This window comes from Dendropsophus ebraccatus, chromosome 8 (genome assembly GCF_027789765.1).
Source record: "Dendropsophus ebraccatus isolate aDenEbr1 chromosome 8, aDenEbr1.pat, whole genome shotgun sequence".
Taxonomy (NCBI): domain Eukaryota; kingdom Metazoa; phylum Chordata; class Amphibia; order Anura; family Hylidae; genus Dendropsophus; species Dendropsophus ebraccatus.
In genome coordinates this window covers 103,286,005-103,397,647 of record NC_091461.1, presented here as the reverse complement: position 1 = coordinate 103,397,647, position 111,643 = coordinate 103,286,005, and the positions used below count along the sequence as shown (strand labels likewise).

At 45.5% G+C, this 111,643-nt stretch overlaps 3 protein-coding genes across 3 annotated transcripts; all 3 read left to right on the top strand.

The window, feature by feature from the left end:
* Positions 1-9,481: 9,481 nt before the first annotated feature.
* LOC138800101 (platelet binding protein GspB-like) lies at positions 9,482-22,280 on the top strand. Its single transcript, XM_069981908.1, has 7 exons — positions 9,482-11,794; positions 12,420-12,478; positions 12,922-13,076; positions 13,443-18,152; positions 19,487-19,611; positions 21,324-21,443; positions 21,694-22,280. The coding sequence occupies exons 1-7, from the start codon at positions 9,482-9,484 to the stop codon at positions 21,718-21,720; spliced, it is 7,509 nt and encodes a 2,502-aa protein (XP_069838009.1). The 3' UTR covers positions 21,721-22,280.
* Positions 22,281-35,801: 13,521 nt separating this feature from the next.
* Positions 35,802-56,467, top strand: LOC138800100 (uncharacterized). The gene is made up of 11 exons (XM_069981907.1): positions 35,802-35,883; positions 42,554-42,642; positions 44,664-44,696; positions 45,453-45,613; positions 45,857-45,918; positions 47,728-47,885; positions 48,679-48,959; positions 49,644-49,693; positions 52,285-52,433; positions 54,934-55,205; positions 55,991-56,467. Exons 2-11 carry the CDS (start codon positions 42,600-42,602, stop codon positions 56,465-56,467), a joined length of 1,686 nt encoding a protein of 561 aa, XP_069838008.1. The 5' UTR covers positions 35,802-35,883; positions 42,554-42,599.
* A 643-nt stretch (positions 56,468-57,110) lies between these two features.
* On the top strand, positions 57,111-96,321 carry LOC138799738 (pneumococcal serine-rich repeat protein-like). The gene is made up of 19 exons (XM_069981297.1): positions 57,111-57,332; positions 57,643-57,704; positions 58,311-58,474; positions 62,721-64,450; positions 64,775-64,836; positions 66,448-66,611; positions 67,739-69,360; positions 70,062-70,123; positions 71,898-72,061; positions 73,292-74,829; positions 77,915-77,976; positions 78,354-78,517; positions 79,111-80,168; positions 83,819-83,880; positions 84,258-84,421; positions 85,022-87,619; positions 87,754-87,875; positions 88,672-88,750; positions 95,741-96,321. Exons 1-18 carry the CDS (start codon positions 57,114-57,116, stop codon positions 88,729-88,731), a joined length of 10,077 nt encoding a protein of 3,358 aa, XP_069837398.1. The 5' UTR covers positions 57,111-57,113; the 3' UTR covers positions 88,732-88,750; positions 95,741-96,321.
* Positions 96,322-111,643: the final 15,322 nt, after the last annotated feature.

Sequence of the window (111,643 nt, the reverse complement as noted above, 5' to 3'; positions counted from 1 at the left end):
CCACCACAACACCTGAAGTTACTACTACACCAAGTCCCACCACAACATCTGAAGTCACCACCACAACTCCTGAAATCACAGCCACACTAAGTGTGACCACAACACCTGAAGTCACTACTACACCACGTGCCACCACAGCATCTGAAGTCACCACAGCTCCTGAAGTCACCACCACACCAAGTGTGACCACAACTCCTGAAGGCACTACTCTACCAAGTGCCACCACAACACCTGAAGTCACCACCACTTCAAGTGCCACCACAACTCCTGAAGTCACCACCACACCAAGTGTGACCACACCTGAAGTCACCACTACACCAAGTGCCACCACAACACCTGGAGTCACTACTACACCAAGTGCCACCACAACACCTGGAGTCACTACTACACCAAGTGCCACCACAACGTCTGAAGTCACTACTACACCAAGTGCCACCACAACCTCTGGAGTCACTACTACACCAAGTGCCACCACAACACCTGGAGTCACTACTAAACCAAGTGCCACCACAACACCTGGAGTCACTACTACACAAAGTGCCACCACAACTCCTGAACTCACCACAACACCAAGTGCCACCACAACACCTGGAGTCACTACTACACCAAGTGCCACCACAACACCTGGAGTCACTACTACACCAAGTGCCACCACAACACCTAGAGTCACTACTACACCAAGTGCCACCACAACACCTGGAGTCACCACCACAACAAGTGCCACCACAACTCCTGAACTCACCACAACACCAAGTGCCTCCACAACTCCTGAACTCACCACAACACCAAGTGCCACCACAACACCTGGAGTCACTACTACACCAAGTGCCACCACAACACCTGGAGTCACTACTACACCAAGTGCCACCACAACACCTGGAGTCACTACTACACCAAGTGCCACCACAACACCTGGAGTCACTACTACACCAAGTGCCACCACAACTCCTGAACTCACCACAATACCAAGTGCCACCACAACACCTGGAGTCACTACTACACCAAGTGCCACCACAACACCTGGAGTCACTACTACACCAAGTGCCACCACAACACCTGGAGTCACCACCACACCAAGTGCCACCACAACACCTGGAGTCACTACTACACCAAGTGCCACCACAACTCCTGAGTTCACCACAACACCAAGTGCTACCAAAACACCTGGAGTCACTACTACACCAAGTGCCACCACAACACCTGGAGTCACTACTACAATAAGTGCCACCACAACTCCTGAACTCACCACAACACCAAATGCCACCACAACACCTGGAGTCACTACTACACCAAGTGCCACCACAACACCTGGAGTCACTACTACACCAAGTGCCACCACAACACCTGGAGTCTCTACTACACCAAGTCCCACCACAACACCTGGAGTCACTACTACACCAAGTGCCACCACAACACCTGGAGTCACTACTACACCAAGTGCCACCACAACACCTGGAGTCAGCACCACACCAAGTGCCACCACAACACCTGGAGTCACTACTACACCAAGTGCCACCACAACTCCTGAACTCACCACAACACCAAGTGCCACCACAACTCCTGAACTCACCACAACACCAAGTGCCACCACAACACCTGGAGTCACTACTACACCAAGTGCCACCACAACACCTGGAGTCACTACTACACCAAGTGCCACCACAACACCTGGAGTTACTACTACACCAAGTGCCACCACAACACCTGGAGTCACTGCTACATCAAGTGCCACCACAACTCCTGAACTCACCACAACACCAAGTGCCACCAAAACACCTGGAGTCACTACTACACCAAGTGCCACCACAACACCTGGAGTCACTACTACACCAAGTGCCATCACAACTCCTGAACTCACCACCACACCAAGTGCCACCACAACACCTGGAGTCACTACTACACCAAGTGCCACCACAACATCTGAACTCACCACCACACCAAGTGCCACCACAACGCCTGGAGTCACTACTACACCAAGTGCCACCACAACTCCTGAGTTCACCACAACACCAAGTGCCACCAAAACACCTGGAGTCACTACTACACCAAGTGCCACCACAACACCTGGAGTCACTACTACAATAAGTGCCACCACAACTCCTGAACTCACCACAACACCAAGTGCCACCACAACACCTGGAGTCACTACTACACCAAGTGCCACCAAAACACCTAGAGTCACTACTACACCAAGTGCCACCACAACACCTGAAGTCACTACTACAATAAGTGCCACCACAACACCTGGAGTCACTACTACACCAAGTGCCACCACAATACCTGGAGTCACTACTACACCAAGTGCCACCACAACACCTGGAGTCTCTACTACACCAAGTCCCACCACAACACCTGGAGTCACTACTACACCAAGTGCCACCACAACACCTGGAGTCACTACTACACCAAGTGCCACCACAACACCTGGAGTCAGCACCACACCAAGTGCCACCACAACACCTGGAGTCACTACTACACCAAGTGCCACCACAACTCCTGAACTCACCACAACACCAAGTGCCACCACAACTCCTGAACTCACCACAACACCAAGTGCCACCACAACACCTGGAGTCACTACTACACCAAGTGCCACCACAACACCTGGAGTCACTACTACACCAAGTGCCACCACAACACCTGGAGTTACTACTACACCAAGTGCCACCAAAACACCTGGAGTCACTACTACACCAAGTGCCACCACAACACCTGGAGTCACTACTACACCAAGTGCCATCACAACTCCTGAACTCACCACCACACCAAGTGCCACCACAACACCTGGAGTCACTACTACACCAAGTGCCACCACAACATCTGAACTCACCACCACACCAAGTGCCACCACAACACCTGGAGTCACTACTACACCAAGTGCCACCACAACATCTGAACTCACCACCACACCAAGTGCCACCACAACACCTGGAGTCACTACTACACCAAGTGCCACCACAACACCTGGAGTTACTACTACACCAAGTGCCACCACAACTCCTGAACTCACCACAACACCAAGTGCCACCACAACACCTGGAGTCACCACCACACCAAGTGCCACCACAACACCTGGAGTCACTACTACACCAAGTGCCACCACAACTCCTGAACCCACCACCACACCAAGAGCCACCATAACACCTAGAGTCACTTCTACACCAAGTGCCACCACCAGACCTGAAGTCACCACCACTTTAAGTGCCACCACCACACCAACTGCCACCACAACATCTGAAGTCACCACCACACCAAGTGCCACCACCACACCAACTGCCACCACAACATCTGAAGTCACCACCACACCAAGTGCCACCACAACACCTAAAGTCACTACTACAACAAGTGCATCCACAACACCTGAAGTCACAACCATCCCAAGTGTGACCACAACTCCTGGAGTCACCAGCACTCCAAGTGCCACCACCACACCTAAGGTCACTACCACTCCAAGTGTGACCACAACTCCTGAGGTCACCACCACACCAAGTGCCACCACCACACCTGAGGTCACCACCATCCCAAGTGCCACCACAACTCCTGAACCAACAAGCACAGTGATGCCAACTAATACATTACCGGGAACAGAAGAAACTACTAACACTGCAAGTACAGATAACCCTGAACCACCGACTGGAAGTCCTCTGTCTACTTATAATGAAGATATCAGAGCAAATATGACTTTTAAAATACTTAAGGAAGTATTTGATAATGACCTCACAGACCTCAACTCTCAAAGATCACGGGCACTAAAGAGTCAGATAGAGGATGAAGTGAGTAACATTAGTAAATTACTAGATTTACCTCAAATAGAGCAGAAGGCTAACAGGTTAGAAGGATGGATCGATAGATAGATTTATACTTAGGCTATGTTCATACACCGTATATTTTGAATTGATCACAGCCCTTGTTGCAATTTGCAACAACGGCCATCATTAATTCAAAATATACATTGCACTGAAATCAATGGAAACCCGGCTGGAGTTTATATACATAGGGGGACATTTATCAAACCAAAAAGGCGTATTTTTAGGCGGAAAATGGCCGATGCAAATAAATTTATTCGCAAATGGCCGTTTTGCAGATAAATATTTGCATCTGGTCATTTTCCACCAGGTTTGCCAGGGGGGGCGGAACGGGGGGCGCGGACTCTGGGTCCACTTAATTTATCATTTTTCTCTCGGAAAAATGATCAGGAAACCTATGTCAGCTCTGAGCTGGCATAGGTTTCCTGGCACACACACTGCGTACTGTCGGAGCTGCTGGGACATTTTTAAGACCAACGCAGAAAACGCCAGACTTAATAGATGTCCCCCATAGTATACACTCCGGCCGGGATCCCTAGCGACCGCAAGAAAAATTTACTTGCGGCTCTGGCCTCACTCTCAATTGCATGCATGGTGAATTGGGATGCGGGCACACATGGATGTGTCCGCATCCAATTCACCAGAAAAGAATTTTATCCGATGAGTACTACAGAACCGGCCAAGATAGACTTCACTGACACCGGCCGTACTGCCAGTGTCATACGTTGTGTTAACCTAGCCTTATATTGTGGCGACTATAGATTTGAATAGTTTCACCTTCATTTCTATTTATGTTATTATGACTGAAAGGGCATGTCCACCCAGACCACCCTTTCAATGAAAGCTCCTTCTAGCGCAAAGTCGTATCACAACCTCCAGAGCAATAGGCAGTCTGCAGCTTACTCTCGTAATTTTGGAGGCCTGCAGATAAGTGATAGTTTGTCATGAAGGAAAAAGCTTGTAAAACCCCCTACCATCTATGACTCTGTCCCAGTCTACACAGTAAAGCTGACAAGTAAGTTCTAGTGGCCAGTGTTTGAACTACATTTCCTGATTCCTTCTTGTAAATAGTTACATTGACAATAAAAAAAACTGAAATTCTTTTTAACAGACTAAAAAAATTCTATTGGTTCAATTGCTGGCACCAACAACGGTCCTGAAAGTGAGGGGGTTTAGCACTTTGGTCCAGTCAAAGTTTTTTCTCTGCACATTGGCAGTCCGTACAACTGGCTCTGCAGTGAAGTGCAACACGCCAACAGTCATATGAATTGGGCTGTGCTGCAGTTCACTGCACAGGGGTGACAGGGAGCGCTACTGTGGAGGGTAAAACTGAATATGGGCCATAGTGTTAGTTTAGGAGCGCTGCTGTGCAGGGAATAAACTTTGACACTAACACAGCATTAAACTAGTACTGCAGCCCTTTCTGTCCCAGGATTGTTGGGGTCCTGGCAGTCAGAGTCCCACCAATCACAAAGTAATGACCTATCAGCCTATCATAGGAGCACCCCATTATTACTTATCATGCAAAGGATATATAAGGATATTTTACTTTTCTTTTTTTTAACTTCTTGTCCTTTTTTGTCCCTATAGTTACTGAGGTTAATACAACCTTATTTTGGAAATGTGAAGGTGCAGGTCCTTTCATTCACGTAAGTAAAGACATTGATGTGTGACGTCTTACACTACAGGATGGGGGAATCACTGATGTTTATGGAGTGTTCACATTATGGATTCTTCTATAAGATCAGGCATACCATCTGATTTCTGCTGCGGATTTGCAGCTTTAGGCTATGTTCACATTATGTAAAAACAGTGGCTGTTATTTGACACGGCCGTTGTTTGCAGTGTCAGACAGCGGCCGCTGTTTTAAATGTTCCTGCGGCAGGAACATCATTTTGTTTCTATTTGGATTGCAAGCACATTTGGGTATGCCTGCAATCCATTTAACCATAGACGTTTGTGTGATGTACGGACGTCAGAACAGCCATATATTGTGTGCGCAGAGCGGGAACAACAGCCGTTGTTTGTGCACTAGCTGCCGCAAATAATTGACAAGTCAATAATTTGTGTGGTCGTAGCGAACAATGGCTATTGTTCAATAAAGCGCGTGAACTGTTTGCATAGTGTTCAATGCAGTGCATTATTTTATGAAAAGATCGGCCGTTGTTTTAATCGCAAACAAGCCTGAGGCTGCTGTAATTTTAAAGAGGCTTTCAAGGAAAAATTTGCTTTACCCCTATCCTGTGGAAAAGTAGGAGATTGCGGAGTGTCTGACCTCTGTAACCCCAGTTAATCTTCATATTGGACCCCGATGGCTTTGTTATGAATAGGTCCATGAGTACGGCGCATGACCCGCGGCTCTATTCATTCCTATTGAGCCGGCGGAAAGAGCTGAGTACAGTGCTCTTCTGGAGTATTCGCCTCTTTCATTCGGCTTCATAGGAATGAATAGAGCTGCGGGTCACACGCTGTACCTGCAGCTCTATTCATAACAAAGCTGGCGGGCCCAATACGGAGATTGGCGGAGGATAGAGGTATAGCCAAATTCACCTGAGGTTTTGGATGCAGATTTTCCCTATTTAATGTGCCTCACCCCCATCCACGTAGCAAAGAATCTGCAGGGATTCCGCATCAGAGAGGCGATATGTCACTTGTGATTTCTCACTAACATGGATTTCAAATCAGTGTCAGAAAAAATCTATGTTGAACTTGTCCAGTGTGACCTACAGGGAAGGTTCTCATCTTAGCTAACATAGTTAAACTTGTAGAGCTTATCAAACTTGTCTTCTTTTCCTGATATGCTGCTCTTTCCCTTCCAATCTTGACAGCTCATTGTCTAGGTTACTGGCCACCACCCTGCTCTAAAAGCAATGGTGTTCATATATAGATATAGAGGGAGAATTATCAAACGTGGGGTAAAGTGAAACTGGTTTAATTGCCCCTTGCAACCAATCAGATCCCACCTTTCATTTTCCAAAGAGTCTGTGAGGAATGAAAACTGGAATCTGATTGGTTGCTAGGGGCAACTGAGCCAGTTTCACTTTACAACATGTTTGATAAATCTCCCCCTATAGTGTAGATGTATTGAGATATATCCCTATAGCTATATAAACACCTACCTGACCTTTGCTTTTAGAGCAGAGTAGTGGTTGGTCACCTAGACAACTAGTTACTAACAATGGGAGGGATAGAGTGCCATATCAGGAGACGGAGGCAAGTTTGCTAAATGACTGTATTTGCAGAAATATTTAACTTGACAAGTATTTTAGTGTAGATAGGAATACACCTCTTATATAACAAGAAACACAAATTGTAGGAAGATTCATGAGACCCTCAGAATCAGCTTATTGCCAGGGAACCTGCTAGCAGGACAGTAGACAGCCCCTTTAAAGGAGAAGTCCTGTGAAAATTTTTATTAAAGTATTGTATTGCCCCCCAAAAGTTATACAAATCACCAATTTACACTTATTACGGGAAATGCTTATAAAGTGTTTTTTTTCCTTGCACTTACTACTGCATCAAGGCTTCACTTCCTGGATAAAATAGTGATGTCACAACCTGACTCCTAGAGCTCTGCGGGCTGTGGCTGCTGGAGAGGATGATGGCAGGGGGACACTGAGGGACACAGGGCACTGGGGGGACACTGAGCATCCCTCTGCCATCATCCTCTCCAGCAGCCACAGCCCGCACAGCTCTGGGAGTCGGGTCGTGACATTGCCATTTTATCCAAGAAGTGACATCACCATGTTATCCAGGAAGTGACATCACCATGTTATCCAAGAAGTGACATCACCATGCTATCCAGGAAGTGAAGCCTTGATGCAGTAGTAAGTGCAGGAAAAAAGCAATTTATAAGCATTTCCCATAATAAGTGTATATTGGTGATTTGTATAACTTTTGGGGGGCAATACAATACTTAAATAAAAATTTTCACTGGACTTCTCCTTTAATGCTGTGTGGTTGATATTCCTGTATGATGACTGCACAATGGTGGTGCTGGGGGGCTGTGTATTTACAACTTTCAATTTAATTTTAAAATTTTCATGTTATTTCTCACAGCAATGGATCGGTGGACACGGTTGTACAATTGGTCTTTCCTGATGGCACTATGGTCCCCATAAGCATTACAGAAATGCAACGGGTACTCGATGAGATGAGAAGAGGCCAGCTGGGAAATCTGACAGTGGATCCTCAAAGCGTCACATTTAATGGTAAAGAAGCATTCTGATCCATGAGACATTAGTAGATCATGACTCTTATTTGCCGGCTGTTCCTTTTTTAGTTTCTTTGGTCAGAACAAGTATAGGTGTCATAACCTCTGACCTCTTAAATGTCGGATTTAGGTGAAAAATTCTGTGCAGATTAATTTCTTTATATTTTCTTATGCATTTATCTACATATCACTGCTTTCCATACTATTCATAGCATAGTAGTCTGTTCTATTGTGCCCAAAAAAACTGAAAAATATACACTGAAATGTGTTTTTTTTAAACAATATAAATCAATAGTAAATTGAATCTCCTATATGGCCTACAGCATACTATATTTATATATTTAATATATAAAATGTGATCCTTTATATTAACTAAGGGCTGTGCTATGGTTCTGGGCACCTTGTACCTATAAAACAAGAAAACAAGAATAAGAAAATCATTATTCTAATATGTGTTTTATATTATATAGGTACAACTCTATTTCCTGGGACAACTACACCAAGTGCCACCACAACTCCTGAAGTCACTACCACTCCAAGTGCCACCACAACACCTGGAGTCACTACTACACCAAGTGGCACCACAACTCCTAAAGTCACCACCACACCAAGTGCCACCACAACACCTGGAGTCATTACTACACCAAGTGGCACCACAACTCCTGAATTAACCACCACACCAAGTATCACCACAACTCCTGAAGTCACCACCACTCCAAGTGTGACTACAACTCCTGAACCCACCACCACACTCAGTGTCACCACAACTCCTGAATTAACCACTACGCCAAGCGCTACCACAACTACTGAAGTCACCACCACACCAAGTGTGACCACAACTCCTGAAGTCACCACCACAACACCTGGAGTCACTACTACACCAAGTGCCACCACAACTCCTGAACTCACCACCACACCAAGTGCCACCACAACACCTGGAGTCACTACTACACCAAAGGCCACCACAACACCTGAACTCACCACCACACCAGGTGCCACCACAACACCTAGAGTAACTACTTCACCAAGTGGCACCACAACTCCTGAATTAACCACCACACCAAGTGCCACCACAACTCCTGAACTCAGCACCACACCAACTGTCACCACAACTCCTGAATTAACCACCACACCAAGTGCCACCACAACACCTGAACTCACCACCACTCCAAGTGCCACCACAACACCTGGAGTCACTACTACACCAAGTGGCACCACAACTCCTAAAGTCACCACCACACCAAGTGTGACCACAACTCCTGAACCCACCACCACACCCAGTGCCACCACAACACCTGGAGTCACTACTACACCAAGTGCCACCACAACACCTGAACTCACCACCACACCAAGTGCCACCACAACACCTGGAGTCATTACTACACCTAGTGGCACCACAACTCCTGAATTAACCACCACACCAAGTGTCACCACAACTCCTGAAGTCACCACCACTCCAAGTATGACTACAACTCCTGAACCCACCACCACACTTAGTGTCACCACAACTCCTGAATTAACCACTACGCCAAGCGCCACCACAACACCAAGTGCCACCACAACACCTGGAGTCACTACTACACCAAGTGCCACTACAACACCTAGAGTCACTACTACACCAAGTGTCACCACAACACCTGGAGTCACTACTACACCAAGTGCCACCACAACTCCTGAACTCACCACAACACCAAGTGCCACCACAACACCTGGAGTCACTACTACACCAAGTGCCACCACAACACCTGGAGTCACTACTACACCAAGTGCCACCACAACTCCTGAACTCACCACAACACCAAGTGTCACCACAACACCTGGAGTCACTACTACACCAAGTGCCACCACAACTCCTGAACTCACCACAACACCAAGTGCCACCACAACACCTGGAGTCACTACCACACCAAGTGCCACCACAACACCTGGAGTCACTACTACACCAAGTGCCACCACAACACCTGGAGTCACTACTACACCAAGTGCCACCACAACTCCTGAACTCACCACAACACCAAGTGCCACCACAACACCTGGAGTCACTACTACACCAAGTGCCACCACAACACCTGGAGTCACTTCTACACCAAGTGCCACCACAGCACCTGGAGTCACTACTACACCAAGTGCCACCACAACTCCTGAACTCACCACAACACCAAGTGCCACTACAACACCTGGAGTCACTACTACACCAAGTGCCACCATAACACCTGGAGTCACTACTACACCAAGTGCCACCACAACACCTGGAGTCACTACTACACCAAGTGCCACCACAACTCCTGATCTCACCACAACACCAAGTGCCACCACAACACCTGGAGTCACTACTACACCAAGTGCCACCACAACATCTGAACTCACCACCACACCAAGTGCCACCACAACAGCTGGAGTCACTACTACACCAAGTGCCACCACAACTCCTGAACTCACCACCACACCAAGTGCCACCACAACACCTGGAGTCACTACCACACCAAGAGCCACCACAACACCTAGAGTCACTTCTACACCAAGTGCCACCACCACACCTGAAGTCACCACCACTTTAGGTGCCACCACCACACCTGGAGTCACTACTACACCAAGTGCCACCACAACTCCTGAACTCACCACCACACCAAGTGTCACCACAACTCCTGAATTAACCACCACACCAAGTGTCACCACAACTCCTGAAGTCACCACCACTCCAAGTGTGACTACAACTCTTGAACCCACCACCACACTCAGTGTCCCCACAACTCCTGAATTAACCACCACGCCAAGCGCCACCACAACTACTGAAGTCACCACCACACCAAGTGTGACCACAACTCCTGAAGTCACCACCACTTCAAGTGCCACCACAACACCTGGAGTCACTACTACACCAAGTGCCACCACAACTCCTGAACTCACCACCACACCAGGTAACACCACAACACCTGGAGTCACTACTTCACCAAGTGGCACCACAACTCCTGAATTAACTGCCACACCAAGTGCCACCACAACTCCTGAAGTCACCACCACACCAAGTGTGACCACAACGCCTGGACTCACCACCACATCCAGTGTCACCACAACTCCTGAATTAACCACCACACCAAGTGTCACCACAACTCCAGAAATCACCAACACACCAAGTGTGTCCACAACATCTGAAGTCACCACAACTCCAAGTGCTACCACAACTCCTGAATTAACCACCACATCAAGTGTCACCACAACTCTTGAAGTCACCACTACACCAAGCGTGACCACAACTCCTGAAGTTACCACTACACCAAGCGTGACCACAACTCCTGAAGTTACCACTACAACAAGTGTGACCACAACATTTGAAGACACCACCACAGCTCCTGAAGGAACCACCACACCAAGTGTGACCACAACATCTGAAGTCACCACCAGTCCAAGTGCCACCACAACACCTAAATTCACTACTACACCTGCAGTCACCACTATACCAAGTGTCAGCACAACACCTAAAGTCACCACCACGCCAAGTATGACCAAAACACAGGCTGTAAGAAGTACTGAGCCTGGAATTAGCACCATTTCTCAAACTAACAATGAGCCTCCAACTAATGCATTGCCGACAATAGAAACAATGACTACCACAACCATTACAGTTAGGACTGAACCACAGGAGACTGGGGGACCAGAGGAAGAAAAGATTATCACGGATATGACTTTTAGACTGCCTGAGGAAACATTCACTGACGATCTAAATAACAGAAACTCTGCGGCCTTTAAAGATCTGGAGAAAAGAATAGTGGGTCCTGTAAGTATCAAAATGAAATTTACATCACAAAGAGCAAAATCCATCACATTATTGATATCTAGAGATTCTCACATAGTGCAGTTTTGACTATGAACAGATTAATATAAATCCAGGGCAGACAGATGCTGCAGATTTCGGGAGATAGATCAATAGAGATTCCCTGTTTAGAAAAAAAAGGATATTTTACATGTATGCACCTACTGACCAAACTAATATACATGGGGTTAATAATCTATGACCTCTACTACAACAATTTGGTTGTAGCACCATAGAGCAATAGTTTAAACTGATCCAAAGTTTGCATGCGGCCAAAGCCTGGTAGATAACATAGCCCTGTGTCTAGGGATGGCGAGGCTTAATTGTTTGGCCCAGGATGGTATCTGAATCTGAATAGTGACTATAGGAAGTGAACAAATGTCCACAGCAGCCGATCACAGCTCAGCTTTAACCTCTGGTAAATAAAGTAGGAGCTGTGACTGGTTGCTGTGGGCAGTTTGCACCAGTCTAAATTTTACACCCTCTGATAAATCACCCCCTATGTGTATAAGTGTACAGTCTACATGGTGGATGTCTTAAGCCGCAACTTCGGACATTCTCTGTAATATCTTGTTTTCTTTCCACACAGTTAAAGACAATCCTGGACCAAATGTTCAAAAACGTGTCGATAGTTATAACCAACTTCACGTGAGTACAACCATCTACTGTATAACATCTGAGTGTGATAAACTAATAAAGAGCCATAACCTATAGCTGTAACCTCATCACATCTTTCAATGGGAAATATTAACATGATAGTTGTGTGAATCAATGTAGGAACCTCTGGTGAGAGACTTTACTGTGCAGTATTTGGGGGAACTCCTTACTATGTGCAGATGCTATGGAGTGTGCCCTTGTACAGGAGATGGAAACCAGCCTTTACTGGCCTCATGATGGCGCTATAACATACTGATAATGTATTTTCTAGAAGGGCAGCACATTGATGGAGTGCGGTGGGATGTTGGCAGTTACCACTTGCATTCCACCAGTGTAGAAGTCCTGTTTCCACCCTGCAGCTTCCGCATGATACAGATGACACTATGTATGTAAACCTGTCTATTTACATATATAATAATTAATTGTTCCAACAGTGAGGGATCCGTCAAAGTTGAGCTACAAATCATCTTACCGAATGACACCCCTGTACCTGTGAATATTACTGCCATACGAGAACTGTTTGAAAATGTGAAAGATTCAGACCTCCTTGGAAACCTGACAGTGGATGTCTTAAGCATCACATTTAATGGTAAGTATCCCACAGGACCATAGTAACAATTTCAACTAGGCCTCCAGATCCTTAGGCAATCCTTAGTCAATGTAGCCACATAATGCTCTAATGCTAGATTTATCATGATTTATGCATGCTCACAGGTGTAAATCATGATACAAATCTACACTTGCTCTCGGCACCCGCAATGCCTGCGCCAGGTGCAGGGCCGGCCGGCTTCACTAAGAGACATGCACCTCTTAGTAAATCCAATCGGGGAAAAGTTGAGGGGCCTTTTTTAAGATTGACGTACTTGTACGTAAGTTTTGCTAAATGTCCCCCTATGTCTTGTGTGCAGAATGTGTTTTTATACTACAATGCTTAATCCTTTTTTCTATATTATAGGTACTGTGTTATATTTTGCATCAACATCATCTGCTGCTCTGATGACCACCACACCAAGTGCCACCACAATGTCTGAAGTCACTACTACACCAAGTGCCACCACAACACCTGAAGTTACTACTACACCAAGTGCCACCACAACATCTGAAGTCACTACTACACCAAGTGCCACCACAACCTCTGGAGTCACTACCACACCAAGTGCCACCACAATGTCTGAAGTCACTACTACACCAAGTGCCACCACAACACCTGAAGTCACTACTACAACAAGTGCCACCACAACACCTGAAGTCACTACTACACCAAGTGCCACCACAACCTCTGGAGTCACTACTACACCAAGTGCCACCACAACAACTGGAGTCACTACTACACCAAGTGCCACCACAACAACTGAAGTCACTACTACACCAAGTGTGACCATGACACCTGGATTCACTACTACACCAAGTCCCACCACAATACCTGAAGTCACTACTACACCAAGTGCCACCACAACTCCTGAAGTCACTACTACACCAAGTGTCACCACAACACTTGAGGTTACCACCACACCAAGTGTCACAACAACACCTGGGGTTACTACCATTCCAATAGTCACCACTACTTCTGGAGGAAGTAGCACTACAACAGTGCTGAGCACTACATCAGGTATCACCTCTACATCTGGAGGAAGCAGTACATCAGGTCCTAGCACTTCTTCTGGAGGAAGCACTACATCAGGTCCTAGCACTACTTCTGGAGGAAGCACTACATCAGGTCCTAGCACTACTTCTGAAGTAAGCACTACATCAGGTCCTAGCTCTACTTCTGGAGGAAGCACTACATCAGGTCCTAGCACTTCTTCTGGAGAAAGCACTACATCAGGTCCTAGCACTTCTTCTGGAGGAAGCACTACATCAGGTCCTAGCACTACTTCTGGAGGAAGCACTACATCAGGTCCTAGCACTACTTCTGGAGGAAGCACTACATCAGGTTCTAGCACTTCTTCTGGAGGAAGCACTACATCAGGTCCTAGCTCTACTTCTGGAGGAAGCACTACATCAGGTCCTAGCACTACTTCTGAAGTAAGCACTACATCAGGTCCTAGCTCTACTTCTGGGGGAAGCACTATATCAGGTCCTAGCACTACTTCTGGAGGAAGCACTACATCAGGTCCTAGCACTACTTCTGGAGGAAGCACTACATCAGGTCCTAGCACTACTTCTGGAGGAAGCACTACATCAGGTCCTAGCACTACTTCTGGAGGAAGCACTACATCAGGTCCTAGCACTACTTCTGGAGGAAGCACTACATCAGGTCCTAGCACTACTTCTGGAGGAAGCACTACATCAGGTCCTAGCACTACTTCTGGAGGAAGCACTACATCAGGTCCTAGCACTACTTCTGGAGGAAGCACTACATCAGGTCCTAGCACTACTTCTGGAGGAAGCACTACATCAGGTCCTAGCACTACTTCTGGAGGAAGCACTACATCAGGTCCTAGCACTACTTCTGGAGGAAGCACTATATCAGGTCCTAGCACAACAACTGAAATTACTGCTACACCAAGTGCCAGCACAATACCTGCTAGTAGTAATATCCCTATTACAGTACCTCCACCTACTGCTGCAGTAGAAGGCAGCAGCACATCAACTTCTAGGACAGCATCTACAAGCAGTATTACACCAGAACTTAGCACTGCACTTGGAAGTAGCACTACAGCAGTGCTGAGCACTACATCAGGTATCACCTCTACATCTGGAGGAAGCACTATATCAGGTCCTAGCACCTCTTCTGGAGGAAGCACTACATCAGGTCCTAGAACTACTTCTGGGGGAAGCACTACATCAGGTCCTAGCACTACTTCTGAAGTAAGCGCTACATCAGGTCCTAGCACTACTTCTGGAGGAAGCACTATATCAGGTCCTAGCACTTCTTCTGGAGGAAGCACTACATCAGTTTCTAGCACTATTTCTGGAGGAAGCACTACATTAGGTCCTAGCTCTACTTCTGGGGGAAGCACTACATCAGGTCCTAGCACTACATCAGGTCCTATCTCTACTTCTGGAGGAAGCACTATATCAGGTCCTATCTCTACTTCTGGGGGAAGCACTACATCAGGTCCTAGCACTACTTCTGGAGGAAGCACTACATCAGGTCCTAGCACTACTTCTGGAGGAAGCACTACATCAGGTCCTAGCACTACTTCTGGAGGAAGCACTACATCAGGTCCTAGCACTTCTTCTGGGGGAAGCACTACATCAGGTCCTAGCACTACTTCTGGAGGAAGCACTACATCAGGTCCTAGCTCTACTTCTGGAGGAAGCACTATATCAGGTCCTAGCTCTACTTCTGGAGGAAGCACTACATCAGGTCCTAGCACTACTTCTGGAGGAAGCACTATATCAGGTCCTAGCTTTACTTCTGGAGGAAGCACTATATCAGGTCCTAGCACAGCAACTGAAATTACTGCTACACCAAGTGCCAGCACAATACCTGCTAGTAGTATTATGCCAATTACATTACCTCCACCTACTGCTGCAGTAGAAGGCAGCAGCACATCAACTTCTAGGACAGCATCTACAAGCAGTATTACACCAGAACTTAGCACTGCACTTGGAAGTAGCACTACAGCAGTGCTGAGCACTACATCAGGTATCACCTCTACATCTGGAGGAAGCAGTACATCAGGTGCTAGCACTACTTCTGGAGGAAGCACTACATCAGGTCCTAGCACTACTTCTGGGGGAAGCACTACATCAGGTCCTAGCACTACTTCTGGGGGAAGCAGTACATTAGGTCCTAGCACTACTTCTGAAGAAAGAACTACATTAGGTCCTAGCACTACTTCTGGAGGAAGCACTACATCAGGTCCTAGCACTACTTCTGGAGGAAGCAGTACATCAGGTCCTAGCACTACTTCTGGAGGAAGCACTACATCAGGTCCTAGCACTACTTCTGGAGGAAGCAGTACATCAGGTCCTAGCACTACCTCTGTAGGAAGCACTATATCAGGTCCTAGCACTACTTCTGGAGGAAGCACTACATCAGGTCCTAGCACTACTTCTGGAGGAGGCACCACATCAGCAGTTAGTAATATTTTACCCATCAATGCTACAGGTATCACCATATCATTTGAAGACACCACTCCAGCAGTAGTCAGCAATACACCTGGAGCCAACACTGATGCTGGTAGCATAACATCTCCAAGCGCAAGCACAAGAAGTAGCACTACATCTGGAACAACTGGAAGAAGCAGCACATCAGGTCCTAGCACTACTTCTGGAGGAAGCACTACATCAGGTCCTAGCACTTCTTCTGAAGGAAGAACTACATTAGGTCCTAGCTCTACTTCTGGGGGAAGCACTACATCAGGTCCTAGCACTACTTCTGGGGGAAGCACTACATCAGGTCCTAGCACTACTTCTGGAGGAAGCACTACATCAGGTCCTAGCACTACTTCTGAAGGAAGAACTACATCAGGTCCTATCTCTACTTCTGGGGGAAGCACTACATCAGGTCCTAGCACTACTTCTGGAGGAAGCACTACATCAGGTCCTAGCACTACTTCTGGAGGAAGCACTACATCAGGTCCTAGCACTACTTCTGGAGGAAGCACTACATCAGGTCCTAGCACTACTTCTGGAGGAAGCACTAAATCAGGTCCTAGCTCTACTTCTGGAGGAAGCACTACATCAGGTCTTAGCACTACTTCTGGAGGAAGCACTACATCAGGTCCTAGCTCTACTTCTGGAGGAAGCACTACATCAGGTCCTAGCACTACTTCTGGAGGAAGCACTACATCAGGTCCTAGCACAGCAACTGAAATTACTGCTACACCAAGTGCCAGCACAATACCTGCTAGTAGTATTATGCCCATTACAGTACCTCCACCTACTGCTGCAGTAGAAGGCAGCAGCACATCAACTTTTAGGACATCATCTCCAAGCAGTATTACACCAGAACTTAGCACTGCACTTGGAAGTAGCACTACAACAGTGCTGAGCACTACATCAGGTATCACCTCTACAGGAGGAAGCACTATATCAGGTCCTAGCACTACTTCTGGGGGAAGCACTACATCAGGTCCTAGCACTACTTCTGGAGGAGGCACCACATCAGCAGTCAGTAATATTTTACCCATCAATGCTACAGGTATCACCATATCATTTGAAGACACCACTCCAGCAGTAGTCAGCAATACACCTGGAGCCAACACTGATGCTGGTAGCATAACATCTCCAAGCGCAAGCACAAGAAGTAGCACTACATCTGGAACAACTGGAAGAAGCAGCACATCAGGTCCTAGCACTTCTTCTGGAGGAGGCACCACATCAGCAGTCAGTAATATTTTACCCATCAATGCTACAGGAATCACCATATCATTTGAAGACACCACTCCAGCAGTAGTCAGCAATACTCCTGGAGCCAACACTGATGCTGGTAGCATAACATCTCCAAGCGCAAGCACAAGAAATAGCACTACATCTGGAACCGATGGAAGAAACAGCACATCAGGTCCTAGCACTTCTTCTGGAGGAGGCACCACATCAGCAGTCAGTAATATTTTACCCATCAATTCTACGGGAAACCCCATATCACTTGAAGACACCACTCCAGCAGTAGTCAGCAATACTCCTGGAGCCAACACTGCTGGTGGTAGCATAACATCTACAACCGCAAGCACGAGAAGTAGCACTACATCTGGAACAACCAACATTTCAGGTACTTGATAGATTCCCTTATTTGTATGTTATATTAAATATATGTGTAGTGCATAAATATACATACCCTTTCTCTAAACTTGTGTCTAAGACTCTAGACTAGGATTAGTGTCGAGCTAACTGTTCAAGGTCAGCAACGTTCTCTGAACCCGAATGCTTGGCATTTCACTTCCGGTGGCTGGAGAAGTTGGATGCCACCCTAGGGCTGCCAGGAAAACATGGATACAGCCTATGGCATTTGGGTTCAGAGAAGGTTGCAAAACCTGAACAGTTCAGCAAGTCTGCTTCGAAAATGTAAATCTAGCTCTGTCCCCATCATTTCTTGAAGTATAGGCATCACTAACAGAATATACAGTTATCACTGTAGTTGTATCAGTATTAGGCTATGTTCACACTTAGTAAGAGATTGGCCATTCTCTGAAAAGATCATCCTGGATCATCTTTCGGGCCGCAGAATTCTGATGCAGACGCATCAGTTTGCGCCCGCATCAGAACTCCCCACAGCACACAATAGAGTTAGCGGCCAGAGCCGCTCGCTCTATTGTGTGAACTGACAGGGTTTTGCGGCCGCAGAAAGCTGACATGTCAGTTTTCTATGGCGGCGCTAGGGATCCCGGCTAAAGTGTATACCAAGGGGGAGATTTATGAAAGGGTGTAAATATACATCTGGTGTAAACTACCCACAGCAGCCAATTACAGCTCCTCTTATATTCTACCAGAGCTGAAAGCTGAGCTGTGATTGGTTGCTGTGGGCAGTTTACACCAGGTGTATATTTACACCCTTTCATAAATCTCCCCCAATGTGTATACACTCCGGCCGGGACTCCCTCAGGCTGCAGCACTGCGTAAATGCCGCAGGAATCATGGCTGTTGTAACAACGGCCGTGATTTCCATGGCACTTAAGTAGTGTGAACATAGCCTTACCATGTATCTCCTCCTATAGTCACAGTTACAGTCTCTATTCTATCTTTACTTCCATCATTGAACATGTACCATATTATCAATAAGGACCGATACAAAAACAACACATCTAATCACAGCAGATGGGGAGGGGGTATTATTTGGTTGAACTGCTATTGATAGTAAATAATACTCTAGATATTCAATGGGGACGAGGTAATAAGTGGCAGAATAAGGTTTGTTTGGGGGTAGAATGGTGGTATGATTGCAAGGTTAGATGGTGATTCTGGAAAAGGCCCTGTCCAGTAGCGTCATGTTCCTGGGTCTAAGGCCAATACTATGTATTGTAAGATTTTAGTTGGACCTATACTATGGGGATCACTGGAGGTTTAGGTTCATAACTTTTATGATATGCCTCTTTTCTCTAATTCCAGGCACAACTACTGGTGCTGGTGCTGCTGCAGCTGGCGGTGAAGGATCGCACTTCCCTGCCTTTGCCATTGCCTTGATTGTAATGATCAGCGTAGCAATTCTGCTGTTGCCGTTACTTATTTGCATGGTATGTAAAATATTAACAAAGATGGAAATAAATCTATCTATAGTAGACTATTTAGCTGTTTAAGACCTTGTTCTTAACTTCATTGTCTCTTCTTATTATAATAAAATTCTTAAAGCGACTCTGTACCCACAATCTGCCCCTTCCACCCCCAAAAAAAACAAAAACCGCTTGTACCTTCGGATAGCTGCTTTTAATCTAAGATCTGTCCTGTGGTCCGTTTAGCAGGTTATGTAATTATTGTCCTAAAAAACAACTTTGAATCTTGCAGCCCTGTGTCAAATTGGCATGGCCTAGAGTAACTGTGCCCTAGTCCTGTGACGCCCCTCTGTCCCTCCTCCCTGCCCTCCTCATCATTAGGAACGCCCCTGGGCAGGATTTCTCCTAATCATCACTTGTCTGAACACTGCACAGGTGCTGGATTGTTAAGGCACCTGTGCAGTGTTTAGACAAGCAATGAATAGGAGAAATCCTGCCCGGGGCATTCCTAATGGTTAAGAGAGCGAGGTGGAGGGACAGAGGGGCGGTTCAGGCCTAGGGCACAGAAACTCTCAGCCACACCACTTTGATACAGTGCTGCAAGTTTAAAAGTTGTTTTTTTAAGACAATAAGTGCATCACCTGCAGAGTGGACCCCAGAACAGATCTTGGATTAAAAGCAGCCATCCGACGGTACAAGCGGCTTGGGGGGACAGATTGTAGGTACAGAGTTGCTTAACAATCTGTGTGATCTGCTACACTGCAGACGCCAAATGCACCCGGTGGACCCTAATGACTTAGAATTTTGTGAGCCCTAGACCCTATATCCACAATAGTGTGGATATAGGGTCTAGTATAATATGTATGATACTGACACATAGAAAACACATGATAGTGAGTTAGAGCACTAAAATATCATTACCATGTAGCGCTAACACAGTACTGCCCTATGTAGCTGTGCCATACAGTGCCAAAAAACAGTACCATACAGTTCCCACATAATACGGCACTGCAGTATCACTGTAAGGGTACAAACACACTTGACGTATTTGCTGCGTGAATCAGTCTTAAAAATAAGCAGGCAAAACGCAGGTTGGCTTTATACGATTGTTCTGCATTAAAATACGCAATTGCGTATTTTTGAAGCGTGAAGCTTGTTGTTAGCAAAGCATCAGTTGTTAACAACCTGTGCGAAAAACGCATGTAGCTTCACACTTCAAAAATACGCAATCGCGTATTTTAACGCAGAACAATTGTATAAAGCCAACCTGCGGTTTGCCTGCTTATTTTTAAGACTGATTCACGCAGCAAATACGTCAAGTGGGTTTGTACCCTAATAATGAAATATAGTGAATATCTAACAATGCCACAGTAACAAACAATTCCCACAAAATGCTGTCATATAGGGTCATGCAATTTGATAAATGATATCCAAATAATTGTGTCAAAAATCCCCCCTATAATAACACACCTGGTCCCACAAAGTGAGTTCAGAACAAGTCACCAGTGAGGAAGTTAAGGTGGGCCATACACAGCAGGGGATGAAGTTCACTATAACGTAAAGATGCTAGAGCAATAGTTTATTATCCCCATCTATAATATATCATAGTACCCATGTATTCCAGCAAGTAAATGGAATGTTATAAATAACTATACTACCTAGGTGGAGTTCTAAGCATTGGAATCATCCAGTTCTTCCTCTTTCCCTGACCTCCTCTCCTGATATTTTGTTTCCAGGCCTTCAGACTGGGGTTGTGTTGTACAGTGGCTGACCCTTGTGTTCAGGCTCCTGCCTGTGATACACCTGAGTCCGGAATGTGGGTGCGAAGTGTCGGGGTTCAAATGCCGGCTGCCAAGGTAAGAGAAACTAGAACCATAGGCTAGGTTTTCACTTTGGATTCCTATATTCATTTTCATATTGAAATAACTGGAAGCCACTCCTCAGGGGGAAGGCTACTTTGTAGTTCCGCCCACTAGGAGCCATGATTAGTGACTACAGCTTAACTGTTATTTCTGTTGAGGTCTATGAGAGTTAGAGATCTACTTCCTGTTTAATCACAGGCTCAGGATGCCTAAATTCATAAATTTTACTTAATTGTCATTACAGAGAGGTTCTTATGAAGTAAATCAATGAGGTTACCACAAGAACAGAAGAAGCATAAGACGGGCTGGAAAATTACTGAGTAATTTGTTTACACTTCACCCATGGGACACGTGCAATGAGGACTGATACGACTCACAAAATCACTCTGTAGACTGCTGTAAATGCTGTGAGTCTGACTTATCAGGCGAAGTTATATAAGAAACTTGCACTAAAAACCCCATTGTGAATGGGGAACTCTGATGAGGCCGTTGACTTCCTCATAGATGGACATGAGCTGCTTGTTTGCGCAGCGCCCCCAAGTGTCGCAGAAGAGGTAACAGCCTGTGTGACACATTGTTTACAGAACGGAACGCTGCCCAGATCTTCATAAGCAATCATGCACGCGCTTTCTTACTCTGTGTGCTGCCTCCGCGTGCCGCTCTCCGATGGGCCTGTTAATACGTAAATGTTTTTATTTATTTTTTATGGGATGATTATATTTTTTATGATTCAAATGATACCGACGTGTACAAATGCAGAATGCTTTTTAGGTTTTACATACGAGATTTATGCTAAATTATCTTATTTATGGCGATATTAATAAAGAAATGATGTAGCAATCAAATTCTGGGACTGTTATTATGTGGGCGATAGGAGATGGTCACTGAGCGCAACTTCAGTATACAGCAAAAACATGGGGGTCAGTAGCTCATGAAAAGTCTGCTGACTGCACATTTGTAATTGTATGTTGAACCTAAATAGATCCACACTGTTTATTAACAAAAGTTTTTTTGTAACTCTATGGAATCTTTTCGGTACAGAATTCCAAATCCCCTGCATAACCATAGAGTTTTACAGTAAAATTCTGTCTGTCTAGAGACACCTCTAGGGGGAGCTCAAGTGCTTACTGCATAGCTATATCTCTATATGTTCTGACCTTGTGTTATTTTGTTACCGCTACACCAAGGATTGGGAACCTTTGGCCCGCCAGCTGTTGCACACCTACAATTCCCATAATAGCTGGACAGCTAAAACTTTAGCTTTGGCTGCCCAGGCATGATGGGTATTATAGTTTTGCAACAGCTGGAGGGCTAAAGGTTCAACCACAACACACAGGCTGTCAGGACATGCAGAGTAGTTGTGCAACAGCTAGGAGGTCCGGCGTTGGGGAACTCCGTGTTCTGAAGAGGTAATATTAAAAGTGAACTTCCCCTTTAAATTGAATGGTTTTATGGTAAATTATGCATTAAAGGGGTTACCCAGTGCTACAAAAACATGGCCACTTTCTTCCAGAGACAGCGCCGCTCTTGTCTCCAGTTTGGGTGGGGTTTTGTAACTCTATTGAAGTGAATGGAGCTTAATTGCAAACCACACCTGAACTGAAGACAAGCGCGGTGCTGTTTCTGGAAGAAAGTGGCTATGATTTTTCAGTGCTGGATAACCCCTTTAAGCATCATTCCTGCAGCTTTGAATTCAGCTTCCTGAAACTTTTTCCCACATAAGGAATCATTACGGTTGTTCAAATGGCACAGCAGCGCCACCACGTTACCAAGGTTCATGAAGCGACCACAGCCTCGGGCTTTGGTTATATCAGGCTATAGGGTGGAGGCTCTAAATCACTTTTTTGCTGTGCTGATGAAGGCATCTGTCTGAGGTTGGAAACATTTTGAAAGTTTCTTTCATTATGGTCCACATCTCTCTACGTGTTGTGTCTGGTATTAAAATTAAAGGGGCTAAGTTGCAGTACCATACACAACCATGGAAGATGTGTGGCACTTTTGGTAGTAGCAGTCAATTTATAATAGTGGTCATGCTGATATGCTGTTTGGTTTCTTTAGTGCTGTTACTGTTTAGCTCTCCTCCATTAGGACATTAGCTTAGCACCATTGTCCATTGGAGTCTATAGTTGTCTGAAACCAATCTCTTGTATAAATCAATCAAGAAGAGAAAATCATCTGGTAACTGAGCAGCGTCAGCCTTAATGCTAGGACTCCACTAATCCAGGAGGATGAGGTTATGTCTCTATTGACTTCAGAAGGACAGACACACAGAAACATACAGCAGCAGGTGGCGGTGGTAATTGTAGAGCTACTATCTTGCCGTGCAGATAATGAAAGGTTCACTGCACTTTATTCACCTAATTGCATTATAATATACAATGATCTCACCATCATTTATCTTATGATTCCCTTAGGGTGTGTTCACACGTTCAGGTTGTTGATGCAGTTTTTGAAGCTGAAGTCAAGAATGGTTTTAAAAAGAGGAGAAGCCTTGGTCTTTTCTTTATGTCTCCTCCATTTATGATTCATTCATGGTTTTGGGTTCAAAAAATGCATACAAAAAACTGAACATGAGAAAACGTCCTTATATTCCTAATAAGTGAGGGTCCTCTAGCTCCGGTGGACACTCTCTCACCACATATGGTGGTCTCTGGACTATCCTCCCTGCCTAAAACGGGGTGAAGAAGGCACAAGAGGAGCCATGATGAAGAAGGGATGGAGAAGACAAAATACAGGTATTTATGGGGATCAGGGATTCACATACTATGGATCTTAGGATAACCCATTCTTGTTAATTTTGGGGATCCCAACTGCAGAGTGATTGTTTTCTCTATGAAGTTGTGTGCCCCCATTGAATTCCATAGACATTAAGGCAAGGGATCTCCAAACAAACAGCTCTTATTTGCCGCGTTTTTTACTCTGACTAAAAGAGTGGGGGGTCCTGATTTGTACACCTCCCTCTATTCCTTTTACAGGAAAAGTAGAAAAAGATTGTCCAAATACGAGAACAGGATTGTACATCATGACTCGCGGGGTCAGAGGAAATTATGAGTCTTCCCAATGTAACCAGTTTGTCAGGTTTACCCCAAAGTGAACGATGCAATGTTGCAAATCCAACATTTTACGAAATCACATTATGGGTTAATTTTACGTTCCCTAAAATCCTGTTTGTTAAATAACATAATAATTTGTGGGATCTCCTGAGACCTGGGACTGACAGACCATGAGGGCATTAGGGCAGTATCTGGGGGCCCATAACCTTTGTTCCAGATCCCCTTTACCCCGCCCCTGTATATTCCAGCCATGGTCAATATAGCATCTATAAAACATTAAGTATTGACATAAAACAGATATAATTTCACTGGAATTACAATTTATTTTTGGTAATGAATGAGTGATTAGGCTATTAATAACCGGTTATTATCTTTTTATTAAGGTCTATCTGGCATAATGGAGGAAGAGCCGAGTATTGTGTAGCAAGAACTGTCCCTGCAGCATTCCCATGGGGTCATGTGATTCTCAGTTACTCATCGTTACTTCTGTTGCCAAGGTATGTGAACGTACAGTGAACCGGGGTTACAGCTTCTATCATTTACACCATCTTTCCTCTAGATGGGGCTGAAGAGCCTGGGGGTATGGAATAAACAGGTTAGAGGAAACTGAATACAAGAATATCCCCCAGGAACAACCTGTGGGTCTTTAGAGAGCAAGCTTAAAGGGGTTATCCAGCAAAACTATTTTTGTTTCAAATCAATGGGTCTCAGAAAGTTATATAGATTTGTAATTTACTTCTATTTAAAAATCTCAAGTCTTCCTGTACTTATCAGCTGCTGTATGTTTTGCAGGAAATGTTTTCTTTTCAGTCTGACACAGTGATCTCTGCTGCCACCTCTGTCCATGTCAGGAACTGTCCAGAGCAGGAGAGTTCCTGTCTCCCCCAGAGGTGGCAGCAGAGAGCACTGTGTTAAACTAAAAAGAATACATCACTCCCTACAGGACATAAACAAACTAGTAAGTATGGGAATACTGTAGATTTTTAAATAGAAGTAAGTAAATTACAAATCTATATAACTTTCTGAAACCGGTTGATTTGAAAGAAAAAGCTGGAGTACCCCTTTAAGTAGCATTGCAGCTAAAAACCCAAGTCACACCTCCTCTACCTCCTGTATGTTAAATGGGTAATTGAGTATTAGTAAAATATGGCTGCTTTCTTGCAAAAACAGCACTTTCCTGTCCAGTGGCGTAGCCACCGTGGTCGCGGGGGTCGCCGCCGCGACCGGGCCCGCCACAAAGGGGGGCCCGCGGGGCCCTCAGGGCCCCGCAAGGCCCTCCCTTTCAATCACTCTTGTGACCGCAAGCATTGTTTTGCTTGCGGTCACAAGAGTCCGGCTCCGTCTTCCCCCGGCTGCTGCGCAGCTGCCGGGGATGTCGCGTCTTATCCCCGGCAGCGCACGCATCCCAGAGCTCCCTGCGCGCCTTGGGCCCTGACTTCCGGTTCCGGCGCGCAGGGAGCTCTGTGATGCGCGCGCTGCCGGGGATAAGACGCGACACCCCCGGCAGCCGCGCAGCAGCCGGGGACAGACCGAACGAGTGAGGATCAACGTGGGAGCGCGTTGTCAGGTGAGTTAAGTTTTGTTTTTTATCAGCCTGTACGGGTGGGGGGAAAGAGGGGGGCATCTATGAGGGTGGGGGGGAAAGGGGACCATCTATAAGGGAGGAGGGGGGGGTGAAGGGGACCATCTATAAGGGAGGAGGGGGGGGTGAAGGGGACCATCTATAAGGGAGGAGGGGGGGTGAAGGGGACCATCTATAAGGGGGGGGGTGAAGGGGACCATCTATAAGGGAGGGGGGGTGAAGGGGACCATCTATAAGGGAGGGGGATGAAGGGGGCCATCTATAAGGGAGGGGGGGTGAAGGGGACCATCTATAAGGGAGGGGGGGGGGTGAAGGGGGCCATCTATAAGGGAGGGGGGGTGAAGGGGGCCATCTATAAGGGAGGGGGGGTGAAGGGGACCATCTATAAGGGAGGGGGGGTGAAGGGGACCATCTATAAGGGAGGGGAGGGGGTGAAGGGGACCATCTATAAGGGAGGGGAGGGGGTGAAGGGGACCATCTATAAGGGAGGGGGGGGGTGAAGGGGACCATCTATAAGGGAGGGGGGGGTGAAGGGGACCATCTATAAGGGAGGGGGGGTGAAGGGGACCATCTATAAGGCAGGGGGGTGAAGGGGACCATCTATAAGGGAGGGGGGGTGAAGGGGACCATCTATAAGGGAGGGGGGGGGGGGAAGGGGACCATCTATAAGGGAGGGGGGGAGAGGGGGCCATCTATAAGGGAGGGTGGGGGGAGAGGGGGCCATCCATAAGGGAGGGTGAGGAGAGAGGGGGCCATCTATAAGGGAGGGGGTAAAGGGGGCCATCTATATGGAGGGGGGAGAGGAGGCCATCTATAAGGGAGGGTGGGGGGAGAGGGGGCCATCTATAAGGAGGGCAACATGGGGGAGAGGGGCCATCTATTTGGGGGGGGCAACATAGGGGGAGAGGGAATACACAGAGGGGGGCATATATTATTAGGGGGTCACATAGAGTCAGGCTACCCACTAAAGGAGTGTGTAAAGGGGACAATACAGATGTGCAGTGTGTATATAGATGAGGATGGTGCCAGAGTGAGGAGACTAATATGTCTGTCTGGCAGATTCTGTGGATTCGTGGCTCGGAGAAGTTCTCATAACGGCCCAGGGCAAATGGAGAAGAAGATGAAAAGGGAAGAACTCCGATCAGAGAAGACGTCCCCCTGTGAGTCACCTGATATATCTGCACTGTAATGTATATGGTGTATAGAGCCTGTGTAGGGCTGGGGCCACCTCTATATGACTGGATGAGGTGATTTAGTATACTGGATTTGGTCAGTAACAATATGGTGGTGATGGTAGTGGTTGTGGTGTGGCGGTAATGTTTCCTTCCTATATACTGGTATTACTGGTAATATAGGTCTCAGTATACAGGATTTGGTCGGTAACAGTATGGCAGTAATATGTACGGTGATAATACTTTCTCTTCCAATATGCTGGTGTTAGTGGTAATATCTGTCTTGGTGTGTGTGTATATATATATATATATATATATATATATATATATATATATATATACACACACACCAATAGCATCACTTGGTCGTGAAAGGAGGGGGGGGGCCCAAGTTGGCCTCTCGCACCAGGGCCCAGGAGACATTAGCTACGCCCCTGTTCCTGTCTATAGGTTGTGTGTAGTAGCTCAGTGCCATTGACTTCACTGGAACTAAGATCCAATACTTCACATAACCTGGCGTGGAGCTGGTTTTGCAAAAAAAAAGAAAAATAAATCTCCTTGAATGGGAATCACAGATTAGACGAATATTCTCTAATGTAGCACTCCAGGTGTCGCGAAACTACAACTCCCAGAATGCTTTAAAGCAAACAAAGAAAACAACTTTAAAGCCTTGTTCATATGTGACACATTTCTTTCAGATTTTAGTGCGCTACATAGCATGTCGGTCATATATACTATGTGCAAACAGCTCCACACCTGTTCATGGGTTGTGTCTGGTAGTGCAGTTCAGCTTCACTGAAGTGAATGGGACAGAGGTGCAATACCAGACACAGCCTGTGGACAGGTGTGGTGCTGTGTTTAAGAGAAAGCTACCATGTTCTTTTAAATCCTGAACAAATCCCTTTAACCTATTGAATAACATTGTAGATGTCGGGCACGGTGCCCACTAGTGATGTCAAGAAACTGCTGAGGAACCTGAAAAGGAAGTATTAGCCGCCCCAAGGCCGTCACGTTATTAGAAAACTATGCGCACAATGAGAGTCCTCATACCGTCATAATTGGATTTTGACTGGATTATAAGCAGCTTGTTTCATTAAAGGAAACCGCGTGATTTGCATGTCATTACCCGCCGCAATAAATCTGAACATCTGGCGTGTTTTCCTAAGTTATCTCAGTTATTGATTACATTGTCATTCATGGAGCAAAGAAAGTAAGAAAAGTTTCCAGATCAAAGAACCGTCCCGCTCTATATAAGTCTATATGACACTAGAAATGGTTGCCTATAGCAACCTATCACAGCGCAGCTTTCATTCTCCAGGAGCAGAATACAAAATAAAGCTGCACTGTGATTGGTTTTTAGGGGCAGGAGAGACAACATCATATATCTCCCCCAGACTTTGCTTCAGGGCCATTTTAACAATTTGGGGGCCCACAGTGCAAAGGTTTCATGAGTGCTTCCCTCCCCCAAACATTGATAAAGGGGGTCTACCACCAGCTTTGATTAAATTAAAGGGAAATTATCAGCAGATTAGACGAATCTAACCTGCTGATAGCCCCCTATTCCGCAGGGGGTGCGGAGGAGGAAGGTATGTCTCTTATCTTCTTCCTCGGCACTGTTATCATGCTGTTAGCAGTGTAATCCTCAGTCCGTTAGGTGCAGTGCCCCCCCCCCAGAGGGCGAGCCATGGGGCAAGGCAGTGCTCCTAACAGTGCTCCAGACCAAGGATTACACTGCAAACAGCACAGGAATGGTGCTGTGGAGGAAGATAAGGGACATACCTTCCTCCTCGATGCCCCGTGTGCAATAGGGGGCTATCAGCAGGTTACGTTTGTCTAACCTGCTGATAGTTCCCCTTTAATCTGCTGGTATTGCTGAATATTGGACGCTACGATGTAATAAACTATTATCTCATTACCCTCTAACCCTCCCGCCATCACCACAGTTAAGTCTCACTTTCTGGCTACTTGACATAACTAGAGTTGAGAAAACTCTGAGTGCTTTCGGATTTGTCCAAACCTGAGCGTGCCACATTTGATTACTGGTGGCTGTTGAAGTTGGATGCAGTCATAGGCCATGTTCACACAACGTATATTTTTGTAAAAATACGGCTGCTGTTGCCGTTTGCAGCAACGGCCATGCTTAATACAAAAATATATGTTACCTTGCCTTCTACGGAATCACACACATAGTATACGCTCCGGCCGGGATGCCTAGCGGCACTGTAGAAAACTGACGTGTTTTTTGTGGCCGCTATTCATTGAACCCTGTCAGTGCACACTGTGGAGCGAGCAGCTCCGGCCGCACGCTCCATAGTGTGCAGTGGGGGGGAGTTTTGATGCGAGTGCGCACAGATGCGCCCGTATCAGAGCTCTGTGGTGCCAGAGATCATCTGTAGTACCGGCCGAGATGATCTTTAATGAGACCGGCCGCTCCTTGACCCGGCCGGGTCAAGGAACGGCCGGTCTCATACAGAGTGTGAACATAGCCATGGGCTGTATCAATGTTTTCCATGACTCCTTAGGGCTACATCCAACTTCAGCAGCCATAGGTACGTTCTATCTTCTTGTATAAAGTTGGGGATAGACGCTTTTGACTCTTGATCTCATCTCCTTTTCTCCCTCTTATATATAAGAAGCTTAGCAAACTGTATAAACACCATTAGATATCAGTGAAAGTCCCACAAGTAATTCCCTAAGACGCTGTGTACACAAACAGTCATCAAAGGCATCAACACAAGCCATTGTATATCAGTCTGTCTGATACAATGTGTAATCAGACCCATTACAGGCACTTTATGATGTTATGGTAACATGTATCCTCTTCATTACAGGTCTGAGAGGTCAGAGAGAAGACAGCGAGCGCAAAATAACCGGTAAGTGCCTGGTTCCTATACTTACCCGCTCTTCATATACTCTTCATGGGGAGTTTGGGCTTGTAAACAGCAGCTATAGAGGAGTTATAGAGCAGCTCAAGCCTCTCTGACTACCACACACTCCAATAGGCAATGCAGTCACGGGTCTTATATGCCTAGAAAAGTTACCTTAACAACTACGGGCAAGTCGGTGCTGCTTTGCCTAGCAAGCAGCAGTCTGGTCCTCTAACCAAGCCCTTTTTGGCAATCTGATGCCAAAAAGATGAGTGAACCGGGTTCGGGTTCGAGTCGAACCGAACCCGAACGTTCGGTATTTGATTAGCTGGGGCTGCTGAACTTGGATAAAGCTCTAAGGTTGTCTGGAAAACATGGATACAGCCAATGACTATATCCATGTTTTCCACATAGCCTTAGAGCTTTATCCAACTTCAGCAGCCCCCGCTAATCAAATGCCGAAAGTTCGGGTTCGGATGGACTCGAGCATGCTCCAGGTTCGCTCATCTCTAGTGGAGAGCAAAATCATTCCAACCAAAACAGGAAAATTTTTATACAAAGTGGCGTAGCAGGCGGGATCAACCAATTAACTTTTACTTAAAGATCCCATACACTCTGGGAGGTTGTGGCGTTTAGGAGTTCTACCATGTAGGTTTGGCTAATAAACTTAGGGCATGGAGATTTGCCTTAGAGGTGCAGCCATAGAGGATGAAGACCAGAGCTTTACTGTATGGATTTAGGGCCCTATTACACCAAACAATAATTGGCCGTACTTGACCGATTACTGGACGATAATCCATTGGTGTAATAGGTCATATTAAAAAGCAAAGATCAGCCGACATGCATGATGTTGGCTGATCGTTGTCTTAAAACCTGACCTATCACAATAACAACCATACCAGCGGTCTGCTGGCCGTCGATCCGTGTAATAAGAGCTTGCTCCTCAGCATCGGGCCGTGTAATAGAGCCCTTCACGGGCAGGTTTTTGTCGAGAGATAATTGCAAAGTTTTCTCTTACAAAACTCCACCAGTGTAGACTCAATCATCCACTGGTTGTCTATATATCCTGGGTAATGTTATATATAAATAGTATTCTGACCTCAATGGTCACCAATAGCCGAGAAAAACATGTTCACTCTTGATTCCTGAAATACCCTTCCCATAGGTGACCTCCATAGCAGGTGTGTGTCACTGGGAGCCGACATTCACTGTATAAGCAGATGAGAAATTAATAAGTTACTGATTGTATAATTTATTTTCCTTATTGATGTCACAAAATAAGTGACACGTCTATGACCTTACCGCTCCATTATCCTGCTCCTCCCTGACCTCTAAACACTATGGAATATAAGGGAAGATTTACTGACACATAAGCAGCGTCCTGCTGACAAGATGGATTCTCACACACTGCCAGTAAATTTCACTCCAAACTTCCTTATTAAAAAAAAGTCTGCAGCCAATGGTACACTAAAACTACAACTCCCACAATGCACTTACTGCCTGCAGAACTGACAAAGTGTGACCCTTTAACCCTTAAAGGTTTTCGGGACACAACATATTTCCATATTTTTGCCACACTACAATCTGGGAGCTTTAACGCTTTGTTTTCCTGTATATATCAGTATATTGCCCTTCAATTCCTTATTGTTTTTGTTTTACAAATTTTATTAAATAAAGTTTTGAAAATTATGTTTTTCCAAGTTTATTCTACAAGGAGACTTATTTTGCTTTTTCAATCTTTTTTTTTTACTATAATTCATGCATTAGTTATGTATTATTATTTTTTTTTTTTACTTTATAGTTATTTTCAAACAGGGACACGACACAGAGGTCATTAACGTGACACTTTGGTAGATCTATCCTTTAAAATCATTGGCTTTGGTTACCAGTATCACCAGGACTGGCAATCTGGGGGCAAAAGGAGCCCATCCTATTGATTTAAAAAGGCCAAGCTGTCATAGTCACTAAAATCCTCCTACCAGGGGATAACACTACTCTGTCCACCCAATCACAGTGCCATACATATATAGGCGTTATATGCTAAATCCCAAAATGGAAAGAGGTCGTCAAACCAGATCAACTATCCACTAACCAAACCAACCCAATGAGCATCTGGTTGGGAGATCATGTCATGGTTTTGCCAAGTGGTAGGGATTGAAAGATCCTAAGCAGGGAATCCATCTATGACATCTATGCATTAAGAAAGGCAAATATATGTTAGACAGGCTCCTTGACCGTAAGATGATCTTGTAGGGTTCTGCTGCAGACTAAGGTTGCAGCACATTACATGGTGCCCATTGGTATTAATGGGACCAGATCTTCCAGAGTAACGTGTTCATTGAATTGGTTCTTAGACATGGGGCGCCTATTTTTAACTTATTTTTACATGAATTCATTATCCCCAAGAGACTTCAGGCCAAGTCATCAGTATTCTTATGCAGAAATCTATGTAATTGTCATAGATGACACAGTGAAGAATGACTGTACCCGGTGACATGACCTGCTGAGTACCAAGCATGCAAGAGGCAGCTGTACAGTCAGAGAACATGAAGATTGTGCAACCAGACTGATAACCACAGGAACATCACCGCAGGAGAATTTATAGGCTTGCACAACACTCGGAAAACACAAGTACTTACATGTATGACATGGGCAGATCACACAGAAGCTGCAGACTACAGGTCACAGGGACGCTACTGGGTGCCAATGTAAATTTAGGGCCCCTCAACCACTGTGTGCCAATGCTATGTATAATATCGGGGTCTTCTTGTATAATAAAAGGACCTCTGGGGTCCTCATCCACCATGTGCCATGTATAATACCAGGATCTTCTTGTATAATAACCTCTAGGACCTCTGGGGCCCTCATGTGCCACTGCCATGTATATTACTGGGGTCTTCTTATATAATAGAAGCACATTTGGACCCCTCACCAACCATGTGCTTTTTCCATGTATAATATTGGGGTCTGTTTGTATAATAAAAGGACCTCTGAGGCCCTTATGCACCATGTGCCAATGCCATGTATATTACTGGGGCTCCTTATATGATAGAAGCACATTCGGACCCTCACCCATCAAGTGCCAATGCCATGTATATTACTGGGGCTCCTTATATGATAGAAGCACATTCGGACCCTCACCCATCAAGTGCCAATGCCATGTATAATAATATGGTCTTCTTATATGATAAAAGGACCTTTGAGCCCCTCAGGTACCAGAACCCTAAAAAGACCCCTACCTTTGCTCCCCCTATAGCTGCACCCTGGTCACAGCCTCTGGCAGGAACACAAAGCTCTGGTGCCGCTCCTCAGAAAACCCAAAAATCCACATTCCATGATGCTGTTCTTGGCAGCCGGACTGGCAGAGCAGGTGGCACGTTATCTCTGCCATTAACCCTGTGTCACCCGAATCATCAAAGCCGTAGCCTCTCCTATTGTCTCTGTCAAGTTTTATTTATATCTCTAGACAATATTAATCACTTATAGATAATCCTCAGATTAATCTATCTAAATCAATTAACAATGGGAGGACATAGTCACATACTGGACAGCATTCCGATACAGCACAAAGAGCCATCCGCCATACATCACATTTATATACAGTGACTGCACCCAAAGCAAATGTCCCTCCGGCTTATTATGTGCCATTTATATAACACTAATGTCTTCCCATCAGGCATCAAGGTCTCCTACCACTACTGTGCCCCTTATCTATCTATCTATCTATCTATCTATCTATCTATCTATCTATCCATCTAGTATGAATAGTAGAGCAGCACTACTCGAGAGTCTTGTAGGTTGGTGCCAGCAGATTGCCCTGACAATGGGCTGATAAATCTTCCACAATAGTCCCCAGCACTTCAAAAAGATTGTGTAAAAAATATGATTTATTCCATCAGGAAAAACATTCCAAAAGTATTAAAGTAAAGCGGCACATTAATCAATGATTAAGTAAAAAGTAAGAATGACACCACTGGACACTTTAAAAGGAGGCTGGTGCTTGGCATCATTGTTTCTCTTCTGTTAACCTTGGTTATCTCTAAAGAAATATGTGCAGTCATCATTGCACTGCACAAAAATGGCCTAACAGGGAAGAGTATCGCAGCTAGAAAGATTGCACCTCATTCAACAATCTATCGCATCATCAAGAACTTCAAGGAGAGAGGTTCTATTGTTGCCAAAAAGGCTCCAGGGCGTCCAAGAAAGACCAGCAAGCGCCAGAACCGTCTCTTAAAAGTGTTTCAGCTGTGGGATCGGGCTACCAGCAGTGCAGAGCTTGCTCAGGAATGGCAGCAGGCAGGTGTGAGTGCATCTGCACGCACTGTAAGGTGAAGACTCTTGGAGCAAGGCCTGGTCTCCAGGAGGGCAGCAAAGAAGCCACTTCTCTCCAGAAAAAACATCAGGAACAAACTGATATTCTGAAAAAGGTACAGGGAGTGGACTGCTGAGGACTAGGGTAAAGTCATTTTCTCTGATGAATCCCCTTTCCGATTGTTTGGGACATCTGGAAAACAGCTTATTCGGAGAAGACGAGGTTAGCACTACCACCCGTCTTGTCTCATACCAACTGTAAAGCATCCTGAAACCATTTATGTGTGGGGTTGCTTCTCAGCCAAGCAAATCGGCTCTCTCACAGTCTTGCCTAAAAACACAGCCATGAATAAAGAATGGTACCAGAATGTCCTCCAAAAGCAATTTCTCCCAACCGTCCAAGAGCAGATTGGCGATCAACAATGCCTTTTCCAGCATGATGGAGCACCTTGCCATAAAGCAAAGGTGATAACTAAATGTCTCCGGGAACAAAACATAGAGATTTTGGGTCCATGGCCGGGAAACTCCCCAGATCTTAATCCCATTGAGAACTTGTGGTCAATCATCAAGAAACGGGTGGACAAACAAAAACCAACAAATTCTGACAAAATGCAAGCATTGATTGTGCAAGAATGGACAGCTATCAGTCAGGATTCGGTCCAGAAGTTGATTGAGACTGCAAATATTGACTTCCTGCATTAACTCATTCTAACTGTCAATATAAGTTTTTGTTACTCATAATATGATTGCAATTATATTTCTGTATGTGATAAAAACATCTGACAAACACACATAAAAACCTGAAGGCAGCAGATCATGTGAAAATATAATATATGTGTCATTCTCAAAACTTTTGGCCATGACTGTATGTATCTCATATCTATCTATCTATCAATCTCAAATCTATCTATCTCAAATCTATCTAATTTCTATCATCTATTTATCTATGTATCTCATATCTATCATCTATCTATCTATATCCTATCCATCTATCTATCTATCTATCTATCTATCTATCTATCTATCTATCTATCTCCTATCTATCTATCTATCTATCTATCTATCTATCTATCTATCTATCCATTACCCTCAGTGACCCAGCACCAGTCATGGGATAACCCTCTGCACCCTGATAACTGTAGCATCCTCAGGCCCCAGGATGGTGATAGGAGTTGGGGCCCCGCCTAGGACTGTCACAGCTTCTCTCTCTCATTCCTCACATACCTGTATCACATTTTACGATGACGATGACTGTGCTAATTGATGTGTCCGTCTCTCCCTGCATCCCAGTGTCAGGTGTGAGCAGGGAAAGGGGATGTAATAGTGTGCAGGTCCCTGACTCAGGTCACCGGCTGGCCCTGCCTCCTTTATTTAAGCCATTGTCACCTGTCGGGCCTCACATTCACCTTTATCAGCCGGGAGGATTATACAGGGATTGCACACACTCAGGTGAGGATGGAGAATTTCACTTTACATATCAATCATTTCTGGAGGTGTTTTGTGTTCTTTGTTACCTGATATTTTACTGAAAACTTCTAAAACTTGAGAAAAAGAAAATCCTAATACTGATCAATATCCAACTCATCATTGAATTGTGTTAGGGTGCAAAGGAGTTAAAACTTTTGTTGCTTGGATAGGTTTGTGATTTTATGGACCTGATCTTTGTTAGGATATTTAAAGGAATTTACAGTCACCGCAGTTTTATGGGCAACAGGCGTCAACAGATACACAGACCTTTTCCTGAAAACCACGTCCTGGACAAATTATCTAGTTATTGGTTTTGAAATGGAATTACCTATATGACAGCTTGTAATATACTCAAGAGCTGCAATCACAATTCTGCTGGTTGTTACTGAAAGAAATCAGCATGTGGACATGGACAAAAACTTCCATAATTGCTCAGCTGAGCTCTACTAATGCAGAAGGCCAATTGCTCTTCAATATAGGATATGAAGAATGAAGAACGAACTCTGTGGAAGTACTGAACCTGTGCGGAATACAGCTCTGAAGTATTATACAGGACTTTACTCAGGATCAGTACAAAGTGACCCAACCAGCAGAATAGTGAGTGCAGCTCTGAAGAATAATACAGGATGTAACTCAGGAAGAGTAGAGGATAAGTAATGTAATATATGTACACAGTGACCTCACCAGCAGAATAGTGAGTGCAGCTCTGGAGAATAATCAGTGTCGTACTGGCCCACCAGAGGACCGGAGCATCCTCTGATAGGCCTCTAGCTTTAGAACCTGCACAAATACTGACTGACATGTTGTTTCTAAATGGTTCTTCATTGGTGGGCCCCCAGGATAATTTCCTCTGGTGGGCCCCAGATACCCCAGTCCAACACTGAGTATAATACAGGATGTAACTCAGTACAGGATAAGTAATGTAATGTATGTACACAGTGACCTCACCAGCAGAATAGTGAGTGCAGCTCCGGAGTATAATATAGGATGTAACTCGGGATCAGTACAGGATAAGTAATGTAATGTATGTACACAGTGACCCCACCAGCAGAATAGTGAGTGCAGCTCTGGAGTATAATACAGGATATAACTCAGGATCAGTACAGGATAAGTAATGTAATGTATGTACACCAGCCGAATAGTGACTTTAACTATATCAAATGTTTTCAGTAAATCAATGTATCTGCTATCTTTTAGCATTTCTAGTGTGCTCCGCCTCCTGTATTGTTTGTGCATTTGCTTTTGCATTGTAGTCATGGCATTTTGCATTTGAGCATTTATATTAGTTTGGAGGTGCTAATCAACTATCCATCCATTATCTATCTATCTATCTATCTATCTATCATCTATCTATCTATCTATCTATCTATCTATCTATCTATCTATCTATCTATCTATCTATCTATCTATCATCTATCTATCTATCTATCTATCTATCTCCTATCTATTATCTATCTATCTATCTATCTATCTATCTATCTATCTATCTATCTATCCATCCATTATCCATCTATCTATCTATCTATCTATCTATCTATCTATCTATCTCATATCTATCTGTAAGTTTCTATTTTTAATTTTAAACCGTCACAAACAGGTTCATCCACTGTTATCAAAAAAACGACACAATATTCTATTTCACAACAGTGGATTGACTATTGTCTCATCGCCGTTCTGTAATAATGTCTATAGGTCTCTTTCATATGTGTTAATCCAGTAAAAACAAAAGTAAAAACAACTTGTCCTTTATTCCATCATAATCTCAGGCAGTAAGACCAGTGTAACATTTCTACTTCCTCGCACAGACTTCCTCAAGCAAAGTGAAGTGCAATGTGACACAGTTATATACAATTAGTGCTAATTATAGTTAATTGGGTAAATACACTGTGCAGCAAAACATATCAACATGCCATACATAATCCAGAGAGATCTACATGTACAAATACAGATGAGGCTAGGTTCACACTGCGTTTTCAGCATCCGTTTAACGCATCCGTTTTTTGCAAAAAACGCATGAAAAACGGATTGCAAAAAACGGATTCATTTGTGTGCATTCGTTTTTCCATTGACTTCGATTATAAAAAAAAAACGGATCCGTTTTTTTTGACGGACCAAAACGGACAAAAAAACGTTGCTGACCCTATTTTTCTGGACGTTAAAAAAAAACGGATCCGTTAAACGGATGCTGAAAACGCAGTGTGAACCTAGCCTGAGCAAATTATGTGTAAATTCGGTGATATGTCACACAAGTGCTGGATGTCGGTGGTGCCGTGGATATGGCCTATCTGGACTGCAGTAAAGCCTTTGATACAGTTCCCATAGAGCTGATAGAGAAGTTATTGAGGATTGGACTAAGTGGATTTGGCTGAAGGATAGATATCAGAGGGTAGTTGTTAATGTAGTGTATTCTGAGCAGAGACTGGTTACAAGTGGTGTACCACAAGGATCTGTTCTGGGTCCTGTTCTTTTACATATGTTTGTAAGCGACATAGGAAAAGGTTTGTTAGGTGAGGTTTGTCTGTTTGCTGATAACACAAAAGTGTGCAATATGGTTGGTATACCTGGAGGTGTCAGTAATATGGAAAGTGGTTAGCATTACTAGATATGTGGTCCAAACAATGAAAACTGCAGATCAATGTTTCCAAATGTAAAATAATGCACTTGGGGGAGGGGGGGGGGGGAGAAGTGCCCTGTTGAGTATGATATTGGAAGTTCTGTGTTAGTGAAGACTTCAGAAGAGAAGGATTTAGAGTTAGTGATTTCTGACACCTCACAATGAGTCACCAGTGCAACCAGGCGATGGGGAAAGATAATCATATGCTGGGTTGTATATCTAGAGGTATAACCAGTAGGAAGAGGGAGATTATAATCCCGCTGTATAGAACTCTAGAGAGGCCACCTCTGGAATACTGTGTCCAGTTCTGGAGACCTCACCTATATATACATAAAGATATTCATAAAACAGAACGGGTCCAAAGATGGCCTAAACAAATGGTGAAGGGTGTGAAGGTGGAACTAAGGCTACATTCACACATCCATCGTGCAGCCCGCGACCTTGGACCCGCAGCTCACACTACAAATGTGCATCTGTAGTGCTCCATGTTTCACGGAGCAATGCATTGCCACTTTATTAGCAGTTACAGCAGGTCCTATTTTTTTGCGGCACGGATCGAGGCTCCGTACACAAGTATGGACGTGTGAATGGGGCTATTGAATAACATTGGTCCTATGTTCTGTCCACAATTGCGGACGGAAGAATAGACGTGTGAATGTAACCTAAATCTGTATAGTCTGAGAGGAAGGGGACATAATCGAAACCTTTATATATGTTACATGAGGGAGGAATGAAAGGGGGGGGGGGGTTATGGTGAAAACATTATATATGTTACAGGAGAAGGGGAACGGCATGATGAAAACCTTCATACATGTTACAGGAGGGAAGAAGAGAAGGGAGGAACGTAATCGAAATTGGAGGGACATGATGGAAGCCTTTATATATGTTACGGGAGAGAAGAAGGGAAAGGGAGGCCATGATGGAAACCTTTATATATGTCACAGGAGGAAGAAGGGAAAGGGAGGCCATGATGGAAACCTTTATATATGTCACAGGAGGAAGAAGGAAAAGGGAGGACATGATGAAAACCTTTATATATGTTACATGATAGATGAAGGAAAAGGGAGGACATGATGAAAACCAACCTTTTTATAAGCTACATGAGAAGGAAGAGAACAGGAGGACATTATGTAAATCTTTATTATTTAACAGGAGGAAGAAATGGAATAGGGAACATTATGGAAACCTTTATATATGTTACAGGAGGGAAGAAAGAACAGGGGCACTTGATGATGACATATATATATATATATATATATATATATATATATATATATATATATATGATAAAGAGTAGGGATGGTCCGAACCTGCCGAGGTTCGGGTTCGTATGAACCCAAACGCTCGGCAGCAGATTCCCGCTGTCTGCCCGCTCCATGGAGCGGGCAGGTACAGCGGGGGTAACGCCTGGAAAACTGGGATACAGCCTATGGCTATGGCTGTATCCCAGTTTTCCAGGCAGTCCTCCCGCTGGATCCGCCTGCTCCACGGAGCAGGCAGACAGCGGGAATCATTACCGAGGGTTCGGGTTCGTACGAACCTGATCCGAACTCGGTTCGGACCATCCCTAATAAAGAGTACCTGTCATTACAAAAAACTTTTGAAATGTCACAGGGACATGTCAAAAGTTTTGATCCAAAGCAGGAGAACGAGCCAGGAAAATTCTGCACTCAGCGCATTCTCTCACAGCTCTGTGTCTTGTGACCATGACAGACACATAATGTAAGTCTATGGCGCTTTCCTGCTCAAACTTTGCAAAAAAACGGATTGCAAAAATACAACTTTTTGACAATGAGTTGAAATGTGTTTGTACTTGGTTCCTCAATAAAGCCTTGAAGATTATTCTACTTGGATGCGGTTGGACTACTTGTTTCCTGTTCTAGTATCCACATTTTGGCACTGTGAATTACCAGTGTGCATCCCTCTGCAGTTTGGATCCATTGGTGCTGTTGGACTCTTCATTATTACTATGTGAGGTCTCTTTAACAGGTCAAAAGTTTTTTAAGCATAAGTATGCTTTAAAGGGGTACTCCAGCGAAAAGCTTTTTTTCTAGTAATTGAAACATATTACAAAGTTATATAACTTTGTAATATGCTACAGTAATCTATCTGCCCCCCTTCCCTATCTTTTGTCCCCTCAATCTCCCACCAGGAAGTGAGGTAAACTCATTGTTACCTAATGACTGTTGACCCGAGGCTGCTCTGTGGAAGCCATTTTGTGACAATGAAACCATCTGCATAGGCACAGCTTCCTGGTTTGGGGTTTCCCATGATGCACTTTGTCTCCTGTGATGTCTAACTGACTCTGTAGAACTGCTAGATGGCTTTCAGCTTGCTCAGCCAATCAGAGCTGAGCGACCTGAGTCATTTGACAAAGGGAGGTTGGCCTAACAGGGCTTAGACACGCCTCCCTCTTGATGATGTCATTGTCACAAAATGGCGGCTACAAAAAAGCCTGTGGTCAGCAGTCATTAGATAAGAATGAGTTTACTTCACTTCCTGGTGAGGGATTGAGGGGGGAAAAAGATAGGGAAGGGGGGCAGATAGGTGATTGAAGCATATTACAAAGTTATATAACTTTGTAATGTGTTCCAATTACTTGGAAAAGGCTTTTCACTGGAGTACCCCTTTAAGGGGCTAAATAAGGTTTAGGAGGGGAGTGTTTTCATAAAAAAAAAAAAAAAACACAAAAACAAGGGGACATAATCTGAGGTTACTGGAAGGAAGATCAGGGGCAACATAAGAAAATATTACTTTACTGAAAGAACAAAGTAAGATGTTAGTTGATCCTGCCATTTTCTATAACTTTTTCTCAAACAGAAATATATAAATTAGGAGCACTGGGGGACAGTTTATAGGCAGAGGAGGCAGAGGGTAGGCCAAACAGTGCTCTGGGGGGCCAAGGAACTCCCCCAGTGCTCCTAACGTGCTAATTTACATATTTCTGTTTGGTAAATTTATCGTAAATGGCAGGACCAACTGAGGAAAGAAGACCAGTGCTGGAAAAATGAGGTACCCGGCTGCAAGGAGCTGTCGGTGGCTTTGTTTGCACGAACCTGATGATAATTTTTCTTGTAAGGATTATTCCAAGAAAAACTAACTTGTCCTCTATCCACAGGATAGAGGACAGGTAAGAGATAACTGGGCTCTGACCTCCAAACCCCCCAGCGATCTCTGTATCAGGCCCCCAGGTTCTGTGTTATGAATAGAGCAACACGTACGGCACATGACCCGCAGCTCTATTCATTCCTATGGAGCCAAGCCCCAGGCCTTACAACTGGGCATAGCAGTCTTTCTAAGGCTTCCCAGAAGAGCTGTACGTGATCAGCAAGAGACTTCAGCAGGATGCTATTTGTCCTTCTGGGGGGTCAGTTCCTGGCTGTGGTAACTGCCCTAAGAATCCAAGAGACGGGTCTCAAGCATGGACAAGAAGTTCCTTAGAGGGCAGCTACCCCTTCTGAGAGTTTAGCACTGCATACTGGAGCGGTTATCTCAGTATCAGAATCTCTTGTGGCTGTGTCTTAGTGCCTCCACACCTCTACTAACAAAAGACAAAAGGACCTCCCTACTTCTCTGTGATAGGTGGGGATACTGGGGATAGGAGAGAGAAGAAGTGTAATAGGTGGAAAAGTGAGGGAAAGACATCTGCAAGTGTGGCTGGACAATACAATAACACATGACAAATAAATGGTTAACCCAATACCTTCCTTCAGCTGTGCTCCATAAGAAAACATACTGTATACATACATAAAACAGAGAGTGACACCTAGTGGGTAAACAGAAATGAGCGGCTTCATCCCCTTCTAGTGTGATACCTGACAGAGGCACTTTACTCAGGTGGAATAAGACTTAGAGGACCACTTGTCCCGGGACACTGCATAGGTGTCACAAATGACTGGCTGTAAAACAGAAGAATATCTGTAACTTTATTGTCTCACTATGGCGCTATAGGAAGAATAGAGATTGTGGACACAATTTTATCTCCCCTCATGGGCGCTAATACCGATATAAACTGTATTTTCTATTATTCCTCCTCAGATACGGGGGGGCTAAGAGGGAAAAACTCTGAGACTCTGATCTCAGAATGAACTGGAAGATGCTGCCCATGATAGGGCTACTCCTAACAGGTAAGTGGAAGAATCACTAGATAATTTATCCACCCTCTTCCTTTCCGTAATTTACAATTGTATTAGATATGATTCTGTTCTTTACTTCCCTCCTCCAACACTTTTTTACTTCTGACACATTGATCAGTAGAGTATACTGCAAAACAAGGTCTCCAACCCCTGACCTCTACTAATGATTATAGTGACGACAGAGCATGCTCACTACACTTTTCCATAGAAGTCAATAAGTCTTTGGAGGAGTGTAGTGGCCATGCTCTGTTGATGGAGAGCCACAGGTTGGGGAATACTGCGGTAAACAATTTTTTTTCTGTACTTTTAAGAAAATTTTGGGCATTGCCCAACTCCCCCCAAATCATGTTACTATTAAAGGTACAATTTGTTAATTAAAACATAAGGCCAGGATATTTTTTTTTTTTTTTCCATTGGAAGCACATTTCATACATACAGTAGGTAAACACTGTAATGCATGCAGAGCCCTGTATATAACCTAGGTAATGATGCATTATTCTAGCTATACAGTACACCACAGTCCTGCTATGGGTGAAGCTCCCTCTGCTGGTCATCTTGTGGTAACGCTTATTTTTTTGAATAACCATAGTGACTTCACTGAGTGAAATTACATATATCAATGTTCACCTTGTTCGCGTTCTTTCCTTCTCCTGGTTTCCTCGCTGCCGCATCATTGTGTTTGCTTTGGGGTTGCCATGAAGTTGTTAGATGTGTGTGCATGTTCATCCTGTCATGTAACCTTCATTTATAAATAACACATTCATAATTATGAGGGTCACACAGCGGCCTAGCTATAGGGGTCGCAGATGCCCATAAATCAAGTGCGCCCAAAGGCCCCCTCAGCAGCATACGAGGACCTGTGCGGCAGCACTGACAGGAGCAGAGGTGTCACACAGGTTAGAAAAGTAAAGTCATAAAACAAGAGACTACACTGGTAGGAGCAAAGAATATAAGAACTGTGTGTTAACTCCTTCCTCTCAGTGTAATAGCCGCCTATGCTGTTAACCAACAAGCGGTAAAATGAATCATTTTAACTCTTTATTGTATGGATCGATTTTTACTAAATATACCTATGGCCAGGGCAAGATTAACACTACAGCTCCTAGGCCTTTAACTCCAGGCTTATATAGGCATATACTGTATATGCACAGCTATATAAGTCTACAGGGACCCGCACAGCCATATAAGTCTACAGGGACCCGCACAGCTATATAAGTCTACAGGGACCCGCACAGCTATATAAGTCTACAGGGACCCGCACAGCCATATAAGTCTACAGGGATCCGCACAGCCATATAAGTCTACAGGGACCCGCACAGCCACATAAGTCTACAGGGATCCGCACAGCCATATAAGTCTACACAAACAGAAGTATTAAGGCACCAAGCTCCCTACTAATTCTGCCTAAACATCACCTCTTGTGACAGCTTAAATGCCACCTCTTACATCAGCGCCCCTGCATCTTTAGCTACACCCCTGGCAGTGGCGTAGCTACCATAGAGGCAGGATAGGCAGTTGCTATGGGGCCCGTGCAGGAGGGGGGCCCAGGGTAGAAGGTAAGAGCATGTGTCCTTCTGCTTAACCCCTCATGTACTGCAGTGTGTGACCCAATGTTTACTAACATGCTGCAAAACAAAGAAACAGTTAACAAGCAGAAGATCTCTGCTTCACTGCACTGATAACCTCTGTTCTTTGTGTTTTGTGCGTACGGGAGGGGGGGGCCTCTTAAAAATGTTTTGCTATGGGGCCCCGCGAATCCTAGCTACGCCCCTGCCCCCTGGTGTATTGGCCTATTGGTGAGGGCCACACACATAAGTTCAATAGTTAACATCCCACTTATCAAATCAGCAGTAATAAATCCAGGGACCTATATGTTGTCCTTGCACAGTGGCCCCTGTTGTCAGTTTCTGTTTTTGAAACTTGTGACATGAAAAGGCTGATATATACTGTATGTACAGTAAATGACATGAAGGTTATAATAACCTGTTTATTCTGTATTTCTCTCTATATAGCGTTGTATCTGGGAGCTGATGCACAAACTACAGGTAAGCCGAGGTAGATTTGTTAATGAACTGTCTAATGGGGCTAAATCTCTGCACCTACCACTGAGAGCGCTGTATTATTCTTATGTCACCTGGCTAGTGAGAGGAGTAAAGAGCGGGGCTATGCCTTGTGACGAAGCCTCGGGGGACCCTGGATGACAGCTTCATTGCTGCTACAATAAGGCTGAGTTCACACTGCATTTTTGCAATCCGTTCAACGTATCCGTTTTTGATTGGTTACTTTTAAATAAAGTAACCAATAAAACGTATACGTTAAACGGATTGCAAAGACGCAGTGTGAACCCAGCCTTATTGTAGCAGCAATGAAGCTGTCATCCAGGGTCCTCCGAGGCTTCATCACAAGGCATAGCCCCGCTCTCTACTCCTCTCACTCCCTTTCTCTAGCTCCTACTGCCAGCCTAGATGGGCAGGTCACAAGCACATAGACCAGGTTCACTCTAAGAGTCTGTTCACACAGCTACCTTATGGATTCATGCTGTAGAGAACCGTCATATGGTGTCCATAGACTATTATGTGCTATATGTACCTATTTGTGTCTTATATTTTATTGGGGGGGGGCACAGGGGTGTGCACAGGTTTATTGAAGCTGGAGCTCACAACCATACCTGCATAGTAGAACACAAGCACACATAAATATATATTTATACATACATATATATAGGCCTATCTCAGATGTTACATTGTGTCGCTGTAAACTTTTAAGGTTAACCTGTGCCTTTTTTTGTATATTTTGTATAGCTTTGTCTACCACAAGTCCTGTACTGAATCTCACAAGTGTCTCAGCTAACAATTCCAGATCTTCATCATCTACATCAAATAACACAGTGTCCCTTATAGTGAGTTTAACAAATAAGAATAGTAAACTCCAGGAGGATTTGACTAATGCGACCAAAGAATGGGTGAGTGATTGACAACAAGATGTTTTTTAATGTTTTATGTGATGCGGGTCAGCAGAGTGATTACTTCCTACAGTCTGTATAAGTCTTTTAGTCCTATTCACTGCAACTGTCATAAAGCATATACCCTGCTACAATGTCTATACATACAATACAGAAAATAAGTGTGTGTCACCAATATTTAGTAAAAGCAAATGTATAATCTGATATTGTATAAAATATAATTTATTGTATTTATTTTTCTAGTTATTGACCAAACTGAAGAATGAATATCCTAACTTGGTGGATATAGTCAACGTCAAATTCCAGTAAGTGTATTATAATGGCTTATTGTCACTACACCCGCTGGTTCTCTTGGTGCACTGATCATAGAGATGAGCGCAGGGAGGGGATAGAGAGGACTGTGTAGCTGTAACTGTATGGACACACAGTTCTCTCTATGATTATAGAGATGAGTGCAGGGAGGGGGATAGAGAGGACTGTACAGCTGAACCTGTATAACCACACAGTTCTCTCTATGATCATAGAGATGGATGCAGGCAGTGGATTGGGAGGACTGTGCAGCTGTAACTGTATGACCACATGGTTTTCTCTATGATCATAGAGATGAGTGCAGGGAGGGGATAGACAGGACTGTACAACCGTTAGGGGCCTATTCCACAGAGGGATAATCTGCCGAATTGGTGGAATAGAGAAAACGATCAGCCGATGATTGTGTCATGGGCTGATCGATGATTTTAGGTTTGGGCCTAAATAAACAGTCGCCCTGTGCGCATTGCTGCGTGGAATAGCGGTGCGCGGCGGCAACCAACGATTCAAGCAGCATACATTACCTAGCAGGGCTTCTCCTCCGCTTAGTCTTCATCCCGGTCCCGCGGCGCAGCAGCAGCTTTGGTGTCGCCTGACTGAGCTGTCAGACCGCTCACCCAATCACTGGCCGGGACCACCGCGGCCAGTGATTAGCTGAGCGGTCTGACAGCTCAGACAGGCCGCACCGATGCTGCGAGCGGGACCGGGATGAAGACGGAGCGGAGGAGAAGCCCTGCTAGGTAATGTATGCTACAAGGGCTGCAAGGACATCGGTAACAATGTACCTGCAGCCCTTGCTAAACGATTATCGGGCCGTGGAATAGGCCCAGTAAACGAATAGTAAACACATTTCTCTCTATGATCACATGGAGCAATGCAAGAACTTCCAATGGTTAATGGGAGAGCTCAAGGTACCATCCTTTCCCTGAGTGAGGGTAGCTTCTGATCGGCATGGCCTCACCACCAAAATTCTGTCATAAAATACCAAAATATAGATATGTTGGGGGTAAATTTAGAGATGTCTTTGCCTGATGGGGTTGGGTTAATGATGGCTCTGGGCCTGTTGACCCTTCCACCTTGTATGCCATTTCCATTGCATCCTTTTTCTTCATTGTTAACATGACAGAATCCCCTTAGGCCTCACTCACACATTCAGGGATTTTCCAGGTCCGCATATAGGCCTGCTATTTTTAGGTGTACTCTGGTGAAAATGTTTTTTCTTTTAAATCAACTGGTTTCAGAAAGTTATATATAATTTGTAATTTACTTCTATTTAAAAATATCAAGTCTTCCAATACTTATCAGCTGCTATATGTCCTGCAGTGGTGTTTACTTCTCAGTCTGACTCAGTGCTCTCTGCTGCCACCTCTGTCCATGTCAGGAACTGTCCAGAGCACCAGCAAATCCCCATAGAAAACCTCTCCTGCTCTGGACAGTTCCTGACATGGACAGAGGTAGCAGCAGAGAGCACTCAGTCGGGCTGAAAAGTAAACACCACTGCCTGCAGGACATGCAGCAGCTGATAAGTACTGGAAATACTTACAAATCTATATAGCTTTCTAAAACCATTTGACTTGAAAGAAAAGGATTTTTACCGGAGTACCCCTTTAATCCGTGATCCGTTAAAAATTGTCGGTTATTGCATCTGCAATTACCTATTTTTTCACAGAACAGATAGGTCCATGAAAAAGTGGAATGTTTGACTAGCACAATAGAAATCAATAGACAATAAGACGACAAGTGAATGCGGCCTTAGTGGTGTCCAACCTCCTGTCTTTCTGATACAATAACAACAAATCTTTCTCCAGGGATTTTACTTTGCTGACAACCATGGACCTAGTCTTTAAAAATGGATCCCACACCCCGAAACCAGAAGAAGTGGCTGAAAAAATAAATACAGAAATAAAGTCCTGTGATTACTGCATGGGTAATGCAACCGTGCATCCCTCAGGGGCGGAGTCTACTGGTAAGGAGTTCTTTAAATATTACCCAGGGGGGGAAAAAAAAACATATATATATACACTATACACTATAGTGAGTGCTGTGCATTTATAGAGAATAGTGAGTGTTTCAGAGGTGTACCTTCAAGCTTCTGGGACATGCCATTTATAACAAGGAAATTTTAGTATAAGACAAAGGGGCCTTTGGGCACACTTAGGCCTCCAACACATATGTACAACTTCAGTCTCTGAAACCCCCATAGCTACATCCCTATTCCTTTAAATGATTAAGAATAATAGTGCTATAAAAGGGAACCTAGAGAAGTACCCCAAAGAAGGATTTGTACCAATACATTGGGTACCTGTAACCCCCCAATGAGTTTATTATCTACCATGTATTATCAGGGGACAGGGGCAATTCTAATTTGCATCAAAATGGGGCCCCTTTCCTTACCGAGCGGGAAATGGAAGGAATAATGAAGGGATAAAAGATGAAGATAAAGGGGGGGACATTTATCAAAAGTACGCCAGGGAAAAGGCACAGATTCGCCCCTTCTCCCTGGCGTACGTGTGCCGCATGCCCTGCTTGCCCTATGGGTAAGCGGGGGGTCTCGGGGGGCTACATATTCATAGCAGTTCCCATACTAGCAGCCTTGTAACACTGTAATATATCCTGAGCTGTGTGATCAGGATGGGTAAGGAAAGGCCGTGGACTATTAATTGTTTTAATTCACTGATCGCAAAGTTGGATCCTGAAAGTAAATTGCAAAGTATATAATAAAAGTATGTGTTAAAACATGATGCATCTCGCCACTACAGCTCCTCCAACCAAAGCTATGTCTCCAACTACTCCAAGTGATCTCTCCAGCACAGTCAGCACTGAGCAAACCACCAGCATTCACCCTGTTACTAATACGAAGCCTTCCAGCAGCCCTGTACCTTCACCCGTCACTTCCACAACATCTGCAAAGAAGCCACAGAGTGCACCCAATCCCATAGTGCAAGTGAGATTCAAAATACCAGACATGAGGTTTACTGAGAAGCTCAGTGACACTTCTTCTGAAGAATATCAAAATCTGTCCAAAAGGGTAGAAGAAAAGGTAAGTAACAATGAAACCATTGCTACCTCCCTGATAATTTATTTTGTACAGACCAATGAGAAGACATCAACAGGGCAACATGTACATTGTATCATATGTGCCGGCGGCATCATGCTTGCTCATTTATAGACGTATCCCCTGCTGTCATCTGGTAGATCTGCTAGAATAAGGAACACGGACGTGGAATGCCTGTAACGGACTTCCCCCCTGCCCGGGCAGCACCTGTAATTAGATGCTGAGAGCAGGGGAACCGTATGCAAATGTGCTACAGTGCGGCGCATATGCATACAGTTCCCCCGCTCTCACCATCTAATTACAGATGCTGCCCGGTTGGGGGGGAGGGGGGGAGTCCGGTGCAGGCATTCCACGTCTGTGTTCCGTGCAGAACACAGAACATGTGAATGTGGCCTAAGCCTCAAACTGGGTCAGGTCTAAGGAGAATGAGAAAAGAGAGACAATACTCCCCCACCCAATCACACAGTATCCTATATTTTCCCTATGGAGGATTCTCATAGTTTGGGAAGAGGGGCGTATATGGGCTTAGATGACTATTTGTAGACATCCTGTAAATGTATTTCGCTCAGGTGTAATAACTATTATGTCACATGGATAATAGGATGTAAGTGGTTACAGAGAACAGATAGCAGAACACTGACCATCACCTCTCTCTTATCTCATCCCTAGATGTTTCAGTCAGTCCCTGGTCTGGAGAGGTTAGAGAATATAAGATTTAGGTAAGTGTGTAATATACAAGTATAAGCATCTGTGGCGGCTATTCTCATCATCCTCATCATCACTGGTGACCACATCAGCATGAAACATTTCTCACCCTTTCTGTTCACCCTTCAGTCCTGAATACTCAGATTCATTCCTATTTTAACCATGTACATTTACTAGACCAAGACATGTACAATAGGTGGATAGATGATACCACTAGGCGGCATGTATCAGGCGTTGTGTGTATTAGGTGCTGATACGAAGCCATGAACCTTGCGCTGTTACGGGGCATGTGGCAGGCGATCATAGGGCCATGTACCGCCCTGGCACTGATAAACAGTACATGGAACCAAGCAAATGTTACAGATCCTGATCCTGTTACTTTGTGTCTTCAGCACGAAGCAGCAGGATCAGAACTGGGGGAAGAAGACTGACTAAATAATAACAAGTATAGATTGAATTGTTCTGACTCCGGACACAAGATTGATTGGCACAGCAGGAAGCCAATGACTTTTCTGTGAATAATAGCACTGTATTTAACTGTATGTGTAATCCAGGAGCACATACAGTTAAAAGACTGACACATGTAAGGGGCCCACTGGAGCTAACACATATGTGTTTTGTAGAAAGCGTTTACAAGCACAGTGTTTAGTGGGCCTCCTGCCTGTGTGGGCCCGAGAGTGACTGCCCCCCTGCTTCCCCCTAATTTTTGCCATAGACAGAAAGTTTGCCGGGCTCCGATACTGCTGGTGCCCGACCTCCCTGCTCTGTAGTGTCACTCACCCCAGAGGCTGAAGGCAGAGACTTCTGGGAGAGGGTCTGACTTTCTGGGAGAGGCAGTGATTACACTGTTCTCCTGTTCCCTGTGCAGTAGTGTCCATAAACCTCACAATACATAAATCTACAACATATCCTACATGTACATCCTACAATGCATACAGAACACACTGCATCCACTATACGTATACTCCACATTACACACACTATACATAGAGTATACACTCCACAATACATCCACTATACACCCCACAATACATCTACTATACCTACAGTATACTTTGCATGCACTCTATACATAAGCACATACAGTACACCAAATACACCATATACTGTATAGACTACTTAAAGAATACAGTACAGCACATGCTATATACACTGCATACAGTACAGCACATACTATATACACTACATACAGCATACTCTACAGTATATACACTACATATATATATAACATACATTACACATTATTATACACACTATTACTTGTTGCAGCCCTCATGCTCCCCAGTGCTTAAATGGTGCAGGACCCTGTAATGTCACAAAAAGTCCTGCACCCCCTTGTACAATGTAGCAGCAACCAGTGCACATATGTAGTGGTTTTGCTGCTTGTTTCTACCAAAATCAATGCAAAACTGATTGGATGTGAGGGATCTGGCTCCGCTGCCCGTTCCTCTGCTGTAGGTCATGTGATGCACCGCCCAGTGCTGCTTCTGTGTGAGCCTCCAGCAGGATAGCAGGATCACATTTTGTATTGTTTCTTACATTTGATTTGAATGGATTGTAGAGTGGCAAGTGTACTGGAGAACAAGCCATGTAAAGTATTATGTGAACTAGATGACTTAAAGGGGAACTCCTGTTAAGAAAGATTTAACCCTGTTCAATCCCACCCATAACCTAAGCTTGTGTGTAATAGTCTTCTATAACATGAATTGTTCCATTTGTCTGGAGCACATCCTCACTTACACCCTGAAGCTGCTGAAAATCCTAACTTTGTCCCTCCTTTGACCCCCTCCCTTTTGAGGGCGGTGATACTGTCTCCACCTCAATGCTCATTAATGAAATCACTGTACAATGACCAATATCACCTTATACAGTGACCATATAGAGGCAGATCCCAGCTCTACGCAAGTTCTGCACACCATATAAGTGACTACAGTGCAGATGCATCCAGAACCTCGCAGAGGGCATCTTTTCTGAGTGAACATGGTGGACGTGTGGTCAGATCTCCTCACTTTTCCTTTTCTTCTCCGGGTCATCATGAGGACTTCTCCAAGCCTCCCTTAACTCTTGCCAGACGAACATTTTAGGCCCCTAACTCTCACAACATCACCATTGCTTTACAAGCACCACATCTATATTGCCCCCTTTGTGCCCTCATATAGTGGTTGGGCCTAACTCTGTGCCCCACATAGTATTAGGTCCACTTTATGCCCCCATATAACATTAGGATCCCCTGTGCAGCCCTCATATAGTAAAAAGCCCCACTGTGCATTGCCCATATTGTATTTGGCCCGCTGTTCAGCCCTTATATAGTAGAAGGTCCCCTCCATGTTGCCCCCATATAGTTAAGGACCCACTCTGTGTAGCCCCCCCTAAAGTGATAGCCCCCTCTGTGCCTCCATTAAAAAAAAAAAAAAAAAAAAAAAAAAACAACTTGCACATGCTCCACCATTACTGCAGATACACAGATGTCACATCACTGTCTGTCCCTGTATTGATACTCTTGCCCTGTGTCCATACCCTCATCTATAGTCACTCATCTCTGATGTGACTTCCATATTGTACAGTATGTGAGGTGTAAATAAATGATCTATGATTTTTCTTTCAGGAATGGTTCAGTAATCACAGATGCGGATTTAGTTTTCAAGAACGATTCTCAGCCCACCGACTCCAACACTGTCCGTCAGCAAATACGTAACAGAGCAGAAAACGACACAGGTGGTCTGTCAATAGATCCTAAAAGTATTGAGTCAAGGGGTGAGTTTGCTCTTCATCGTCCGCATGGATGTGACCCTGAATATATCTCATCTCAGCGTCTGATCCATCCCTGTTCATCAAAAGTTAGCTTTGCTGATTTTAACTAGCTATTAACTGGGAGGGTGGACCTGCTGAGCTCTAGCAATGATCAGACCAAGGCGCCCACTCCTAGGAGAGCAGCCATATTACTACATTAATCCCATTGTTAGACAGTGTATTGATGTACACCCAGATCTTTTCTCAGACCACATTATGTTAGTAACCATTGCCGAAATCCAGAGAATCCCAAATGGTTCACATACTTTTTACTTAATCCGTGTATATTTTACCAACATATTCCGCAGTGTTGTCTAGAGATTGTTCTCTCTCTTTCTATACGGGGTGAGAAGGTAGAGGACAAGAGAAATAGATATTGGGGGTTAGAGCAGGGGCGCAGCTAATGTCTCCTGGGCCCTGGTGCGAGAGGCCAACTTGGGCCCCCCCTCCTTTCACAACCAAGTGATGCTATTGGTGTGTGTATATTATATATATATATATATATATATATATATATATATATATATATATATACACACACACCAAGACAGATATTACCACTAACACCAGCATATTGGAAGAGAAAGTATTATCACCGTACATATTACTGCCATACTGTTACCGACCAAATCCTGTATACTGAGACCTATATTACCAGTAATACCAGTATATAGGAAGGAAACATTACTGCCACACCACAACCACTACCATCACCACCATATTGTTACTGACCAAATCCAGTACACTAAATCACCTCATCCAGTCATATAGAGGTGGCCCCAGCTCTACACAGGCTCTATACACCATATACATTACAGTGCAGTTATATCAGGTGACTCACAGGGGGACGTCTTCTCTGATCGGAGTTCTTCCCTTTTCATCTTCTTCTCCATTTGCCCTGGGCCGTTATGAGAACTTCTCCAAGCCACGAATCCACAGAATCTGCCAGCACATCTGTATTGTCCCCTTTACACACTCCTTTAGTGGGTAGCCTGACTCTATGTGACCCCCTAATGATATATGCCCCCCTCTGTGTATTCCCTCTCCCCCTATGTTGCCCCCCCAAATAGATGGCCCCTCTCCCCCCATGTTGCCCTCCTTATAGATGGCCCCCTCTCCCCCCACCCTCCCTTATAGATGGCCTCCTCTCCCCCCTCCATATAGATGGCCCCCTTTACCCCCTTCCTTATAGATGGCCCCCTCTCTCCTCACCCTCCCTTATGGATGGCCCCCTCTCCCCCCTTATAGATGGCCCCCTCTCCCCCCCTCCGTTATAGATGGTCCCCTTCCCCCCCCCCCCCCCTTATAGATGGTCCCCTTCCCCCCCCCCCTCCCTTATAGATGTTCCCCTTCCCCCCCTCCCTTATAGATGGTCCCCTTTACCCCCCCTCCCTTATAGATGGTCCCCTTCACCCCCCCTCCCTTATAGATGGTCCCCTTCACCCCCCCTCCCTTATAGATGGTCCCCTTCACCCCCCCTCCCTTATAGATGGTCCCCTTCACCCCCCCTCCCTTATAGATGGTCCCCTTCACCCCCCCCCTGCCTTATAGATGGTCCCCTTCACCCCCCCTCCCTTATAGATGGTCCCCTTCACCCCCCCCCTTATAGATGGTCCCCTTCCCCCCCCCCCTCCTCCCTTATAGATGGTCCCCTTCACCCCCCCCCTCCTCCCTTATAGATGGTCCCCTTCACCCCCCCCTCCTCCCTTATAGATGGTCCCCTTCACCCCCCCTCCTCCCTTATAGATGGTCCCCTTCACCCCCCCTCCTCCCTTATAGATGGTCCCCTTCACCCCCCCCTCCTCCCTTATAGATGGTCCCCTTCACCCCCCCCTCCTCCCTTATAGATGGTCCCCTTCACCCCCCCCCTCCTCCCTTATAGATGGTCCCCTTCACCCCCCCTCCTCCCTTATAGATGGTCCCCTTCACCCCCCCCCCTCCCTTATAGATGGTCCCCTTTCCCCCCCACCCGTACAGGCTGATAAAAAACAAAACTTAACTCCCCTGACAACGCGCTCCCACGTTGATCCTCACTCTTCGGTCTGTCCCCGGCTGCTGCGCGGCTGCCGGGGGTGTCGCGTCTTATCCCCGGCAGCGCGCGCATCCCAGAGCTCCCTGCGCGCCGGAACCGGAAGTCAGGGCCCAAGGCGCGCAGGGAGCTCTGGGATGCGTGCGCTGCCGGGGATAAGACGCGACATCCCCGGCAGCTGCGCAGCAGCCGGGGGAAGACAGAGTCGGACTCTTGTGACAGCAAGCAAAACAATGCTTGCGGTCACAAGAGTGATTGAAAGGGAGGGCCCCGCGGGCCCCCCTTTGTGGCGGGCCCGGTCGCGGCGGCGACCCCCGCGACCACGGTGGCTACGCCACTGGGTTAGAGGTCAAGAGAACAAGAATGAGGGAAAAATCATGACAGAGAATTAAATAGCTATATGACAAGTAACCTATTTGTATTTACCCCAAACAGCTGAAGAAATACCCACTGCTGTGCCGACAACTACTACAACTCCCACCAGTACAGAGCCTCCAACTACTACCCAGCCCCAGAAGAATACGGAATCTCCTATCAGGCCTGTGTCTCCAACTACTTCAGATGATCTCTCCAGTACAGCTCCTCCAACCAGCACTATCGCCTCAACTACTCTAAAAGATCTCTCCAGTACAGCTCCTCCAACCAGCACTATTGCCTCAACTACTCCAGGGGATCTCTCCAGTACAGCTTCCCCAACCAGCACTATGGTCTCAACTTCTCCAGATGTTCTCTCCAGTACAGCTCCTTCAACCAGCACTTTGGTCGCAACTACTCCAAATGATCTCTCCAGTACAGCTCCTCCAACCAGCACTTTGGTCGCAACTACTCCAGGGGATCTCTCCAGTACAGCTCCCGCAACCAGCACTATACCCTCAACTACTCCAGGGGATCTCTCCAGTACAGCTCCCCCAACCAGCACTCTGGTCTCAACTACTCCAGATAATCTTTCCAGTACAACTCCTCCAACCAGCACTATAGCCTCAACTACTTCAGGGGATCTCTCCAGTACCGCGCCCCAAACCAACACTATGGCCTCAACTGCTCCAGATAATCTCTCCAGTACAGCTCCCCCAACCAGCACTATAGCCTCAACTACTCCAGGGGATCTCTCCAGTACAGTTCCCCCAACCAACACTACGGCTTCAACTACTCCAGGGGATCTCTCCAGTACAGCTCCCCCAACCAACACTACGGCTTCAACTACTCCAGGGGATCGCTCCAGTACAGCTCCTCCAACCAGCACTGTGGACTCAACTACTCCAGGGGATCTCTCCAGTACAGCTCCCCCAACCAGCACTATGGCCTCAACTACTCCAGGGGATCTCTCCAGTACAGCTCCCCCAACCAACACTATAGCCTCAACTACTCCAGGGGATCTCTCCAGTACAGCTCCCCCAACCAGCACTATGGCCTCAACTACTCCAGATGATCTCTCCAGTACAGCTCCCCCAACTAGCACTATGGCCTCAACTACTCCAGATATTCTCTCCAGTACAGCTTCTCCAACCAGCACTATGGCCTCAACTACTCCAGATATTCTCTCCAGTACAGCTTCTCCAACCAGCACTACGTCTCCAACTACTCCAGGGGATCTCTCCAGTACAGCTTCTCCAACCAGCACTACGTCTCCAACTACTCCAGGGGATCTCTCCAGTACAGCTCCCCCAACCAACACTACGGCTTCAACTACTCCAGGGGATCTTTCCAGTACAGCTCACCCAACCAGCACTATGGCCTCAACTACTCCAGGGGATCTCTCCAGTACAGCTCCCCCAACCAACACTACGGCTTCAACTACTCCAGGGGATCTCTCCAGTACAGCTCCTCCAACCAGCACTATCGCCTCAACTACTCCAGGGGATCTCTCCAGTACAGTTCCCCCAACCAGCACTTTAGCCTCAACTACTCCAGGGGATCTCTCCAGTACAGCTCCCCCAACCAGCACTATGGCCTCAACTACTCCAGATGATCTCTCCAGTACAGCTCCCCCAACTAGCACTATGGCCTCAACTACTCCAGATATTCTCTCCAGTACCGCTTCTCCAACCAGCACTATGGCCTCAACTACTCCAGATATTCTCTCCAGTACAGCTTCTCCAACCAGCACTACGTCTCCAACTACTCCAGGGGATCTCTCCAGTACAGCTCCTCCAACCAGCACTGTGGCCTCAACTACTCCAGTGAATTTCCCCAGTACAGCTCCCCCAACCAGCACTATGGCCTCAACTACTCCAGTTGATCTATCCAGTACAGCTTCCCCAACCAGCACTGTGGCCTCAACTACTCCAGTGAATTTCTCCAGTACAGCTTCCCCAGCCAGCACTATGGCCTCCAATTTCTCCACTTCAGCTCTTCCTACCAGCACTGTGGCCTCATCTACTCCAGATGTTCTCTCCAGTACAGCTCCCCCAACCAGCACTATGGCCTCAACTACTCCAGATGATCTCTCCAGTACAGCTCCCCCAACCAGCACTATGGCCTCAACTACTCCAGATGATCTCTCCAGTACAGCTCCTCCAACAAGCACTATGGCCTCATCTACTCCAGGGGATCTCTCCAGTACAGCCCCACCAAACAGCACTGAGCACACAACCAGCATTCAGTCTGTTACTAATATGACGCTTTCCAGCAGTTTTTCAACGACTGATCTTGCACAGCCGTCATCTGTCAGTATGGGTAATACAGAGCCTCCTTCGCCAACCCAACCCACACCCAGAAATGCTACAAACACAGTTCCGCTAACACTCAGATTTGAGAACATAGATTTTACACAGAGTCTTACGGACAAATCTTCTCCAGAATATAAGAATCTGTCCTCTGAAATAAGAAGGAGGGTGAGTAACAATGACAATATCTCTATATCCTTGTTCATATTGTAGTTATTTCATGGTGCAGTTCATACACAACAATATAGCAGATGGTCAGATATATGGCCGACCATGTTCTCACATCTGATCCTCTCCACGATGGGGATTATAATCTCATGTATTTATGGATTCCTATAGACCACTGCCACCTGCTTCATCTGTGTGATGGGTGGAAATCCAGCAGGTCAGACAGGATACTATAACTCAGGATAATTGAGATGTTCCTGTTGCACATATTGGGGCTCTGATCCTCATCTCCTCTGATCTCTTCCTACAGCTGCTGCCGATTCTACAGGAACTTTTCCATGGACTTCTGGATCTACAGAACTTCACATTCACGTAAGTGACTATTACATGTGAGTATGGTGGATACAGCGATGATGACCTGGGAGGGATATCAGCAGCAGCCGGGGACATCACCCATCATTACTACCACAGGCCACATTAGTAATATTTATCCACACAAGTCTGATACTGAGTGATACATCAGAGGTGTAGTAATCATGACCCCATGATGAATACTATGACGGTCCCATGTGCCCTGTTCCAAGTGCACTCTGCTGTCCCTGTGCCTCACATACAGAGAACAAGAAGTATGAGTAAATAGATGTACAGATGAATGAGCAGGTGACCAGAAGTAGTTCTCCATATCAACATGGCTGACTATGGCTATAACTTACTGCCCTTAGATATAGATAGAAGAATGCATCTCTGTAGTAGAAACTGCTGATGTAACTAGTAAAATACTATAGACTGAGAAATAGGAACATTCATGGGATTATGTCTGGTTTATCATGAGAGGGTGAAGGTTCATGAGATGTCTCCTCGTGGTGGTGACAGAGAGAGAGCAGGGTTTCCTTATCCTGTACACCCAGCGCTCTGCTGTGATACACAATACTCTGGATACTCCACACTTCTGACCTGACTACTGCATCTTTTCTGCAGGAACGGTTCTGTAGTGTCCTCCATGGATCTAGTCTACCCAGAAGGTACCAATGCCACTGACTCCAGAACAGTGGTTGATGAATTCTATAAGCGAGTGAGAAGTGCGAACCCACCAGACACCATTGAAGGTTTTAAGATTGATCCTTCAAGTATTCAGTCTAGAGGTGAGTCTACACTGGGTTTATACTGGATTAAATTACAGTCAGACATATCCCTCCTCCCCCTGCATTCTTGGGATCTATTATAGACAAAGTCCTGACAGTGAAACTAGTATCAGGGTGTCCACTGCAGTAGCACCTAGGAGTGAAGAGGACTGTGAAGCCAGGAAAGGTAAGTATTAAAGCATATCTTTTAGTTTAGGAGACTTTTAGAAACATATGTAACCCATGCAGGGGTGTAGCTAAAAGCTTATGGCCCTGGTGCAACATTTCAGCTTGGGCCCCAATCAGATGCAGAATAAAGTTATATACAGAAACTCACAGGTGGTGTCTTCTATGATCAGAGTCGGTAATTTTCACTTTCTTCTCCATCCAGCCCAGGCTGCCATGAAAACTTCTTGCAGTCACATCTCATCTATGCAGAGTTATTGTCGCACAATGCTGCATGTGTGATTCCTTAGAGGGATTCTCTAAAATATATAAAAAAAAAAGTAAACATAGTCTGTTATTGCCAGAAAATAAAAAATATGGCATTCACAAAAGAAGAGTATGAACCACACTCACTCCAGTAAAATGATGCTTTACTTAAGGGCATACTTGTGGAATTGCACCATTTGTATGTCCTGCTCTGCATCTGAAATAAAGCATCATTTTTGCACTAAGGTGAGTGAATTACTTTACTCTGAGAGCAGAAAACCTCCCCCTAGGTCTACATCCAACTTCTCCATAACCCGAGTCAAATGCTGAGCGTTTGGGTTCGGAGAACGATGTTGAACCTGAACTTTCAGCAAGTTTGGTGGACACTATCTGTGAAAAAAGCCTGAGTTTCTGTCTTTGTTACTTCCTGCACTTTCTGTCCTCCTTACCTATCCAGCTTCCCCTTCCCATAGGCTTGTATATGTAGTGTAACCTGATCTAAGTGAAGCTGAAAACCTGTCTTTACTCTGCTCAAAAATAATTTCACTTAAAGTGACACTGTCACCACATTTTAGCATTTTGACTTCTTAACACATGTATAAAGGGGTACATTTAGCAGATTTCATACAGATTTTTATGTCATCCATCATAATGCTTGTTCCAGTAAAAAGTAAACTTTTATTGTAGGTGAATTGCGCCACCTGGGCGGAGCTTCTGCGACGAAGCGCCACTTAGCTCCACCCAAATCATCGCCGCTGTCCCGCCCCTTTGTCACGTCATTGCTGGCAGCCACTCTGCTGTTGAGCAGTTCATCCTAGGTGGCCCTCTCAGCCTGGGGGTTTATCAGTCGCAGCGCGGGAGCAGTCATATTGCGGTGTGTGTACTGCTCCCGCGTCCTCCTTCACTGCTTAGTCGGCACAGGCGCAGTCGGGCATTGAGACTGCCTGCCCCACACCTGGTGACATCGCAAGCTGTGTGAGGGGTGGGAAGGCCAAGCAGTAGTAGGGCAGCATCACTGCCCGACCACATCGCCCCCTGGCCGGATGACACCATGGGCCAGGCGCACGCACAACGGAAGTAGGAGCAGGGCAGCTTCAATGCCTGATTGCGCCTGGGCCGACTAAGCAGTGAAGGAGGATGCGGGAGCAGTACACACGGCAATGTGACTGCTCCCGTGCTGCGACAGATGAAACCCCAGGCTGAGAGGGCCACCTAGGATGAACTGCTCAACAGCAGAGCGGCTGCCAGCAATGACGTGACAAAGGGGCGGGACAACGGCGATTATGTCGGCGGAGCTAAGTGGCGCTTCGGCGGAGAAGCTCCGCCCAGGTGGCGCAATTTGCTACAATAAAAGTTTACTTTTTACTGGAACAAGCATTATGATGGATGACATAAAAATGTGTATGAAATCTGCTAAATGTACCCCTTTACACGTGTTAAGAAGTCAAAATGCAAAAATGTGGTGACAGTGTCACATTAAAGCAAGTTCACGTTTATTTATTTATTTTTACGACTTGTTTTTGGTGCACTGATCTGCCACTGTCACTCCATTTTTGCATTCTGACTTCTCTACACAGGTGTAAAAGGTAAATTTAGCAGTTTTCATACCTTATTTTATATCATACGTGACGGTGCTTCTTGTTCAAGTAAAAAGGGGTCTTTTATCAACTGCAGATTGTGCTAAGTAGGTGGGGCACATTGACCCCGCCCCCTCTATGCCGTCATATTCACATAGGCCCCGCCCCCTCACTGGCCATTGGAACAGGCTGGCCTAAAGGTCTAAGCCCCACCCCCTCTAGGTAGGCCCATACCAATGGGCATCTAGGGGGTGGGGCCTATGTGGCGATGACATTGTGGAGGGGTGGGGCAAACTGTGGTGCTGTGAGCGGGGATAAGCGGCACTGTTGCTTTGAAGCCCCGCCCATTTAGCACAATCTGCAGTTGATAAAAGATCACTTTTTACTTGAAGCACCATGACGTATGATATAAAATAAGTTATAAAAAATGCTAAATTTACCCCTTACCCCTGTGTAGAGAAGTCATAATGCGAAAATGGGGTGACAGTGTCACTTTAAACCAGCGCTGCTTACAGAGGAAACCTTGCCAAAGAATCTGTAACCTGTCACTTCTTTTTTCACACAGAAAAAAAAGACATTCAAACATTTTTCATGAGTTTCCTAATGAAATCAATGGGAGGGTTTTCAAGGAAAACCAGTGTGATTTTTTTTTTTTTTTTTTAGATAAAAATTGTGTGGACTTCACTTGTATTGGAGGCCTATGTACACCTGCTTGAAATGATCCCTACACCTTAAAGTGTCACTGTCGTTATAAGTTTCAAAATCTAAATCAACAGTAGATGTGATATAAAAGAAGTTTGCAATATACATTCATTATTTTTTGTTGTTATCATGCTGTCAAACAAAGCTATACTTACTTGTATCCAGGTCCAGTCTCCTGAAGGCAGCTTTTAAGTCTTGTGCTGGTTAGAAAAAAAAAAATAAACACATGGGGAGAGATTTATTAAAGGGTGTAAAATTTAGACTGGTGTAAACTGCCCTCAACAACGAATCACAGCTCTCTTTCCTTTTACCAGAGCTGAAGGCTGAGCTGTGATTGGTTGCTGTGGGCAGTTTGCACCAGTATAAATTTTACACCCTTTGATAAATCTCCCCTATGAAGTCTATGGGCCACATGTATCATCTGGCGAACGGATGATTTTCGGCGGAAAGTGCCGATTTGCGTATTATTTTATACGCAAATGGCCGATTTGCGAATAAAATATTCGCAAATCGGCACTTTCCGCCGAGTACGCTAGGGGGGGCGAAAAGGGGGCGTGTAGTGGGCGGAACGGAGGGCGCGGACTCAGAGTCCGCGCGATTTACAATCCGTTCCGCCCAAATATACGCCGAAAACCTACTCCAGTCCTCAGCTGGCGTAGGTTTTCGGCGGTGCGCACCGGCGCGCACGGGATTTATGTAGAGGCAGTCCGTCTCTACATAAATCTCCGTAGCGCCGGAGCTGCGGGGGCATTTTTAAGTCCGGCGTAAAAAACGCCAGACTTAATAAATGCCCCCCTATGTGTCCGTCAATCAAGTGATTGATGCCTTCTCTGTGAGCGCTCAGATGACACCGGACTTCCTGTGTGTTTAGATTATTATTTTTTTAACAGTCTAAATACAGGAAGTGCCTTGTTTTCCATGATAATTAAAATAAAAATTATGAAAATTGCAATCTTGCATTATTTCACATCAACTGCTGATTTAAATTTTGAAATGCATAACAACAGTGACACTTTAAAGTGATTGTACCACCAGGCCCAGGCTGAAGCACTGGAGGCGGGCCGACCCACCTTAGTGGGGAGAATCTCCAGCCCCTCCATGACGTGACTCCATTAGAATCAATGGAACCCTATCATAGAGGGGCTAGGGTTTCTTCCCACTAAGGGTGGGTCGGCCCACCTCCAGTGCTTCAGCCTGGGCCTGGTGGTACAGTCACTTTAAGGCCATGTTCACACTTTGTATGAGACCAGCTGTTCCGTGACCCGCCCACGGAACGGCCGGTCTTATAAAAGATCATCCTGGCCGGTACTGCAGTACAGGCCGGATGATCTTTAGCGGTGCTGAATTCAGATGCAGGCGTATCCGTGCGCGCCTGCATCCAAATTCCCCACTGCACACAATGGAGCGTTCGGCCGCAGCCGCATGCTCCATTGTGTGAACTGACAGGGTTTTCTGAGGCTGCTATTCAATAGATAGATGTTTATGGCGTTTAAACATAATAAATGGTATTGAACTACACTTTAACATTGTAAATGTTTATTTTCCAATTAATTTAGATGAAGAAATAAATACTACGGCTCTGACCACAGCGCAAACAACTACTCCATTACCTACAACCACCAGAGCTTCAACGACCACCGCAGGACAAGCAGCAACTGCAACCTCAGAGCCTGCAACAGCAACCACCGGACCAACAACGACCACAGAGCCTGCAACAGCAACGACAGGAACAGCAACCTCAGAGCCTGCAACAGCAACCACAAGACCAAAAACAACCACCACAGAGCCTACAACAGCAATCACAGGACAAGCAACAACAACAGAGCCTGTAACAGAAACCACAGGACTAGCAACAGCAACCACAGGTCTAGCAGCAACAACCAGAAAGCCTGCAACAGCAACCACAGAGCCTGCAACAATAACCACAGAGTCAGCAACTGAAGCCACAGGACTAGCAACAACAAGCACAGGACAAACAACAACAACCACAGAGCCTTCAACAGCAACTACAGGGACAGGGCCTACAGTAACTACAGGGCCTACAGTAACTTCAGCAGGGTCTACAACTACAGGGTCGACAGTAACTACAGCAGGATCGGATACTACAGTGACAGGGATTACAGTAACTACAGCAGAATCAGCAACTATAGTGACAGGGACTACAATAACTACTGCAGGATCGGATACTACAGTGACAGAGACTACAGTAACTACAGCAGGACCAGCAACTACAGGGACAGGGACTACAGTAACTACAGCAGAATCAGCAACTACAGTGACGGGGACTACAGTAACTACAGCAGATTCAGCAACTACATTGACAGGGACTACGGTAACTACAGGGGCAGGGACTACAGTAATTACTGCAGGATCGGATACTACAGTGACAGAGACTACAGTAACTACAGCAGGACCAGCAACTACAGGGATAGGGACTACAGTAACTACAGCAGGACCAGCAACTACAGGGATAGGGACTACAGTAACTACAGCAGAATCAGCAGCTACAGTGACAGGGACTACAGCAACTACAGTGACAGGGACTACAGTAACTACAGCAGGGTCAGCAACAACATGGAGACAATCTTCAACAGGATCGGCATCTACAGGAACAGAATCTACAACTGCATCAGCAACTGCAGAGACAGGATCTACAACTGCATCAGCAACTGCAGAGACAGGATCTACAACTGCATCAGCAACTGCAGAGAGAGGATCTACAACTGCATCAGCAACTGCAGAGACAGGATCTACAACTGCATCAGCAACTGCAGAGACAGGATCTACAACTGCATCAGCAACTGCAGAGACAGGATCTACAACTGCATCAGCAACTGCAGAGACAGGATCTACAACTGCATCAGCAACTGCAGAGACAGGATCTACAACTGCATCAGCAACTGCAGAGACAAGATCTACAAATGCATCAGCAACTGCAGAGACAGGATCTACAACTGCATCAGCAACTGCAGAGACAGGATCTACAACTGCATCAGCAACTGCAGAGACAGGATCTACAACTGCATCAGCAACTGCAGAGACAGGATCTACAACTGCATCAGCAACTGCAGAGACAGGATCTACAACTGCATCAGCAACTGCAGAGACAGGATCTACCATAACTACAGCAGGACCTGCAACTCCTCCGCCAACCCAATCCCCTATCAGAAATTCTACAAACACAGTTCCGCTAACATTCAGAATTTTGAACAGAAATTTCACTCAGAGTCTTGAGGACCCATCTTCTCCAGATTATAAGACACTGTCCTCCGAAATAAGAGGCAAGGTGAGTGATAATGACTCCTTCTCCATGTAGATGTTAATAGTCTATTATAGTCAGATATATGGCCAACCATGTTCTCATGACTGATCCTCTCCAAGATGGGGATTATAATCTGCCTTTTTTAATGTTTCAAACCCACCCTGGATTTCTACAATTGCCCAGAGGTCTTCTCTAATGTACGTTAAATTCTCCTCTATCACCTGACATCTCCATGACGGGTGGAGATACATTCAAATAATAAAGGGACTATAACACAAGATGATGGGGGTGTTCCTACCATCACATATTGGGGCTCTGATCCTTGTCTCCTCTGATCTCTTCCTGCAGCTGCTGCCGTTTCTACAGAAACCATTTCCTTCACTAGAGGATATACAGAACTTCACATTCACGTAAGTGACAGAGACCAAGAAGTGTCAGTATATACTTGTATACAGGTGAATAAGCAGGTGACCTGAGATAACCCTCCAGACATAGCCACCAACATTGCTGACTAATACTATCCTAAATTGCAGGAGAATGCAGCTCTGTAGTAGAAACCAGGGCTGTGGAGTCAGTAAGCTGCAGCTCCGACTCCAACTCTGACTACTAAATTTTATCATGACCGACTCCGACTCCGACTCCTGCTCCTTCATAAATGGCCGGTCATATACCAGGGGAGTTATTTATCACACTGGCTCAGCAGCTTCTCCCTAATGTCCTACATGATCCTGGGGCGACTTCTAAGGGAGTAAGGAAAGATATAAAGCAGCTTCTCCTGTGTGTGCAGTGGATGCAGCCAGTCTCCAGCCTCCATGTCCTGAACTACTCACAACTAGACTAGATGGAGCAGTTGGTCTTTTCCTGCTCACAGTCTTCTATGTTTCTAACTAAATATTCACCACCATACACACAGAAACACTGCTAACAATGCAAGATCCCTGTGATATAGAGGTCATCCATAGTGATATAGAGAGGTCACACATAGTCATATAGAGAGGGGTCACACATAGTGATATAGAGGGGTCACTGTGGGGGCATGCCATAGCACACACACAGCCTGCTGCAGCCATAGCATACACATACACATACAGCCATAGCATACACACACACAAACACACACACACACACACACACACACACATCCTGCTGCAGCCATAGCACACACACACACACAGCCTGCTGCAGCCATAGCACACCCACACAGCCTGCTGCAGCCATAGCACACACACACACACAGCCTGCTGCAGCCATAGCATACACACACAGCCTGCTGGAGCCATAGCACGCACACACACACACACACACACACAGCTGCAGCCATAGCATACACACACACACACACACATACAGCTGCAGCCATAGCAAACACACACACACACACACAGAGATGCAGCCATAGAACACTGAAGAAAAACACCACATTGAGGACAGAGGTTACTGCTACACTACTTATGTCTTCACCTCCTCCTCCTCTATATTACACAGGATATCTTCATATTACACTGCTGCTCATATACAGTCATCCAGCATCCAGGAAGAGAACAACACAGATCTCCCCCCACACAATGGACTCTTCCAGCTCAGAAACAAACTGACAAATAGTGACCGACAACTTTTCCTTGACCACCCTTATGTAATAGGGCCAGTGTCCTATTAGAATTTTGCTCATAATATACTGTATATTGATGAGCAAAACTTATAAAATTCATATCAAAACTCAATTTTAAATTGTTCTAAGATTTTTTTTAAAGCTGGAGTGGGTAAATTTTTTCTGACTCCAGCCAAAACTAGTTCCGACTCCGACTCCACAGCCCTGGTAGAAACTGCTGATGTAACTAGTAAAACATTATAGACTGAGAAATAGGAACGTTCATGGGAATATTTCTGGTTTATTATGGATGGGTGAAGGTTCCTGTGATGTCTCCTCATGTTGGTGACAGGGAAAGAGGAGGGTTTCCTCATCTGTGAAACACAATACTCTGGGTACTCCACACTTCTGACCTGACTATTGGTTCCTGCAGGAACGGTTCTGTAGTGTCCTCCATGGATCTAGTCTACCCAGAAGGTACCAATGCCACCGACTCCAGAACACTGGTTGATGAATTCTATAAGCGAGTGAGAAGTGCCGACCGACCAGACACTGTTGATGATTTACAGCTTGATCCTTCAAGTATTCAGTCTAGAGGTGAGTCTACACTGGGATTATTTTGGATACAATTTCAGGCAAGTATAGACTCCTAAAGTAAAACAGACCCCTGGCCAGATTTTGCAGGCCATTACCCTGCGCATTACTGCAGCTTGAAGTTCTCTCTATTTTGGGGAGCCACTGTAGACAAAGTCCTGACACTGGGACTGGCATCAGGATGTTCTCTGCAGTGGCACCAAGGAGGGATGAGAATTATGGAATTAGAAGAGGTAAGTATTAAAGTGTAGCTTTTATTTCATACTTTTCCTGTATGTACGTGGGTAGTATTACTATGTGTGGCCATTATAGAACTTGGCACATTTTTTTAAGTTTTTTTTTTTTTTTTGTGGGGTCGAGGTGGGGGGTGTTGGTGGGTTTTTCCACCGATTTGTGCATTAAAACCCTATCAATCATACATTATATGTGTTTTTGAGCTAAAACAGCTTCACCAGAGATGTAGCATCACTTCAGGTAAGTTACCTACTGAACTCAATAGGAGGTGATTTTCAAGTGAAAACAGCTCAGTTTTATGTGAACATGCCCTTAGTGATCAGATTATAAGTCAGGGGGGAGAAAGAATATGGACATTTAAATAGAAGTGTGTAAAGCCAGACAAGACACACATATAGGGCGACATGTATCAACACCAAAAGGCGTACTTTCTTGCAGAAGGGGCGATTTGCGAATATTTTATTCGCAAAAGGGTCATTAGCGAATAAAATATTTGCAAATCGCCCCTTTCCGACGGGTACGCCGGGGGGGTGCGCGGACTCAGAGTCCGCGCGATTTATAATTTTTTAAACTAAAAGATACGCCGAAAACCTATTTCACCTTTTAGGTGGCGTAGGTTTTTGGCTGTGCGCACCGACACGCATGGGATTTATGTAGAGGCAGTCCGCCTCTACATAAATCTCCGTAGCGCCGGAGATGCGGGGACATTTATAAGTCCGGCGTAAAAAATATCGGACTTAATAAATGTCCCCCATACTGTATATTTTACTGAGTACAAGTATCAAAAGAGTCCATGATGTGATTCATGGTGGTATTAGTGTGGAGGAATCTACTGCTAATAAATGGTATTGAACAACTGTTGAAGCTTATTAATGTTTATTTTCCATTTTATGTAGCTGAACAAATAGACACCCCGGCTCCAACTGCAGCGCAAACAACTACTCCATTACCAACAACCACCAGAGCTTCAACAGCAACGACAGTGTCTGCTACTACAGGAACAGGGACTACAGTAACTACAGGGACTGGGTCTACAGCAACTGCAGAGACAGGGTCTACAGCAACCACTGGAACAGGCACTACAGTAACTACAGGATCAGGGTCTACAGCAACTACTGAGACAGGGTCTACTGCAACTACAGGAACAGGCACTACAGTAACTGCAGGATCAGGGTCTACAGCCACTACCGAGACAGGGTCTACTGCAACTACAGGAACAGGCACTACAGTAACTACAGGATCAGGGTCTACAGCAACCACTGGAACAGGCACTACAGTAACTACAGGATCAGGGTCTACAGCAACTACCGAGACAGGGTCTACTGCAATTACAGGAACAGGCACTACAGTAACTACAGGATCAGGGTCTACAGCCACTACCGAGACAGGGTCTACTGCAACTGCAGGAACACGCACTACAGTAACTACAGGATCAGGGTCTACAGCAAATGCAGGGACAGGGTCTACAGCAAATGCAGGGACAGGGTCTACAGCAACCACAGGGACAGGTACTACAGTAACTGCAGGATCAGGGTCTACAGCAACTACCGAGACAGGGTCTACTGCAACTACAGGAACAGGCACTACAGTAACTACAGGATCAGGGTCTACAGCAACTACCGAGACAGGGTCTACTGTAACTACAAGGACAGGGTCTACAGCAACTACAGGGACAGTGCCTACGGTAACTACAGCAGGGTCTACAACTACAGGGACAGGGCCTACTGTTACTACAGGGACAGGGCCTACTGTAACTACAGGGACAGGGTCTACAGTAACTACAGCAGGGTCTACAACTACAGGGACAGGATCTACTGTAAGTACAGCAGGGTCTACAACTACAGGGACAGGGTCTACTGTAAGTACAGCAGGGTCTACAACTACAGGGATAGGGCCTACTGTTACTACAGGGATTGGGTCTACAGCAACAACCAAGACAGGGTCTTCAGCAACTATAGGGACAGGGCCTACTGTAACTACAGGGACAGGGCCTACTGTAACTACAGGGACAGGGTCTACAGTAACAACAGGGCCTACTGTAACTACAGGGACAGGGTCTACAATAACTACAGCAGGGTCTACAACTACAGGGACAGGGCCTACTGTAACTACAGGAGCAGAGTCTACAGTAACTAGAGGGACAGGGCCTACAGCAACTACAGGGACAGGGTCTACAAAAACTACAGGGACAGGGTCTACTGTAACTACTGCTGTGTCTACAAATACAGAGACAGGGTCTACTGTAACTTCAAAAGGGCCTACAACTACAGGAACCAGGTTTACAGTAACTTCAGAGACAGGGCCTACAGCAACTACAGCAGGACCTGGAACTAAAGAAGTACCTGGGACTATGGAGACAGGATCTACAGGGCCTCCACCGCCAACCCAATCCTCTACCACAAATGCTACAAACACAGTTCCGCTAACATTCAGAATTGTGAACAGAGCTTTTACTGAGAGTCTTGAGAACCCATCTTCTTCAGAATATAAGACACTGTCCTCCGAAATAAGAAGCAAGGTGAGTGATAATGACTCCATCTCCATGTAGATGTTTATAGTCTATTTCATAGTGCAGTCCATACACATTAAGTGGATGGTCAAATATATGGCCGACCATGTTCTCATGTCTAATCCTCTCCAGGATGGGGATTATAATCTAATCTGGAGCTAAGGTGTTCGCTATATAGTCTGCGAATATGCGATGGTGAGAGTCATTGTGGTAAAATCACCTTTATTTTTCCTTTTGGGCAGTGAAAATATAAATAAGCTGTACTTACTCATTACTGAGCCCCCACAGCGCACTCTCAGCCTGTTTCTCTCAGCTTCCTGTATTGTCTCAACCTGGCATGAACTACCTGCTCAACCAATCAATAACTGTTGAGGTGTCTACCTTTAGTCAGTGACTGGCTGAGCTGAGCCGGGCTGTCACGTCATAGATGCTATAGGAGACCAGCGAAGAAATGTGAGCAGTGGCGCTAAGCGGCACGGGGACAGGTAAGTACAACATTTTTTACGTTTCACTCCCACCTTGAATGTTTACATTTGGACAGAGTTCTCCTTTAACTTACATTAATTCCTCCTCCATCACCTGCCATTCCAATGGTGTCTATGGGCGGAGATACAGCTGATCAGACAGGAGGTTATAACAGGATGATGGGGGTGTTCCTACCATCACATATTGGGGCTCTGATCCTCGTCTCCTCTGATCTCTTCCTACAGCTGCTGCCGATTCTACGGGAACCATTTCCTCTACTACAGGATATACAGAACTTCAAATTCACGTAAGTGACGGAGACCAAGAAGTGTCAGTATATACTTGTATACAGGTAAATAAGCATAACTCTTCAGACATAGCTACCAACATGGCTGTATGTAGAAAAATAAATGCAGCACTGCAAAATCTGAAAACTGGTCATGCCAGCAGTGTACCCCTCTGGGACCAAGAAGCAGGCCGCTATACTCCAACAAAAACACTGCAGCACTGGATTAATTTCAAAAGGCAAAGGTGTTTATTTACTCAGGGAAAACGCAAAGTTTCAACCCCCCGTTGGAGTCTTTCTCAAGCAGTGCAATGCATGGTAACAACGATGCTCTGCAGTGTTTGTTCACATTCCCCCTGCCCATAAGCGTTAAATCCTTCGGTTACTCTGACTGATGACATAAACAGTGGGATAGAATGGGAATCCATTCATAAAAATACGCAGAAGGCAGTGTTCCACAGCGCCAATAAAATGTGTGCACTTAGGTAATTAACCCCCACTCTCCTGGAACATTTTTCAATGTCATTGGGAGGTACATCAATTAACATGGGCTAATGGGCCCACACATACCAACATCGGCAGTCAGTCCAGGTGTCTCCAACCCACTGTGATTTCCAATGGGGCCCTGTCCAGATTCGTGCATTCCTTATGGCTAAAAATGTACAACAAAAACCGCATCAATATCGCTTTAAATCTGAACAAGCTCCAATGCAATAATCACAAAAAAGTCAAAAATAAAAAATAAGACTGTTAGATGTTCGGCCTCCATCTCATTCTTGTAAGTGTCTCCTCCCCCTCCATGGACATAGGGTCCATTTACACAGAAAGATTATCTGACAGATTATCTGACAAAGATTTGAAGCCAAAGCCAGAAACAGACTTTAAACAGAGATCAGGTCATAAAGGAAAGCCTGAGATTTCTCCTCTTTTCAAATCGATTCCTGGTTTTGGCTTCAAATCTTTGGCAGATAATCTCTCAGATAATCTTTTTGTGTAAATGGACCCTTATGCTCCGTTTACACGGAACGATTATCGTGCGAATTTGCACGATAATGATCGTATTTGAACGATAATCGTACGTGTAAACGCAGCGAACGATCGAACGATGAGCGAGAAATCGTTCATTTTGATCTTTGAACATGTTCTTAAATCGTCATTCGCAAAAAAGTTTGCAGATCGTTCCGTGTAAACAGTCGTTCACTGATTTTACTTATGTGCGAGATAGGCTTAAGCGATCGCAAAACGATCGCAAAATGATTTTTCCGTACGATATATCGTTCCGTCTAAACGCTGATCGTTATTAAAAAAAAATCGTTACCTCGAAATCGTTAATCGAACGATTGGGCGAATTATCGCTCCATATAAATGCAGCATTAGGCTTGAGTATTACTAGAAACGATGAATGAAAGAAAATATATTAGCGATATCAATCAGGTAATCAGTATAATCCACGTGTCAATGCCACTTCAGCTTCCATGACAGGAGACTCAAAGAAATATATGTCAATATAGTAAGGGGTGTTCATACTCATCTACAGTACCTTGGAAAGTCTACATTTACTCCTTCAGGTTTAAGGATGCCCATTTTGTGGATCCATGCTAGTTCTCTTCCTTTTAGTATCGCTAATATATCGCCACTTCTCTGAGGTGCACTGATTGGTCCCTGTGATGTCTCCTCACGGTGGTGACTGACATAGAGTAGGCTTTCCTTATCCTGTACTCCTGTCGCTCTGCTGTGATACACAATACTCTGGATACTCCACACATCTGACCTGACTACTTGATCTTTCCTGCAGGAATGGTTCTGTTGTGTCCTCCATGGATCTAGTCTACCCAGAAGGTACCAATGCCAATGACTCCAGAACAGTGGTTGATGAATTCTATAAGCGAGTGAGAAGTGCCGACCCACCAGACTCCATTGATGGTTTACAGCTTGATCCTTTCAGCATTCAGTCTAGAGGTGAGTCTACACTGGGATTATTTTGGATTAAATTTCCGGCATATGTAGACCCCTAAAGTAAAACAGACCCCTGACCAGACTCTGCAGGCCATCACCCTGCGCATTCCTGCAGATTGTAGTCCTCTCTATTTTGGAGAGCCGATGTAGACAAAATCCTGACACTGGGACTGGCATCAAGATGCCCTCTGCAGTGGTACCCAAGAGGGATGAGAACTATGGAACCAGGAGAGGTAAGTATTAAAGTGTAGCTTTTATTTCAGGATACTTTTCCTATATGTACACGAGCAGTATGACTATTTCTGGCCATTATATAACTTTTATTTGGCATTTCCCCCTATGGGCTTCAATTCTTTGTCGGCTTTCCCTGAGCTCAGCTGCTTAAAGGATAAAGACTGGTCTCTATTGTGGCTTTCATGCACTACTTATATAAAGAAGCAGAATCTCCTGTTTTTGTATGTGTCTGCAGTAAACCCTCAGAACATGCAGTATCCTGGAAGACATTATAGAGCAGTACTAAGCAGTGAAAACTGTAAATCCAACACTTTCTGTCAGGCAAGCCTAAGTTTGTGTCTCTTCCTTTTCTGCTCCCGTTCAATCATCCTCCTGCTATTCCCTTCTCTATATACCTCCATAGGCAACATAGCCCAATATCATTGACGCTGGAAACCTGTCCTAACTTTGCTAAAGTATTTTCCTTGTATAAAATCCTCCAAAAAAAAACTGCTTAAAAAACCTCTTCTATTTCTATTATGTTATTCTGTTTTATCTTTTTGTTTCTTTTTATTTTTTTAGGAGGGGGGGGGGTGCGTTTTCCCACCGATCTGTGCATAAAAACCCTCAAGTATAGTCAAGTATAGATTAGATTTGTTTTTGAGCTAAAACAGCACTGTTTACAGACAAATGAAGCATTTCCTAAAATGAATAGGAGTTGGTTTTGAAGTGAAAAAAAACAGTTTTGGATTAAAAAAAAAAAATGACACTGATTTTGTCCATGCCCTTAGTGATTAGAAGATTAGAAGTCAGGGGGGAGGAGGAGGAATATGGGTGTGTAAATAGAGAAGTGTGTAGAGCCAGACAACATCCACATATACTGTATATTTCACTGAGCACACGTATGAAAATAGTCCAGGATGTGATTCGTGGAGTTATTAGTATGGAGGAGTCTACAGCTAATGAATGGTATTGAACAATACTTGAAGCTTATTAATGTTTATTTTCCAATTTATGTAGATGAAGGAATAACCACCCCGGCTCCGACCACAGTGCAAACAACTACTCCATTACCAACAACCACCAGAGCTTCAACTGCAGCCACAGTGTCTGCAACTACAGGAACAGGGACCACAGTAACTACAGCAGGGCCTGCAACTACAGGAACAGGGACTACAGTAACTACAGCAGAGGCTACAACTACAGGGACAGGGTCTACAGCAACCACAGGGACAGGGTTTAATGTAACAACAGGACCAGGTTCTGCAGCAACTACAGGGACAGGTTCTACTGTAACTACTGGAACAGGGCCTACTGTAACTACAGGAACAGGGACTACAGTAACTAGAGGGACAGGGTCTACAGCAACCACAGGGACAGGGTCTACAGCAACTACAGGGACAGGGCCTACAGTAACTACAGGAACAGGGTCTACTGTATCTACAGGGACAGGGTCTGCAGCAACCACAGGGACAGGGTCTACAGCAACTACAGGGACAGGGACTACTGTAACTACAGAGACAGAGTCTACAGCTACTACAGAAACAGGTTCTACTGTAACCACAGGGACAGGGTCTACTGTAACTGCAGAGACAGGGTCTACAGTAACTACAGGCACAGGGTCTACAGCAACTACCGGCACAGGGTCTACTGTATCTACAGGGACAGGGTCTACAGCAACCACAGGGACTGGGTCTACAGCAACTATAGAGACAGGGTCTACTGTAACTACAGGGACGGGGTCTACAGCGAATACAGGGACAGGGTCTACACTAACTGCAGGAACAGGGTCTACAGTAACTACAGGGACAGGGTCTACGTTGACTACAATAGCAGGGTCTACTGTATCTACAGCAGGATTTACAAGTACTGGGACAGGGTCTACAGCAACTACGGGAACAGGGTCTACAGAAACAACAGGGACTGGGCCTACAGTAACTACAGGGACAGGGTCTACAGTAACTACAGGGACAGGGCCTACCGTAACTACAGGATCAGGGTCTACAGAAACAACAGGGACAGAGCTTACAGTAACTACAGGGACAGGGTCTACAGAAACAACAGGGACAGGACCTACAGTAACTACAGGGACAGGGCCTACAGTAACTACAGGATCAGGGCCTACAGAAACAACAGGGACAGAGCTTACAGTAACTACAGGGACAGGGTCTACAGAAACAACAGGGACAGGACCTACAGTAACTACAGGGACAGGGCCTACAGTAACTACAGGATCAGGGCCTACAGAAACAACAGGGACAGAGCTTACAGTAACTACAGGGACAGGGTCTACAGAAACAACAGGGTCAGAGCTTACAGTAACTACAGGGACAGGGTCTACAGAAACAACAGGGACAGGACCTACAGTAACTACAGAAGTACCTGTGACTATGGAGACAGCACCTACAGGGCCTCCTCCACCAACCCAATCCTCTATCAGAAATGCTACAAACACAGTTCCGCTAACATTCAGAATTGTGAACAGAACTTTCACTGAGAGTCTTGAGAACCCATCTTCTTCAGAATATAAGACACTGTCCTCCGAAATAAGAAGCAAGGTGAGTGATAATGACTCATTCTCTATGTAGATGTTTATAGTCTATTATTTCATAGTGCAGCCCATACACATTTAGTGGATGTCAGATATATGGCCGACCATGTTCTCATGTCTGATCCTCTCCAGGATAGGTATGGAAATCTTATCTAGAGCAACAGTGTTTTCTATACCAGTCTGAGTAAATGAGATGGCCAGAGTGATTGTGCAAAATTTATGTGGATTTTTACCTTTTGGACAGTGAAAATATAAATGAGCTATACTTACCCATTACCGTGCCCTCACAGCGCAGCGTCACCAGCCCGCTCTCTGCCCTGAGTCTTCTGTTTTCCCCAGCTTCCTGTATTGTCTCAACCTGGCATGAACCACCCACTCAGCCAGTTAGTGACTGTGGAGGTGTCCTGCCTTCAGGGCCGCCATTAGGAATTTCCAGGCCCCAAACACTTTGAGTGTTTGGGCCCTGCATTAACAAAAAATCCGGGAGGTATCTTTGACAAATGTCCCTGGTGCGGCGTGCAGACGCAGCTGCCTATGAAGAGTTGGGTCGCTTTGGATGGCTTATGTCCCACACCAGATCAGTTCCATGCACAAGCCTTATATAAAATAAAAACACGGTAACCCAATCTCCCAGCAGCATCTGTGTCTGAACACCACCCAGGAGACATCAACTCTGTAAGAGGTACCCTTTAAAGTGTACCTGTCATTTTAAAGAACTTTTGACATGTCATAGAGACATGTCAGATTTGATCGGACCAGGTCCGAGTGTTCAGACCCATACAGATCGGGAGAAGACCGCTCTGTGTAAGAAAAAAAGAGACACCATAGACTTACATTATGAGGCTGACTCTTTTTTTTTTCAAACACAGAGGGAGGAGCAGTCGTGCCTCACCTCTGTTTTCCCCCGGCTCGTTCTCCCGATCACACTCCGGGACCGGTCAAAACTTTTGACATGTCTCTATGACTGTATGACATGTCAAAAGTTTTTTAAAACAACAGTGACACTTTAAGGCCATGCCGAAGAATAAAAATACAACTACTCCAAAAACTGCTCAGCTTGTAACCCTAAGGGCTTATTCCTATGCTCCATGCACGGTCCGTAAATATGCACATTTTCAAACTAATACATGATGCCAGTATTTACAGAGTGTAAACATAGGAATAAGTCATTCTTTCATGTACGTTCAATGGCCCTGTGCTGGCAATATATACACAGTGGTGCCTTAGATTATAAGCATAATTGGTTCCGGGACCGCACTTGTAATCCAAACCACTCTAAAACCATAGGAAATCATAGAAATGCAGGTAATTGGTTCCACACCCCAAAAATGATTTTATATTCTGAATGACATGTAAAACAAATGAAACAAATATTTAGAAATAGTCAAATATGTGATATTATAAGTTACTGTACAGTATAGCAATCAGCGTATGGAGTATAATGTATAGTAACTGCATAACCCTCATAACACAGCAGCAGTTTGTAGATAGAGGATGGAACTGCAGATCCCCATAATTCAGTAGTGTAGTACAACAGGCTAGAATAGAGAAGCAGGGCTGCTGCCAGAGGTCTGTGTGGTCACATGACAGCAATTGGGGAGGGGTGTGTGTTCAGCATGGACCAATCAGGAAGTGAGAATCACAGAGCTGTGCAGAAGGACAGTGACAGAAACTTTTCTATACAGCAGTGTTAATAGCTGAGTGTGAGTGCAGGCAGATTTTAGCAGCAGTGTGTATGGCTGAGTGTAAGTGTAGGCACATTATAGCAGGAATAGAGAGGATGAGAATCACAAGGGCTGACAGAGACTGCAGGGAGCAAGAAAGAATTAGCAGAACAGATGTGAGCACATGAATTCAGTACTCTCTGTCAGAGGAGAAGGGGGTTACAGCTATGAATAGATTACCTTCACAGTCCTGTCCCCTGATGTAAGCCCAGCCCAGCCTGAAGTGGATCTGGCATTATTTGGAAGGTGAGGGAGACTTCCTGGGTAAGAGTACAGTGCTGCAGTCCCCGCTATGCAGACCATGCAGCTCCCCCCCTCCCCCCCTCCACATTCCCCCTCCCACCCAGTCCAGGGAGCTCTTAAACCAAAGCAATGCTCTTAAACCAAGTTACAATTTTGAAAAACTGGGGGTTCTTCTTGCAAAAAGCTCTCAATCCAAGTCTCTCTTAAACCAAGGTAACACTGTATATCCCAATTCTTAAAGGGAACCAATAACTGGAAAAATAGCTGTTTAGCTATACATACATTGTTATAAAGTCCCCACATGGTTTCCGAACATATAATTGACCACTATCATCTTCCCTCACAGCCCCCGAAAAAACAACTTTGAAAATGTCCTACATCATATGTAAATTACCCGTATGTAGTCATGTGGGGGGTCCGCGGTGATGAAGTAGTCATGGCTCACACAAACAAATCTTCTCTATTCACACCTGTAATTTCCAGAGTGCCGACGTCATCGCTGGGTAAACTAACAGACTGACAAAATATCCGGGCTTACTATGAAGATATGACCCCATTAAAATAACACATATACATCATATACACACACAACACACAATGTATATATTACATACAGTCACACAAAAAAGATATATACACGTATGTACATTATATATCTACATCCATTCTAGCTTTTCTGCTGCCTGAGGCAAAAATTAAAATGAGGTTCTGCAGCAGCTGTGGTGTATTATAAGGTTCTGCAGCTGATGCAGTGTAATATGAGGTTCTGCGGCAGCTGAGGTGTATTATGAGATTCTCCAGCAGCTGTGGTGTATTATGAGGTTCTGCAGCAGCTGTGGTGTATTATGTAGGTAAGCAGTGCTACACAGACATGGTGATACACATAAAACAGCTGTGTGCTCCATTAATATTTTTTATGTTCTACACCCACCCTAAATGTTTACATTTGGCCAGAGTTCTCCTTTAATTTATATTAATTCCTCCTCCTTCACCTGCCATGCCAGTATCTTCTATGGGTGGAGATAGACCTGATCAGACAGGAGGCTATAACACAGGATGATGGGGGTGTTCCTACCATCACATATTGGGGCTCTGATCCTTGTCTCCTCTGATCTCTTCCTACAGCTGCTGCCATTTCTACGGGTACCATTTCCTTCACTAGAGGATATACAGAACTTTACATTCAAGTAAGTGACAGAGACCGAGAAGTGTCAGTATATACTTGTATACAGGTGAATAAGCAGGTGACCAGACATAACTCTCCAGACATTGCCACCAACATGGCTGACTGTGAGTATAACTTACTATCCTAAATTACAGGAGAATGCAGCTCTGTAGTAGAAACTGCTGATGTAACTAGTAAAACACTATAAATACTGAGAAATAAGAATATTCATGGGAATATGGCTGGTTTATCATGGGAGGGTGAAGGTTCCTGTGATGTCTCCTCACGGTGGTGACTGACATAGAGGAGGGTTTCCTCATCCTATAAACCTGCCTATCTACTTTAATACACAATACTCTGGATACTCCACACTTCTGACCTGACTATTGGTTCCTGCAGGAACGGTTCTGTAGTGTCCTCCATGGATCTAGTCTACCCAGAAGGTTCCAATGCCACCGACTCCAGAACACTGGTTGATGAATTCTATAAGCGTGTGAGAAGTGCCGACTCACCGGACGCAGTTGATGGTTTATTGCTTGATCCTTTCAGTATTCAGTCTAGAGGTGAGTCTACACTTAGATTATTTTGTATTAAATTTCAGGGAACTATAGACCCCTAAAGTAAAACAGACCCCTGACCAGACTCTGCAGACCATCATCTCTCTGCATTCCTGCCGCTTGCAGTTCTCTTCATTTTGGGGAGCCACCATAGAGAAAATCCTGGTGCTTTTTTCCACCGATCCGTGCACAAAAACCCTATTGAGTATAGATTATACATGTTTTTGGGCCTAAACAGCACTGCTTAGAGGCAGAAGGCAGAACCTCAGCAGAGAGCATCACTCCAGGTGAGTTTTCTTCCTATTGTAAAGAATGGGAGGTGGGTTTCAAGTGAAAACAGCACAGTTTTAGATACAATAAATGGACACTGATTTTGTCGTAGTTTCACATGCCCCTGCTGATCTCAACAAAGCAAAGCGCTCCGTTTGATCAGCACTCTGCTTATCATGCCACCTGGCTGACTGTAAATTTCATTGGGTACAAGTGTTAAAAGTCCAGGATGTGATTCATGGTGGTATTAGTGTGGATGAGTCAACAGATAATAAATGGTATCGAACAATAATTGAAGCTTATTAATGTTTATTTTCCAATTTATGTAGCTGAAGGAATAACCACCACGGCTCCAACCACAGTGCAAACTACCACTCCATTACCAACAACCACTACAGCTTCAACAGCAACTACAGTGTCTGCAACTACAGAAACAGGGACCACAGTAACTACAGCAGGGTCTGCAACTACAGGAACAGGGTCTACAGCAACTACCGGGACAGGGTCTACAGCAACCACAGGGACAGGGTCTACAGCAACTACAGGGACAGGGCCTACAGTAACTACAGGAACAGGGTCTACTGTATCTACAGGGACAGGGTCTGCGGCAACCACAGGGACAGGGTCTACAGCAACTACAGGGACAGGGACTACTGTAACTACAGAGACAGAGTCTACAGCTACTACAGAAACAGGTTCTACTGTAACCACAGGGACAGGGTCTACTGTAACTGCAGAGACAGGGTCTACAGTAACTACAGGCACAGGGTCTACAGCAACTACCGGCACAGGGTCTACTGTATCTACAGGGACAGGGTCTACAGCAACCACAGGGACTGGGTCTACAGCAACTATAGAGACAGGGTCTACAGTAACTACAGCAGGGTCTACTAGTAAAGGGACAGGGCCTACTAAAACTACAGAGATAGGGTCTACAGCAACTACAGAGACAGGGTCTACTGTAACTATAGGGACGGGGTCTACAGCGAATACAGGGACAGGGTCTACACTAACTGCAGGAACAGGGTCTACAGTAACTACAGGGACAGGGTCTACGTTGACTACAATAGCAGGGTCTACTGTATCTACAGCAGGATTTACAAGTACTGGGACAGGGTCTACAGCAACTACGGGAACAGGGTCTACAGAAACAACAGGGACTGGGTCTACAGAAACAACAGGGACAGGACCTACAGTAACTACAGAAGTACCTGTGACTATGGAGACAGCACCTACAGGGCCTCCTCCACCAACCCAATCCTCTATCAGAAATGCTACAAACACAGTTCCGCTAACATTCAGAATTGTGAACAGAACTTTCACTGAGAGTCTTGAGAACCCATCTTCTTCAGAATATAAGACACTGTCCTCCGAAATAAGAAGCAAGGTGAGTGATAATGACTCATTCTCTATGTAGATGTTTATAGTCTATTATTTCATAGTGCAGCCCATACACATTTAGTGGATGTCAGATATATGGCCGACCATGTTCTCATGTCTGATCCTCTCCAGGATAGGTATGGAAATCTTATCTAGAGCAACAGTGTTTTCTATACCAGTCTGAGTAAATGAGATGGCCAGAGTGATTGTGCAAAATTTATGTGGATTTTTACCTTTTGGACAGTGAAAATATAAATGAGCTATACTTACCCATTACCGTGCCCTCACAGCGCAGCGTCACCAGCCCGCTCTCTGCCCTGAGTCTTCTGTTTTCCCCAGCTTCCTGTATTGTCTCAACCTGGCATGAACCACCCACTCAGCCAGTTAGTGACTGTGGAGGTGTCCTGCCTTCAGGGCCGCCATTAGGAATTTCCAGGCCCCAAACACTCAAAGTGTTTGGGCCCTGCATTAACAAAAAATCCGGGAGGTATCTTTGACAAATGTCCCTGGTGCGGCGTGCAGACGCAGCTGCCTATGAAGAGTTGGGTCGCTTTGGATGGCTTATGTCCCACACCAGATCAGTTCCATGCACAAGCCTTATATAAAATAAAAACACGGTAACCCAATCTCCCAGCAGCATCTGTGTCTGAACACCACCCAGGAGACATCAACTCTGTAAGAGGTACCCTTTAAAGTGTACCTGTCATTTTAAAGAACTTTTGACATGTCATAGAGACATGTCAGATTTGATCGGACCAGGTCCGAGTGTTCAGACCCATACAGATCGGGAGAAGACCGCTCTGTGTAAGAAAAAAAGAGACACCATAGACTTACATTATGAGGCTGACTCTTTTTTTTTCAAACACAGAGGGAGGAGCAGTCGTGCCTCACCTCTGTTTTCCCCCGGCTCGTTCTCCCGATCACACTCCGGGACCGGTCAAAACTTTTGACATGTCTCTATGACTGTATGACATGTCAAAAGTTTTTTAAAACAACAGTGACACTTTAAGGCCATGCCGAAGAATAAAAATACAACTACTCCAAAAACTGCTCAGCTTGTAACCCTAAGGGCTTATTCCTATGCTCCATGCACGGTCCGTAAATATGCACATTTTCAAAGTAATACATGATGCCAGTATTTACAGAGTGTAAACATAGGAATAAGTCATTCTTTCATGTACGTTCAATGGCCCTGTGCTGGCAATATATACACAGTGGTGCCTTAGATTACAAGCATAATTGGTTCCGGGACCGCGCTTGTAATCCAAACCACTCTAAAACCATAGGAAATCATAGAAATGCAGGTAATTGGTTCCACACCCCAAAAATGATTTTATATTCTGAATGACATGTAAAACAAATGAAACAAATATTTAGAAATAGTCGAATATGTGATATTATAAGTTACTGTACAGTATAGCAATCAGCGTATGTAGTATAATGTATAGTAACTGCATAACCCTCATAACACAGCAGCAGTTTGTAGATACAGGATGGAACTGCAGATCCCCATAATGCAGTAGTGTAGTACAACAGGCTAAAATAGAGAAGCAGGGCTGCTGCCAGAGGTCTGTGTGGTCACATGACAGCAATTGGGGAGGGGTGTGTGTTCAGCATGGATCAATCAGGAAGTGAGAACCACAGAGCTATGCAGAAGGACAGTGACAGAAACTTTTCTATACAGCAGTGTTAATAGCTGAGTGTGAGTGCAGGCAGATTTTAGCAGCAGTGTGTATGGCTGAGTGTAAGTGTAGGCACATTATAGCAGGAATAGAGAGGATGAGAATCACAAGGGCTGACAGAGACTGCAGGGAGCAAGAAAGAATTAGCAGAACAGATGTGAGCACATGAATTCAGTACTCTCTGTCAGAGGAGAAGGGGGTTACAGCTATGAATAGATTACCTTCACAGTCCTGTCCCCTGATGTAAGCCCAGCCCAGCCTGAAGTGGATCTGGCATTATTTGGAAAGTGAGGGAGACTTCCTGGGTCAGAGTACAGTGCTGCAGTCCCAGCTATGCAGACCATGCCCCTCCCCCTCCCCCCCCCTCCACATTCCCCCTCCCACCCAGTCCAGGGAGCTCTTAAACCAAAGCAATGCTCTTAAACCAGGTTACAATTTTGAAAAACTGTGAGTTCTTCTTGCAAAAAGCTCTCAATCCAAGTCTCTCTTAAACCAAGGTAACACTGTATATCCCAATTCTTAAAGGGAACCAATAACTGGAAAAATAGCTGTTTAGCTATACATACATTGTTATAAAGTCCCCACATGGTTTCCAAACATATAATTGACCGCTATCATCTTCCCTCACAGCCCCCGAAAAAACAACTTTGAAAATGTCCTACATCATATGTAAATTACCCGTATGTAGTCATGTGGGGGGTCCGCGGTGATGAAGTAGTCATGGCTCACACAAACAAATCTTCTCTATTCACACCTGTAATTTCCAGAGTGCCGACGTCATCGCTGGGTAAACTAACAGACTGACAAAATATCCGGGCTTACTATGAAGATATGACCCCATTAAAATAACACATATACATCATATACACACACAACACACACTGTATATATTACATACAGTCACACAAAAAAGATATATACACGTATGTACATTATATATCTACATCCATTCTAGCTTTTCTGCTGCCTGAGGCAAAAATTAAAATGAGGTTCTGCAGCAGCTGTGGTGTATTATAAGGTTCTGCAGCAGCTGTGGTTTATTATAAGGTTCTGCAGCTGATGCAGTGTAATATTAGGTTCTGCGGCAGCTGATGCAGTGTAATATGAGGTTCTGCGGCAGCTGAGGTGTATTATGAGGTTCTCCAGCAGCTGTGGTGTATTATGAGGTTCTGCAGCAGCTGTGGTGTATTATGTAGGTAAGCAGTGCTACACAGACATGGTGATACACATAAAACATCATAATACACCTCAGCTGCTGCAGAACCTCATCATACACCTTAGCTCTAGAACCCAATAATACAACTTAGCTGTTTCAGAACCTCAAAATATACACCTCAGCTGCTTTAGAACCCAATCAGACACCTCAGCTGCTACTGAACCTCATAATACACAATTCATCTGCTGCAGAACTTTATAATATACACCTCATCTGCTGCAGAACTTCATAATACACACCTCATCTGCTGCAGAACCCAATCATACACCTTTGCTGCTGCAGAACCTTATAATACACCTCATCTGCTGCAGAACCCAGTTAAATAACACAGATGCTGCAGAACCTCATTATACACCTCAGTCGCTGCAGAACCTTATTATACACTACAGCTACTGCAGAACCTCATCATACACCTTACTTTATAAAGAAACAGACTTCATCATTTAGCTGTAATTGTTGTACCACATGTTCCAGCATATAGCACGATAGCACGGAGGGGCTGAGAGCTGGATCCAGATATCCAGAGCTGTGTGCTCCATTACTATTTTTTATGTTGTACACCAACCCTAAATGTTTACATATGGCCAGAGTTCTCTTTTAATTTATATTAATTCCTCCTCCTTCACCTGCCATCCCAGTATGTTCTATGGGTGGAGATAGACCTGATCAGACAGGAGGCTATAACCCAGGATGATGGGGGTGTTCCTACCATCACATATTGGGGCTCTGATCCTTGTCTCTTCTGATCTCTTCCTGCAGCTGCTGCCATTTCTACGGGAACCATTTCCTTCACTAGAGGATATACAGAACTTTACATTCAAGTAAGTGACAGAGACCGAGAAGTGTCAGTATATACTTGTATACAGGTGAATAAGCAGGTGACCAGACATAACTCTCCAGACATAGCCACCAACATGGCTGACTGTGAGTATAACTTACTATCCTAAATTACAGGAGAATGCAGCTCTGTAGTAGAAACTGCTGATGTAACTAGTAAAACACTATAAATACTGAGAAATAAGAATATTCATGGGAATATGGCTGGTTTATCATGGGAGGGTTAAGGTTCCTGTGATGTCTGCTCACGGTGGTGACTGACATAGAGGAGGGTTTCCTCATCCTATAAACCTGCCTATCTACTTTAATACTCAATACTCTGGATACTCCACACTTCTGACCTGACTATTGGTTCCTGCAGGAACGGTTCTGTAGTGTCCTCCATGGATCTAGTCTACCCAGAAGGTACCAATGCCACCGACTCCAGAACACTGGTTGATGAATTCTATAAGCGTGTGAGAAGTGCCGACTCACGGGACGCAGTTGATGGTTTATTGCTTGATCCTTTCAGTATTCAGTCTAGAGGTGAGTCTACACTTAGATTATTTTGTATTAAATTTCAGGGAACTATAGACCCCTAAAGTAAAACAGACCCCTAACCAGACCCCGCAGACCATCATCATTCATCTCTCTGCATTCCTGCCGCTTGCAGTTCTCTTCATTTTGGGGAGCCACCATAGAGAAAATACTGGTGCTTTTTTCCACCGATCCGTGCACAAAAACCCTATTGAGTATAGATTATACATGTTTTTGGGCCTAAACAGCACTGCTTAGAGGCAGAAGGCAGAACCTCAGCAGAGAGCATCACTCCAGGTGAGTTTTCCTCCTATTGTAAAGAATGGGAGGTGGGTTTCAAGTGAAAACAGCACAGTTTTAGATACAATAAATGGACACTGATTTTGTCGTAGTTTCACATGCCCCTGCTGATCTCAACAAAGCAAAGCGCTCCGTTTGATCAGCACTATGCTTATCATGCCACCTGGCTGACTGTAAATTTCATTGGGTACAAGTGTTAAAAGTCCAGGATGTGATTCATGGTGGTATTAGTGTGGATGAGTCAACAGATAATAAATGGTATTAAACAATAATTGAAGCTTATTAATGTTTATTTTCCAATTTATGTAGCTGAAGGAATAACCACCATGGCTCCAACCACAGTGCAAACTACCACTCCATTACCAACAACCACTACAGCTTCAACTACAGTGTCTGCAACTACAGAAACAGGGACCACAGTAACTACAGCAGGGCCTGCAACTACAGGAACAGGGTCTACAGCAACTACTGGGACAGGCTCAACAGCATCTACAGGAACAGGGTCTACAGCAACTACCGGGACAGGGTCAACAGCATCTACAGGAACAGGGTCTACAGCAACTCCCGGGACAGGGTCTACAGCATCTACAGGGGCAGGGTCTACAGCATCTACAGGGGCAGGGTCTACAGCAACTACAGGGACAGGGCCTACAGTAACTACAGGAACAGGGACTACAGTAACTACAGGGACAGGGTCTACAGCAACTACTGGGAAAGGGCCTACTGTAACTACAGGGACAGGGTCTACAGCAACTACTGGGACAGGGTCTACAGCATCTACAGAGACAGGGTCTACAGCATCTACAGGAACAGGGTCTACAGCAACTACCAGGACAGGGTCTACAGCATCTACAGGAACAGGGTCTACTGTAACTGCAGGGACAGGGCCTACAGTAACTACAGGAACAGGGTCTACAGGTACAGGGTCTACAGCATCTACAGGAACAGGGTCTACAGCAACTACAGGGACATGGTCTACAGCATCTACAGGAACAGGGTCTACAGCAACTACCGCTACAGGGTCTACAGCATCTGCAGGAACAGGGTCTACTGTAACTGCAGGGACAGGGCCTACAGTAACTACAGGAACAGGGTCTACAGCATCTACAGGAACAGGGTCTACAGCAACTACAGGGACAGGGTCTACAGCATCTACAGGAATAGGGTCTACAGCAACTACCGGGACAGGGCCTACAGTAACTACAGGAACAGGGTCTACAGTAACTACAGGAACAGGGTCTACAGCAACTACAGGGACAGGGCCTACAGTAACTACAGGAACAGGGTCTACAGCAACTACCGGGACAGGGTCTACAGCATCTACAGGAGCAGGGTCTACAGCAACTACAGGGACAGAGCCTACAGTAACTACAGGAATAGGGTCTACAGCATCTACAGGAACAAGGTCTACAGCAACTACAGGAACAGGGCCTACAGTAACTACAGGAACAGGGTCTACAGTAACTACAGGGACAGGGCCTAGTGTATCTACAGGAACAGGGTCTACAGTAACTACAGGAACAGGGTCTACAGCAACTACAGGGACAGGACCTACAGTAACTACAGGTAGAGGGTCTACAGCAACTACCGAGACAGGGCCTACTGTATCTACAGGAACAGGGTCTACAGTAACTACAGGGACAGGGCCAACAGTAACTACAGGGACAGGGCCTACAGTAACTACAGGGACAGGTCCTACTTTATCTAAAGGAACAGGATCTTCAGTAATTTCAGGGACAGGGTCTACAGTAACTACAGGGACAGGGCCTACTGTATCTACAGGGACAGGGTCTACAGCAACTATAGGGACAGGTCCTACAGTAGCTACAGGAACCGTGTCTACAGTAACTACAGGGACAGGACCTACTGTATTTACAGAAACAGGGTCTGTAGTAATTACAGAGACAGGGCCTACTGTAGCTACAGGAACAGGGTCTACAGTAACTACAGGAACAGGGTCTACAGTAACTACCGGGACAGGGCCTACTGTATCTACAGGAACAGGGTCTACAGTTACTACAGGAACAGGGTCTACAGTTACTACAGGGATAGGCCCTACTGATTCAACAGGGACAGGGCATACTGTAACTACAGGAACAGGGTCTACAGTAACTCGAGGGACAGGGCCTACTGTATCTACAGGAACAGGGTCTACAGCAACTATTGGGACAGGGCCTACTGTATCTACAGGAACAGGGTCTACAGTTACTACAGGAACAGCGTCTACAGTTACTACAGGGACAGGGCCTACTGTAACTACAGGGCCTACAGCAACTGTTGGGACAGGGTCTACAGGAACTACAGGAACAGGGCCTACTGTATCTATCGGAACAGGATCTACAGTATCTACAGGGACAGGGCCTACTGTATCTACAGGGACAGGGCCTACTGTATCTACCGGGACAGGGGCTACTGTATCTACAGGAACAGAATCTACAGTAACTTCAGGGACAGGGCCTACTGTAACTACAGGGTCTACTGTAACTACAGGGACAGGGCCTACTGTGTCTACAGGGACAGGGCCTACTGTAACTACAGGGACAGGGTCTACAATAACTACAGCAGGGTCTACAACTACAGGGACAGGGCCTTCTGTAACTACAGGAGCAGAGTCTACAGTAACTACAGGGACAGGGCCTACTGTGTCTACAGGGACAGGGTCTACAGTAACTACAGGGACAGGGCCTACTGTGTCTACAGGGACAGGGTCTACAGTAACTACAGGGACAGGGCCTACTGTATCTACAGGGACAGGGTCTACAGTAACTACAGGGACAGGGCCTACTGTATCTACAGGGACAGGGTCTACAGTAACTACATCAGGACCTGGAACTACAACCACAGTGTCTGCAACAACAAGAACAGGGACTGCATCACTTACAAGTCAAAGTGTTGCTCCACTACAAGGTATGAAGACCAATAACACAGCAAGGCAGAGCTACATTTTTCTATAGATTTTTTGTCTTTTTTGATATGTAAGACACAAATTGTTCTAAATATAAATACTATAATAATTCTCCCTCATCTTGTTTTTTTCATAGAAAATACTGCAGGGGCAGTGGCTGCAGCAGCTGCTCCATCATCCTCCATCCCTGCCTTTGGCATTGCCCTGATTGTTCTGGTCATCGTGGCGGTCGTTCTTATACCCATATGCTTTATTTTGGTATGAACATACATAGGGCTCTTATGCATATTAATAGTAATAGCAACTTATCTGGTGGTGGTTTATCTCTCCATTCACATCATATTCATTCCGAAGGTCACAAAAAATCTGGTTTATTCAATTTTTTTTTTGTTTGTTTAACTGGTGTGGTGGCTGTTAAAAATACTCACCTCCTTCCCACTCTTGTGGCCAGACCCAATCAGCCACTTCCCTGGCTTTATGTGACCATTTAGTGGTTCCTCAAGCACTAAATGGTCACTAGAGACTACAGAGAAGAAACCCTAATTCAGGCCTGGTCACAGACAGGATAAGGAAGCGAGTTAGCATGTCTTGTTCCAGCCCCTTAGACACGAGTAACCAATAATATTTTATACATAGCTGTTTACTGTATGGACCACAGAAGTAAAGTCTTGATACACATTATACCGGTGTTGGCCATACCCGCCACTGGTGGTAGGTTCAGTCGCCTGTCTAAAGTGTATGGGAGTCTTCACAGGCTCTACCAAGAAATTAAGGAATTTCGCTGCCTGATCCCATTTGTTCTCAGTAAGATAAGCTGCTACCAGAGCTATCTGGCTGCGGTTTAACCCTTCCTATAGAGAACACAGGAGTGTTTGTCTATGCCTCGTGTATGGGGAGTACAGGAGAGATAATTGTCTGCATTCCACGGGTTTCTTCCTCCAAGGACTAGAAATGCAGAGTGCACAGGGTCCAGGATGGCTGTAGCTATAACTCTTGACTTGTTTTCAAGGCTTCCTCTTCTGTCATTGTGTGATATGTCTTGTCTCATTTTCAGGGTTCCAGATTCTTTGTTTCTGCTGCTAACCTGCCTACAAGTGGGATAATCGCGGCCTAAAGTTTTGGGATGTGCAATGGTAAGAAAAATTCTCTATCCTATTGACTTCTGGTTATATGTCTGTACAGGGCCGCTTCTGCCATGAGGCGTAATGAGTATTCTGCCTCAGGCGGCAGATTCTGCGCCCTTGCAGGGGGCGGCTGTAGCCCAGGTTTGCCTCAGGCGGCAAAAAGCTTGGGAACGGCCCTGTGTCTGCATCGAGATAAAGTCAGGTTGTTGTGCACTTATGCCATACCTCCCAATGACATTTCAATGTGTCACAAAAACCCCACATTTTGGGGCATAGTTACATAAGCCCCTCTACTTTAGGGCATTTTTTTTTTTTTTTTTTAAATTGTATTTTTATTAGTTTTGTATTTAAAACACACATTTTTAGAAAAACGATTTCACAGGGTAAATCAGGAAAACAGATAGTACAGAACTAGGTAAACCTAAACAGCAGAAATCATGCAAGTATTATTATAGTGTATAACGTCTAGCCAGAACAGTTTACCCATAGAGTTAACAGAGTTGTCACAGAGTTATCACAAATGTCTCATTAGGGTTGCAGACTGTTATACAAACTTGACAGACTATCAGACACGACTGGGGAGAGACACAATAGGAGAGGGGGAAGGAAGGAGTACCAGGGGAGAACAATATACAGGTGATCTCTTAACATGTGAAGCCTTGTGCAGAGAAGTACGCATCCCACGGAGCCCAGACTTGCTCAAAGGGGTCCAATCTCTCATTTAATGAAGCCGTGAGATATTCTAAAGAACGTATTTCCTGAATTCTCGCTACTAAATCTACAAAAGGAGGGAGAGTTTGCTGTTTCCAGTGCCGGGCTATCAGAGTCTTAGCCGCCATCAACAGATTTAGCAAAAGCTTGGTGGGTTTTTTACCCAGGGTTTTGGGGGTGAGGTTCAGCAAACAGGTCAGTGGATCCCGAGGGATAGGGTGAGGGAACATAGAAGAAAGATTATTGCAAAAAGTCGTCCAGTAGTCTTTGACCACTGGGCAGGTCCAGAAAATGTGATAAATGGAGCCCACTGCTCGCAGGCATCTCCAACACGTGGAAGGAATACTCCCATTCAGTTTATGCAAGAGCTCTGGCGTGTGATACCACATTGTCATCAGTTTATATTGGGTCTCTTTGTAGGTGACACAGATAGAGGAGGTGGCTGCCCTATCCCAGATAATTGACCAACATTCCGGGGAGATTTCCCGTCCCAGGGCCGCCTCCCATCTATCCATATATTTGTGGCGGACTGGAGTATCCTCCTTAGGGGATCCTAAGATTTTATAGATGTCCGAGATTAGACCCTTGGCCGAGGGGCCGGCATGAACCCGTTGCTCAAACACCGTCGGCCTGGACACTGCAGCGGTTCCTAAGCATGTCCTCATGTAATGCTGGAGCTGCAGGTAAGTGTATCGCTCTGAGGAGGGCAGGTTATACTTTTCAGCTAATTTTTCAAAGGGCAACAGCGTGCGAGCAACGGGGTCCACTACGTCAGCAAACTGGAAGAGTTTATTTTTCCCCCAGGTTCGGACCACTCCGGATTCCAGTCCCGGGGGGAAGGATGGATGAAGCAGGAATGAAATTAATGGGGAGGCAGGTGATACCAACTTGAATTTAGATGTGCAAATAGACCAGATAGACTTGGTAAACCCTATGGGGCCCAGGAGGCGGCCGGCGGGGAGAGGGGAGGGTTGGGTCTGGTGCCACAACAAAGAGTTTGGATGCATAGGCGCTAGCCATCTTTTTTCAATCTCTGTCCACTTATTATATGCATGGTATCTGGACCAGGAGACAACGGGCCTTAGATGGGCCGCCCAATAATAATGTATTAGATTGGGGACAGCCAGGCCTCCCTGCAATTTGCTAGACATCATAACTGATTTAGGTATTCTGTGCCGCTTATCATTCCAGATGAACTTAAACAGTGCAGTCTGAAGGGATTTAAGCTCGCGCATAGGGACTTTGGTCGGGAGAGTTTCGAAATAATATAATACTTTGGGGAGAATGGTCATCTTGACCGCTGCGACTCTACCCAGGAGGGAGATATAGTGCTTTTTCCATTTAGTTAGCAGCAACCGAACATCTTTAAACAACGCAGGGTAATTAGCTGAATACAGTAAGTTATAAGATGGTGCTAAGTTGACTCCCAGGTACCGTATAGAGGTGGGGGACCACTTATACTGGAAGTTCGAGCATAGGCGTTGAAAAACCGGGTCCGGTATATTTAAAGGCATGGCCTCGGTCTTGGACGTGTTTACTTTATATCCAGATACTAGTCCGAATGCTTTTAACAAATCCTGCAAAACTGGAAGGGTAATATGCAGATTAGTCAGTGTGAGCAAGACGTCGTCTGCAAAGAGCATAATTTTGAACTCTTTCCCCCGGATATTCACCCCTGCAATATCTCCATTACTTCTAATAGCCGCCGCCAGGGGTTCTATACATAGAACAAAAAGCAGCGGGGATAGCGGGCAGCCCTGGCGGGTGCCATTAGACAAGGGGAACGTTTCTGATTGATGGTGGGGAGACTTAATAGACGCAGTTGGCCTAGAGTAGAGGCTGCGGATAGCCGTTAGGAAAGATCCCGAGAAACCAAAACACTGCAGGGTTTCAAAAAGAAAAGGCCAGCCTAGGCGATCAAACGCCTTTTCAGCGTCAAGGCTGAGCAGTAGGGCCTGGTCCGATTGTAGATTGACAGCGTCCACTATGTCCACTGCCCGTCGCGTATTATCTCCTCCCTGTCGCCCAGATACAAAGCCCACCTGGTCAGCATCAATCAAGGAAGGTAGCCAGTAACCAAGGCGGTTGGCCAAAATTTTGGTGAATAGCTTGAGATCAGCGTTTAGCAATGCTATGGGCCGATAACTAGCACATTCTTGTGGGTCTTTGCCAGGCTTAGGGAGTAGAGTAATAAGGGAATGAAGCATGGTGGATGGTATGGGAGAGCCTTCTAGGAAGGAGTTGAAAAGGGGAACTAAGCGTGGGATCAGCTCTGTAGAGTATACCTTATAGTACAGGTAGGTGAATCCATCCGGGCCCGGGGATTTGCCAGAGGGAAGGGCCTTTAGGACCTCCTCCAGCTCCTCAGAGGTGATGGGGGAGTTAAGATCTACTAGGGCCTCCACCGGGAGTTTGGGTAAACTGCATTGAGCTAAGAATTCTCCGATCTTTTGGGTCCTGGCTTCCGGATCTAGGGGTAGAGAGGATGGGAGGGAGTATAGTTTGGAAAAATAGTCAGTAAAAATGGAAGCAATCTCCGAGGGGTGGAAGCGGAGCGTGCCCATGCGGTCTTTGAGGGCCTGCGGAGATTGAGCAGCCGTGCGTTCAGTGAGCATGCGAGCCAGGAGTGTGTGGGCTTTGTTCCCTTTTTCGTAGAACCTTTGCCTCGAATAGAGGAGCAAACGCTCTACCTTGTGCATGGCCAAGTCTCGGAGGAGGGCTCGTGCCGCTATCAATCTACGCAGGGTACTCACCGCAGGGCGGGCTACCAGAGCTGCTTCCAGGTCTTTAATCCGTTTTCTAGCAGCGACCATTTGGGCCTGTCTATCTTTTTTGTATTTAGCACCAAGAGCTATGCAGTGGCCACGGATCACAGCCTTATGTGCCTCCCACAATACAGCTTGAGAGGTCACTGTTCCCTCATTCTCAGAAAAGTAAGAAGTGAGGCAGTTCTTGATAGAATCTCTAGGGATTTGGTGTTTCAGTAAAGATTCATTCAAGCGCCAGTGGCACTGACGCGTGGGGGAGAGAAGGGAGGCCAGTGTGATAGTCACCGGGCCATGATCTGACCATGAGATCGGGCCTATGTCCGACCCCTTGAGTAACCTGACTATAGGGACATTCCCAAAGAAATAGTCTATCCTTGTATGTGTGTTACGAGGATGAGAGAAGAATGAATAAGTTGCCTCAGTAGGGTGCTCAATGCGCCATAGGTCATACAAGCCATGTAGGCGTATTAGTTTCCGAAACTCCGTAGAGAGTCGGCATTGGTCAAGAGACGGGGGGTACCCCAGTACTGAGTGCCTATCTGCTCTCTCTGAGAAGAGCAAATTAAAGTCCCCACCCACGACCAATGGTGCTGGGGGGGAGTTAGCTAGGCGTTTGAGCACCCTCCTGAGGAAAGAAATTTGAAGTCTATTGGGGGCATAAAGATTACATAGTGTTATCGGTTTGCCCTGTAGGGTACCTTCTATAATGACAAACCTACCCCCTGGGTCAGAGAAAGCAGCAGTCACCTGGAGAGGACAATTGCGTGAGAGGAGTATCGCTACTCCAGCTTGTTTGCAGCCCTTGGAAGCAGAATACACTATTGGGTACTGATGTCTAGCAAAATTGAAGTTGGCTGAGGAATCAAAATGGGTCTCTTGAATAAATGCTATATCTGCGTGAAGCGTGTTCAATTCCTGTAGGAGTAGCCGCCTCTTAGCATTGGAGTTTAACCCCCTGACATTTAAGGAGACTAGCCTAGCCATGGGAAGGGATGGAGAGTGACGGAAGCTATGTGACCCCACTTACCAACTACAGCTGATGACATAGGTGGTATGACGGAACTCAGCCCGCATGGGATGACCAAGATCTGTAATATATGAGGGAACCATGTCTCGAGATGCACCTGTAAGAGAAAGGTAAGAAACAAAAGGGAGGGAGGGGAACAAAGACACCACAAGGGAAGTAACAAAGGAACTAAAATCAAAGCAATGGCACTAGACCAAAAACCCGCGCCAAGTATGCACGGGTGGGGGCAACACTCCACACCAGAGGCGGGTGGAGGTAACCAAGAGGAAAGCCCCATGGGGGTAAGGGAGGAGCCAACAAGGATCAAACTTAAGAGAAATATAGTGTCAATGACATTGTGGATCTCGTCCACACAGCTATGTAGCTTAGGATTATGTTAGAGTACAGCCTATTGAGAGAAAAAATATGAACAGTAGATTGCCTGCCAAAAGACATAAAGGATATCACAGCACAGTTCATGGGGGGTGACCATGTGGGCCACCGGCAGGGGGAGAGGGGGTGTGAGGTGGAGATCTGCGCCGCTTCTGTGATACAGCCTGCCACACTGTCGGAGGGGGGTGTGGAGGGGTAGCGAGAGTCCAGTCCACAAGTTTAGGCGTCGGGATTTCCAGAGAGGCGCAGAAAGCTTCAAGGTCGCTGAGGTCTTTGAGGGTGGCAGATCTGCCGTCTCTACGCGCTACCAAGGCAAAGGGAAAGCTCCAGCGGTAGGTGGCTTGATGGTCGCGGAGGATCGCCAGGAGGGGGCGTAAGCAGCGTCTTTTTTGTAGGGTGAGCCAGGATAAGTCAGGATAAAGCTGGACAGGGGCGCCATCGAAGTCAAAGTCCTTGAGCTGGCGAGATTTCTGCATAATGCGCTCTTTCAAGGTGTAATCATGGACACAGCAAATAACATCTCTCGGAGAGCCCGCAGCAGCCCTCGGCCTCAAAGCCCGATGAGCTCTGTCCAACTTGATTTTATGACTCGGACGTTCCCCCAGGATACTATTAAAAATAGCTTCTAGTGTCTCATGTAAATCTTCAGCCTGCGTGGCCTCAGGGAGGCCCCTCACACGAATGTTGTTGCGTCTACCTCGATTATCAAGGTCTTCTAAATGACGCTGCATGTCGTTCAAGGCTGTGGCTTGGATAGCAACGGTGTCCCGTAGCTGGGCCGTATAGGATCGGGAGTGATCTTGTTCGTTTTCTAAAGTCTCCACCCTGGAAGTAATATGTTGCATGTCCTTCCGCAGCTCAGAAATTTCCACCCTGCATGCATTTTGTACTTTAGTAACGAGAGCCTCAAAGTCACTTTTAGTAGGTAGTTGGGATAGTAGCCGTTGCATATCGTGCTTAGACTGAGGATCCGGGTGAGAGGAATCGGAGTCAGAGTCCCCCTGCTGCGACCACTGGTCAGGGAGTAGTGCCGCAGCACTATTTTGGGTCCCCTTGTGTTTCTGCTTATGGGGCGTCTGCAAGGCTTTCTGCGGTTTGGTTTTATCCCCCCTGGGGGGCTTGGGAGCTGCAGACATAGCAGCAGTAGTGTATGCAACCGGCCCCGGATAGTTCGTTGCAGGCGTTGGAGCTAGCTGAGTGTCCCCAAATAAGTCCTGGGATCCCTGCTGAACCTCAGGAGGGTCAAGTAGACGGTGTGAGTGGGGATCGGGGTCCCGAATGGTGGGTAATGTCCCAAGGGGAAAGGCCGAGCAGTCAGGGGGGGCTGCGTGAGCTATGGGACACGCAGCCGGTCTGAAGAGTGGCTGCAGGTTGTCTGTTAGGGGGGATAGCGCTGCTCCGCTGCTGGCGCAAGATGGCGCCGGGCCTTCCTCGCACGTGGTCCCCTCAGTACTCACTGTTGCCGGCTCCAGGTCAGAGACGGGCCGAGGCAGCGGGGTGAAGCCGGTCGGGCCCAGCACTCCAGGGCGGGAGGTGAGTGTCCGCAGGTTGTAGGTCTGCTGGGGGTTCCCCCTAGGTGGTGCTTCTCCCTCCAGAAGGCCGGGGTCTGCAGGAGAGCTGGGACAAGATGGCGCCCGTTCCTCACCGCTCGTCGTCTCCTCAGCGCTCTCCCCCACCGCCCCTAACCCGTCGCCCGCTGGGATCCACGAGGGGGGGTCGCCTGCGTCCGGGGAGCCCGATCTGAGTGCTGGCGGCCGGGATCCAGTGGAACGGCAATGGTCCCGGTCCAGGCAGCGGCGCGGTCTCCTGAGGTGTGGCGGGGAGCGCCGAGATACAGCAGGGCCCGGGAGCAGGTACCAGTCCAGGGTCCGGCGACCCAATTTCGGGTGAGCAGCAGGATCGGGTTGTTGCAGGGGTGCCTTGGACGTCTTCCCCATATAAAGATTTGGCAGGCAAGGCGAATTACAGGCTGTATTGTCGGCTGTGTGGACGGAGCTCACCACATGTGCGTCTGCTCACATTGGTGGCTTGCTCCGCCCCCCCTACTTTAGGGCATTTGTGATGCATAGGTATGCTTAGATCACCACACATTGTATTCACTCACTATTTTCTCCTATGCAGTTGGTGTATGTGGAGCCTTTGATGAACAAGAAACAACACAGAACAATGCACAATGAGAAAGTCCGTCATTCCTAAAGGTACATGGGAGCAGGCGCCAAAGATCTACTTTTAATACTGTGATCCTGATATATCTGAAAACATACAAAGCAGCAATGCAACAACGAAGAGCGGCCATCTCCAAAACTGCAGCATGACCTGGCAGCAGGAGGCTGGGGTTTGCAATTTTGCAACAGATAAAGAAATACAGATTGGACACCAGCGCTGCATAATCTGGGTTTGTACTGTTGTCCAGGAGGAGACAGAGGTCACGTATGTTGTTGGTGTGGCACACAGGCCATTGCTTATATTCAGCATACAGTGTTATGCCCATCTGTAGCACACACTACCCAGCACACTCCTGGGCTGATAATTTATGATTCCTATATGTCTATTTATTAAATTTTACTTTTTTTAGGATATAACTTCAATCTTAATATTTGTAAATAAATGAATAAATGTAAATATTTTTTTCTCATTTTGATAAATATCATTTTTGCCCTTATAAATAAAGATGTGGCAATCCATGACTCTGCAGATCTGAAGAGTTGCATATTCCGGTTATTAGATACTAAACCATTGGCTAAATATCCATATACACCTACACACTCCCAAATGGTCACTGTCATTTCAACAAATAGCATTATTCAATACTGGTAGGCAATATGATGAATGATGAGGGTTGTAGTCCTGATTACAGTAAAGTTCACAGTGGTCATGGGAAGTGCAGTGTTTCTTACCAGACCTTCCTCTCTGCTTGATAAAGGGGATTGCACTTATGGATGATGGTGGTAGTAGTCCCTTGGGAACTCACTGTGTGAATGTCTCATGACTGGTGTACATTGGGATGAGTTTGATGCTGAGTAAGTAACCAGAGACAAGGTTAATTTAAAAATAGTAAAACTCATGGGGGGTAAATTATCTAGACTGGTTTACCTGTATTAAATAAAGCCCCGTCCCCATGCATCTAGCAGGATTTACTAAGAAGTGCATTCCTGCCACGCCTCCCCCGCATAGCCGCACCCCCCTGCCCACCTATCAGGCGAGCGAGGCATACGTCAGGGAAACAGCACAGATTTTTGCATAAACTGGGTGGTTTGTGCAAAAATACAGTATGTGTCTTTTCCCTGATGTATGTCCGGGCGCACAATGATAAATTTCCTCCATGGTTTTATTTACTTGGAAAACATAGTTAAACACCACCACTCCAAGATGGAAGCACACAGTCAATTTCAGGGTTCCAAGCAGATGTTTCTAAGGCTTTAGAGAAATCCTGTCTACAAGCTATAATTATCCTAACACAACTACACAAGACTAATGGAGGATGATATCACCACTGGATGTTATGGGAGTCATTAAACCAAATGTTGTCTTACAAGATGTAACATGAAGAGCGACACAGATTCTGTATCCTGAGGAGTAAGATACGGGATAAGGTGGCAGTGACGGATTGTGTACGCTGAGATGAAGATGAGGACACATGACACGTCACAGTGGCGCACCCTTTTATGTCTTTCTTCTTGCTGTGATGGAGAAAACTTTCACATACTGTATTCGGACATGGAGAGAAAGGAGCTGCTGCACCTCATACCTATGGCTGACACTAATGCCTGCACATGGTACATGAGGTAATATGGTTTGATCAAATTATAAACTAACTTCTGATGTTGGGTTTTAATGCAGCTTTCGTATCAACCATGGGTGCGATGTGCAGCCATTTCTGTTTCTCCAGGCTTGTGCATATTTTATGTATTCTGTCCCCTTTCTTTGTGGCTAGCATTACTCCTTTGTAAGATCCATGTGATCCAAATTAGCAGGAAGCACCTGTGCACATATGGTAAGTACCTCCTCCTTCTCCCATTCTACATGTTGGAGCAATGGTGAGAGGTAACAGCTTGTTCACACTTGTGTTGCTTGGCGGCCACCGCCGGCCCCTGCAAGGTTTGGGGGGCCCTTGGGGCTTGGTCCTGTGACATTGGGGTTGCAGAGCCATTCTGTTGCCCCCCTTCCCTGCTTGCACTCGCTTTGCAGGGTTGGCATTTGCTGAATGGCACAGTGTTGTTTGGTTAGGGACTCATGTGTATCAGAGACCTGAACGTGGTACATGAGGCAATATGGTTTGATCAAATTATATACCAACATCCTGGCGTTGGTTTTTAAATGTAGCTGAACAAGCTTTCGTATCAGTCATAGGTGTGAGGTGTAGCCATTTCTGTATCTCCAGGCTTGTGACTTTCACATATTAACTCCTTATAATATCTATTATAACTTTTATTGCATAAATCAGTAACATATAAATATATGAAACTTTATAATATATTGTATCCTAGCCTTCCTGTAGTCTGCAGTTCCTTTCCTGCCTGCACAATGTCTGTAACAACTTTAAGGGCCCCTTAGCTGTCTGTTGCATTTGTGAACCTCTGGTTGGACACTGACCATCCTTTTACCACCAGGAGCTAACAAGGGCATAAACCTGAAAACACAGCCACAGTTTGTAGATAGAGGATGGAGCTGCAGATCCCCATAATGCAGTAGCATAGTACAACAGGTTAGAATAGAGAAGCAGGGCTGCTGTCAGAGGTCTGTGTGGTCACATGACAGCAATGTGTGTGTTCAGCATGGACCAATCAGGAAGTGAGAAGCACAGAGCTGTGCAGAAGGACAGTGACAGAAATTTTATATACAGCAGTGTGACTGGCTGAGTGTAAGTGCAGGCACATTATAGCAGGAATGGAAAGGATGGAAAACACAAGGACTGACAAGAGACTGCAGGGAGCATGAAGGAATGAGCAGGACATATGTGGGCACATACATGCAGCGCTCTCTGTCCAGGGAGAGAGGGGTTACAGCTATAAAGAGATCGTCTCCACAGTCCTGTCCCCTGATGCAAGCCCTAGCCTGAAGTGGATCTGCTATGATTTGGAAGGTGAGGGAGACTTCCTGGGTCAGAGTACAGTGCTGTAGACCACCCTGTGCAGGCCATGCCCCTCCCACCCAGTACAGGGAGCTTCTAAACCAAAGCAATGCTTTAAAACCAAGTTACAATTTTGAAAAACTGTGAGCTCTTCTTGCAAAATGCTCTTAATCCAAGTTACTTGAAGAGAAATCAAACTACAGGCTACAGGAAGGCTCGGATACAATACTTTATAAATTGTATCAAACTGAAATGTAATTTTCAGAGCCAAATTTAAATAAACTTTCTTGTGCCAAGCTTGATTAAATTAAAAGTTTTCTTGGGGCTAAATTTCTTAAACTTTTTCTTGGGGTAAAATCCTCATATACACTCCATAATAATCAATCAATATGTTTTTGGTTTGTAGAAAGAAAGCACAAATCACAATAATGCAGGCTGTGGTTTTCACTAGTGACAATGATCACAATGATACATGTTTTCCACTAGTAATGGTCAACACCTCTAATACACTGACTCGTTCAATACTGCCCCCTGTGGTCTCCACAAGTAACTGATGGTTTACAATACTGCCCTCTGTGATCTTCTGTAGTCTCCATTAGTAACTGTGACCCCTCCAATACGGTCAAACAAAAAAAATGGCAAGCACATCGAATACAACTATTTTCACTATGCTGGTGCAAAACACAGACATAGCAACAAAAAAGTGCAACAGCACCCAGCAAATGCCAAGGTATGTGGATAATATAGATTTTTAGACTTGCAAAATTACTATAGAAAAAATTAGGTTCTTAACATATCATTTGATCAAATAGAGTGTACCATACCACCACGATGAGGAGACCTCAGAGGGATAGACCCTACAAGGTACAATGGCCTCTCCTGGGATAATACTGAACCTACACTGGGTATGCAGGGTCCAGCTTTCCCCTGCTTAAATCCCCCATGGGGGATGGATGACTTCTGTGGTTTCCACTAGTAATGGTCATCCCTTCCAATAACACCCCCTTTGGTCTCCAGTAGTAACTGTATCCCCATCCCCATTCAATATAGTACTCTTTGTACCTGTCAGGAACTTAAAGAAGTATTAGCCACCCCGAGGCCATCACGTTATAAGAAAACTATGTGCACAATAATAGTAGCCTCCTCATACCGCTATAATTGGATTTTGACTGGATAATAAACAGCTTGTTTCATTACCTGCCGTAATAAATCTGGAAATCACTGGCGTGTTTTCCAAGTGATCACCTCTCAGTTATTGATAACATTGTCTAAGTAATTTATGAAGCGAACATAATAAGACAGGTGTTTATCAATGGGATTGCCCTGCCCTCGCTCTATTATAGTCTATACGATGACTATAATCACCAGGCGCACATAGCCAACTTATTTCTGCACTCCATTAACAGTACAAACAGTCCTTGTCATGGCAACTGGTTTCCAGTACGAATAGTCCTTTGAATTATAACTACAGAAATGGCGCAGGAAGAGGGAGATAATATGATACAGAGGACTAGAGATTGGATTGCAACATGCTCACAGTTTTCCTTTAAATATCCTCTGTAATAAATACCAGTAGTTGAGAGAACCACATTTATCTCAATAAGAAGTTGAACATTTTGCCTTTCTAAATTCCAAAACCTGTTAGGGCTTCAGGCTGTGTCAGATCATCAAGGTATAAGAGAAACAGATCACTGATCTCAGGGAGACCAGCCAAAGATAACACTGTCGGCTGCCGGTTAAAGCGCTCAATGCAGTGAAATCCTAGGTGCATTGCTCCCTGGGAAATACGAATATGCAAAAAAAAGCAGTGGAGCCTCAAAACACAGGACTAGCTAGATATCCCTCTTGGAAGGACCCAGCCGAGGGGTGGCTCCTGTAGGGAAACCATCAAAACCACCATATTAAGTGGCCCTATAAGTCAAAGTAATGACAAGGAAAAAACCAAGGCCAGGTAACCATCCACAGACAGCTGTTTTTAGGGTGTTTCCCCTTATCAGTGTGGAGCAGGATTCTGGCTAGTCCTGTGTTTCGAGACTCTTAAATGAGGCTCCACATGCTCTTCTTTTTCAGGGTGACTAAAAAGGCTACAACTGTCTGCCTACACCCCGCAGTTGGGCATTGTAGAGCCTGTGTGCTCCTACAGGAGTTAAAAATACCTGCTGGAGGCTATCCAGTGTGCATAAGAACCAAGAGAGAACTAGGGAACCTGTTCACAACTGGCTGAAGTTAGTGCCTTGATAAGATACCTTAAAAAGGTTGTCCAAGATAAAACAATTGTTTGTTTTATCCTGGACAACCTCTTTAACAATTGCAAGCCAATGGATGCTCATGTGCCCAGCAGGACCATGGTCCTGTTATTGGACCTACATGCCGAGGATAAATAATTTGCATATAATTACTTTTTTTCAGCTACCATGTTATAAAACAAAGCTGTCATGGCCCGGAGCACTGGATACTGGTATTGACCCAGCCGGGGGGCTCTGAGGTTTTGGGGTGACTTGTCACTTTGGCCAGGAGTGGTGCAAAAAATATAACAGTGCTTCGATACTCAGTAGATGCCTCAACAGTAGTTGAAGTAAAGGTGAAGTAGAAAAAAAGCTGTAGCAGTAGATAGGGGCCGGATAGGAGCCCTTGCCTAAGTAGTCTTGTACTCTGGTAGGATGTGTGCGAAGTGTAGCTCGAAGAACTCCTCATACTCACGTTTAGATAAATCTTTTCTATCTGTCCGCCTTCTGCCTACACATTATCTGTGACCAACCATGTGAGATAGTACGAGTCTCAGGCCTCTGTCTCTGGGTGAAGCTAACTAGTAGAAGTTTTCCCATGTAGTTTAACATAGTTAGTAGAGAGCATCAAACTTGCATCTGTACTCTACTGTGGATCAGTGCCACTGCCTTTTCTCTCTAGGGGGTGACTGTCCTGAAGTGAAGAATCCACAGCATAGCAAAGGGTTATTACTATAACTCTGGTTACCCTAAGGTTGGGCCTAGCAGAACATGACTGCTGTAGTCTCTAATACTGGAACTGTTTTGAACTCCTCTCCTAAAACTCTGTTATAACCAAGAAGCCCAATAACTTATATAGGGCTGTGTGACAGGAAGTGTGTGTGCAAGAGAGCGTAAAATAGGCTAATCTTTCTACCTGTACTGCAGCTGTGCACAGGGGGAGTGAGACACCTAGTGGCTGGAGTAATGCTGGGTTTACACGGAACGATTATCGTGCAAATTTGCACAACAACGATAGAATTCGAACGATAATCGTACATGTAAACGCAGCAAACTATCGAACGACGAGCGAGAAATCATTCATTTTGATCTTTTAACAGGTTCTTAAATCATTGTTCGTCGTTTGCAAAGAATTTGCCGATCGTTCTGTGTAAACAGTCGTTCACTGATTTTTCCTATGTGAGAGATAGGCAAAACGATCGGGAAAAAATTTTCTGTACGATATATCGTTCCATCTAAACGCTGATCGTTATAAAAGAAAAATCGTTACTTAGAAATCGTTAATCGTACGATTGGGCGAATTATCGCTCCGTGTAAACCCAGCATAAGGCACAGCAACTAACTGCACTAACTGTGGCACCTGAGTGAACTAGTTTTATCTGGGTGTGTGTAAGATAGAAAACCACCCGCAATGGTTGTCTACTCCATTTGCACAACAGCATGTGAAATTGATTGTTAATCAGTGTTGCCCGGTACAACGCTGCACTTACTGATTGGCTGAGCTGAATGATTGACTAAAAAGCTGCCTTCAGAAGACTGGACATGGATTTCTGGTAAGTTTAGCTTAACCCCTTAAGGTCAAAGTCAGTTTTAGTTTTTTCCTCTTTTTGTTTAAAAGGCCACTGCGCGTGCATATTTTCACCCAGAGACCCACTTGAGCCCTTATTTTTTGCAACACCAATTGTACTTTGCAATGACAGACTTAATTTTTCCATAAAATATGCTGTGAAACCGGATTATAATAATTTGCGCTGTCAAATTGAAAAAAAAAATCATGGTTTTTGTGTTTACACTGTTCACCCTATAGTAATAGTGACATGTTCTGTATGTTCCTTACATCAGTATGATTACAACAATATGTAACTTGTATAACTTTTATTTTATTTGACGGCTTTGAAAAAATTAAAACCTTTTTAAAAAAAAAACTAAATGTGTTTAAAATTGCTCTATTCCAATCCTTATAACGCTTTTATTTTTTGGTCTATGGGGCTGAGTGATGTGGAAATTTTTGTGCCATGATGTGTACTTTCTATCGGTACCTTGATTGTGTATATGTGACTTTTTGATCACTTTTGATTGCAATTTTTCTGGATTTGATGCAACCAAAAATGCAAAATTTTACACTTTTTGCGCTTACATTTACTGTGCAAGATCAGGAATGAGATCATTTAATACTTTGGGTGATTACGCACGCGGTGATATTAAATATGTTTGTTTATTTATTTATATTTATAAAATGGGAAAAGGGAGGTGATTTGGACTTTTATTAGGGGAGGGGATTTTTTATTAATAAAAAAAACATTTTTACTTCTTTTTTTAATTTAACTAGAAGTCTCCCTGGGGGACAACATTCATCTCTTATGGAGATCAGTGCTGTGTACAGTATGTACACAGCACTGATCGATTAGATCAGTGATCCATTGCTCCGGACTGCTGCAGCAATTTAAATGCATCTGTCAGGTTTGATAGCTGCATTTAAATGCTTAACTAGCTGGCGCAGCAACGGGACCTGCATCGGCTAATAGCAGCCGGGAGCAGCGCCGTTCAGTGCAGGGCTCCAACGGGACCCCTCTCTGAACCCCCCTCGCGCCGCCATGATGTACAAGGTATGTCATTGGACGCAAAGGGGTTAAACAATACAATATAACTCAAAGTAAATCAAACTTCTGTAAAATTAAACAGTCCACTCATGAAGCAACACTGATTAGCAATCAATTTCACCTGCTGTTGTGCAAATGGAATAGACAACGGGTAAAAATTATTGGCAATTAGCAAGACACACTCAATAAAGGAGCGGTTCTGCAGGTGGGGACCGCAGACCACTTCTCAGTACCTAGGCTTTCTGGCTGATATTTTGCATATGTCTGCGCAAACAGTTGGAAACCAACTCCAGGAGGATGGTATCCACAGATGGGGGTTGTGCTCACAGCCCAACACTGAGCAGGATGCTTGCCATTTACTAGAGAACACCAGGATTGGCAAATTCGCCACTGGCACCCTGAGCTCTTCACAGATAAAAGCAGGTTCACACTTAGCACATGTGAGAAACGTGACAGAGTCTGGAGATGCCATCGAGAGTGATCTGCTGCCTACAGCATCCTTCATGACTGGTTTGGCAGTGGTGCAGTAATAGTGTGGGGTGGCATTTCTCTGGAGGGCTGCACAGCCCTCCATATGTTCACCAGAGGTAGCCTGACTGCCATTAGGTACCGAGATGAGATCCGCAGACCCCTTGTGAGACCATATGCTGGTGCGGTTGGCCCTGGGTTCCTCCTAATCCAGGACAATGCTAGATCTCATGTGGCTGTAGTGTGTCAGCAGTTTCTGCAAGATGAATGCATTGAAGCTATGGACTGGCCCATCTGTACCCTAGACCCGAATCTGATTGAGCACATCTGGGACATCATGTCTTTCTCCATCCACCAACGTCACGTTGTATCACAGGCTGTCCAGGAGGTGGCGGATGCTTTAGTCAAGGTCTGGGAGGAGATTCCTCAGCAGCAGGGATGATTCTGCCATGAGGCGGAATGAGTACTCCGCCTCAGACGGCAGATTCTGAAGTCCTTGATGGGGCAGCATAACCTAACAAAAATGACAGCAGCCAGGGCCCCACTCCGCAGCCGCTCACCTTTATCCCTACTGTCCCACCACCCAAGCTCACCACCGTCACCACGTCCGGCTGGGCTCGATCCTTGATGTCACCCAGCAGCTGTCATCACCTGCCATGTCTCCACTCTGTGCTTTGGTGAGTACATGCGGGTCGCACCGGGGGGTGATCATGTGCTGCACCACTGCTTGTCGCATGGGGGGGGGGGCTTAAAGATGATTGGGCAATTAGCTAGTTGTGGGAGGGGCTAGGTTTTGCGATGGGGTGATTAGCCGAGATACAGCCGGACCTTAAGATTTTATCACGTGACACCACTGCCAGTTGTGGCACACAGATGTGGTGGCACACCTGCTTTTATTTTAGAAGGCCGGTTGTACCCTTTTCCCCTGTGGTCAGTGTCCTGCCGGGATGCTACGGGGTCCCTTGGGTTAATGTAGTCACGGATGGCCGGAGTGATGTAGTGACCCTCCCGGACTATCGGAACCGCCACCCACAGAAAGGGGAAGTGTCCCAAGGTTGTAGTGTACACTGTGTCTGTGTGTGCTGAAGAATCACGGAGTCTCTTTATCATAAATAAGCTTGGTTTTACTTGAAAGGTACTTGTGTGCAGCAAGTTATACAGCTGTGCATTGACAGTATAGGTGTCAGGATCCTGATATTTTATCATTTGACCACTAGAGGCCGCCATTTGTAGTTTAGAAGAAATTGTGCTGCAGTTCCATACCTTACCACTGGATGCTGCTGTTTTTCCCTTGTTCTTGCCCTTTTCCAAAGTGGTCACTATGGATGGTGTGGCAGTCATCTTGCTTCCTGTTTGGGCCTACTTCTGACCATGAGGCAATGCAAATATTGCTTGAGTACTGTGACTTGTTCCAGTCTCCTGCTCCAGAGAACTATCTTCTCCAGACTGTTCTACATTCAAGTTGGATTATCCACATTATCTACATTCTAGTTGCACCCCTCCGGACATTCTCTTCAGTTTATCTGTGTGCTTGGCTCACTCCATCTGGCCATTGGATTCCAGCTGCGTACACCAGTATCGTGACAATAGGTTTCTCTTGAGAATACACTTGATAATACTTGTAGACGAATACTTGACAATATAACAACCAGATCTGCAATAGGAGTGTAGTGAAGCGTGTTGAGAGATACAAGGAATCAGTGTAGCAGAGAGGAGGATGCCGTGAGAGTCCCAACCCAAGTAGTACTGTGCTCTGCCGGGATGTTGGAGGATGAGGTAGAAGAATACTTAGAAGAAGAAGAATCCTTGTGCCTGTGTATTGACCTTTGGGTCTTCACACCACCACCATATATATATAACAGCAATGATACACCGCAGACATACAGTATATACCAGTATTTTCTATTCCAACAGTGAATATACTGCACATGTATATACCAGCAGTAAATATACCATAGGTATAATATACAGTGTATATATGTGTGTGTGTGTGTGTGTGTGTATATATCTTGGTTTAGGAGTAACTTGGATTGAGAGCGTTTTGCATGAGGAGCTCACAGTTTTTCAAAATTGCATTGCTTTGGTTTAAAATCTCCCTGTAATGGGTGGGACATTGAGTGGGGGAGGAACATGGTCTGTATAGCGGGGTCTACAGCTCTGTACTCTGACCCAGGAAGTCTCCCTCACCTTTAAAATTATAGCAGATCCACTTCAGGCTGGGGCTTACATCAGAGGACAGGACTGTGGAGGTAATCTCTCCATAGCTGTAACCCCTCTCTCCCCGGACAGAGAGTGCTGCATGTATGTGCCCACATATGTCCTGCTCATTCCTTCATGCTCCCTGCAGTCTGTCATCCCTTGTGTTTCCCATACTCTCCATTCCTGCTATAATGTGCCTGCACTCACACTCAGCAATACACACTGCTGATATAATGTCCCTGCACTTACACTCAGCTATACACACTGTTGTATAGAAAAGTCTCTGTCACTGTCCTCATAGGCTTCTCCTGGGTCCGTCTGGACGGCTGATATGACAACGTATATTCTGGCCGTACAGTGTACGTATGCAGACATTATTAAATATGTAGTCATATATATGTACACTACATATACAGAATACAATATAAACAGATAGTGCTACCAGAAGCTGCAGCCTGAGATCAACTGACTACCTTCCTGATATTCCTAATATTTTACCAGTGCCATAATATATACTGCAGACCCAACTTTTACCTTGTCTAATATCCTGTATTCTTAGTGCAGTATATAGACTGTGGGGGCAGCTGGGGGCATTTTTCAGTGAGGACTAAGCCCATTGCTCAGGAAGTCAGGGACTCAATAGGAAACATGTCCCAGGCAGCAGCTTAGCCTGTCTGGGGGAGGAGCCAGGCAGCAGCTCAGCCTGTCTGACCACACATAGTGCTGGGGGAGGAGCCAGGCAGCAGCTCAGCCTGTCTGACCACACATAGTGCTGGGGGAGGAGCCAGGCAGCAGCTCAGCCTGTCTGACCACACATAGTGCTGGGGGAGGAGCCAGGTAGCAGCTTAAACTACATAGAGCAGCTTAAATATTAAGTCGTCAATATGAATAAACTAATTTTTAAAATGTTGTAATTGTCCTATAACATGTCGGCCCTATATGTTACTATATATACAAGTCAGGAGAAGACTGACTGTGTATCTCTGGGGTGCAGAGATATCAAGTGGACCCGAGTCTGGTGGTTGATAAGGCCGGGACCCGTACATTATTCTTACAGTGTCTGTCCAACAGATTGGTGACAAGAAAAGGCTAATATAGATGTAGATGACATGAAAGATCTAATAATCTGTATATCCTGTATTTTTCTCTATATAGTGCTGTGTCTGGAAGCTGACGCATAAAGTTTTGCACAGGGCGCCATCTACCCTGCACAGAAATATCAGAGATTTCAATCAATAAATTACAAGTTGTCCTGAATCTTTCCCAATAAAGATATACTGTATTTTAATCTACTTGGCTTCTTCTTTTCTATAACATGATAGCTTAGGTAGCATTTTCATGGTGAGAGTTTCCCTTTATAAGTGAAAGTAACATGAGCCAAGGCAAACATGTCTGATGTACAAATATAGGAATCTACAGGTGTCATAGATTTACCAGGTATTTCACGACAGTAACCCATAAGCATGTGTTCATATATGAATGCTCGGGGCAAATCACAGCAGCAGCAAAACTTGTTTTGTGTTGCTAGACTGTTCTCTTAAGCTTAGAGCTGCTTGGTTTGTATATATGGCATCCCATGCTATTTTTTTCTTATGAATAAAAATAAAAATTGTGTTCCCCCCTATTTTTCACAACCAAACAGGTACAAACCAAGCAGCAGCTGCCTAGTAGTGCCAGGATGTGAAAGACATTTATTTTGTCCCTAGTAATACCAGGCTGCTACTGCACCCGTCCCAGGCCATCATTTTTAATGCTCAGGACCAGACTCTTCCCAGCCTACTAGTATTTACTGTGGCTATAAGAGGGATTAAGTGCTAGCCATTTCATGGGCTAGTGCTAAGCCCTGATTTAGTAAGGAATGCCCTGTTTTGGTGCCTTTACTGAGATCAAATGAAAAAAATATATATATATATATTTTTTTTAATGCTATGTTCACACTATGTAAAACAATGGCTGTAGTCTTCGCCGCAAAACTACGGCCGTTGTTTTGAGGTTCCCTAAAATGAATGTAATTCAATGGAACTACGGCCGTTGTATGCACACTACGTATCAAATAACGGCCGTTGTTTATACTTCTCCGTGAAAAATGAACATGTTAATTTTTTCCCTCCTGAGACCCGAAGTAGTGTAGTCTTTTACTGGCAAACCGCAGGGGGGGGGAGGGGTCCACTGCTTACCTCTTCTGGGTCCACTTTCATCTGGGGCGTAATTCCATGGGCTTTCCAAGAGTACCAGATTTTGTTCCCTTCTGTCTTTTTATGCCTCAGAAACCACAAGGCATTACACAACAGGTAAGCCAGCATTGGATAAACCAGCACTGGCTATGGCTAGGTTCACACTGTGTTTTTGCATCTGTTTACTTTAACATGCAGAAAAACATGGTCAACCTGTAAATGATGTAGAGTTAAAAACAGAGCAGAGCCTCAAAGCGAATGTACCACTAGGTACATCGCTTTGGGTTTTTTACATGAATGGATCAGCGTGGGTGCGGGGATGCCGTTGCTGCTGTCCCTTTTTTTAATTCTTTGCACAGCGTTGGTCTATTCCTGAACACCCAGTGTGATGATCCCCCCTCTGTGAGGCGGCTCCATTGATTCACAAAGGGGAGATGGTTACACTGTTGGGTGGGCCTGTCCCCAGTGCTTCATGATGTCCGGCAGGTGTTCGCGTATAGATCGCCACCCCTGCTCAGCAACCGGGCGGTTCCAAAAAAAAGGACTGCTGCACCAGCATACACGCGCCGACGCCGATCTATTTATGTAAAAAAAAACAAAGCGATGTACCTAGTGGTACATTCACTTTAAACTCATGCTTCTTCTCTGGCTCCTGCACTGTGCAGGGTCTGAGACCAGCAGCAGTGGCAGATTATTATAATCGCATTTGGGGCCTTTGGCGCATTTAGCGCATCAGGGGGCCATGGTCACTCAAAGGGACCATAAAATATTCCGGTCACCGGCAGCTTACTTCTATTGTGACTGCTTTGTGCTCAGCCGTGTGCCTGCCCTTAATCTTCTTTCCCTGTGCACTGCTCTGAGGTCCCAATAGAATACAAGACTCTCATCCCAGTGCTCTCACGTCACAAGATAATACTCACCTAAAGCACAGGAAGACAACCCCCAACTCCAAGCCGCGCCCCATCCCCCCCCAAGGGTATATTAGTCTGGCCCTCGAAAACCATTCTAATTTCGCATGTGGCCCCATGGGAAAATTAACTGCCCACCAATGCTGTAGAGAGATAAGGCAGGGAGAGAGGTAAGAAGCGATGAGAGGAGGGAGGAGCAAAAGGGGCGGTGGTGGGTGGATACTGTACACAGGGAAGCAAGAGAGTTGGGGGATTTAAAAAAAAATATATATACAATTAGTGATTTTACTTTTCTCTTTCTCATTGCATCAGAAGAAACAGACACTCCCACTAGCAATGAGCCTCCTAACAACCTCATCCTCTAGCACAATGGCGTTCCACTTCAATCCAATTCAGAATTGTTAACAGAAACTTCACAAACAGTCTTAAAAACCTATCTTCTCCAGAATATAAGAGTCTGTGCTCTGAAATAAACATGTCGGTGAGTAACAATGGCTCCATCTCCATGTTATATGATATTTCATGTTGTGGTCCATACACAGATGGGCGACTAGTCAGATATATGGGCGGCCATGTTCTTATATGCTTACCACAAGGAAGTTTTTAATCTGATCTCTTTATAGATTGTTATAGAGCGCACCTAGAATAGAGCTGTACCCTGCACACGTCTAAGTACAGGAAATGGCCGGAGTAATTGCGCCAAATTTATTAGAAGGCATCGACCTTATACTATGTGTGTTACATTTTTGCCATTCAAACAGTAAAGAAATCATATGTACTCTGCTAGATCAGACACATTTACTTCTCCTTTACATGCTGCCTAAGTGTAATCTATGGGTAGAGATTAGGGATGGTCCGAACCAAGTTCGGTTCGGGTTCGTACGAACCCGAACCCTCGGTAATGATTCCCGCTGTCTGCCCGCTCCGTGGAGCGGGCGGAACCAGCGGGAGGACCGCCTGGAAAACTGGGATACAGCCATAGCCATAGGCTGTATCCCAGTTTTCCAGGCGTTCCTCCCTCTGTATCTGCCCGCTCCATGGAATCTGCTGCCGAGCGTTCGGGTTCATACGAACCCGAACCTCGGCAGGTTCGGACCATCCCTAGTAGAGATGAAGCAGATCAGACAGGAGGCTATAACACAGAATGATGGGGGTGTTCCTACCAGCACATATTGGGGTTCTGACCCTCATCTCCTCTCATCTTTTCCGACAGGTTTTAAAGTACATTTTCTCTAAAATTAAGAAGCTAAAGAATTTCAAATATGAGTAAGTGGCTAATATACAGAAGTCTGTCATATTTAACTTATAACCCTGCAGTGTTCAGCATGATTCTCTGAGCACGTTGGAGTATATACAGCTTAGTGTTGCTGGTAGCAGTATATACAGCTTAGTGTTGCTGGTAGCAGTATATGTAGCTTAGTGTTGCTGGTAGCAGTATATACAGCTTAGTGTTGCTGGTAGCAGTATATACAGCTTAGTGTTGCTGGTAGCAGTATATACAGCTTAGTGTTGATGGTAGCAGTATATGCAGCTTAGTGTTGCTGGTAGCAGTATATACAGCTTAGTGTTGCTTGCTGGTAGCAGTATATGTAGCTTAGTGTTGCTGGTAGCAGTATATACAGCTTAGTGTTGCTGGTAGCAGTATATGCAGCTTAGTGTTGCTGGTAGCCAGGGCCGATTCTGGGGTCCGTGCCGCCTGAGGCAAATCTCAGGCCGCCGCCCCCCTCACTGGCACCCGAACCACCACCCCACCCCCCCCCCCCCCCTGCGCGCGCACGGCAAGCCCGACAATCATCATACATTACCAGCCCCACTTGCGCCCCCACCTCCCTGGAACACCCAGGGGCCGCGGCCACCGGAGCTCTTCAAGGCTGCTCTGCCCCTTTAAAAGCAGGGGGCTCCGCTACCACTAGCTGTTCTAACCAGTGCACTGAGCTTCCGGGATCGGTCACCTGATGCACGCTGGCCCCGGAAGCTCCAGCCCCGCGCACCACATCAGGTGACTTGTCCCGGAAGCTCAGTGGACTGGTTAGAACAGCTAATGATAGCGCAGCCCCTTGCTTTTAAAGGGGCAGAGCGGCCTTGAAGAGCTCCAGCGGCCGTGGCCCCTGGGTGTTAAAGGGAGGTGGGGGCGCGAGTGTATGTTCCGGAGGGGCCCAGGTTGGCAGAGTGGTAAGCGGCCCTTCAACTGAGAATCTGGGCGGCCCAACGAGTATTTGCCTGGACCGTCAGATTATCAGTCTGGGCATGATTATGCCGCCCCCTGCAGGACCGCAAAATCTGCCGCCTGAGGCGGAATACTCATTCCGCCTCATGGCAGAAGCGGGCCTGCTGGTAGCAGTATATGTAGCTTAGTACGAACTGGAGAGAATGGAACGG

Coding starts and splice junctions, on each gene's coding strand:
- LOC138800101 (XM_069981908.1), top strand. CDS start 9,482: ATGACTACAACTCCTGAACCCACCACCACACTTAGTGTCACCACAACT. Junction 13,077..13,442: donor CTTAAGCATCACATTTAATG/GTAAGTATCCCA, acceptor TCTATATTATAG/GTACTGTGTTATATTTTGCA. Junction 19,612..21,323: donor TGCCGTTACTTATTTGCATG/GTATGTAAAATA, acceptor TTTTGTTTCCAG/GCCTTCAGACTGGGGTTGTG.
- LOC138800100 (XM_069981907.1), top strand. CDS start 42,600: ATGAACTGGAAGATGCTGCCCATGATAGGGCTACTCCTAACAG. Junction 42,643..44,663: donor GATAGGGCTACTCCTAACAG/GTAAGTGGAAGA, acceptor CTCTCTATATAG/CGTTGTATCTGGGAGCTGAT. Junction 52,434..54,933: donor TAAAAGTATTGAGTCAAGGG/GTGAGTTTGCTC, acceptor TACCCCAAACAG/CTGAAGAAATACCCACTGCT.
- LOC138799738 (XM_069981297.1), top strand. CDS start 57,114: ATGACGCTTTCCAGCAGTTTTTCAACGACTGATCTTGCACAGCCGTCA. Junction 66,612..67,738: donor TTCAAGTATTCAGTCTAGAG/GTGAGTCTACAC, acceptor CATTTTATGTAG/CTGAACAAATAGACACCCCG. Junction 87,876..88,671: donor TACCCATATGCTTTATTTTG/GTATGAACATAC, acceptor TCTCATTTTCAG/GGTTCCAGATTCTTTGTTTC.